This window comes from Lagenorhynchus albirostris, chromosome 7 (genome assembly GCF_949774975.1).
Source record: "Lagenorhynchus albirostris chromosome 7, mLagAlb1.1, whole genome shotgun sequence".
In the NCBI taxonomy this organism is placed as follows: domain Eukaryota; kingdom Metazoa; phylum Chordata; class Mammalia; order Artiodactyla; family Delphinidae; genus Lagenorhynchus; species Lagenorhynchus albirostris.
The window spans coordinates 72260502-72404680 of NC_083101.1; the positions used below are offsets into that span (position 1 = coordinate 72260502).

The 144179-nt window shown below is 39.3% G+C and overlaps 1 protein-coding gene across 7 annotated transcripts; it reads right to left on the bottom strand.

The window, feature by feature from the left end:
* Positions 1-5291: 5291 nt before the first annotated feature.
* Positions 5292-77078, bottom strand: ELAVL2 (ELAV like RNA binding protein 2). 7 transcript variants are annotated; one of them, XM_060153504.1, is made up of 7 exons: positions 77007-77078; positions 73981-74221; positions 42689-42792; positions 17145-17298; positions 13620-13845; positions 6225-6263; positions 5292-5619 (listed from the first exon to the last, which is right to left on the bottom strand). In XM_060153504.1, the coding sequence occupies exons 1-7, from the start codon at positions 77076-77078 to the stop codon at positions 5292-5294; spliced, it is 1164 nt and encodes a 387-aa protein (XP_060009487.1). The 7 variants fall into 7 exon arrangements, with proteins under 7 accessions (XP_060009487.1, XP_060009485.1, XP_060009486.1 ...); XM_060153502.1 differs by having other exon boundaries at positions 5292-5622; XM_060153503.1 differs by having other exon boundaries at positions 73981-74224.
* Between the last annotated feature and the right edge of the window lie 67101 nt (positions 77079-144179).

Consider the following 144179-nt stretch of genomic DNA (forward strand, 5'->3'; position numbering starts at 1 on the left):
CCCATTCCCACCCCACTAACTATCCTCACCCAATACACACACACACACACACACACACACACACACACGCAGACATGTATGAGTCACTCCCATCTTCCTTTTCTTTTTAATGTACTCTGTTCATAGCATTCTTGTCTTTCTTTGTATTGTATAGCTACTTGTGGATGCGGACAAATCTTCTGGAGAATAAGACAGGCTATGTTAAGGACAGAGAGGCATATGACTTCCAAACAGGGGTTCATGCTTGACTGCTCTAAGGTATTCCAAAATGTAACATCCATGAGTATTTCTGGGGGTTAGTATCTATTACATCTTAATCTACATCTTAGTTTTTTAAGCTAAAAGTAGTATTAATAATGAGTGTGAGACCCTAAGATTTTGACATGTTTTCATTCAAAGAATAAAGCTAGTCAGCATACTTTTAATATTCAGGATATTTTACCATGAGTGCTTTGCAAGTTGTCACTCCATATCTTATATGTTTAGAGAGAGCAAGACCATCCAGCCAATCCCTCCATCAACCTAACTATTCACACAGGCAATGTCTTTATTGTGTATAATAACGTTTATTTTGCTTCAGAAAGGATATGGACAACTTAATGAACAGGAGAGCATCTCAAGATTGACTAAACTAAATGATACGGATGCCAGATTGAAAATTACACAAATGAGGGACTTCCCTGGCAGTCCAGAGGTTAAGACGCCACGCTTCCACTGGAGGGGGCGTGGGTTCAATCCCTGGTCAGGGGAACTAAGATCCCACATGCCCGAGGGGCACGGTCAAAAAAAAAAAAAACAAAATTAGTAACAAATGAGCTAATAATCAATCCAAGAAAGGAAAAGCAGAATCTATAAGAAGAACAGAGCAGGTTCACTCTTATGAGTTGTAAAGGGGTTTGTAACAACTACAGCAAGTTAGCTGGACACCTGCTTCCAGGTGGCATGGCAGGGTGGCTTGTCTGTTCTCACTTCTAAGTAACAGTTTCCAAGAAGGTAAGAGCCACATCTTGCTCATTTTTACAGACCCAGGACACAGCATAGATAACCAATAAACCTGTGCTGAATAACCAAAAAATACTTCTGTTTATTTCTATGAACCAGAACACCGGAAAGGTTCATTTCAGTAACCCTATGTCAACAGGCTACCTGTATTAATGTGTAGATGTTTTAGTCCTTCCAACCTGAAGGGAATTGAGCCCACTTTTGAAAATTTTCAGAGAAAGAATACAAACAACAGTAGAGAAAAAAATGAACCACTTGCTGAAATAACTGAGGCTATAAATGCTCTTCAAATAATAATCAATTCTGTTATAATTCTAGCAATACTTTTGTTCTCTTCCACTGTTTGAGGATCCAATATGGTAATACAGGCATAAAGGATCAAAACCACTGCCTCTTTTTTTTTTTTTTGTATTTTCTACCAACAAGGTATACACATACTGTTCTAGAAGTATATTAAAATGTCAACATACTTCTTACTAAAGTATATGCATTTTCTTATTTCTAGGTACCCCTCTCAGTGGGAAATTACAAGTTTCCACTACATTTTTTTGATCGTCGCATAAAATAAGGCTAGGACACTTGCAATCTGTTTATTTTTAAAAAAACATTAAGGTTAAATTGCTAACACCTTTCCTCAAATCAGATTATAATAATGTAAAATGATGATAAGATTCAAAATTTATACTGGCTAATCTAACACTGAATTGTGATAACCTGGATGATTTGCAAGCATAAGGTGAGAAGGAATTCTGAGGAAAAAAACTTATTTCCTCAAGCACACCAACAGTGTCACAAACCTTTACTGAGAATTTTCCCCTTATCTGCTCAAATATAAAAGAACTGCTGACATGCAAACCAGTCAAAATACTGATAAGCATACAAGAGGAGAGAGGTGAGGGGAGGATGTTCCAAAATCACAAAATTAGAGTATTGAATTCCTGTAATAAAAAAGGGAGCATGGAGATTTGAGATTAATTGCATGTTGGAAGAAAAAAAAATTGTCTTGTCACTCAGCTGAGCTCTTGACTACTAAACTGTGAATTCAGGACAATTACTTTTAGAATGGCTTTTTACCAAAAAAGCTGACAGACACAATCAAATTAAAAGAAGCCATTTAGTATACTTTGTTTAAAAAAAAAAGAAAAAAAGCACTTCATTATCGTATCAAGTTTTCTTAAGTTCTACAGAAGTAGAACCTTTGTATAAAAGATGAGCAAGAAATATTTTCCTTCCTCCACAGATCTGCTAAGGATGCTTACCAGGGCTGAATATATATGTGAAACACAGCGTTGGCAGAGGTCATGATTTGTACACGTGTACTACATACATCAACCCTAACCTAATGGAAACTGAGTTTCTGATTTTAGAGGAGTCTCTTGATAATCTGGCATTGGCAACAAAAGTTACACTCAACTACAGTTGATTCTATGGGTGAATTAAATCTTGCCAGTGGCAGCAGAGTAAGTTACCTTCCATTTGGTTTTTCTTTAGCTCAAGTAAATGTGTGAGGACAATTTCCATTTGTTTAAAAAAAAAAAGTTAATGGTTATTCAATCAGAGGTATAGAATGATGTCAGCATCCAATTACCCAAACTGTACAACTAGCCAATGAAAGCACGTATCCCTATAAAAATTACCCATCGAGTTAATGTTTGAAAGCTAACTTATCAGAAGGTGTCATTCAAAAAAATTTTTTTGCACATTCTACTTCAATTAACATGCCTTTTGGAATACTTTACATAACACTGCTTTCAACTAAAGCTCTGAGGGAACCTCTTAACTCAAGAGAGTAAGTTTATTAGACTGAGCACAGGAGCCCCAAAAAATGTATAAAGACCTACTCACCACACTGTTCTTTCCCTTCAACTTTGTTTATTGATGTACTGAACATGAAAAAGTACAAAGAATCCAAACACAAAAGAAAACATGTACAGCCTCTTAAATACTCAACAGAATATATTTTCTATTCCAACAGATGTGAATTAAGTCATACTGTACAACTTCAAATAAATACCAGCCTTACATTTTATTAAGTGCTCTGATAAACACTGTAAAGTGAAGCACAATTTGCATGCCCTCTCATCAATGCCTTGGTTTGCTACAGTAGTATAGGAAAGAAGCATGTAGCTGCTGTTTTCCCGTGAGGGAAACCTTATTTTTTTTAAGTATATACATGTATTTTGTTTTTTAGTTTTTTTTGTTTTTTTTTAAATGCAGGTTAACTCTGACAATCTAAATGCACCTAAGGATATGAGAAAGTGCTAAGCCAATTGATTTCTGAATAGCATTGAGTGGGTCAGCATGAAAACTCGCTTATTCACTTTAGCACGCGCCTCACAGTATATGTACTGTACTATACTGAAAATTTTTATAACTACAATTTTAAATAATAAAAATAAAACTCAACGCAACTGCAAAGATAATGTACAACTATGTTATGCATAGCACATTGCCTGTTCTAAGGGGAAGCATGTGAGCATCTCAGTTTATACAAAAAGCAGGACGTAACTATATAGTTCTCAGTGCATCCTGATGAAGGCATTTTTGCCTTCAGCTTTTTTGAAAATTTATTATAAGCTAGATGCTAATCAGAAAATATTTTGTATTTTTTAAAATTTCTTTCATACATGGTAAAGACTTATTTTATTATTTCCCCAAATAGTGGTTTAAGCATCATACAAAGTTAAATTTCAATAGCATACAGATATTTATGACTTTTGTATGAAAAATGTAAGGAAATTTGTTCAAAACCTATGGTTATACTCATTTTTTTTTACCACAAACATATTTATAAACGAAAATGTAGCATCACCATAAACAGCTGAAGCTAGACTATCTACAGACAAAATTAGCAACAAATCTGATGCACTGTAAATTCAAGTCCTCAGGACAACAAAAGTGATTAAGCAAGACCTCAAATAACAATGTTAATGCCATTTACAAAGGAAAAAACTGATACAAAAACATTCAAAACCTGAACATCACTTGGCATGTAAGGAAAAAAAAAATCAAATTAGCTGAAAGGTTCATAACACAAGGTCTTATTTACATTACACAAAGCTCAGGTGTTAGCCTTGAACATAACTTTCAAAATACCTTCAAATATATCCAACTCAGATCACTTTTGCCGATCTGCTGCAGTACAAATCATGTGCAACATCTTTTTTCCTTAAGACAAAACAATTCTTCAAACAATACTGCAAGTACATCACTAAACACCATGAGCTCTATCTGAAGGGATTTCTTTAGGAAGAACAGATTTTTTTTCCCCCATCTCGTGGTAATTTAAACTTCTTGCCTGCTCTTATATATTCTTTTGTAAATTTTTTTTGTTTCAAAATCACAAATCAATGTGAGCCACCTATCACATAATAACCAGGATGATCAGACGCTCCACTGGTGATTACAAAAACGAAACCAGCAGTGTTTCCCCCATTGATTCTACTCCTTTCATACAAAGATCTCAAAAGTATTTTCTACATCATAAATCTTTCTAAATTTTCCAACCACTGCAAATTTCCTGGTAAATTTTAAAAGCTCACTAGGTGTCATATGAAGAGATTTCTCAAAGTATTCAAGTCAAAATATTTGTTCCAGGACCAGTAAAAAGTTTCTCCAAATTTTCTTTTTTATAAAAATAGATGCTTTTTTTAAACCCACATCAAAGAGGCTCTTATCTCTTTGGCAAGGTACTGCTTTACGAAAAGTTCTCCAGTATTCTTACAATAAGCGTTTATAATGTAGCCCCCCTTCCCCAACCCAAATCATAATTACAAAATAAATACTGTTTTTAACTTCATAAATAAAAATGTAAACTTCAAAATACTTTTCTCAGACATAACAGCAATGCTTTAAATGTAAACCAAACACAAAGCTAATCAGAAAAAGAAAAAAAAGGGGGGGGGAAAGACACAACCAACTAAAGAATTACAACACAAAGCCTCAATATTTACTCACAGGTTCAAGGCAGTTATGTAAAAAGAAAAGAAATGTCTTCCCTTAGCTGAAACACTTTAAAAGGTCCACCTTCTTCAAAGAAGGCAATAGAATGCAATGTGACAGGTAAAAACCCTGTACCTCTTGTCCATATTCAAACATAAAAGATATTTAAGAAGTTTTAATTCAAATACTAGCAATAAAAAATCTCACATATTTCTTAGGATGCTAAGTAGTCGTTTTATCCCATCTCAACACTGACTTACAAAGACATTTACTAATGTATAAAGTTTCTCTTAACTTGCCTTTGTTGTATAGTTTTCATATATAAATGGACTGAGGACAAGAGCTCATTAGGCTTTGTGCGTTTTGTTTGTCTTAAAGGAGACCTGCAGTACTCTGTCTCCCAGACGGTATCCATTGAGGCTAGCTATCGCCATGGCAGCCTCATCATAGTTTGTCATAGTCACAAATCCAAAACCTTTGCATTTATTGGTGTTAAAGTCACGGATGACCTTCACGTTGGTGACAGCTCCAAAAGGCCCAAACATTTGCCACAGGATACTCTCATCTGCGTCAGGAGCCAGGTTGTACACAAAAATACACCACCCTGTTCCTGGGTGCCCAGGGATATTAATTCCAGCCAAACTGGTCATTCCATCAATGGTCATTGGAGAAAACCTACTAAACAAAATAGGAGAAACACACACACACATGCACACACACACACACACACACGCACGCACACACACGCACAAATAGAAACAGAGGTTGGTTACAGCAATGGACTTAATTCTTTCCCCTTTCCCATCCCAAGAGTTTCGGTAACTCCCCTCCCCACAACAGATACATACAACTATTTGAGGTTTCAACCAAAGTCGGTGTGTGGCTTGCAGTGGCATGCTATAATATCACGGTATTAATAAGTTATGAAATGGCCACATATGCTGTATTGAAAAATATTACTCACAATAGCAAAGAAATAAATTTGGAACTGGCTTCATGAACTTAAGCAGGACTGGGGGCAAGAAGGACCAACACAGACAGAAACATGCTATAACGTCGCAATGCAAGAGAAAACAAATAATGGGGTTTTTAAAGGCCAGGTGGCATCCAGTGGTATAATAATATTCCTTGAGTCAACCGTGCTTCAAAAACAGCTTTTCATTAGGCTGTACATGCAAAAGAAAACCCAACACAAACTTATGAAGGGTGTCACTCCCCAAATCAAAGAAACTAGTCAATTATGGGAAGGGATTATGGTTATCATGAACCTCTATCATTACCTCTTTACTCCATAAGCCATATTGAGCAGATTGTCCAACCTGCAAAACACACATTTAGCAAACTTCAGTTTTTAATTTTTCCCCTTGATGTCCAAGAAAGCTGGGCTCGTTACTGCCATCTTCCAAGGGGATTTTTATATATTAATTGTATGTGGAGTCTCAGAACAGTGGGTCTTCTTACATTTCTGAGAGGATGGTACCCACTGCCATAATACAGTAGCTCTTCCAATGGATATAGTTTATCTCTACAAAGGTCAGGGAAATCACTGGTGGTCATCTGAGGAAACCCTTTCAAGAGGAAATGTGGCGGCTCTGGAATACTTAACATTTGGGTTCTCACCTTTTGCAGGCAAGTTCTAAGCACTCCACATGCACCTACATGTCCTTATATTATTTTTAGTTTTCAGAGCTATTAGTTCCTGAGTATCATAAGGCACTCAGATTAAGGGACTTGCTCAAGGCCAAAGAGTTAGGAAATGGTGGCATCGATATTCAAATTCTGCAGTTTACACAGAATTCCATAAATTTCCCTTCAACCCCCCAAATACAAAGGACTTTCATTTCTTAAAATCAAAGTGGTGTTATTGTAGGTAAAAAGAACCTTATAGACAACCTCAGCTGAACCTCCCATTGCTCAATGTATTCAGCTGAGGTCCACAGAACCTAAGACGACAGACTCACTGAGCAACAAAGCAAGGACTTCAGACCCCAGTCTGACGCTTATTTTGATTGTCCTACAAGAAGTATAGTCCCACTACTCAGGGTGTAAGAAGCAGGTAGATAGAAACAAACTTAAGTGAGCTTCTCTTAACAATTTTTTTTTTTTACGAAGTAGATGGCGGTGGGTGGGTACTCTTTAAAACTCTCTACTCTTTTCCTGTTTCAAAAATTAAATTGATGTCTTTAAGCACTTGATTCTTCTTGCTTTATCAGTTTCAAAGAGACCATTCCAATGTTCCACATTTGTGCAATGAGTACCAATCAATGACGTGTGTTTAGAGGAGGTAGGCATAACTGAATACCTCAACGCCACAATGTTCAACACTCTCTGAGTAAGACCCTGGGTCAGGAGAACATTTTTTTCTTTAACAGCCATGAACAGTTAAGTTTGAAAAATGTTTCAACCTTATTGTCTAACCTGTGGCCTCAAGTGAGGCTAGAGCACACATGAGAAAGCAACTCCTCCTAGTTTCATAAAAGCCTCAAGACGCCTCCTTCTGGTCTTTCAGAACTGGACAAAGAATCTTCACAGGTTCCTATTCCCAATTACCTCTGCACATTTGTGTGTTTCGTAAAATTAAAAAGAAAGAACCGAGCTGACTGTAATGCAAAGTACTATTAAAAAGAAAAAAGGAACAAATCACAGTGACAAAGGAGCCTCATCTGTGTGTGGTGTGTGCCCTGTCCCTCTACCCTCTCAGGAGCAGGGACAAGTTCATTACTCATCGTACCACTAATCATGGAGCACAGACAGATTGGGTCACTACAGGTTTACAATTAGTATCTGTTGACTGAATCAAAGCATTGAGGTTACTAACATTACCCTTAACTACTTAATCCAGAGTAAGAACTATCAGAAGGGCAGACTGGGGAGCCTGTTTGCACATGCAAGGGAGAGAGCACATGTATGGAAAAAGTACACAGGTGGGAGGGGGATTTTGTTTTGTGCAGAGGTAATGAGTATAGTCAAAGATGCCATACCCTTATACTCCAAAGTAGAGGCCACAAATACCAGAAATAAGGATGCAAACAAATTAGTAGCATCAACAATAAAGTAATCTGATATAGATAATTTCATAGAATTGCTGAATGATCAATACAGAATGCATTTGGCATATGACACCAGTAGAACAGAATAACATATTGAGGTCTGCTTCCAAAGTACTCAAAGGCTCAGATGCAGAGACACCAAAACAGAGTCACATCATCTCTGCCCATTAATTGTGCAGACTCTATCACCACCAGCTTAGGACACTAACCAAAAGTCCAGAGACAGAATCTCCTAAGCAAGTTTTCAGTATTTTCTAAGTAGGGTAGAAACCAAAACTGCCCCAGAAGCGGATTACATGTGTTAAAAGGAGAGATATCTCATTTCTCACTCTCCACCCCAGGATTCTCCAGGCAGGAGGCCTAGGACTTTTATACTAGGATCTCTGAAGACCCTCTCAATGAGCCTCATATTTGCCCTACCTGTGAAATCCTGTGTGATACCACAATCCTGCCCACTGATATCTTCACTCAATATTCACTTTAGAAAAAATTCAATCCTATGCAATTCAAGCCAAGTTATCTGCCTCTCCCTCTCTCTCTTTGCTCTCCTTGCCCCTCCCTCCTCTCCCATCAACAAGGAGGAACATGGCACCTAAGAAACAGGACCTAGGCAACACTGAAAACCCCCGCCTGCCCACAGTTGGACCTAGCAGTTTACCCTGCTCTCAGTGCCACACACCCACAGGAGCTGGGAGAAGGCAGTGTGTGCTCCACTAGGGTACCATGTACCCCAAGCCTTGTAGAAGTTGGAAAACTGTCAATTAGGCAGTTAGCTCAGACACAAGGACCACTATTACTCTCCAGAATTATACATTTTTTCTGGGTCTGTCCAGAGTTCAGGGACAGCCATCTTTTGCATGTGATCATTTAATGACAGAAGCCAATTTTTAGTGGAGACCAAGTTAATAGCCTCCAGAATGACCTAGGAGGGGTGTGTGTGATGATATACAGCTGTATGGCAAATAAATATTAAAGTGTCCAATACAAATTTTTTCTAATTTAAAAATAAAGTATTCTTTACTCATATTGAATAAATGTACTGCATCCAAAGCCCTCACTCAGTCCCCATGCATCACATACTCTCCTGAGGGAAGACTGAGCAGTCCTCCAAGGGAAAGTGACACAGTCACCTGTTCTTTAGCATGGGTATAATCCACTTTACAAATAACACGTTAAGTGGATTTGACGGGATTAGATTTAATTAAAACAACCCTCAAAGAAGAGGTAGTTTTAAAAAGATTCCTGCAAACAACAAATCATCATCACCATCATCACCATCATCAGAGGGAGGATGACACCAGTAAGGAAAGCCCAAGTAAATAAGAAAAGAGAGAGTTGATTCTCTCTCCTACTCCTAGTACAAGCTACACTATGCCGTTAGACAAAATAATCTAACATGTCTCACATGAAGTCAGACAAGAAATTCCAAATTATCAAGATCATAATTTTATGACTCTTGCTTTAAAGGTATACTATTTACTAAGATATTATGTAAGTGAAAAATGAGCCAGTTAGCATGATTAGCAAAACACTGATATATTGTTTATTTCATCCTTATTTTTATTTTCTGTTTATGATTAGGGTTTATGAATTAATGAATATAATAGCACAAGCCCCCATGTGCATATAGTTTATGACTACATGCCTAGTTTCTGATTATAAGTGGGCAATATTTTGAATAGAATATTCCCATTTCAAAGCTAGATGTTTATAAGTAGAGAGTGAAAAGAAGGTACCTTCCCAGTTTCCAAGCAATTTAGCTGACAGACTATGGGAGGGCCTACACGCAGGTAGAAGGGGAAATGTCAGTCAAAGTGAGAAATAAAAATATACAGAGAGATTACTAATGGGTAAGAAAAGAAAACTCTGAACTCTACAAATAATGGTTCTCAAAACCTCACTAAAGATCACTGACCAAGATCTGCTTTGAATTTAACCCACAACAAGATCATCAACTCATCTCCTTATCTAATTCCTGTAAACAGAGGAAAAAAATTATTCGGGACGATTGATACCAGTTTCTTCCCAAAGTAAATTGTGATAGTGCAACCAGCACATGCCTTAAATGAAACTCAAATGCTGATTTAAAAGGCTCCTTTAAAAATGCATAAAGGCTTATTATAGAAGCAGGCACACAAGCCATTAGACTAGACCACATTTAATAAAATTAAGGCTGCTCCACAAGAAGAGAGATGAAAAAAATTTGGCTGAAAGTTTAATTCAGATACCATGTCCCAAGAACATACTTAAGGGGCTTGAATTACACTATCCATCCAAATAAACAAGGCCGGTCTTATTTTGAAAACTGTAGTCAATTAAATAAGCATATTAGATTAGCAGTGCTCATGTTAAAATAATTCTCTTTCTAATTATTCATATGGGTTGACTGAGCCATAAACCTCCCAAGCCCACTTTTAAACTTAACTCTTATTACATGGATTTTAATTTTTTTTAACCTTAAAAGATAAGGTACATTTCATAAATATTAAAAACATCCTTGGCTATTAATATTTATAACTTGTATTCGCTAATGTCTCTCAACTCCCAAGGCACTATGACAACATAAAAACACACAGTGCAAAATTTTCTAAGTGTTCGCAGGAAGGTGACAAACTCAAGGCTGAGAGCATGAGAACACAGATACTAGAGACAAAAGATCTAGGTAATGACCTAGGCCTGAACTACAAAAGAGCAAAATACCAACAAAGCAAGCCAGTCCTTCAATTCAAGAGTCCTTCTGAGATGAAAGAAGATTCAACCTTAATTCAATAGAATAAGGAAAAAAAAATCAAGGTAATGACAGACCAGGTTCAAAGATATTAAAGAAAAGCAACCAAATACACAACAGGGTAAACTTAAAATCTAGGAATAAAGGCTCTCCATTTCTTATAACACTGAATCTAAACCAAACACCTTCACTGAGCTCAAAGACTAGTTCATAATTTATTATCTGAAGATGGATTATGAGAAATGGGGTGACGGAGACAAGAGTTAAGAATCTGAAAGTACAATAAACTTCTTCCCGATTTTCTGAAACCCAGTTTCCCTTAAAACAGACAACTCTTATTCCCTTTTTCCAAAACTTCTTTTTATAGGAGATAAGGAAAGTAAGAATCGCTAAGTTAATTACATACGGAACTAAAAGATAAAAGCACAGAATGGGCAGAAGATAATTTTTAAAATATTAAATCTGATCATCAGAACATCCTGTAAAGCTTTACCGAATTTAAAAAAAAAAAAAAGCATGCAGGGAGGGGGCTAGATGATGTTGAGAGCAGATGAAATAGCTATCAACAACCTAATATTTGAGTCACCTACATGCCTTGCCATTTCAATAATCAGGCACTCTCCTGGAGATCCTATCATTTCAGTCCTCTTGCTCAATCTTTCTCAGAATTCAATCTTGATTTTAAGAGCACAGTTTTACTCAGTAACTACCATAAAACAAAAACCAGAGGTTAAATTGGGAAACACCAAAAATAACAATTTAAACTAATACAGCTTTCTACTAACATCAAACATCTTGTATTTTCACAGTATTAAAATCAACCAGTAAGTTTCAAACAACTTTCCTCTACCTAATAAGCTCAAAATTCTTTTCTAGGCCCCAAAGAGCTCTGAAGTTAACTGGATAGGCTGCCTAGGAAACACCTCTAAAATCCCTTCATGCATGTCTGTGCTAAATTTGCAAAAAAAAATTACTCACTTAAGATGCCACACAGGAAACCTACAGGCAGAGTTAAGAAATGGCTTTGTGAAATTTCTTTCTCCACAAGGGCGAGCAGCAAGCAGCCCCATGCATGTCTTCCTCCAGCCCAATCACCAACCACCACAGTCAAAAGTGGCAGTGTTTCCTTTCTACCAATGCTTTTTTAAAAACTTACAAAGTTAAAGCAGAGAGCGAAGTGAACACAAGGCTTAGTCAACTGGGTACCAAGTCATACAGTTCCAAATGGAGCCTCTGACAGTAAACCCTCTTCTCCCAAGGCAAAAGCCACCCTAAGTAGGAAATGAACATGCTGTTTATGGAAAATTTCTTTCTCATACCTCAGGTGACATAACTTTTTTTTAAAGGAGATATTTTACTAATTTTTATCTTTACTCTCTTCAGCACTCTAAAACACCTGAATGAAAAAATGCAAGTGATTTAAACTAGAAAACATGTAACTCTTTATTAAGCTAAATTTGTGATTATATTTTTGGTAATTAACTATTCTGCTCCAGCAAGGAAATAAAATTGATATTCACTGGTGATAAACAACAAAACAAAAAAATACTAGCATGGAGGTTACATGGCATTATGGCTGCAGTATACCATATGGCCAAAAAGGATATTAAAAATGTTACGGAAAATAAAAAATGTTTATGTCTCTGTGTTCTGTTTAACATCTAAAAGTCACCATTCTTCTCACATGCAGATTAGGGATTTTTTTAAGTGACTTAATCTGGTTGTTGCCCCAGTATTAGAATAAAATTTGAAAAATCAGAATATTTATACCCATCTATGAGACAGAATATCCTCTTTGGGCTAAAAATGCATGGTCATTCTATGGACTATAGAGAGGTTAGAAAACTACCACCCACGGGCCAAATCCAGACTGCCATCTGTTTCTCTACAGCCCAGGAGCTAAGAATGGTTTTTACATTTTTAAAGAGTTGTTTAAAAAAAAAAAAAAGACACGCATCAGAGACCATGACCCACAAAGCCTGGAATATTTACTATCTGGGCCTTTACAGGGGGGTTTGCCAACCTCTAAACTGCAAGGAATAAAAACCTAAAAAGGGAAGAAGGAACTAAATTATAAAAACGTAATGTCATCACATAAGTTAGGTACCCTTAGTGGTGCACATATTATAAAACGAAGTAAATGAAAGAGCTTGACCTAAAAATTAAAACACAAGGGCTTCCCTGGTGGCGCAGTGGTTGAGGGTCTGCCTGCCGATGCAGGGGACATGGGTTTGTGCCCCGGTCCGGGAGGATCCCACATGCCTCAGAGCAGCAGGACCCGTGAGCCATGGCCGCTGAGCCTGCGCATCCGGAGCCTGTGCTCCGCAACGGGAGAGGCCACAACAGTGAGAGGCCCACATACCGCAAAAAAAAAAAAAAGAAAGAAACACAAGAATAAGATCTTATCAAGAAAAAAACTAAAAAGGGGAATTTGAAAGCACCGGAAACAGTTAAGAAGACCCCCAGCATTCTGTAGGTCAGGGTTTCTCAACCTCAGTACTACTGCTGTTTGGGGCCAGATAATCTGTTGCTGTTGGGGGCTATAACTGTACATGCAAGGTGATTAGCAGCATCCCTGGCCTCTCCCACTAGATGCTAGTGGCACCCCCCACTCAAGCTGTGCCCGCATAAACGTCTCCAGACACTGCCAATGCCCCCAAAGGGGCAAAACTACTCCTGGTTGAGAACCACTGCTGTAGGTTATTGTCCTTTTGTCCCCACCCTGGATATTTGCAACAGACACTATTCCCCAAGTAGGTTTTCTCTGTGCCCATAAGAAAAAGAAAGAAAACAACAATAATAATAGCAAACCGGAGACCCTGTCCGTAAAAGTACTGGACAATGAACCTGAGAGTTCTGAGTTGAGTAGCTGGGCATAAGAACCAGACCAGACTTACCTAAAACGCTGTGCCTGCTGAGCTAGTGGTCCTGGATACCTTCTGTTTGGAGACTGGTACAGCTGGGAAAGGATGGCCTGATTTGTTTTTTGGCTTGGATTATTAGCAAACTTTACAGTGATTGGCTCTGTGGCACCAGGAGGTTTCTGGCCATTTAGGCCTTTGATAGCTTCTTCTGCCTCAATCCGCTTGTCAAATCGAATAAACCCTACACCCCTTGATATGCCTATGGTAGATGTGGGTAAGGATTTGGGAAAGAGGGAGTGGAAGGAGACAGGAGGGAGAGAAGAAAGGATAAATTAATTTTTCCTTCTCAAGAACATGTTTTCACCCACATATAACATCTGCCACAAAATCACATGAGGAGAAAAGTTTTACCTTGACTTAGTAGCAATTCAGTATAGCGTTACAATTTTGTATTTTTTTAAATACATGAAATGCATTAAATTAAATTAACGCATTTTAAAGTCCATTACCACATGCTACCAATAAGCCAAGAAGAAGAAGAAAGCACACAAGCATATCCATGTTTCCTTTCCCCACCTTCTTCTCTCTCTCTCATGCACTCACACTCTTTAAAAAACTCAACAGTATGCCTGACTTGTACTTTTCAAATTATGCTACTGGACAAACAGTTCAGAAATGATGGGCACAGTAGCTCTTTTTCTTGTTACAAGGAGAACAGAAACAGACATTTGTTAAAAATGCTAAAAAGCTATGCTAAAAATATATGCACAGTGGTAGAAAAATATATTTCAGTTACATTTTTAAACAATATAATTCTACTTAATCATATTATATAGGAAACCGACCCTTTAAGAAAAATGTCTGAAGAGGCTTTTCTGGTTCCCTGAAGTTCCCCCACTGTTTTTAACTGGTTGTTCTTTATTAGAGAAATAATATTATATGGAGAAAAAGAGGTGAAAGAGGAGGTAGAGTTTAAAAATAAATAAGATAGAAGTAAAGCCTCAAAGCTCTCTTTCTTTGGCAGCATTTACTCCTGACTACGGAATGTCATTCCCTGGCTCCTGCTCTCCCCACCCTGAGAGACAAGAATGGGGGAAGGCAGAGGGATGGCCAAATACCTGTCCAGCTTTTGAGAAATGGTAGCAGGAAACCCAACTCATTCCATTTAATTAGCTTAACAGGCTATTTGGGGTGGCCATAGCTGGCCATCATGAGATTAGTAGTTGTAGGGAAAGACTTTCTTGGCAAGCAAATTGGTAGTAGCAGTACCAGCTTGGGACTAGCAGTGAGAAAAGCCTAGATGATTCAGAGTATGTCACTGAAGAAAAGAGTGAGAGGTTGTTAAGAAAGATAGGCTAAGAAAATGCACTAGACCATTATGATTTATAGGAACTTTAAAAAAGAATAAAGGTCTGCTTGCTTTACAATTAATACTGTGTAAGTTGAATGGCTTAGAATTTTACTCTAAGGTAGATGAGGCATTTTTTCCATATACACGTACCTCAGACAGCCCCTATCACTTCACCCTTCCTATTTAAGCTATACCTGTTGCACATTATGACCACCTGATGGCTGAATAACAAAATTGCAGGATTTTTCATTTTAGGTAAAGTGGATAATTTCACTCTGTAAGTCTTAAGTATAAAGATGAAATGGTGAAATGACAGGAAATCTATCCTTTCAGTTATCTATTAAGAATGAATAACCCCTAGGACTTGACTATTCCATAAGGAAAGCATTAGATAAGCAACGAAATGGCCTCTATATAGGATGAGTCATCTAAACCTATGGTCCTCAAACCTGAGCATGCATCAGTATAACCCAAAGGGCTTGGTAAAATGCCCACTCTGAGAGTTTCATTCATTAGGTTTTGGGTGGAGCCCAAAGGAGGGCTCCATTTCTAAGGAGGTTCCAGGAGGATGCTGATGCTCCAGGTGCAGAATCACACATGAGAACCACTGACTAAACCAGGAGGTGGTGAGATAAATCCACCTGTGAGCCTATATACTCAGGATGGACTTGCAGTTAAGAGATGGGCTTTCTGTATCACAGGGGAAAGAAATCTACTTTTGATTCACAAGTCCTCACTGAGAATGAATGAATGAAAAAGCATGAAAACTATGAACAAAATATCAGGCCATTTTTGTTACTCTAAACAAATATATCTAGATTGCTAGGCCTGGATTTCTATTTGACCCCATTAGCAGTCTGTGTTGTACAGTACACTGTGACAGAATGTATAATTACAAAATGCAGCTAAGAAGAAAAGACCACATTTGTATATACCTCACTGGACTAAATTTTCTCCATACAGCAAAACCTACAGGCCATTCTCCCAAGTATGTGAATGATGGTAGATATCACTTTACTCAGAACTCAGAAGTATGTTATTCAGACTCTGTAAGAGGTTAACTAACAGCACAGAGGGGCATAACATAGGCTGCTTCTGATCAAATTCAGATCAACTCAATTGATTGTCACTTGAAGAATTAAAAACTTGGCCTAATTTTACTCTGTGGTCCGTTGTTTCTTTAAAAAGAAAAAAAATCACACATTGCAATGTACAACTATCTCCACAGGTACAATAATTATGAGAGAGAGAGAGAGAGAGAGAGAGAGATGGGAAAGGAGAGAGAAAGAGAATAGGGAGAGTGAAGGAGGGGAGAAAGAAGAAACACACAGAAAAAAGAAAAACCTATTTTCTTAAAAAACAAAGAGACCCCACCCCCCCAAAAAAGACTACTCACAAAATCTTAATGTGACTGCTTAAGTATATGGCATTATAGGTTATTTTTCCCCCTCCTTACCATGTTTCCCTAATTTCATTATGTTTTAAAAAGAATATTGCTTTTACAATAGAAAAATATGCCGGTGCCTTATTTTTAAGATCCATAATCAAATCTATGTTGCTAGTTTTTCTTTAACTCAAAGCTTTAGCAGAAGAGCTAGCTCCCTTACATACAAAATTTTTAATAAACATATTAGTCTTCTTATTTTGGTTTGGTTAAAAGTAATATAAGGGCTAAAATAAATTTTTAACATTCAAAATTTTAAACTCTTACACATGCCTATACAACACAGCATGGACCTGAAAAATAGCCTTAACAGCAATTACCAGGGTAGATGTAGTGTAATCTGCTCCTGGAGAATTAGCTGCACTAAACTATGTTTTTCACAAAAATAAGATTGTTTATTAGTACTTTATAAGGAGGATGGGAGCTTTTTTCATGCAGCAGCTTGGAAATGAAGATTAATTTGTAATAATTATTTGTAATAACTTACATGTAATAATTATACTTATAAATGTATTACAAGCCACAAAACAGACTCCAAACCTGCACCTTTGCGGAGGAAATGACTCAAGCTTGCTCACTACACTCCACAAGCTATTCTTATCCATGCATATCTATGAATAGTCCCAGCAGAAAACTGCATTTTCTGTCCCACATATACCTTTGATGTGTTCCACAGGTAAGACTTCTGTATGGGAAGGCAGAATATTTCACCATCTGCCAGTCGGAAAGCAGAAAAGATTGTCCAGAGCAGCTGCCTACTTACCAGTGACCTGGTCAACCAGAATACGAGAAGTAATAATGCGTCCGTATTGTGAAAAAAGTTGTTCCAACTCCTTCTGTGTCATTGTTTTCGGAAGTCCACTGACGTACAAATTTGCATCTCTGATAGAAGCTGAACTTGGGCGAGCATAGGAAACCTGGAAGAGAGCAATGAAACGTATATGCACACTCAGTGACCTCCCTTCCCAAACGCAAAAACTGCCTCAAGTTAGTTAGCAGCTTCTGCATTAGAAGTACACAACAAACACTGAAGTGCAAGCAAGTCCAGAGTGAACTGTTTCATTTCTGGAGAAATTCTCGACAAATGAGAAACGCCATTCCCTTGCATGGAGAGAAGACAGTATTTACCCCTAGCTTTGTAAGTGTTCAAAACAGACCAATAGTGCACATAGCAGAGTACTACTCATGGTAATAAGTTATCCTTGAGGGGGGAAATCCCCCTAAACTAGGGATTTAGGCTCAATCAGAAGACCAAGCTTAAAGATTCTAAATTCACCTGACACATCTGTGTGAACTGTTTTTGCACTTCTCCCATCTCGGGGGTTGGGGGTGATGGTACAAAGTTTCTGAAGAATTTATTATAAGTACTTCCTTTTGATTTATTCGAAAATAGCTATCGTCCTTAAATTGCAAGAAGTTGAAGCATGAATGAACTGTACCTCCCGTTATCCTTTGCCTACTGTCTTCTTGTCCACAAATCTCTTTAATCTTGATTTTCAAAAGGTCTTAAGTCTGTCTATTGGTTTATTGACTTTACCTGCCATTTTAGGTACCCTTTCAAAAAGCTTCCCATCTTTGAGATACAGTGTCCAAATTTCTACCAGGATGGAAGACACAACAAGTCCATGTGTATTTATCATCAACACTCTTTACATGAACTCCAGGAGGAAAGGAGCTGTATCTGTCTCTCTTATCACTGTATCTTAGCACATCACACGTGCTAGAATATCTGCTGAGTAAAGCCAGGATAGTACCCCATTGATCCCGTAGGTCCACAACAGTTTGCAAGGCACACGGCATTCAAGGAGAGTTCATCACGTCATCTAGATCTTGCCCAAACTGTGACCAATAGCTCTGTGCCTATAACCTATCTCTGCCAATTTTAAGTTAGTGCTGAGTCTCATGTGCTATTTTGACCTCATTTCCTTTAGTTTAACTGTAAGCTCTTCTGAACTGACTACTAGGACAGGACCTTCACAGTATACCCCATCTGCCAGACCATTCATAAAAATGGCCAATGAGTCTACTCCTGGGCTTGATTTGGTGGAGTACCATGACAGGATAACTTCTGCCTGTTCATTGCAGCCATTAGTATCCACCTTTAATCTGGCTCACTGCTTACTGCAAAACAAAATTTAAAAATACCTTTTCAAGTTAAACAGTTTTTGATATTTGGTATGAAACACCAAATATTTTCTCCATGATTTCAATTATGTCCACAGTTCTCTGTGTTATCACTATTTTTTTCTTTCCAGAAAAAAAGACAGGTTTTATAAAGGTCTTGCTCTCTTTCACCCCAATCCCCATAGTGTTAACATTTAATACTCTTACCCTTTATTCAAGAAGTTTGCTCAATAACAAGTGAAACTATACCTGCTGTTCCAAAAGCTGTATTTGGAAGTCACATTAGCACTGTCTTATACTACAGACACAGGTAATTTGGAATAGTGGTGGAGAAAAGATAGATAACTATTCACATACTACTCCTTTTTTCTTTATGCCTAAATACTTAAGAACAATGAAGATTGGGGAACTTAAATATAAGTGAAAATTAAGAAATGAAAGAAATTTCCCAAGTGCTCAAAATAATTCAAATGGAGTCTAATCTTGGGACTGATAAAAACAAAGCAAATTAACTATATGTGCATTCAGTGATGTGAATACACGAACATCCAATTTCTTTTCTAAAATACAATCCTTCATTACCTGGGTAAGCTAAAAATCCCACCACTCAGACACTCTTAGAATCTAGGACTCTAAGGCTTTATTTCAGTGGCAGGGAGCTCTCACCAAGTCAGCTGTTAGTCTGCTCCAGATTGTGTGACTGAAGTGTTCCCCTTATAAAGAGCCACTTCCCATGGGCAACAGAATAGGCACCTACACATGCTCAGAGTTAGGAGGTTTACTTCCAATGACAGATGAAGCAGGCCGCCTCAACACAAGCTCAAGCAAAGGTGACACCTCTCTAACCAATATGCCTGGGCTCAAAACCAGGTTTAATTCATTAAGGGCTCTTGAATTTGAACAAATTTTACCTTCTTTGTATGGTTAATAGGAATAATAAAATAATCTCTAATCCACCTAAACTGCTATTAGCACAGAGCCTAAAAACCTAGGTGACTACACTATATTTACCTCTACATGCATCTGAGAATGTAGGTAAAGACCTCAACCATTACAGTTGAGAGTAACCTGAGTCCCTTACTGTGTTCCAGAATAATTTACTCACGCAGTGACATTCACTGCTTTGTGCATTTCAGAGGAGTGTGGGTGGAGTGTTTTAAAAGTTATCCTAAAATATATTTAGGAAAACGGGTTTATATTTAGTGCTTATGTAAAAGCTTTGAAAACATACTTGGGTCAGTTATGTTATCTGCATTTTTTTTTTTTCTTTCAGTGTCTGGTCTTCAGTTCACATTGCTTCTTTAATTCCCAACCTGTATTGACTATATTTTCTTATTTTCTGTACTCTCTATGCTCTGGCATTTGTGGCCTTGATCCTGGAGAGACTGCCCCTCCCAGGAATAGCTAATTCTAGAGATAGTAAATGACTCCCCCGTGAGGTGCCTCTGATACACAAACCAGTCAATCCAGAGACCATACCCCCAACTCCTTTATCAAATCCTCACATCAAGCCAATATTCCTCCTGCTCTAAATCAGCTTAGGGCCAGGTAACTTACAATCAGGGACCACCCCTATAGACCAGAGCCCTCCAAAACTACTCAAACTACCCAACGCCAAACCTACTCAGTGTACCTGTCCTGCCTTGTCCTTAGCTTTCCACTAGGACCCAACAAAAGCTCTGGGCCATGCTCTGCCCTCTCCCCTCTGCCTCCTAGCCATCCCTGGTGATTGCCCATGTGGCCTTGCATGGAACGTTGTGCCTGCTGTTTCTAGAGATCTGTTAAGTATAAACTTCTTCCTTCATAACAATCATTTATGTGTCTGTATGTAAGGTAAGACACCTGATTAAAACAAATCCCAGGTACATTTTTAGAACACAGCTACATTAAAAGGGCTCCAAGAACCAATAACAAACCTTCTCAAAATATTGTTTTTCAGTAACTTTGTCAAAGAACTGGTTCCTATCACCACAGGCAGGGTGATTGATTGTATAGAAGCTCATGGTGGTAACAATATTTCCATTTAACTTACACTTAGGGGCTTATGGGACTTCATCATTTGCAAAGCATTTTCAGATACAGTATTTTGTTTGTGTCTCACCACAACCCTGTGAAGGCACACATTCGTATTTTATAGCTGAGGAAACAGATATAGACAAGGTAAGTAAAATTCCTAAGGTTATACACAAGTGTTGAACTCTGGCTTAAAATTCTCATCTTCTGAACCCACGTCCTTGTCTCCTTTGTCCGGTTTTCATGCCACAATACCACATTACAGTAACTAGCTCATCAGTGCACTTGTTCTGAGAGTTTGACAAATTAAATTAATCTTGATTGTTTCTTAAACACACACACACAGTGAAACTGAGGAGGACAGACAGTAGAATAGGATGGCACCAAAAATTACAGTTAAGTCAAGTTATTTTATTTTCCCATTAATATTTTTTAAAGCAACTTATCCCAAGAAACGATGAGTGGCCACTAATTGCAATTAACTGGAAAAACTACACATCATAATAAGAATTCTGAAATTAGCTTTATTACTTTCTAAGTTTTAGAATTCCATTAAATGAGCATCGTACCACCACTCCCCCTTGCCCACTTCCAGGAAAAAAAGATGAAGGAAGGGCAACTTCTCTCCTCCCAGATCAATGTGCTATGTCTCCCCTCTATACGTTTATTGTTTCTTGGGATTAAAGCAGCCCCCCCCTCCCCTCTCTATCAAGGATATCACTGTCAGCAACATCCTCCCTTCCAGGAAACGGAAGGTATTTCTTCCTCTTCTTCTACCTCAAAGGATTATAAATAGAAAACATACTTAGACCAAAGTAGGCAGAAGACTTGCAATAGGATATGGACTTGTATTTTACTTTGGAGATTCAAATCAGTTTCCAGACCAAATTTTCTATCTGGCAATTATCAGCAATTCTTGACTCTGATTTTTCTGTGGGTCTGGAGCTCAAACTGGTGCCTGGCTTTAATACTTACCTAGAGAACTACTCTTGGGCTACCTGAAACCTCAAAGTGTTAAGTCTATCTTTGTGGTTCTTCAAGACTAAAATAAAACCCTATGGAGAAGACCCAAGACATGGTCTTGTTTTATGGCAACTTCTTTAGTAGAAATACTTCGATAAAATTGAGTTACTTGTAGTGAGGTGGATGGACCCAGGGTTTGTCATACAGAGTGAAGTAAGTCAGAAAGAGAAGAACAAATACTGTATGCTAACACATATATATGGAATCTAAAAAAAAATAAATGGTTCTGATGAACCTAGGGGCTGGACAGGAATAAAGACCCAGACATAGAGAATGGACTTGAAGACATGGGGAGGGGGAAGGGTAAGCTGTGACAAAGTGAGAGAGTGGCATGGACATATATACACTACCAAATGTAAAATAGATAGCTAGTGGGAAGCAGCCGCATAGCACAGGGAGATCAGCTCAGTGCTTTGTGACCACCTAGAGGGGTGGGATAGGGAGGGTGGGAGGGAGGCACAAGAGGGAGGGGATATGGGGATATGTCTACATATAGCTGATTCACTTTGTTATACAGCAGAGACTAACAGATCATTGTAAAGCAATTATACCCCAATAAAGATGTTTAAAAAAAAAAAAGAAATACTTTGATACAATGAACCTCCAGCATATGTTCCAGTGGGGTCAAAATAGCTTCTTCTTTCACCAAGTGAGAGCTGTTCTCCAATCTACATTCACCGGATTAATAGATAGGTTTGGATTTTACATTTTCACTGCCATTTAAACAGGTAAATATTTAATGCCTGAGGAGCAAGGTTATGAAATATCAAAACTACTAAGTGAAGGATCTAATTTAAGAGGCAGCCAGAGAGTCTTCAATTTAAATATTTAAAGATGATACAGAAAGTACAACACTGAATACCAATCTACTCCAAAGATAGCAATTTAAAACTCAGGTTTATTCTGGAATTCCTCACAACCCTACAAGTGATATAATAAACAAAGACAAGCAGTGCTGAGATTACTTGAAGGGAAAAGGATGGGAGACAATCGGAAGTACCAGACAAATAAATGCTCTAGCCAATGGCTTCTCAAACTGTTCTGCACAAATGAGATCAGACTGGACAAAACAGAGATAAAAACAGAGTTATCAAAGTAATTAGGTCTTGAAAATGGAATAGTTTGAGACACAGTATGTTCCTTGCAATTAAAACCTCATTTCTTCATCAGCAACTAAAACTAATTATACATTAAACATTCAAGGACAAGTAACACATATACTAAGAATGGGCTATCAAAACACAAGTTAATCGAAATACACAGAACTAAAAGAAATGAAAATATCTTATGGAAAGAATTGGTACTTCATGTACATAGTAAAGTTTAAAATCCCTGCACATCACTTTATCAGCAGTCCATCTAAATGCTTTTGTCCAAAAATACAACTGCTCTCAATTCTCTCTGCTTCATCAATGATCAGTGACAGTGAACATTAATACCAACAGATTAAAGTGATAAGGACTATAAATGAACAAAGCAATCTCTTCTTTATTAAACTAAGGACATCTGAAAAATCTCCCACTGGCAAGATCACCATTGAACAACTTCTATCACTTGTCAATTACTGACCCAGGACTACAAACATTAAACCTGAAAATTAGATACTTGCCACTTCAGACTTTTTTTTTGAAAAGCTCCATTCAATCTCTTCAGCTGAAAGAAGTGGACAAGGTCATAGTTATGCCTATTTAAACTGAGAGTTAATTGCTGCTCATATCAAAAAACGGAGTCTTGATGGGACTGAGGAAAATGATACTATCGCTAAATAAAAATTAGCTCCAGCTCTGGCAGGCAGTAGCAAAGGTCTTGTGAAAGCATCAAGGCTTTACAGGCAGGGAGCTATATTGGACCCTCCAAGAGAGCTCAGAAACACACAGAAAGATGTGACCTCTAACCACAATTTAGGCCACAGACCTCAAAACCCACCAAAAGGAAGCAATGTCCTTTGCTCTACTTCTAAACGCAAAACCCTACCAGGAACAGGTCTCAAACACACACCAAGACATACACATATCCGTCCAAGACTAGGTTTTGCACAGGACAAGCATGTTTCACAGAGGGCTGCAAATGAGTAGACTTGAGAGAACAAAGCATACAGAAGTAAGTCCATAAGAAATTAAAGATTCCCTCTAGCAAAGGTGCTGGAGATAAAAGGAATAATCATACCTAACAGGAAGACTTAGTAAAGGTACTGTAGATTAGAGCAGTTGCCTTTAAGAGGTATTCCAAGAATACAGAATACTGCATCCATGGAAAACACACACGGAACCTCAAATTTTACTGAGACTGGGTTGGTTGAATGCTTTCAGTCTATATCAAGATTGTCTTGATTCAAATGAGAAGTTCAGAGATACCACAAAATACATTTGATTGGGTTATTCTGTGCTTAAAATCTCTCAGGGACTCCCTAATGCTTTAAGATTAATTTCAAGTTTCTTAGTCCATTATACTCAGGGTACCGACTAGCTTCTCTATATAAACACATACAACCTTCAGTAGTTTCCCAAAGCTTCCTGCTCTCACTTCCCTGTGTTAGTGTAAGCTGCTCTTTCCAGTCATCTAAATTTTCGTCACTTCAGACTCTGCTTGGGCATCACCTAGTTTCTAAAGTCAACTCTCATCCATCCTCTCCACTCTAGTCTGAGCTGGGTACCCCTTACCTGTGCCCACACTGCATTGTATGCCTTGTTCTCTTAAATACTGAAGAAACGAAGATGTACTCATCTGTTACTGTGTCTTGTGAGTGGCTTAACTGCTTGAAATATGAAACCTTGTCTTTATCCTCTTTGTTCACCCTAGTACCTACCAAACATATATTGTAATGAGGATGATTTATCATCACACACTTATTGAGGAGACTTTATTTTTGAAATCTTGTCTAGAAAGTTAGGAGAGGCCACAATCTGCTAATATACCAAAAATCCTATGTGATGGTACTTTCTGAATATACTTGACTGTAGATTCCACTAAACATTAAAAAAAAAAAAATGAAGTCTCATTTTGTAAACTGGGGATTCAAATCTCAAGAGGCAATAAAACCTTAAACACAGTTATATGTTGCAGGGGTGGGGGGTGTCGTAATTTTGGAGCAAAAATACAGATATCATTTAGTCCAAACTCTTTGTATTTAGAAAAAAAGGGAAACTTCATACTTGTCCAAAGACACAGAGCAAAAGAGTTGGGTGTAGAATACCAGAGTCTTGACTCTTTGTCAAGGGGTTTTCCATTACACCACTGGCTGCAACACACAGTCTGAAACGATGCAAATTTCTAGAGAAATGATCAGACATTTATAAGGAGATACTAGAAAAGATATGCGAGAAGGAAAGAACCTTAATTTTGCCAAATGTTTTCTTATACATAAGGAAATCTGAAATACATCAAATGAGTCTTTCCCTTAGGACAGTTACTGTATTTCTCCTACTAGTAGTGCCTGAGAATTATTTAGGAGATTTATGAGATATTTGAGAAAAATCTAATAGGGGTGAGGGGAGTTGAAGAGAAAAAAATAAATCAAACTAAGAATCCTGAGACTGGAACTTCCCTAAGCAGTCCAGTGGTTAAGAATCCGCACTTCCACAGCAGGGGGCGTGGATTCGATCCCTGGTCAGGGAACTAAGATCTCATGCAGTGCACTTCGTGGCCAAAAAAAGAATCCTGAGGCTAACACGCTTTACCTTCTTTTTTTAAAAGAATCACGTACCATTTAAGATAAAGGGAAAACAGCAACTGGATGTTTTACACCAGAGGGACTTTCCCAGTTTCACATCATTTCCAAGTTTTAGTGCAACATCATTAAATAAAATTCAAGGCAGGTGATTCTTATATCCAACTTAAAGGTGAAGCTAAGAATAAGTGATCATATATGACACTGTTAAAAACAATACTAAAACTACTAAAGAGCCATAGGAAAACAAAAGTATGCTGGTTGTGAAATCTGTATGACACAACTAATCATAAACGGAGGACTTGACAGATTAGATTTCCCTTTTCACACATCTTAAACGCCCTCTGAAAAATTACCTTAAGCAGAGTTTATTAAATGTTACCCAAAACAGTTTCATCCATGTGCATCAATTAAATGAGGGTCCAAATAGGTTGTCATGACAGGCATCTTTATTTTTTATTAAACTATCATAGTTGGCAGGTATCTGTCCTTTTATTGTTGCTTCTGCTTTGGCTGTAGTACACAGTTGGTTCAGCAAGGACTCTCATGCTGGTAAAAGCAAACAGGAAGTCCATGGTAAAGATATTCTTGAAATGCAACTTGGAGAGGCCACAAATACCTTCCAAATTCCTCAAGATCTTTGCACGCAAAGAATTTACCAAAAAATAAAACACAAGTAGAGCGATGGTAGTGGATATGACATCTGAATGCAGTGTGTGGTTAAATCATATCCACTACTGCAGTGGTGGTGGATTAGTCATTCCAAGGTCTAAGCAGGAATCCGTCAATTAAAGTGTTCCGTATTCCATTTCCAATCCCATACCTTCACTTAGCTCATTAAAATTTTAGAAAGTGATTTCAGTAAAGTGGCATGGAAAAAAAAAAATAGATGGGAGTTTCAGCTGTAACCACCGAAGAATCCATTCCTGCTTTGTCTATATTAAGTTGTTTTCAATAGTGGTTAAGAAAGCAGATTCCCTTACTTTTAATATCTAAAGTGAGAAATGAGCCTCTTTCTTTGGCCACATAATCTTTAGAAACGTCAAGTAACATGAATAATGAATAGGCTGGAATTGAGGCAAACACGAGTTAGTTTAGTACTAGGTCAAAAAACTTACAGCAAAAGAGAATGCACTATTACTGGTGAAATTCGGGCCACAAGAGATCATATTTTGAACTAGTGGCCTGAAACTGGTGCTTGCACTAGAACTCTCCAAAGTTACAAGGGAGTAAGATCATAGGGCATGGAGTCTCACAGAACTAAGTTCAGGTCTTGGCTTTGTCACCAGTTATATAACTTGGGAATAATTTCCTTAGGTCCTTTGAAGCGGGTATTTCTTTATTTGTAATTTGATGTTAATGATAGTCCTTACCTCACAGTGACTTTACAATGATTAAACAGAATGATAAAACTAAGAGCATAGAGCTGGAGAACAATAATAATGTTTTCATCATAATATAATGATTTCACATATATAAAATTATGTAACAATACAGATGATGATAGCTCCTAGTATTTATTAAGTGCTTACCATGTGCCAGGTACTGTCCTGGGTATGTTACATTTATTAATTCAATTGATCCTCATAACCAGGGTATTAATTGGTTATTATTATCAGAGGCCCCAATTTATGGAAGAAAAAAACTCAAATATTACCAGTATCTCTGAGGTTTGGCACAAGGAAGATGTATGTACTTTAACAGAAAAACAGTTCAAAGATTAAGTAAAGCTTCTTCCAAATCTATTGCAGTTATTATCAAAACTCTCATTACAATAAAATTTGTAATTACAATATTACAAAACAAGTATTTTTTTAAGAGAAGAGCAGATGAGTAGGTTGGAAAGCCTGAGCCTGGCTGAAACAAAGCATGATGGAAAGACCATCCTACTGTCATACACAGGGTCAACATCCAGTATCTTTTTTTTTTAGCTGCACCGTGCCGCTTGTGGGATCTTAGTTCCCCAAGCGGAGGGATCGAACCCAGGCCCTCGGCAGTAAAAGTGTGGAGTCCTAACCACTGGACTGCCAGGGAATTCCCATCTAGCATCTTTAAATGGGCTGATAAGAAAAGCCAACAATTTCTCCAAAGAAACTGCCACATATCAAATCCTCCTACTTCTTCACTCCCTCTCAGAGGTCTCTTAGAGCTTAATGTGAAATGCAGAATGAGAAACAGGATACTTTTTTGGTAGACAGTAGTAGACACAATAAATGGACTTCATGAAATAGAGCCTAACATCAAGTTAGATTAGGGTTACATGAATGTTTCTGAATATGGGATGGTTACAAGAGTCACCAAGAAACCAGGGTCTAATGACTCAATGTGAATTCACACTATGAAAAAACACTAAGAATCCTACACTAGCAGGGAGAATTGTAAATTTTTCATTTTAGACACTTCCACTAAATATACTCTGAGGACGTTAGAGAGATTTAGAGAAGGGAAATTTCAGTACTTAGGACTCAATACCCAGATGTGGTTGGGCTTCTCCAACACTAGCAGAGCAGCAGACTGCCTCAGAGCCTCCCTGCTGCCCCCAAGTAACTGGGAGCACTGCAATTCACTTACAACACTTTTACAGTATTAGGCTTTAAGCTCCTAAAGGGTTGAAACTTATTCTTATACATACAGTCATCCCTCAGTATCCAAAGAGCCCCTGTGGGTACCAAAATCCACAGATGCTCAAGGTCCTCATATAGAACAGTGTAGTACAACAAAGAGAGTCAGCCCTCCATATCTGCAGATGTGAACCCGAGGGCTGCCTATATGTGTGTATGTATGGATAGCCCCATCTACCAAGTAAGCACTCCAATACCTGCTGAGTGAATCTATTCCACGGCCTCCTGCAGGGGCTATTTCTAAAGTACCTCTCAGACAAGATGACTAGAAGGTGTGATGCTTGTCCAAACAATCTGGCTTTTTGTGCTTCACTGGAAACAATACAAGTTAAATTGGCTTATAGAAAAATAGCCGTACTCACCCAATTCTTAGAAAGCTATTCTGCAGTAAAAGCTCTTAAGGGTTCTTTCAAGATTCTGAAACTTCATCAGACGCAATCTCCAACAAAAACCATACTATCAGGATACCTGTCACAAGTTTACCCCCCAAAATAAAGTTAAAATATAATTTATGTAATATTTGAGCATCTAGCGTGTCTAAGGCACTGTCAACAGATTAAATAGCTGAGTTACAAAGTTAAACCTAAAGAAGGGACTACACGCTACATGTGATATAAGTAAACTGGAGCTGTTTAGAATAAAAGCTAATTAGTTTTTTTTTTTACTGGTTGGTAACGTGTGGAAAAAGAAAAAGGTTCTCAACAGGCCAATTTTGGTAGGTTACACATTCTAGGACTTTCACATACTCCATCTAAGGTTTGAGAGAGAAAGAATATACGGAAGAGACACAGATGATAGACAACAACACAGGCTCATGTGCATTATGTAGAAAATCTCATGTAAAAAAATAACAGCTAAATCTTCATTTATTGTAGAAAAGAAAAAAAAAGCCAGTAGGTCCCTTATACACCCATCATTTGCCCGTATCTTCACTGAATCCTAACACCTAACAGGAAGCCACAGTTTCACTTTTAATTTCACTTAAATTGTGAATTTTCCCATCTTTGAGTACATAGAGCAGGTCTCCCACTCTTTCTTGTGAACAATAAATAGAAACTTCCTCATTCAGAAATTACAGACAAAAGCATAAGTTTTCTATGACGTGCTCTGAAGATGAAGATGCCTGCCCTCAGAGAGCAGACCACCGAATAGGAGAGAAAGGTAACGTGCAGCGAAAAATAAGTGCTTTGTTGGCCAAATAAAACTTGGTAAGTAATGATGGTGGTATAAGGCAGTATAGGCAGGGATGACCCAAGCAAGGCAGGAGGTAAGAGTCAGACTTGCATCTTCAAGAGTAAAGAACCCAGATGTGACAGGATAAAAATTTCTATAGGACAGTGACAACACTGGAATAGTAATGGTAGAGCCCTAAACGTCAAGGTGAAGCTTTTATAAGCAGGGGAGTAACAGGTTACAGAAATGTATATGCGTTTGTCATATACATATACAATACTGAGATAGTTTTTCCATCATAAGCTAGGTGAGGAGAATAGTCAAAAATCAGTGTGGCGGGCTTCCCTGGTGGCGCAGTGGTTGAGAGTCCGCCTGCCAATGCAGGGGACACGGGTTCGTGCCCTGGTCCGGGAAGATCCCACATGCCGTGGAGTAGCTGGGCCCGTGAGCCATGGCCACTGAGCCTGCGCTCCGCAACGGGAGAGGCCACAACAGTGAGAGGCCCGCAAAAAAAAAAAAAAAAAAAAAAAGGGCTTCCCTGGTGGCGCAGTGGTTGGGAGTCCGCCTGCCGATGCAGGGGACGCGGGTTCGTGCCCCGGTCCAGGAGGATTCCGCATGCCGCGGAGCGGCTGGGCCCGTGGGCCATGGCCGCTGGGCCTGTGCGTCCGGAGTCTGTGCTCCGCAACGGGAGAGGCCACAGCAGTGGGAGGCCCGCGTACCGAAAAAACAAAAACAAAAAAACAAAAAACAAAAAAAAAATCAGTGTGGCAATTAAAAAAAAAGTTAATTTGAATACCATCTACAATAAGTTTCCTTTTGTTTTATAACTAGAAGGAAAAAACTGCTTCACTGTTATGTTACCTCAGATATCTGAGTCTTCTCTGACCTACTTATACATACTGTAATGAAATTATAATGATCCTATCTCTGTGTGTACACTAAATACTCCACAGAGAAATTTCTTCTTGGTACCATCTGTAAATATCTTAAATGAGTCTCAAAGGTCACAGTGGATCTTTTCAAAACAAGGCAGATATGTGTCTATGAACAAATGAGTTAATCTGCCCCAAATTCATTCCTATAGTTCCTCTTATAAATTAGGTCTCCACTTAAAAAGGATAAATGTAAAATATGGGGCTAGGATGGATCAAATTTTTCTACCAATCATTTTTGTAGAAGGTTATTACTTGATAGAAAAAGCACACTTACAGTTTTTAGATGCAAGTGTCCTCCAAAAAAGTACATGTCACATAAAGGCCTCTGTGTCTTTGGATGAGACATTCCTTCATGTGCAATATCTTTCTTCTTTCTCTCCCTGATAAATCCTATTTTGTAAAACCCTATCATCTCTGAAACCATTACAGAGGCCTCTCAACAGCTGGTGACATATCCTTTTCCATTGCACTCTGCATTCACTTACCATACATCCAAATAATGGTCACATAAAGCAAGTGCTGTCTCCCCTGCTACACAATGACATCAAGGACAAGACTACATCTTGTCACATTTTAGCACTGTTCCAACATTTAGCAAAGCTGGCTGGTACATACTAACCACTCAAAATGCCTCCAGAATTAATTAATTACTCATAGGTGTTCCCTATCCAAGACGGTATAACCATGACTGTACAGTCTTACAATAATTTGCAATTAATTATTTTTTAATATTATGATTGATATCTTTGCCTTTAGGGTGGGGGAGAAGCAGGGGGGAAACGCACATGTATAATGAACATAATAACTTTTAAAGCACATGACCTTCCCTACAAACTTGGAGACTGACCCACTGGTCTTGTTATAGTTCCATATAATGTAATAAGGCTGTAACAGGATGAGACTCTTTTACTAAACCTTTAATGTATGTTAAAAAGTTATTCCTCAAACTTCTGAAGGAAATTTTCTAACGATCTTCCTCTTTTAAACAAAGGAGAAGATAGTTTATTTCAACAATCCCCCTTCAAACACCTGTTAGAAATATAAACAGTCTGCAATCCATACCTGTATTACAAGTATACTACAATAGCCAAGATTTATTATTGTTTTAGGGCTTGTTTTGACCCATTTGTCGGGGATCTGGTGTGTGTGTGTATGCACTTATACTCTCAAAAAAAAAAAAATTAGGAAACCAAAATCTCTTTCAAGGGTAGACTGTCTTTGGTAAATAAGACTTGATCATCATAAGCTATACATCGATTAAAAAAAAAAAAGAGGCAGTAACAGAAAACATTTTGGATTAGCTATGGCATTTCTTACCTCTCAAATAGGCCTAGATGGAGATTTGCGTAACAGATACCTGTGTGTGTGTGTGTATAAAACATACAGTAAAAGGATAATAGAAATGTTATTAAAAGCCTTCCCCAGAGCCAAAGAAAGTTTTACCTACATATATTTTGTAGACCTGACCTAAGTTATACAACTATGAAAAATGTGTTCAATAGATAATTTAAAAGGAATAACCCCTGAAATATTACTGAATGTTTTATAACTTCAAACCTACCAAGATATTTTTCTCTCAACATGATTAGAGAATAATCATGGGGAAAGCTTTTTTAAATGAGCTGATTTGCGGGACTAATAGTCTCATTCAAAGACAATCTCTGATTCTCCAAATATCTATTAGACACCTGATCTATATATTCCCCCAAACAGCTTTAACAGAAAGTAATTACTGTACTCCTAAAGCCTTTTGTATGACAGTTGTGAAGATTTTACGAGAGAGGGTTTTTAAGGAAAACACCAACAACCTTAACTGTACACAAAGAAGAGACTGTATATCATTCATTGCCATTCATAGAACTCCTCCAGAAATGTAAAGAGGGGAAGCAAGGAGGAGATAACCACCTTTACCTTTGTTGCAAGACAAAGTGTTCCCCTGCTTCAGATGACCTCACTTTACCTTGAGAATCCAGTTCTGCGGTATTTAATTACACTGTTGGGAGCACAGAATGGTCTGGCACCATGCCCTTTCCCTGGGTCTCACTGATTGATAGCATCAATAACATTCACTGGCTGTAATTAAACCGCCAAATAGTATCCCCTTTGCCACCTGGCAGATCAATGTTCTTTAATACTCAAAGAACAAAGTACAAAGGTGAGAGAGGTGTTTTTAGCCCTCACCTTCACAGTTCATTTGACTTTGTGCTTCAGAGTAGTTTGCAGACAATGCATATTTCACAATTCCCCCAAGAACACTGGTTAATGAAGAACACTAAGGAAAACCCTGCAAGTTGGTGACAAGTACTTATTAACCCATTTTTGCAAATCTGAGCAGAACAGAGACGTACTCAGCCTTTGGGCAACAGTATGCACACACTACTTTCCCACAGCTTTGGGACAAAATACAGTTTATAGGTCAAAAGGTTTATACATTAAGGTAGCACACAGTAAATTTTTTTTCTTTAAATATTTTCAACATGCTATGTGTAAGAGTCCTTTATGATAAGAGCAAATTCCCATTTATTCAGACCCTGACTAGAAAGTTCAAGTATCCAGATACTAGGGAGGGTGGGTCAGGAGTGTTGCTAGAAGTTTATAAAAATGAGACAAACTTTTATTGTATTGTAAAAGCAACCTCTATAATCTAAGGATTCACAACCATCTTGGATCATAAAATTCAAGTCCTAAACTCTATACTATGAAATACCCATTGTAAATGAATGAGCCCCGGAAGAACCATGCGGCAAATTCTCCACTCTCAGAATCAAACATTAAATGATGTTTACGTACTTGTAACGCTAGAAGTATTTAATGACATTCAAATGCTCTGAAAATGAGCACGCGCATCTGTGTATGAGAGACAGAGAGAATGAATGTGTGTAAGAGAAAGGGTAAGTATGACATTATATTCATTAAAATTACACCTGTTAATCACAAGCATTCCAGATAGCTTATGAGAGGACTCACAAATGAAAATCTTACTTACATGTATCAATAGATTTGTTTTGAAACAAGCACCAGAGACCTATCCAAGTGTAAACTATTAAGGTCCACTAAACAATGGTTCTCAGGTCAGGCCACCACCTGCTAAGAATCACCTGTGGTGCTTGTTAAACTACAATTTCCTTGGTCTCACTCTGTAGATAATCATATTCAGTAAGTCTTGACTAGGGTCCAGAAATCTGCATTTTATCAACCAGACCACTCCAGTGATTTTGATGAACATTAAAGTTTTAGCAGTCTCTTATGTTGAGGGATTTTAAATAGGTAAAAGTCTCAAACTCTGGGGCGTGTTTGGGTTTCCTGGAGAGCTCATAAAAATTACAGATGTCAAGCCCTTCTCTTCACCATCCACCAGTGTTGGTTTCTGGATAACACAAACTCCCAGGTAGCTTGAAAGTATATGTGACTATAAATCACCAACAAATACAAAAATGCAAAAGTAAAACAAAGCCCATAAAACCCATCCAAAGGTATTTCTGAGAACCGGACCTGCTGCAAGCGGCTCAGCTGGGTTGGGGAGCCCATCAGTATAGCCAGTCTCGAAAAGGCTGCTGTGCTTGATTCTATGAGGTCAGAGCCTCTCTCAATGGCTCTGGAATCTTTCTAGGAAGGTGAACAGGGTCGTTTGGGTGGTCAGAAATGGTCAAATTTCTAAAGAGTCATTTAACAAAATTTGTGGAAACTAAAGCATTTTCTGAATTATAAGTTTCCAGGGCCAGGCAGGCACTCTGCTTGCCCTTCCTTCGGCTCACCTGTGGGTCATTTCAAGACTCATTAGCAAGCCCAGAACCTATGCAGGAAGGATTAAACTTCTCATTCCCCTGGGAGGAGGTAACCTGGTACTAATGACCCAAAAGAAAGCCTATTAGCATGATTTATTTTTTTCAAAATCTACTTCTCTATAACACAAGGTAACTAAAGCCATTTTAAAAATATCCAACAAAACTGCACCAAAGAATTAAACATTGTGACTACTTTCTTCAGAGTAAAAGTAGCTTTTTAATTCCTCCCCAACTAGACTTCTAAAATACCACTTTAATATAGAAAATGCAGACTGAAAAACAATGGAATATTCTTGATATTCTGTCTCTGAAAACAACAGGTCAACACAAGTATTTTCTACCTCTAGATGTCAAGTCAATCGTTTCACCGGAACTATGTAACCTGGGACCATCTCTACCATTTTATAAATGAGCGAATTAGGCCAACAGAGCAAGAGCAAAACACGAACCCAGGACTTGTGACTCCACGTCCTGATGCAGCATTCGAAGGAGTTCTTCAAAGGTGAGGTGGGGTGGGGTGGGGTGGGAGGGACAGGGGTAAGTAATCAATTTCCTGTATTGTTTTCAAAATATAGCCGCCTCTCTTGCTTGCTCATAAACAGCATGCCAAGAAACTTCCCGAAGCAAAAGCTCCACCAAGAATTCTGATGTAGTGCTTATGGCTGAGAACTGATGCTAAAGGCAATTACAGGAAAACCTGGCAGAGGTGGGAGTGAAAGAAAATCGACTACACATGCTTTTGTAAAGAGCCCACACAAATTTAAAGAGAGACAAATGCACTTTTCTGTGATTTTTAAACTAGCATCTAGGACTCAAAAGGAACCTACCAGAAAAACATTCTTGAAGAATGAGTGGTCTCCTATAAAACAGAGATTCAAAAAGTTACTATAATGCTTCTTTTACTGTCCATTACCATTGAAATACTTAAATCAATGTTAACTCACCTATCTGCTAAATAGGACCTCCAGATACCAGTTTTCTTCTCAAACCGGAGGTCTGGCTGTCTCACATGCACAGCCTGAAAGAGTTTTCTACCACCAGGCACAGCTCCACTCCCTCGCACCTAACAGAGGCCTGGTTCAGAAAATCTCAGGACGCTAAAAGTCCCAAATCAAGGTCCTCAAGAGAATATTCAGTTTGTTTATAGTGTACGGACGCTTGAACATCAATAATGTGAAACGGAAAGAAAACCATAAAAGGTGCCGGCATCAGCCAATGTGGCCTATTTCTGGTCCTAGTAGTACTATTATTAGCTATATCGTTTTTGAACAAGTCCCTTAACCTGAGCTTCCTTTCACTGAGCTTCCTTTCACTGGCCAAAGGGAGTATTTGGCTACAAGACACTATTGTTTTGGCATGAATCCAGACAAGCAAAAGGATAAAAGTCCTATGAAAATACTATACAAAGCAGATAGAGCAAGGAATTAAGAGACTTTTTCCGAAGGTAGCACACCTATCTTAACCTCTCCAGCTAGCTCTGGAAGAACAGACTGAAGCCACCAAACTGACCCAGCACTACTTCTCCTGAGTTATACGTGAACAACAACAAGTCCTACCCTACCCTTAAAGAGCAGTAGAAAAGTTAAGCAGACAAGTGCTAACAGTGCCTTGCAGAAATGCCTTTGCTGATGTACGTTTATGAAACAGGCAGGAAATGTAGGGCCATGCCTGGGTAATAAAGTGATCTATAAAATCCCTCCCAAGGAAAATGGGTTAGTTCAGCTGCTAAGACTCTCCCACCACCACCCTCCATGGCTCACAAGCAGGGATGGACAGGAAGTAAGCTAGGACACTGCCCCCAGGAACCATCCTCCTCACCCTTTCCTCTGTACAGTCTCAGCCTCTGCTCCAACAACTGTGGAAAAGTATCTACAGAAAAGCTGTTCAGAGAATGCCAAGTTATTGCCCTCTAGGAACTTTCAAATGTCTAATTCCCAATATGGACAAAGCTTGTAAGGAGCAGAAGTAACACAACAGGCCTGAAGTCAGGACAAACAAAGTCTGGACCCTGCTAGGTCCCTGAGATAAGTAAAAATCTCTGGGGCTTTTTATGTTTTAAAAAATCAAAGCTGAAAATAAATCATTCCACAAAACACATGATGTGCATTATACAAATAACACATTACTCAAAAAAAATCTGTTATTCCTCATTTCATATAAGGACTATGTAAACTGGACTCAATATAGATACAAGAATTTTATCTAAATGCACTGAAGAGTTTCTGATAATCAGATATGGCAGTACACTTAAAATTTGGCACATGGCTCTAGAAAGTTCCAGACCATGGGTTAAAAATGAAGTTAGAAAAACGTGCACTCAGTCTGTATTTTTTAAAAGGCAAAGAAATCATTTACTCAAAGTTTCCATTTTTGCCTCCACATTTTCAAATTTTGTCTCCCCTCAGAGATCTGACCAGCTAAATAACAATTTAGGATAACGTCTCAAAAGTTGCCAGTTAATCTGAGGTCTGTCCTTCAGACTATTACTTTCAAAATTTCCAAATCTGGTCAAGGTAAAAGGTAAATGATGATCTGTACTCAAGTGTTGAACTGATGGGCACTTTATAGAAGATGCTTTATAAATTTGTGAAGCCCACACTTCTACAAGCACCTACAGTTTGTACCTTCAAGGGAAATATCAACTACATAAGCCACAAGAACACTAGGGTGGCTTGAGATGCTCAGAGAGATGTGGAGTTAAATGCAAAGCAGATCTTCCCCTCCTAATAAACACTCAAGTCCAATTCCGTCACTACTCTGCTCAAAACTCTTTGGTGGTTCTCCCTCACATACACTATAAAACCACACGTACCATACCTTTTCGGATCCCTAACTGCTCTCAGGCTCATTTCTGCATCACCCCCACCCAGCTTTCTCCTCTAGCTAATCTATGTGATTTCCCTAACACCCGCTTTCAAACTTCCGACAAAAGTATGAACTCTCAGCTTTCCTACTATTATAAAACCCACACCCCAGAATGGTGCTGCAGATATTTTAAACAGAGCACCCACCAAGAGGCAAGCCTGTAGCCAAGCTTCACTCTCCCATTCCTGCTTCCATGCTCTTTCTTTCTCTACAGTGGGGAGCAGATTTATGCAGTCTATCTACAAGATATTTCCTCATGTTCAGAACATTTATAAATGAACAACTTAAATGAATAAAAACCAACCCCATCCCAGATAATCCTGAACCAAAAAGAAGGTTGAGCCAGAAAGTGTTTCCAGTATGAATTTTACCGTGGCTGCTACACATTCAACAGTGGCAAAGGGAAACGGTTAAAATTGTTACCTCCTCAGGACAGGGTGCTTCATTTCATTCTAAATGCATTCTCAACTAAACCATTCTATATGATAACCATGAGTTCATTAAAAACAGTTACACCTTTTCTTAATATGCAATTTGGAAGACTACGGAAAGTTAAGAGTCAGGTAATAAACATACTCAGTGATAAGTTAATTCATTAATTTTAAAGATTTTACAGATATAGACAGAAACTTAAATGGTTAAAAGATAAGTCCAAGATTACAGAGCCAGTTAAATCACTTAAGCAATGCCAGGGAGGGTAAGATTTCAGAAATGTAGTTCTATATTCCTCCTAGATTAAGGATATAGTTCATGCTAAACAGCAAAAGAGTCTGCAAAAATGACATTTACTGAGAAAAGGATAAGCTAGGAAATGGTATAAATTTAACAAAAAATTAAAAGCAATACAGTAGCTTAGAATAAAGGTTTATTAAGCTTTACTTAATTGCTCTCTAATAAACTGAACACTTTAAGGAATGGATATTACTATTTGTAATTAATATTCCAACTTTTTATAACAGTTTTTCCATACAGACTGAAATGGTAGTTTAATTAGTTTTAATATGAGAAATTCCAAATTAATGTATGTCAATTAATAACTTTTAAGCCAAGGTAAGATTTAATCTGACTTACATCTGAATGATTAAGAAAGATCAATTTAATCAAAACCAAATCTAGGCAGTTTTTCTATGCTGGTAGCATTTCTAGACAGGGTTTCTTCTGTTGTGAGACAGAAGACATGGATTTCTAAGGGTAGTACCTATCAATAATGCTGAAAAGTTCTCTATTCCTTGAGATAATAGCTCCTACTACTTTCAGATGAAGCAAGCCCACTTTGTGGAATAAAGCTTCCTAGGCCCGTTGTAGGAGGGGGAGGAGTTGGAAGAGATGCTGGGAGTCAAGATATCCATTTTACTGTGTATGTGATATTCTCTTATTCACAGTACTTGATGTGGGGGGAAAGTCTAAGTATTTTCAGAAATGAATGCTTTTACTCTGCTAATTATGAATTTAAGTCTGATGCCATTAACCTAGGCAAAAAAATACATTTTCCTTTAGGATTGGAAAGAATTGTGCATATACTCCCTTTTTACTACCCTCCTTAATATCAAAAGTTAAAAACATCTTGTAATATCCACTTTATTTACCAGCTGATTATTAGGGACAACGCGGGTAGGCTTAACCCATCATGACTGTCTCCTGTGCAGTTCAAGGATGGTGTGATGTCACCAGCAATGTAAGCTGCTGGGACATTAACCCAACCAGGAAAAAAAAGTGATCCTCATCTTGAACCTTTAACCTATGAATGCTGCTATTCATAATAAATAAACCTCTCTCTAACATAAGGTGAACATATTAAGTTTTTCTAATTTCTAAGCCACACCTCTTAAAAAGTGAAAACTGCATGAACTGCTTTTTACTCCGAATACTAAACTAGCATTCAGCACGCTCAAAAAAAAAGCATGGTTAATATTCCAGTTAAGTGAATTATCCAGAAGAAGATTATCAAGGTAAAAGATGAAGACAAATGGAACTTTGCATGCAAAAATACCAAGTGTTTAGAGAAACCATCTATTCAAAAAAACGTACATTTTGGTAGTTTCTAAGTGCTAGGTCTTAGACTCACTGTCACAAATTACCTAGAAAGCATATTAAAAACAGATTCCTGCATCTCACCTCTGGACACTGATTGAGTAGGTCTGAAGTGGGTCCCAGAACCTGTACTTCTAACTCACTCTCCTTGTGATTTTGATACAACCAAGTTTGGGAATAACTGCTTTAGGATTTCACAGTGCCTGAGGGACTTTGCTTTACTCATTGCAGAAATACTGAATATTCGTCATTTATTCAACATACCATCCCTCTATTGCACAAAACCCTACTGGGCTAATGCTACTAGGAAGCCCCAGGAGAAACTGCTAAATAAACCACCTTTCACAGCACTTGATTCACTGTTTTAATATTCCAATCTATAAAATGCATAAATGCTAGGTGGTCTGGAAGACATATGAGAAACCTGAACTCAAGGGTGCACAAACACTTGTACACTTGTACATAACGTATACATGAATTAATCTACTGCAGCTTTCTAACGGAAAGCATGGTGTCACGGCAAGAGTTTTAGTGTAGATATCAAAAGACAAGGATTTGAGTCACAGCTCTGTCTTCAACTGCCTGGTCTAAGCTAAACTCTATGACCACTACCTAGGTCTCAACTCTTTTACTGGGGGCAGAGGTTAGTGCTTAAGTCTAAATCATATATGGGTCCCTTCGACCCCAAAACTTCTGTGATTCCTCATGGGTAAAGAGAACATATTTCAAAGAAGGGGGGAACCCAACACGAGTTAGAACAACCCAGGAAGGCAGCAGCTGAAGAAAGAACTTCAGACAGGCTCTAAAAGATGAGATGATTGCTGTTAAACTGAGTGAGAGGGACTTCCCTGGTGGTGCAGTGGTTAAGAATCCGCCTACCAATGCAGGGGACACGGGTTCGAGCCCTGGTCCGGGAAGATGCCACGGAGCAACTAAGCCCGTGTGCCACAACTACTGAGCCTGCACTCTAGAGCCTACGAGCCACAACCACTGAGCCCACGCACCACAACTACTGAAGCCTGCATGCCTAGAGCCCGTGCTCCGCAACGAGAAGCCACCGCAATGAGAAGCCCGCCAGCAACAAAGAGTAGCCCCCGCTCACCGCAACTAGCGAAAGCCCGTGCACAGCAACAAAGACCCAACGCAGCCAAAAATAAATAAATAAATTTATTTTAAAAAATAAATAAAAAATAAACTGAGTGAGAAAGAGTATGCCAGGAAGTGGGAGCTGTATGAGCATATATGCAGAGGCTGGAAATAAGATCCGCTTGCAAGCAAAAAGCCAGTCTGACTACCATAGGGAACAGTAATAACACTGGGTCACTCCAAAGTTAAGCCAAATGATACGGTAAAAGAGTAGGGGAATATGAGAGAATTTTGAGTGAGAAGCAATATGAGGAAAGTGGTGTTTTTTGACGGTCACAACCAGGACGGACTGGAGAAAGGAAAAAGAGACTAATTTACAGAATACGGACCGGAAAGGCTTAAATACAACTTCCAAAGGGTACTTAGAGCAGTGAACACTAGGAAAAACCTGGCTCAGATGTTGTATAAGAACACAAGACACATCTAACTGAAAATAAGGGGGAAAAAAACACACATAGAAAGAACAAATAGACAAAAACGGTGCTATGTAGTTTTGGAAAATGGTCTGCTTTGCCTCAGAGAAATGTGGGCCAAATTGAGGACACCAGCTGTTATCTGGTATCTTTGCAGGAACTGAATGGGGGTGGGGAAAGAAGTAGCCTGCTGCTTACCCACCACCTCCACCCCCATCTCAGAAAATCCAAAGAAAAGTAGCAGATGCCACATGTGGCGTAAAAGCCACAAGGCATTACTGTCCTTTCTTCCACGTATTCTGCCTGAGCAGCTGGGCCCTGAAGAGAAGGCCGGGTGATGGACAGTGAGGAAGCAGCTGTCACCAATGGTCTCTGTGCAGGCCATGGGTATTTCTTCTATGGAGACCTGTTTCCCCTGCATTTCTACCTTCTCGTGGACCTTACTGCAAAAGAACTGATTTAGAGCAAAAGAGCTGACTCAGTAGAATGAAATGAGGGTGATACTTCTGGAATGGAGAAAAGGGTATGTCAATCCAACCATCTATTCCATTTTCTTCTTAACCACCACTCAGGACCTCAAAACTACGATAAATTAGCAGCAATCCTGAAGTCAGTTTAAGTTGGGAGCCTCACAAAAATCTGCAGTAGGATACAGCATTCACAGAACAATCTGACGGTAACTGGACATTGGATGTCTTCTTTTTAAGGACACTTGATCATTACACTTAACAGTACTATTAAAAGGTTAATCTCTGTGACACAAACAGAGAGCGTGCAAAGAAGTGTGGACAATTAGAAAAAATCATCCAGATTGAAAAAACAAGGTCAAAATAAACAAGTGTTTGCAATCTTAGAATGGATTAGAAATCTAATAATCAGACGGTTTGTACGTAGGACATTTTCTTGACCAAGAAACATGCAGAATCTCGGACATCTTACATCCAAGTATATTTGGGGGCCACTGCATACAGTTTCCTTTAGATGAGACAGTGGTGGGAGGCATTTTCCCTCTGGGCCAAAAAATATAAAGAACAAGATGTCAAAACTACCCAGGGCTAGTGAATTACCTTAACTGACAACTCTGAGAGAAGCAACTTTTTTTTTTTTTTTTTTTGCGGTACGCGGGCCTCTCACTGTTGTGGCCTCTCCCGTCGCGGAACACAGGCTCCGGACACGCAGGCTCAGCGGCCATGGCTCACAGGCCCAGCCGCTCCACGGCATGTGTCATCTTCCCAGACCAGGGCAGGAACCCATGTCCCCTGCATCAGCAGGCGGACTCCCAACCACTGCGCCACCAGGGAAGCCCTGAGAGAAGCAACTTTTAAGCACAAAGATGACACTGCATTTCCAGATACCTGAGAAAATGAGCAGAAATCTTCCAGACACGTCTCTAAGCAAGATGGATACCACAGTCAGCTGTGACTAACTTCCCCTTACCACTCCAGGCGATGGTCTGAGCTGAGTTCTTAAATCAAGGGTGGAAAATAGGTTCCAACTTGAGTCAATTGACAGAGGTTGTCTGGAACACTATTTTGAAAAAAATACTTGGGAGCCTCATCCAGACTCAGTGAGAAAGACTGATGCACTGGGCAGGAGAGGGAAAACTGATGGCACGTGAACTAAGCTTCTGCCAGAGGCAACGTCCCTTTCATATTTTAAAGGAAAAGAAATCTACACAGCAAACTGGATTAACTTCTTATCCAGAGAGAATTTACATCAGAATTTCAAAAATTCAAAAAAGCAGGAAAAACATCCATAAAATTATTTACCATTTGTCTTGAAAAGAAAACTGTAACAGAAAAAATAACCTGTGTGGCATGTACACTCTTCTAGTCAGTCTCCTCAAAGTAAACTGAATCTGCCAGAACAGAGTCAAGCTACAGCCCAAGGACATGTTTTTCTATGACCCAAGAACTAAGAATGATTTTTACATTTTTTAATGATTGGGACAAAATTAAAAGACTATTTTGTGACACATGAAGATTACATGAAATTCAAGTTTCAGTGCCCATAAATATAGTTTTATAGGATCACAGCCACATCTATTTGTTCATATGGAGGTTATATCTTCTTTCAAGCTATGAGGGCAAAATTGAGAAGTTGTGACACAGACTGCACGGCCGGCAAAGCCTAACATATTTACTACCTGGCCCTTCACAGAACAAGAATGCCAACCCCTGTGCTAGAAGAAATGGTATAAGGTTTCTTCAAATTATAGGCAAGTAATTCTCTATCAAAGAAGGAAATTTAATTCAGTAAGTTTCATAAAGTACTTATCTGAGAAAGTTGCTGCTCTGTCCCTTTGTTAACACGTAAGTAATTACATGTAGTACTCATGAATAAAGTTTCCCTCATCATGCAACAAACGAAAAAATTCTGCTATGCCTCCCAGAGAAGTGTCCATATGGGCACAAAATGAATAAAGGAAAGAACTGCAAGTAGACCTTAATTCTTTTAACCTCTGTTCTGCAAGCAGATATTAAAAAAAAACAAAAAAAACCATAAACTTACTTTTATTGTTTTGGTTTGAAGTCTCAATCCATTCAAGGTGTTGATAGCTTTCTCTGCATCCTTAGGGTCAATGTAGTTCACAAAGCCATATCCCAAGCTCTGTCCTAATGAAAGGGAATGGGAAAAAGGCATACGTTAGCTCTACACCACTGATGACAGACATCCACTTTCATTCTGGCATATGGTCTTGTCATTAATGCCAGCACACTCTCTCAATAGAAAATAAAAGTCTACATTAATTCTTCTAGAAATATACATGTGGCCTTTTTTCATCTCCTGTCTATTACAGTTGCAAGTTTAAACAACAGTTAGAACTCAGCAAGCTGTGCTGTTTAAAAAACACACATACCCAAAGTGTTCCATCATACATGTCCTGCCTGAGCCAGAGCACCCAGCAGCAAGGCAACATTCAGCTTCGGAAACTGTGGGTGCAAGTCTCCGCTGAGCTGCTGTGTGGGCTTCATGGGCACGACTTTTTCAGCTTCAGTTTCCTTACCCATAAAATTGGAAAGCGAAAAGCATCAACCAAGAATCTGTCAGTGTTCTGTACACATTACCCTGACAAATTTACAGCCTTTACCAAGTACAATTATTTCAGATTCTAAAACGGTGGAGAATCGTGAGTATGTGTGTGTGTACATGTAATATATGTGTGTATATGCATAAGTACATTAATTTTAGAGGAGCTTATTCAAATAAACTGAATCCAATTTTCTAAAAGGGGTCTGAAGACCTAGCTAAGGAATACAGGGAAATATGAACACAAAGATTTACACTTGAGGACATCCAAGCCCATGAGAACATGTGGAAAAGAAAGAAAAGCATAAACAAAGATAAAAAACAGAATAATTCTGGAGTAAGAGTTGCTTCCAAATGAGTCTATTGTTGCTTTTATCCATCATCTGAGCCCTCTCGCCTCTGGCTCACTGATGTGTCCCGACTCTATAGGAAGTAACAAGAGATCGGAATCAATGGAACGCACAGACAAGTAAAGCCAATCCTAAAGGTCTCCATTTTTCAACTAAGGGCAAGTTTCTCAGTTTGAAAAGGCGAGAAACACTATACGGGTGGTGACAAAAATGGACATTAAAAAGATTTAGTCTACTAAAAGTCAAACCAAACCAATTGAGGGTTTCCTGGAAGATTCCCAGTAAAGGTCCAAATACTTCTTATTAATTACCATTTTTGGATCAATTTCATAGCAAAAAAAAAAGGGATTTTTTTTTCTTTTAAGCAGCACCTTAGGTCCAAGTGGTTATGAATACAGATATTTAGAATAGGCTAACCAGAGTGGTCAATGTGGTTCTTTATAAGTATACAAAAAGAGAGAGAGAGAGAGAAGGCTAAACACAATGCCTAATAACCATGAAAACTTGGGATTATATTTTGGGGACCACAATAATTTTGAGGGGATAATCATTGCTAGCTTATACCCTTTTATCAAATTATATTTTTTTCTGTTTTTAAAAAAGGGGGTTAGGAGAGAGCTAAAACTAATTCAGTTCTTTTTTTTTCTCACACTACTCATATAGATTGTGTTTTACTCGAGGCTCTGTTTTTTAAAAGTTGCATGTGAAACCATTGCATTTTTAAGCATTCAGTTTTTTCCTAATTTGACATTTATCATGTGTCTATTGCATGCCCAGTGCCCTCTTATGAAATGTGCTGCAGTTCTGTTGTCACTGAGCAGGATTCAAATAGGCTGAACATTAAAAAATCTGCTCAAAGAAGCTGTTTATGATGAAAAGAATACAGGCTTTGGAGATAAACACACAGAAGTTCTAATCCTGGCTCTGCTGTTTACCAGCTGTGTGACTTTGAAGAAACTACTTAACCTCTCTGAGTCATTAACTTCCTTATTTCTAGAATGAGGATAATTCCTACCCAGTGAGGTTGCTAAGGCAGTGATGACAACATTCACTATTGACGGAGGTAGACCACTCCAGTCAAAAAATAAAGTGAGGAAAAATAACATATATCTACTACATGTTAAGGAGTTTACATGTATTCATTTAAAATTAAACCAGAAAGATGCTACCAATATAACAGGGGAAGGAAAGGCAAAGTGAACACTGGGTGGTTTTGTCACACTGCTATTCTATAACAAAATTAATCAAATTATCAATTGTACTAGCATTGAGTCCATTTCTCCTACCTACCCTCTCCACCACCCTCACACCTGTATTTTGGCAGCTTCTAATCAAAGTCCTTTCTTAATCTTGGCACACACTGGAATCATCTACTTAAAAAACAAGAACAAAAACAAAAACTAATGCCTGAGTCCCTTTCCCCAAGTTTTTCTTTTTTAATTGGTCTATTATGAAGCATTGATACCAGGTTTTTTAAAGCCTGGTGACTCTAACATATGCAGCCAAGGCTGAGAATCACAGTTTTAATAGTGAGAGATACTCTGAGGCTGCAAATAAGGCTTCTGGGAGCTCTTAGAGGGGCCAGATGCTGATGGTCTGGGCATGCGAAGTGACGCTGCAAGAAGACTGCCTTTTTTACAGATGCATTTTTAAAAAACCAGTAGATGTCTTTCTTCTAAAATCTTCAAGTTATCCATCACTTCAGAGAAACAGTTTACTGCCTACCGAGGTCACTCTCTAGCAGAGCAGTGCCTGCTGGAGTTGGGTCACTGGGTAAAGTAAAAAATCCTAACCTGCTTAGCTGTCTCTTGCCCTGTCCTCTGAGCTCTTACTCCTAGCACATTGTAGGCACTCAAGAAGTTTGCTAAATGCACGAATGAGAAGCGCAGTGGTGTTATTAATTTAACCAAAGGTATTATCATCAATGTCACCATCAGATGGTCTAGCCATTGAATGAATGGGTCTTTGACCTGACCCCCTCAAGCAGCCATGGCTAGTTTTAATGAGGAGTCAACCAAATTTCAACTCTTGGAAATTGAGTAAAATCAATATTTATGCCCAGATGAGCTCTCTGCCACAAAGTTTCTAATTTGCTTAGTGGTAGTATTAGGAAGAGCAACACCTGCCAATTAGTATTTAAGGTAAGCAAAATGTTATTACTACCCTAAGTAAAATAATATGAAAGGAGATATTTGCTGCTAAACGGCTGCATTCCCAAATCCACTGTAGTAGATGCATTAACATGTTGGCATTGGAACTACAAGGGAGTTAGTAACTTCACAGATTTTCATTTTAAAGTGAGTTAATCAAGTCAGCAAATATGTGTTGGATGCTTAAAATACACAGAGGCATCACAAATGATATAAAGATAGGCAAGACTCTCCCCATTCTCATCTTTAAGCTGTGTGGTGTTCTAGTGTTTAATTTTAGCCTCACACTGATCTTGTGAGATACTCATATTCTTCCCTGTAAGGAAGAAATGGTGTCTGAAGCTGGGCAAGGTCAATCAGCTTCCTTAAAGGAAAAAACAGGCATAAAGTAGTGGTCAGGACTTGAATCCAAGACTCTGAAATGCTATGTTCTTCTCCCCTCAATTCACAACTAGTTTATATCTGAACCTGGGTCACCTTCAGTATGCCTGAAATATAATGTAACCACACATTTTCTAACAGAGCTCTACCACAAAAACTTGTTTTGAGACAGTTGCCTACTGTCTCAAATTCCAGTACTTCTTGTGCAAATATCAATTTCAGTATATATGAATTCCTACACTGTTATTCATTCCTATGACAATGTAAAGGCATCTTATTTATACAGTGCCTGTTTCAGGTTATTATGAGTAAAGTTTTAAAAAAACAGAAGCAGTAGCAAGTCAAACATCAAGAAAAAATATTTAGCCTGGACCCACTTTTTCCCACTTTTGTATGCATCAGCTAGTAACAGTCATAAACCACCAAGGAAGGCTTGGAAACCAAGCATCATTTAACCATATCCTCCAAATCTATTTTTCACGTCATTCTGAATTTAGAATGTGCATATTGACAATCTCAAAACCAAGAATCACTTCTTTAAAAAACCTATAAAGCTCTACATTTAAATTCCAAGTATAACAATTATGGAAACCAACATGATCAAAAGAAACTTCTGAACAAAATGACAAAGCTAAGGCTCACCCCAAAAAGCCTTCAAGACAAATAAATCCTATCTTTAGAAGCCAAAAAATTCCTCTGGTAGCTGAACATCAAGAATAAGGTCAATGCCACTCGTCCCCAGCTATCCTCACAAGCTACTCGTGGTCCCATGCTCTTAGGGATTTTGGAAGCACTAATCTAAGTCTTGGTCCTAATAGTCACAGCTGGGATTCTAAAACTTCACTATGGAGGAAGGTATCTCTACAGTCATAGGACTAAAACCTTCAAAAGCAGGTACTGAAAGCTCCAGCTCAATACCGCACTTCCGCGCATGGTATTCTGTAGACAGTGTCTGTGTGGATGCCTTCTGTTTTGCACCCTTCTTTTTAATCTAAATATATGCCACAGAGAAGGATCACTTCTTCACAAGAGACAGAACAATTACTTATAAACTGTTCCTTGGCATAAGGAGAACAGTTATAAACAGGCTGCTTAGAGCCATGGTCAAGTGATCTAAAGCACAGAGCTGAAACACTCCAAGGCCTCTGAATGGGACTGAGGCACATTGAGAGCTGCGCGGGGGTCAGAGCAGGAATAGAATCTGTTTAGTGACAAAGTGTTAGTGGGAAACACAGTAAACTCCAATTTATCCCAAACGGTGCATAATTCAAAGCAGCAGCCGTTCCCTTGCCACCTACATTGCTTTTAATAGCATACTTTAATTACAAATTTAATTGCATATTTTAATTAAAAATACACAATCTTCTGGACCCATTTAATTCAAAGGTCACTTTATTTAGTCTTTTCTATTTCACATGATTATCAATGTCCTAAGTATCAAATTACCCCCTCAGGTTTAAAGGTAAAAGCAATAGATCACCACAATTCTTGATTACAAACCTGGTACATAAATTTAATTTTATCCAACCTATATTAAGTGAGACCCTTCTCAACATGGAATTGTGAAAAATAAAATTCTGTATTTAAAAGTCATCCTAGGGCTTCCCTGGTGGCGCAGTGGTTTAGAATCGGCCTGCCAATGTAGGGGACACGGGTTCAAGCCCTGGTCCAGGAAGATCCCACATGCCGCAGAGCAACTAAGCCCGTGCACCACAACTACTGAGCCTGCGTTCTAGAGCCCGCGAGTCACAACTACTGAAGCCCACACGCCTAGAGCCTGTGCTCTGCAACAAGAGAAGCCACCGCAATGAGAAGCCCACGCACCACAGTGAAGAGCAGCCCCCGCTCGCCGCAACTCGAGAAAGCCCGCGCGCAGCAACGAAGACCCAACGCAGCCAAAAATAGATAAAATAAATTTTTAAAAAAGTCATCCTACATATTTCTCACCAACATTCAGCATTCATTTGTTCAGTGATTATAGAAAATCTGCTCTTTGCTAATCCCTGAGGATAAGCAAAGAGACAAAAAATTCCTCTTCGTAAAACTTACATTCTGGTAGAAGGAAACAAAAGAACAAGCTCTACAGTATATATTACAAGAGACTAAGGGCTAAGGAGAAAAAAAGCAGAGAGAGGAGAGTTTGGAGTGCAGGGTCAGGGCTGCTGACCTAAATATAGTGGTGAGCGCAGGCCCCACCCTGAAGATAACATTTGATCCAACACGTCAAGGAAGTAGCTCATAGTTTACTAGGGAAGCTGTGCAAGCAGATTCATTTCAGTGCAAGTTCTACCATAGGGGTATCACATCCCGTCTGTTCTACCAGCTAAATCTGCCCCCACCCCAAGCCCCAGCCCCTTGGCATTAGCACAGGTCCTCATGTATTATTCTAATTTGGATTATTGCTACAATATCCTAACCCATCATCCCTTCCTTAGACTCCTGTTAACTCCAAAACCAGTCATTCTCAACTGTAATGTTGTCTGGGTTATCTTTCTAGAAGAAAATTCCAATCACACTCTGGTTTCCAAGGTCACCATCAGCTTCTTGCTTACTTCTACTACTCCTATACATACGTATACCCTGAAACGCATAATCAGTTCCCTGTGCCTGGAATACACATCTCCAACTGGCCAGCCCTGACAAATCCTTTAGGACTTTCTCTGAGACCATTTCCTGCCACAATTTGTCCCACTCCCAATGCTCACTGTTCAGTGCCCCTCCCTAGTCCTTCCACAGCCTTTATATTATATACCTTTATCTTAATACGTATGGGTATTGAGTCAATTTGGATGTCGCCTCCCTTAGACTGTTGAGCAAGGGCAAGCTGAGCATAGTTCCTGATATAAAAGACCTTAGCATAGATTATTAACATGCTCATTGAAACAATGAATGAACGAACAAGCTAATAAAAAAAGAATGAACAAACGAAGAAACAGCCATCTGCCTTCCAGGAACTTACGGTTTAGAAGAGAGATGCCCTTATAAACATGCTCCCCATGTCCCTACATCGTACCAGATGGTTACAGAACAAAAGGAGACAAGATGCTCAAATGTTACAGTATTCTGTCTTTATAAGGGAGTGATGTAAAGATACATTTTTTCAAACAGTTCATGTCAAATTTTTCATATGAAAATTTTCTACGAATACCATTTAAATAAAATCTCAATTTAAAAAAATAATGTCACCTAGAGTAATTTGATAGATTTACATAAATCTGTTTCACAAATCTGTAAGTATAAATTATGGGATGTCAGCATATAATTTTGTTGAAAGTGCTTTTTCACTAATATAATTAAGTCTGCCGAGACTATTCATGTACAAGTCAAATAAAATGCAGAGTGAATTCTGTAAAAACCTAGTAGTTGAATCAACAATAAAAGGTGACTATGCTGATTGATGTGTATCTATTATTTTATTTAAAGCAGTAGTAATGCTTTATGAAATAAAAAGGACAAAAGCAGCATGACTATTTTCTAAATCCCCCAGTAAGCAGAAACAGGTCACTATGGTCCTCTCTGACAAGCAAGACTATTTGCAATCTGAGGTTTAATAATGTAACATTTAACAACAACAACAAAAAAGCAAATTGGGAAGATACACTGTTTCTAAACATAGTCCCTATATAAAACTGCATCCCTTAACAAAAAAAGCAAATAATTTGATTTAGGAAAACAAGTTTTCACTCCAAGGGGGTACAATTTTTGTTTTTAAAGACAGACCCACTCCTTTCCCTCATTCTAACACCATTCTTCCCTCCTCCCCCAAACACAAAATGAAGTTGCAAATGTGTTGTGTTTCTTCAGATGGACTTTCTGTTCTTGGGCACTGGTTTTGTGTGTCTGTTCAGACAGGCTGTGCACTGCAGCTCTGGCACCACAACAACATGCACCAGACTTTACAAAGGAGCTTTCTCAACATCTCAGATCTGATGTGTAACAAAACCATGCAGGTACCACACATCAGGGGAAAGCTTTGAGAGCATCTTAGAAGAACAGAGGGATGTCATCTTCTCCAGTCTCTCCAAATTTTAATTCCTGACTTAGCCTGAGTTTCCTCAGATGCCAGATGCAGGAGGTCCTTCCATTTAAATATTCAACTAACTCAGGTCAAATTAAACAGGTCCTCCTCACCGCCCTCTAATGGGAAAGATCAAATTGTGAGGCAGAGAACTGGTGAGATCCTATTACTACAGACCAAGCCAGACTCCCTTGAAAGCTCGGAGCATTTTTACCAGCTTCCCAAAGGATATTACCAGGGATTATCACCAGGATGGAGAATTCAACCTAGACACTCACATAATACAGAAAACAGATGGCTCACCAGAAGACTCATCTTCTACCCAACTGCTAATAAAGCTGGCCTGAGACTAAAGAGCCCAATATTTTTAAATGGTTTTCAGGACTTTACAGATATATTCAGATAACATAGAAGAGTTTAAATCGTAACTTTTTTGCTGAAATCAAAGTTGTAAACAGTCATCACTTGGTAAATATTACCTAAGTAGCCTAATTCGAGAGGGAGCAGTTAATGACCTCAAGCACCGGAGCATTTTCCTACTGAGTTAATTTTAATGGCCATATCTGTCCTCCGATTATACAACTGGTAGAGCTCCATTTTCCTATAGTTCCAGTCCCAGTAATTATGAATCTGCTGGCAATGCAGCATGACCTTGCTTAAGTTGGCAAAACTGTGGGTTCTTAATACATCACCATTTCAGACATTAAGAACTCCCACACAATTCAGTCTTAGGCTTCTGAGAACAGCATATTAAATCCTCTAAATTCTCAAATAGTGCATATGGGTACTAAGATGTCTTGCATCGGAGACCAGGAAGAATAGGAAAAATGATCTTTATTTAAAGTGGGAAAATAAACTATTTCTTCTAGTACACCCATCTTAGGAGAAGACTTTAACTTGGACCAGGTTCTCTAGCTTGAGAAAAAGTATTCGAATATGATATTATAGCATCTCAACACCATTGTTAAAAACAAACAAACAAAAAACAACAAAAAACCAGTTCTCATTACTCTCTGATTTAGGTAGTTGCTCTAAAAGAAAACTCAGCAGGCCTACCTTCAAACACTGGAGCTATCCCCGTGGTGAAAGCAAAAGCCAGAAAACTGTTAGTTGGCCAGAAAGTCAGACCTTACCATTCAAAAAACGTTAGGATATTAACATACCCTGAGCTAGGGCAAAATCAACTCTCAGTTAAAGATCTGAGTCTGCTACAATAGTCTCACTTCTTTGTTTCTTATAATTAACTCTATACAGATTTCCCCTGCCACACACACACAGAATGGGGCTTGTGCGGAATTCCTTGGCAGTCCAGTGGTTAAGACTCTCTGCACTTTCACTGCCGAGAGCGCAGGTTCAATCCCTGGCTGGGGAACTAAGATCCCGCAAGCCGCAGGGCACGGCCAAAAATACCCAAAAAAACAAAAAGGGGCTTGTGTTACCTGCTTTATTTTGTGCTTACTTAAAAAGCAGTAGAGTTGTTCAAATAAATATCATTTGAGATGAGGGCCAGGGAACTATACTCCTCAAAATATTACTGTGGTAAAGAGGGAAACCAGTTAACAACTGCAGTAGTAAAAAGGGCATCTGCTGTTGCTTGCACTACCAGCTGGTGTCAATCTACACACACACGGAAATCCGTAAGCAGTCCATCAAAAAGCAGTACAGCTTCTTAATGTGCTTCTCTCTTTGTAAGAGATTTTTTAAATTTAGATATTGCAAGAAAAAAAATGTAAAGGCCCTAAACACTATAATTAGCCCAGTGCCCTTTCTGAGCTGTATAAGAGAGTTTTGCCAACCACTATGGTGTGGTGTTTTGTCCAGAAGAATGGGAAACATTAGTCAGACCATGCAAATCCCACCAGGTCCACATGATTTAAAAAAATTGTTACAGAGGGTAAGTTTTCTTCTTGAACACACAATGTTTTTTTTTAAAAAAAGTCTCTCACTCGCCCCAAAGTTAAAGGTTCACCAGCCAAAACCTTCCAATAGGAAAAGCTCGGTAAGTCTGGGAGAGAAGTCTGTTCCCACTGCCCCATAAATGCTTTTTTCTAGCTTTCTGGAAGCAAACAGTACCACTACCTAATTATTGGCTGCTATCAAGCATCTTATGAGCCTTGTATTACATACAGCCAACATATTTAATTCTCACAACAAAGCTCTCTGTAACCCATTTTACAGTAAAAACATGGAGGTCCTGAGATATTAACTAACTTGCTCAAAAGGCACAGAGGTAGCTGTTAAGTGGTAGTGTAGTTTTCGAAACCGTAATTGACTTATCCAAACTCGGTCTTTTCAGCATACATTTCACTGCCTTTGGCCAAGCTTGGGAATTATTTTGAGGCAGAGTCCTGTGCATCCAAAGTACACAACTTTTCAACCAGGATATTCATAATCTCCAAATACACCTGCATTGTTTTTCTTGTTCTTTGTCGTGTAACTGATTGACTGGAACTTCACCATTCTTTCTCAATCCATCAAGACACTATGTATTAAAAGAAAAAACCACGAAAAGGTTTATCGCCCCACAGGTACACAAACCACTTCAACCCTCAAAAACAAATCCATCACTACAAAACGCATAGATTAGAGATCTCCGCATTATAAAAATATTCATTTAAAACAGGACTTGCTTTACATACTCCTTTTCCAGAAACTCAGAAAGCAATTCTTATGGCTAAAGCCAAACGTGTTTGCTACTGCCAAAATCGTCTCCCACACAAGACACTTCCCTCATCAGCAGATTGCATTGAAATGCTTTCATACGCATAGCATGGCTTTCTAGCTGTAGAAAAGCAGGTGGGATCAGTACCACATGGTCTCTGCCCTCTAAGATCTTAGCTCAAAAATTTAAAGCAAGACAATAACCAAGAGAGATGCAGGCACTTATTGAAGACAGAACACCTATAATTAATCACTGGCGTTTCAAGCTTAACCAGGATGAACTTGAAGAGAAAGCTTTAGTTGGTTCAAACAGAGGAGGTGAAATTTAAGGAGATTCTTGTCAGAGAAACTGTGGAAACAGGCATATGGAGAAGAGCTAATTGGTGGAGAACTACAGAGGAGTTTGTTAGACCAAAGGCATACTGAACAACAAGTAGTCTGTGCAGAGGTAAGAAGCAGACCCTCCATCTTGAGAACTGGGGCACCCCATGTAAAGGCTTGTAGTGGTCATACTGTAGGATGAACCAAGCAGGAAGTGATGATGAAACACATGAGAGAAACCTACGGAGGTTAACTTTGGCGGATTGAACAATCACTAAGGAGATACAGATCTAGCATCAAGGAGACTCCTGGGGAAGAAGCCGTGACAACCCAGAACTGGGATCTGACCCCAAATCCCTTTCAATAAAGTCTCCAGAGATCTCTAAAAAGACAAAAATGAGAGGATGAAAACTCATCATATCTTTCACAAGTCCCTACAAATCGCCCCAATCCTAAATCACAAACTTCTCATCTGGACAAATCCCAGCCCAAACCTTCTATTCCTAATTCTCCTATTCCACAAAAACTTTGGTTCACATTACAGTTCTCTGAGTCCCTGCCAAATACACTCGTATCTGAAAATGAGCCTGATTAACTCAATCCAAGTGGCCTTTTCCCCCAAAACTGAACTTTTGGAACAAGTACTCTTTTCCTTCAGAGGGCCTTCCAGATTAAGGGCCAGGATTGGAATCGAAAGCAACCCCTCAAACCCCAGGAGGGTCTGTATTTCCTTGGCGCGATAACATCTCACCTTCATAAGAGTAACAAGACACAAGGAACCTTTAGAACCTTAAGTTAATACTCTGACATGAATACAGAACCACCCACCTAATGACCTCTCAAATATTCATTCACTATGAATCTAACAGGGTGTAGATTACCCCCAGACAACAAAGAGCAGCACTCAAGATGACTGCCCCAGGGAAGGCTTACGATTTCTGAGATCTCTTTTACAAAGCTATAAAAACATATGTACCTGAATGCTCCCCAACTCCCAGTTAAGCTGCTATTATGAGTGAAAGTGTTAATAACCACCCTAAGTGGGCGCAAAGTGTTAACAAACCTCACTTTGACATTTTGTGTAGCAATCACGAAGTTATACACGACTTCTGAATTCACACACATATCTAAGTCCTTTACATATAATATGGTAATACCAAGTCAAAAAATAAAGATGGGGAGGGAGGAAGGCCAGGTCATTTAAGGAGGAGACACCGAAGAGCACTGTATCATCAAGAAAAGAAAGTTTCAAATAAAGTAAAAGCACATATTTCACCTTCTTATCTGCATCACTGATAAAGTATCCTCCATACAAGTGACAAGGCTTCCATCTGGGGACAACTCTCCACTTTAGTTCATTTTATTTTAAAAAGACAGACCAGAATGAAATTACTGATATTTTTAGCAACAACAAAGGAAGTAAAATTCCAGAGGAATCCATTGTCCCCAATCTACACAAAGATTTAGGTATAAATAACATACGATTTTCCTTCTCTCTGTACAGGACATTTTGTTTAGTCTATATTTAATAAAGAAAGGCAGTTACATTTCCAAGACGATGTGAGAAGCAGGGTTTTTTTTCCTCCCCCTCAATTTAAAATAGTCACACAAAAGCACTGATTTTTATACTTAGGAGAAATCCCCAAACAGACCAATTGTGTTTTGGCAGGTTAGGGTATAAATGCTGACTATAAAGGAAACCTATTTAAATACTGCAGATACAGCTTCAAGGACCTCAAAAAAGCCCTCTCTGAAGCAGTAAAGAGGAAAGAATCCCAATGGAACAAAATCTATAGAGGAAGCTGAGCAGGACACAGTAAAAGTGGTAAAGGCTGCAAGTCAGGTGGGAGCCATGGCTACCATTAAGTCAAAGAGGTGCCCTGACAAAAATAAATATCCGCTTTGTTTCTTGCTAAGAGACAGCTATGTTACAGCAAACCACTCTGAGACCCCAGTGCAATTCCTCCACCAATTAACAGATGGCATCTAAACAGAAATACAAAAGGGGCTAGCTCTTGCAACTGCCACATTCATATCACACAGAAGCATCTCTTCCACAATCACCTAGTTTAAAAGTTGAAAGAATTAGGTCCTGTAATCCTCTAAATTAAAAATTCACAAAAACACAAGGACAAAAAAGCAAATGCTTAAAAGATTTGGCCTAGACAATCATTCAGCACACAAAGGTGATGCAGCACTGTCCACAGCAGCATCACAGCAAAAGCACCATCACATGGAACTAGAGAGGTGTGTCTTTTACCACTGACTAAAAGTATATTAAAAATGAAATATTCAAATTATATAGTCCACAACTTAGTATACCTGACCACTGCTGCTAACTCCTGGATACATTAACCCTGTGAGACAGGAAAAACCTAAACACGAAAATAATCTTTTTAACTTGTTACCATTTTATTGTCTCATATACCCACAAATCTACAAGCAGGGTGCAGGTAAAAAATTTTATTCAAGAAGAGCATCTCAACTAATTCAACTTAGGAACTTTTAAAATGTTTTCTTTCATCTGCTATTACTAAAGTTACTGGACTACTTGCTTATTCTCATATCTGAGGTTCACTCTTGGGGAAAGTGCTGTGTTTTCATGGCACCAGATTAGTATTAAGGACCCTCTGGATGTGGGAAAGCAACTTCTACAGACAGAGCTTCTAGGTTTTAGGGGCCATATTACATAATTCTACAAACACATTTCAAGATTAGGGCAAAGACAGGTAACAGAAGAGCGCTCATTCATACTAATTCATCTTTCTGCCACCAAGCGTCCCTTAAAGAAAAGGGGTCAAGGAGTTTATGGCCTCCTGCTAAGTCTAAGACCTAGATCCATTAAATGATACCTCATCAGTGACAAAATCTACCTTGCTCTTGTCAAGTTAAGTTTCACAAATAATTTCAGACCTGTGCATTCGAATCAGTCACCTTAAAGAGCATCCTATTCAGGAGAATGCTATACAAAACACTAGGTATTTGACTACAAGTACATCACTCAAAGATTTCACTAAACACTAGTCTTTAGTTCATTCTAGTATGCAAAAACCTTTAGTGTCGAGGAGTTTTCCTATTTTGTTGCTGACAATTTCTTACTTGCTATTTTATAAAGCAACAGAACACTAAATAGTTATATATTACAAACTAATCTCCTTTCTTTGGGGAAAAACTTGAAAACCTCATGTATGCTGCCAGATCACTTACTAGTTAAGTCCTATTCCCAAATATAATATAATGCTTATTCTACTTCTCTTAATAAACACTAACATTATTAAGGTATTCCATATATACCTAAATTACCAATCTTACTTTCCCCAAGGAAGAATATTTCCTAGCAAGAAACCACACATATATATACTCTGAATTGCATTTCGTTAACCCAAAAGCCTTCTATACTTTATTTGGGTTCTTGATCCTCTGCTCTTCCCTAAAAAACATACACCTAAAACTAAAGGAAGTAAAACTTGTATTATGGTTTAAAAAGTTTTATCATCTTACAGTTGTGACTTGTGTATGTGTAAAAACCTCAGACATCTCTGAGATTTAGTTAAGATTCAGATAAAGATTGACTGGTTCTAAACAGCATTCTTTTGAAGCAAGGAAGAGGGGCAAATTATTTTTCATAAGCCTCCACAATATGAAAGATTACATTAAACATATAATTTAAAAATTCAATTAAGTATGCTATGCTACTTGGCCATCTTAATTATAGTCCTTCCACTCTTAAAACATGGGAATTAACCCATAATTTCTTCTCTTTCCTAGCAATTCAAGACTTCTGGTTGAATATCCAGAAAAAAAACCCCTAAAGGTTAACCACAGTGATAACTATATTAGTTACCAAATTTCGTCAAATAATTGTCCTTGGTCAAATTTTAAATCTTACCATAAGATATAATTACTTCCCAATCTTGACTGCTGCCTAAGCCTTTGATTCCACCATTCCTTACAAAGCTAAGGTGGTTCCTTCATTTTAATTTTCTATCACTTTCATCTAGGATAAAAAAAAAAAGTGAAGCAAAATTTCTATGGAAATTCAAATCAAGTGACCAGGAGCTAAGTGAGATTTTTACAATCTCCACAGGATTTTGTTTTCTGAATGCAGAATCTACAGCCTAATTAAGGTGTTATTCAAAGATTTTCTGTATCATTTCCTAAAACCTGGTAATATGTTGGCCAGGCCATCCTTCTTCCCACCTCCATGCTGTGTTTTTACTTAAAGCTACTTGAACAGAAATCCCATTCTAATCCTCTAAAGCTTACATAAATATCTTAACAGGTTGCATGGTAAGAACATAAAATTGATCGTATTTCAAACAAAGTTAAGATTCTGCATCAATGATTAGAAATAAAAATACAAAATAAAGCTAAAACTAGAATTTAATCTTTTCAAAGAGAACTGAAGACTGTTCAAAAAAATGGATACTGATGATGTATACCACTGACTCTATGGAACACAGAAATTTAATGCCTCTAAGCATACCTATGTCCCCACATGGCTAGAAACCAAGGGGTTTTAATTAAATGATGACTAAGTAAGCAGAGGGAATAAACGAAGGTTAATCACAAGCAAACTTGTTTTTCTACAAGGTATATGCCTCTCATCAGCTGCTATAAACAGCAGGAGCCACCGAACATTACTGACCTCTGAAGATTAACCAGCTGAGTGACCACAGAGAATGCCATTACTACTGGTGATCTCACTCAAGGAGGAAAGCAGTGACCACAAAACATAATGAAATGGGGGAGAAGTCACAAGATGTTATTTAGGACAGAATATCAATTATCTTCATTGCACCTACGACTTTTGCATAATTATATCAGAACTTCGGTTTCCTCTACCAATGACAATGTGAATCAAATATGAGTCAACTCTTTGAAAGATAGAGCCAAGTGACTTTATAAAATACACATACGTATATACCTCGCAAAACAGAGACACACATCTTTACCAATAGCTTTTGTTTTCCTCAAAGCTAAAAGTCTCAGGGCAAGTAAGCGGTCAGCTTGGGCAGTTCATCTATTATAGCTATGACAAATTTAACAGGTTCAAGGGAGGGAAAACTGTGACCCTACAGACACTGGGAAAATGGTCAGGATGTGAACCCTGGAGAGTTACTGGCAATAAAGAGTACCGTACAAAAAGGGGCAATTGTTTTGTTAGAAGTGAAAGATAGTCCTTAAACAACAACCCTCAGACTCCATCAGAGGTAAAAGCTGTTCCAAACAAACCAAAATAAAAATAAAAATCACAACACCTTTATCCCTACGAAGCAGTAATATGTCTGCGTATCTGATGACTCTAGACTGCAGCTTAACTTCTTCCACATCATAGGTGCTTTAGAGAATCTAGTTGAACACACATGGTATGTTAAAGAACTAAAAATTCAAGTTAGAATGATACAGGTGTGAAAGGTATCCAACTAACTGGAAATATGACCTGAGCCAAAAAAGGGCTCAATCTCCCATTTCAATTCAAATAACTTCCTAATGGAAAACTTTCTGGTCTAAACAAGATGTTATCTAGAAAGTGAGGCCTGGAACCTGCACCTTCTTTGACAGCCTTGTGTGGAAAGATGGTGAGTTCAAAACAGGGACTTCTAAGCAATTTCAAAAGTTACTTTCTTATGGATCAATGTGATGTCAACCAAAAAAAAAAAAAAATCAGTAAGCTTACTTTTGGGTGTGTAGAAAAGTAAACTCTGACACACAGAGACAGAAATGTGAATTAAGCAAGAATTGTTTCACTAGAGTTCTATATTATAAGTAACATAAACTGACTCTAGCTAACTAGCAAAAGGGAATTTATTGGAAGAGGCACAGAAATTTTCAGAATCAGTAGGGGTTAGGAACCAGGCTCCAGTGGGCTAAGTAGTGAAAAGAACAGCCATCATCTCAGATCTAAAACACACAGTCTGATGAGATGGGTCACCATCACCATCTCATCCTTCCATCACTTCCTTGAGGTCTTGGGAGAAAATACTTAACTGATTTTGCTTGGGTCCCATACTGGCCCCTTGTCTATACTAAGGCAAGGACAGAGAGCACCTGTCTCTTGGCTTCTGGAACTATACTCCCACCAACTGTACAGCAGGAAAGAGAATACCTCAATATGGAATGGTCTTATGAAATCAGAGAGACAATCTTCTCTTGCATCCATGAAGGGTCTTACAAATTTCTCCATACAAACTGAAAAGAAATACCTCTCTTACTTCTGATCAAATAAAAGACTGCTTCAAAGATTGACCATAAAATGGAATAATCAACAAATCACTAGTGGACCAGACCATCCCCTGCATATAGAAAGCATTGCTTCTAACTCCTAGCTCAAAAACAAAAGAAAGTCACCAGTTTAGAACATTCTGCATCTCCCTCTGCAAACTATGACCAGTTCCCTCCACCTCTACCACACCTTAAAAATAAGGTGCAAAAAATGTAAGAAATTACATTATCAGAGTATGTTGTGACTCAGGATCTCTTTAACAGATAGTCACTACCCTGAATCAAGTACCCAACACTGGCTGATATTCTCCAGCATGCCAAGATTCTTAGTTCGACAAAGGCTGCTAACCTGAGTCACTTTCACCACTAATACCGGTCAAGAACTTACAGCTCCAGAGGAACATCTTCCCTATCCCAATAAGAGGTCTTTGGTAGCTCGCCACAAAGAACGCAGCGCGGAGAAGTCTGCATGAAGCCTGAATTAAGACCTTAAACTATAAAAAGTATTAACTTTTTTTTATTATTTTATTATTTTATTAAAGCCTCCACCGGGGGAGCCTTTCTGCTAAGTCTCAACTCATGGAATTGCTCTTTAAGTTGTCAATAGCCAGCACTGAAAATAAATACAGTCACTAAGCGTGGAATGATGTTCCTGTAGACAGCAGGCATCTGGCAGATGCCAACAGAGAAGGCAGGAGGCGAAGATATGAGACCGAAAATTTTAAAGGAAGACTGCTCTACTCAGTAGCATAAAATCTGAAATAATGTAAAGGCAGAAACAGGCCACCACCTGCCTCTAAATTCAACCTACATCAGCATCTGTCTCCCAAAGTTGCTGCAGGAAGATGCTTAAGGCTTTCTTTACTACAGTAATTGTTCCTGTGGTCTAAAAAGGAATGTCCCTGGCTGGGTTTTGGGGGTTTTTTTGTTTTTTTTTTTGGTTGGTTGGTTAATTGTTTTTTTGGTGTGTTTTTTTTTAGGGGAGGTGGGATGGGGTGGGGTGGGTAGAAGGAGTGCTGGGGAAGGAAGAAAAATAGAAGGAAAAGCTAAAACTATAGAAGAGAATTTCTATTTTTCCCTCTTTGGCTCCTTCTACTGAGCAACAGCTTTCTGCCAAGATTTCCTTCAGGTTCTCGGTGGAGGAAAGGATGAAGTGAGATAAAGAGAAAGAAGTCTGGAGCCATCGCCCTGTGTCCCAGGACACCCCTCAGGCGGTCATCCCTGGACGCTGTGACTCTCTGGGAGAAGAAGAAGTAGAAAAAAAGTGTGAAGGCAGAGAAAACTGCTGGAGAGCAAAGCTGCTTTAGTTCTTTTCTGAATCTACCGTGTGTGCCACTGCCTCTTCTTCCAGGTGGCCTGCCGTTATGCCATGGAGATTGCAGGCAACTTCCAAAAGAAGAAAACAAGCCTGAACCAGGCGGGACCACTGCAAAGGGGCGAGAGGAAATCCCTGCAAGTAGTGAGCAATCTGATTAAATACTGCACAAATTCACTGTTTTACCTGGATATTCCTTTTATGGGAAACGGGCAAGAACTAAGTTTGAAAACAAAGAAATTATTTCAAAGGGAGGGGTTGATTCCTAAAGGCAAGTTGAAATGAAAGGAAATAAAATACACAGAAAAAGCCCATGGTCCAAAGAAAGAAATTTAGTATCTCCTGAAACTATTACTGTATATACAATATATATGTTATAAATATTATATATATTATTTTTAAAAGTATTTTAGAAGTAAATTATATATATATATATATGTGTGTGTGTGTATATATATATATATATATAAAAAATTTACTTTTAAAGTACTTTGGTAGGGCTTCCCTGGTGGCACAGTGGTTAAGAATCCGTCTGCCAATGCAGGGGACACGAGTTTGAGTACCGGTCCTGGAAGATCCCACATGCCGTGGAGCAACTGAGCCCATGTGCCACAACTACTGAGCCTGTGCTCTACAGCCCACAAGCCACAACTACTGAGCTGCAACCACTGAAGCCCATGCACCCTAGAGCCCGTGCTCCGCAACAAGAGAAGCCACCGCAATGAGAAGGCCACGCACTGCAACGAAGAGTATCTCCTGCTCGCCACAACTGGAGAGAGCCTGCACGCAGCAACGAAGACCCAACAGAGCCAAAAATAAGTAAATAAAATAAATAAATTTATAAAAAATAAATAAAGTACTTTGGTATAACAAATACTGTACAATTTCACTTTTTACTTATATGAGGTACCCAGAATAGGCAAATTCACAGAGATAAAAAGTACAATGGTGGTTGCCAATGGCTTGGGGGAAACAGGGTGGGGAGTTACTGTTTAATGGGTACAGAGTTTCTGTTTGGCATGATGGACTGGTTCTACAAATAGTGGCGATAGCTGCACAACATTGTGAATATACTTAACGCCATGGACCTATACACTTAAAATGGTTAAAATGGTAAACTTCATGTTATATATATATTTTACCACAATTAATTTTTTTTTTAGTTTTTCATGAATCAGTGTGATGTTATTTATGTGCCAGTAGCTTTAATTCTAGGAGTGGTCATCTAACACACTATCCTGAATGCACACACAGCCCAGGAATAATTAACTAGCAAAACACAAGTAAGGACCAACATCCAAAAATGACTAGTTAACAAGACTATCTACTATCCATATCTAAATCAACAACCATTTCTCTGCTAATTAGTATAATGAATGTCAAAATGGGTTTTTGTTCCTTAAGCTACTTATTGTTAATTAGTGTAATGAGAGTTAGAAATGGGGTCTCATTGGTAAAATCAAAGGTATTCAAGATATGCAGATGTGCTAAAGTAGTTTACAAACACTACCCACCCCTGTATAAACAGGACACAAGAATCCAAGATGGCTTTAACTTGTACCCTTATGGATAGGACCCCTAAATATGAAATCGTCCTGGGTTTAGCCTTTGTTTAGAAGGATTTCCTTTTGCATATGCAAACAGAGGGCACAGATCCACACCTCTGGAATGCTGTCAGCCTCAAGTGAACATTTCACAGAAGGTGTGTTCGAAGCACCTATAAAAGAACAGAGAACTGGGACTTCATTAAGCTTGCAAAGTAACTATATCAGTCACTTAGGGCCAGGTTGCTAGATGTCTGTACATGTGGCAGAATTTGGTCTTGAGAAACAGCTAAGCCTCACTCCTCCCTCTTTGATGTTTACTTTCACCTACCCAAAATCACCTAAGAACTGTATACACTAAATTAAGTTCATTTGCAATATCTCACCACCACCACCCTCAAAAAAAGGCGGGAGGGACTCTAAAACTCTGCTGTCCAGCTCTAGAAACCAGGGAAGAATATTAGATGCCCTCCTTACATGATGGCTATGTCCACATAATGTTGTTTTCCATAAACACTTAGAGAACTAAAATTTCAAAAAAAATCAAGGAACCTAAGCTCAGAAGATTCCACATTCTGATTTTTAATAGCTCATTAGGTCTGTTTTTAATGTTCCCAAATATGGAATTGGGGAATATAATGCAGTGAACAACCTTATCATGCCTTTTTAGAAAGGCTTCCAATTTCCAGCACTTACAAAAGGAAATGTATTGATAAAAAAACACAGTAACAAATCAGTATTGACAATTCTGTATTTTAACCTGATTACAACATGAATGAAGGGAATTTACCCCTGAAATAAAGGTCCAGAAATAACAAGAATATAAGGGTCTAAAAACAACCCTGGTTAAATATCTTGAGGTTAAATGTTAGATCCCAAATCATTCTGCTTGAAAAGGTAATATGCTGTCTGCACCATACATGTCAGAATCCCTAAGCACTATGCTTAAGAAGAACTAACTTTGCAGTTATGTTCACAAGAGAAAAGTCACAGAATTCTAGGGCTAGATACGATTTCAGATCATTTAGGAAAGTGCCTTTATTTTATAGAAATCAATTGATCTGACACACCATAACCAGCCTATTTAGATACATTTTAAAGTGGACTAAAAGCAACTATAATTCATTTTAGTGGTATGAAAAAAGCTCTCAGAGACAAGTATCAGGGTTAGGAAGAAGGATTCAGAACACAGTATCTTGGAGGCCAGTGTTAATGACCCAGTGACTCCTTAAGACTGGATTTAAAGCTCAAAACATGAAGAAATAAAGTTGCTCCCTCAGGCTCCACTGACCTTGAATACAATGAAATGATTCTGGCTTACCTGTTTACATGCAGATATGTCTCCTTTAAACCTTACTTTAAAGGGAGAATCTGACTTTCTCAGGATAAATCCCGAAGGTCAAACAGGTTGTGAAGAGTCAAGGGCATCACCACATCTACTCTACAAGGTAACATAACCAGATCTACTGCCTCAAATGAAAAAAATGCAAATTCTAGTTGAGTTGGAGTGGGGATTGGGGATGGATACAAGTCTTGTGAGCCATATACACTCCCCCTTCAAAATCAAAGCATTATGTAGAAAACAGAGTTCCAACAAAAAGTACAATGATGAGAAAAGAACTCATTAAGAGCTAAAAATAAACTCTAATTCACAATATGCATAAGGATTTAACAAAAAAAGGAAAACAAGATGTAAAATTGCATCTGCTAAGTTAACCATGCCCTCATGGAAATCGCCACCCCCCCCTTACACAAACTAGAATCTGTAAAATCTGTGATGACTGAATAAAGCAATGCTTTAAATGCTTTCAATGAATATTTCAACAGAAAGAAAACAAAGGGACAGCAATTTTTTTTCTAAGTCCTCTGATCTGCTAACACTACAGGAATACTGGGCTTCTTAATATCCACACACACACATCTCTATTTCTCTACTTGAAAACCTTACTTTATGAAATTAGAATATTTAGTACTGGTATTTACAATTTATATTAAAGGGGTATTAATCTTAAGGAAGAAGCTGTCAGTAACAGTGAAAACAAGCCTCAGTTAGTTTTCATCTATCTGATACCTCATGGCTCTATTTAACAACTTGCGGACCTTCCAGATCAATAACACTCCACTGGGGAAGCTTGGCTTAGAGTACGTCCATATTTTAAGTCAAGCTAATTCATTCTGAATAACATTCACACAATACCACACAGAGCAATAACTCCATACTCCAGTGCTCTAGTTCAGAGAAGCTGGTGTAATATCATTAATCATCTTTCTGGGCTCACAAGTCCTGCCTTGTATTTCCTAGTCCCACTTTGTCCCACTCCTAGAAAATCAATTTTGTTCGTCAAATCACCTAGAAAGCAAAGAACAGGAAATTAGCTTTGCAAACTTCCCACATCATGAGAAAATCTAAGAATTCTAAAACAACAGATTTATTTGGAGATTTTTTTCAAAAATCAGTTTACCCAAAGAAAAAAACATCTACAACTGTCTTCTAACCAAATGAATATTAACTGGTAAGAAGGGACTGGGGACACAGAGAGTACCCCAACATGCTAGGCACTTTATGGAAGAAACTCAAGTTGGGAGTCAAATAGCTCATATAAAGTAAGTGGCTAGGCTGGGATTTAAACTTAAGTGTAATGCGTTCTTTCTAGGCTAAAACCTCTAAAAGTAGTACTCATGAGCCCACCTCCCTAGCAGGGGAGTTGAAGACGGCAGGCATTTTGTTTCAATGTTAATCCCAAGAACTTGATGCCAAGCTAAGCTAATAACATAATAACAACCCTAGTGTACATAGGGGTTTGGTAAATACTATTACCACCCCTGCATTCAAAGTCCATTTCACATGCAAAGATGGGAAGAAACGCTTATCAACACAGTTTAAACTGAATATTGCTTTCTTCTTCTTCTTCTTCTTCTTCTTCTTCTTCTTCTTCTTCTTCTTCTTCTTCTTCTTAAATGGTCAGACAGTCTCCTGGGCGGCAAGAGGTACAGATGGTTGTCTCCCCTCCTCCCACTCAGCCCCACCCAGAGGCTCTAGGCTTCAGGGAACCCTGTGCAACTTTTGCTCTTTGGATTCCAAAGAAATGAACTTCTTCAGCACAGGCACAGCACGCTAGAAGTGGATGACAGTCTGATCTGAAAGACAGGAAAGCCCTCCTGGTTCTTCTGGTTGAACACACTTACCCTGTGTTCTGGCTCAGGGTAGGGCTGGGCCAGCCAAGGAAGGCTATGTCTAAGACCCTCTGGGATGGGCAGGGGTCCTCCAACAGGGAGGACAGCAGGTCTTAGACCGTGGCCTCTGCCATCACCCCTCAATTACCTACGGTGATGTATGATGTAAGAGACTACTGAGTAGTTAGATCACAAGAAATATAGTTTTAAATGAGGCTCCATTTCTTCACAATACTTGGAAGAGCTGCCAATGCTGCTTTACAGCTTGAAGTCTCTCAAAAAATGTATGACAGATACCATAACCAACAAAAGGGATATCCAATGGTGTCAAAAACTGACATTCTGATACTTTAAGAAGCAAAACCAGATACATTAAGAAGTAAAACATGCTAGGGAATTCACTGGCAGTCCAGTGATTAGGACTTGATGCTTTCTCTGCCACGGCCCGGGTTCAATCACTGAGTCAGGGAACTAAGATCCCGCAAGCTGCGTGGCACAGCCAAAAAATAAGTAATTAATTAAATGTTAAAAAAAGAAGTAAATCATGCTAAATGAGTCACTGCATAGGCCTGACAGATCAAAAGACACTCACAAGTAAAATGACAGAAAATATTTTTTAAAGTTAGTGTTTTTAGCTGGAAAGGACACTCTGATGGTTTCCCCAGCTCTCAAAATTCAGTAGCAGCAGTGGACTTGAAAGTCAAGTAACTTAGAACAAGCTCAAAAGAAGGTGGCAAATTCTGAAGCACAGCTTTAGTTTCAACGATCAACTATTCTGTTCAAGTAATACTTAAAAGGAAATGTTCCAATAGGTGCAAAAGAAAAACACTTTGCTCTACTCATAATTTAGAAAGTTAAGAAAGCAAAGGCTGGTGCTAAGGTAGTGTAACAGATAAGGCAGTAAAATAGAGTAAAATCCACCAAAAGAAAAGCAGATTGATAAATCAATTGCGTACCTGAGAAACAGAATTTTAGCATTCTATAGTTTTTAAAAAGAAGAAGGATTCCTGGATCAGAATTTGTTCTTTACGTTCTTCCATTTAGTTCATCTTTTTCTCATCTACATTTTTCCATCATTATGATGACAGCCACTAAGTAATAAATTGAAAATGGTTTCTATTCTATACCACCTGATGTATAGATATATGTATGTATGTATACTTTTTCTGATGTAAAAGTAAACAAAAACTAGAAGAAACACTGTGGAAAGGTCTGGAATAGCAAAGAGCACACACGCATTCATATCTTGCTAAATTTCAAGGGGTGAATCCTTACAAAAGAACTTCAACTGTATTCTGTTTTCTATGAATTTGCATACATTAACAAAGTTTATGTTTTGTATCAAACTAATAACGCAGTAAGGCCAAGGGCACTAAAACACTATGTTCCTAATCTATTGGCAAAATGTCCCAGTGACAACAAGGGCCAAGAAAGCACAGAGTCAAAACTCCTAAACTTCATTTAACCAACAGGTTCAACCTCATTTTCACAGTAAATAGTCTTCAAAAGCTGCTGGAGAACTGTGCAACCTGCTCTTCAGAGTTACAATACTTTTCTTCATTTCCTTCTAGTGGAATAAAACAAATTAATACAAAGATCACCATCAAGAAATCAGAGAAACAAAAATCCAGATGATTTACAAATTAATCAGGAACGGTTCTCTTTCAAACTTTTCCATATCCTCACAATAGATGTTTTTCTTCCCAGAAACTAGTCATTTAAGGTTTCATTACCACAGGCTATCAGAAGAAGAAACTCTTCTAAGTCTGCTGAGAGTTAAACTTATTTCATGGTGAAGAGAGTCAGAATATGCCTTGCCACCCCTCAAATATGCCAGTTATAAGCATAAGGAATATTTTGAGTTAAAGGCAATTAAGAATCAACAGATGCAGGAAGAGTACTTTTCTCTGCCCTACTCTTTTCTGCCTAAAAGCAGGTTATAAATTTCCTTTATGAAGGCGTTCCCCTCTCCTATACCAGGAAGAGGAGAGCAACTCTTACCACTGGGGATGGAGAGTCAGCACCAAGATGAATCTGCATAGATAAACCTTGCTAAAATAGCTCTCATCTTCCATTAGTTCCCCCTATATATTTTCTTGGTCACTCCCCTACAATTTACCCACCCTCAGAACCCAAACACCCTTTGCTTTGTTAAAATGGTATATAAGCCTCAGAGTCTAACAACGTCTTTGCTTCACTTTTTTTCTGTGAACTCCAATGCATGTGAAATATTACTAAAAACTGTGTTGCCTCTTCTCCTGTTAATCCCTTTTTCCCCCAGTTTCACTGAGATACAATGGACATATAACATTGTATAACCTATCTTTTGTTAGGTTCAATAATTGGGGGCTTGCAAATTAAACTAAGAGGGTAGAGGAAAGTTTTTCCTCCCTGACGATGATTTTTTTAAAAAAAGAAAAAAAAAACGTACTTGGTTTCTTAAATCTTATAAATTTCTAATTTCATCATCCTGAAATCCTTCATCTAAATTAATCAAGACTGACACTTTGAAAATTGTTCTATAAGACACCCAAGTTAGGTCTGAGTGGAGAAAAATAAACCTGAAAGAATAAATTTTAAAGTTTTTCCCTGAAACTTTATAAAAACCAGTAACATCAAGTAGTAACATCAAATTTTTGAAATGACTGATTAGTCATGATGTTTGGAAAAAACAAGAGTACATGGAAAAATAATGTGGTTTAAAGATATATTGATAAATAGACAAATAGTTTCTTCAATACCACAAAAAAATAAATTTCATCTCATATTATATAAATTTCATTTTATACAAATTTAGCCACTAATATCTAAAGACAGCCATATTCAAATGTATATTCCACAGTTAATACACTAGGCATCACGGCATTTACCCTGTGCTGCCACGTTATCTTGTTTTATGAATACCTGGGCATACACCCAGCCTTTCTGCCAAATTTCTAATTAAATAGCACCCAGAGTCAGCAAAATGAGGTATTTATTAAGCTACCACCACTCACCTACCCACCCACCCAACCGCCCAGATCTTTTCAAGTACCTGTCTGCAAGAATCAGAATTCTTAATCTCTTGATACTATGGATACCTACAACTAACAGCTGACCTTAAGACTGTAATTGATGCACACAACCACATTTTCAAATTAGTGTTCATCACAGCCTTGGGCTCACTGTGATTGACTGACTTCATCACAGTAAATAAATGCTATTAAATTTGAAGGTATGCATTAGACTTATAAAATACCACTTATCTGTTTCAATCCTGAGGAGCTAAGAGTATATTTGTTAAAAAGAGGAGGGGAAAATATCGTGTCATCAAAATAAAGTTTGAAAATCACATTATCCTCATAAAAGAAACCAGCATTAAAACTAACTTTGAAGTTCTCAGGAAGCAGCAGGGACATAAGTTAAGAACCCTCACATTTTATATGAGATTTTTTACCCCATGGGCCCTCAGGAAGTTTACCCCAGCCAAGGCACTGCCTGTCCACAGATAATCTACATCTGCAAAGCCCCTCCCCTCCTCTGGGCCCCTGTAATTTGTATTTTTATATGTTTGTTTTGGCCTTTGTTTTTCCATTTTGTCTGAAAGCTTCTAATTGGCAGTTTACAGGGTCAGCATAGGGCGCACCTCAAGCAATTCCTAGGCTAAGAATGAAGCTATCACATCAAAACTAAAAAGAGCAACACTCATTACCTGAGGTCTTCAACTATAATTCTCTTATCTCCTCTTTTTGAAGGAAAACTAACAGCTACAGAACAAGCTATCCTGGAGTCGTGAAAACTAATTACACACTTACAGACACATACGCGCATACGCACATACCTACATACGCACACACTCTTTTAAGGACAGGTCAGGTATTCAGTAAAGACACAGCCCAGTGACTTTTACATTCAACGTTTCTAGTCCTGACCCCCAGGAGATCAAAAGCTGGGGAGGGAACAGCATCTGAAACTTAGTTTGCCATACAATTAGGCACTGCAGTTACACCCACCTGTCCCACCCACCTCCAGCCAGAATTCAGATAAACCTGGAAATCCCTGGTTCTATCTCCCTGCAAAATATTCAGGAAAAGAAGTCAATAACTCCCAGGTAATTGGCACATTCCAGGCCCTACCTACAGAGACTGATTCCATAGGTAGATCTGGGCAGGGCCCAGGAACTTGTATTTCTGACAGTCATCCCAAGCGATTCCAATGCAGGTACTCTACTGACCATAAAGACTATGATTCCCCAAACTGCTCACTTGCCCATCAAATCACCTAGGGAGCTTTCCTGACAACAGATTCCCAGGGCCTCTGAAATCTTTATTATTTTTTTTTAAGAAGATGTTGGGGGTAGGAGTTTATTAATTTATTTATGTTTTTATTTTTGCTGTGTTGGGTCTTCGTTTCTGTGTGAGGGCTTTCTCTAGTTGTGGCAAGTAGGGGCCACTCTTCATTGCGGTGTGTGGGCCTCTCAGTATCGTGGCCTTTCTTGTTGCGGAGCACAGGCTCCAGATGCGCAGGCTCAGTAGTTGTGGCTCACGGGCCCAGTTGCTCTGCGGCATGTGGGATCCTCCCAGACCAGGGCTCGAACCCGTGTCCCCTGCATTAGCAGGCAGATTCTCAACCACTGCGCCACCAGGGAAGCCCTGAAATCTTTATTATTTAAAACTCCCTCAGGTAAAGATATGCAGCCAGACTTGGGAACCACAGGGCTAGACTATCTGAATTGACAACCATAGATTTAAAGTTTCTAGAGAAGCATGGATGCTCTCATTAGTTTTATGTATCCCTCACTCCTTGACCCTCAAAAATCTTCCACTCTCCTCCTGTGGGAGACTCACCACTCACCAGAAGACGCCCCTTCGTGACCCCTGTACAAGTTATACGTCTCACTAGAAATTCATCAGCTGGTCCTGTGCTTAGCTTTTAAAGAGTGAGTTCTGGCCCTCCAACAAAGGCAAGGAGGAAACATGCTAGGGAAGAATGAGAAAACCAGAATTAGGGTCCCTGCTCTGCCATTTAATAGATGTGTAGTCTTGGACTCAACATGTCAACAAAGCTGGGCCTCTCCTCACCTGTCAGCGAGGGAGTTGGCTAAGGTCACCTCAAGGGTTTTTCTGACTCTCAACGCTCTATTATTCATTCCCTGCTTCATAAAATCCATTTCACTCCTGCAGCATCAGCAGGTGTCAAGGACTCTGAAGTGCATTTGAGAACTCAAAGGGACAGACCGACATCAGCTAAGCTGTACAAACAGCATTAGCTTCTCATAATTAATGCCTATAGATAGGAAACAGGGTGAAGCATAAAGCTGGCATAAGCCCAAAGCGAGCCTGATGAACAACATAATAAATAGAATTTCGACTAGAGAGAAGATAATTGTATTTGAAACTGAACACATTTCTTAATGTATTGCCCTAATCCTCATTCTATCAAAATAGTGACATTAATTTGCTAACAATGACACAATCTAAAAATGATATACTCTCTTTTAGGACTTAGGAAAGAGGTACATACTTTCCTAACTAGGTATTTTGTGCCTGAAACACAGTTTCTTAGTTTTAGCACCATGTAAGTAAGGAAAGACTTAAGAAAAGTGAAAAGGAGGGATTTAAATTTTCTTCCCACAGAGTGATCCCAGTCTTCTTACAACCCAATCAATTAATGCTCCCGCTCCTACAAAATCAGATACCAGGAACTGCCCTGGTAGCTCCCCAGGAGGTAGCATAAGTTGGATAATTAGAGAGGGACTGAGAAACTCTGCCCTGACCCTAAAAACATATACTGAAAAACTGCTCAAGATGACTAATGCTAAATGCCACAGGGCAGGGTCCAAATCCCCACAGATTCTTTCAAAACCTTTTTACAGATATGTTAATAGTAGCTTCTTCAGAAGACATGCCCACTTTGCCAGGTGCAACAATTCAAAACCCAGTTTTAGAAATCTACGTACTAGACTATTTTGTTCAATACAAGTACTTACTAAGAAACTCAGAATAACAAAAAAAAAAAAAACTAAGGTAATTTTATGTTTGAAGCTAAACAATTCAGACCCGTCTAAATACTGATTTAACACATACCAAGAATAAGACATTAGTGGGCCAAATCAAAACAGGGTTACTAGAAGAGGTCCTTAGTATTCCGATGTGCCTACTCAACTTTTTAATTTATAGTTCATTATCATGGATGTTCATTTTACGAAACATGCTCATATTTTATTGACGTGAACAAGTTTTATGGAAGAATTACAGATTTTCTGATAACCAGTTAACAAATGACTTCCAAAGCAACACGTTCAATGGAAATCTAGTGTCAAGGAGGTATTTCCACACACCCCCCGCCATGAGTTCTGTGATTAAATAAGACTGGGGAACTGTAAATCAAACTGGTTTCTTTACTGCAGGATTTTAATATAGTTTTTATTATGTTAATGATCTGCAATATGGTTCTTAAAAACTACAGAGTACAGATTTTTCTCAAACTTGTCTGCCAGTGCAACAGTTATTTTGAGGAATATTTATGACTAAATCATGGAACTACGCTTAGAAAAAACATCTTTTGACCTTGGTGCTCACTGTTCATTTTCTTGGGTACTCAGCTTATGAGAGATTTTAAACAGAAATTTCACTATGGTGGAAACCTCCATTATCCAGCTCTCCCTGAAAAGGCAATGGGGTGAGAGAGTGAAAGAAATGGACAACAAATGTTAACACACTTTGCCAGTATCTAAGTATCTAACCAGGTACTCTTTCAGATTACCCATGCACTGTGGTTCTATTACTACCATCCTCCACGTAAAGCCAGAGAAGCAAAGGGTCTGAAGATACAGAAGTCAAATTTATCCAATTTTGCCACATAATAGTTCTAGTAAAAGGTTTACAGAAGAGTAAGATAATTCAAGACTGACCAGAGGTAAGAGATGAAAATCTGTGCAATGTTTCCTGTGGAAAATGCCTAATACAAAGGATGTATGATTGGTTTACTGTTTTCATCTACCATAACAAAAAATGTGACCTTTATGCCTAGTTCAAGCAACATTTTTTTAAAGAATAACTACTAAGCAATCAAACCAGAAACCTCATCATTTATGTCAAAACCTTCAAACCATTTATCACATTTATGTCGAAGAGACTGCAAAATTCACATATAAAGGGATGCTGTTTTGCTAAAAACATAAAATAAAATTCAGTACCAGGACAGACACATGTAATAAAAAGCCTTTGTTCTCTACTTTTCCCAACTTTTCAAAAACTGTTTCTTTAATAAATTTCACGTATAAATTTTACATATGCTGCTCACACTGATTTTGGAAAAAGAAATGGAAAAATCTCATCCATTCAAATATCAATATTCAAAAACAAAAAAGAAACCTTCCTGATAATCATGGTGAACGTCTAAGTAACATAATTAGTTACAATATAATTATGTATGGATTGATGACAACCAGGTTTTACTTAGTTTTTACTTGGTTTACTTGATTTTAATGAATAAATTCTCTCTGTGGACCTCAATCTGTATCTCAAGTAAATACGACTATGAGGCCAAGCCCAGGTGACAGCTCTAAGTCACCCTGGAGACAATAAGCCCTGCTGTCTTGATAAAAGAACAGCTAAAGGTACCGTCTCAGAAAAAGTCAGAATTGGCCTCAGAAATTAGCTAGGCGCCCCTTCCTCTGCCTTCTACCTCATTTTACCAAGGGAAACCTGAAGCTCAAGCCAAGGGTTGACGTGACCAACATCATACGACCAGTCAAAGTTCAGACTCCTCGTCCAACTCCTCAAACTGCCTTTAAGTATCCTTTCCTCATTTCAAATATTTAGCTTAATATTTTGGTTATAAGCCATTTAATACACACCATCACTCAAATTTAACAGTAACATGAAAAAGCTAGAGTCTGTCTACACTTCATTCGTTTTCAGTGTTTAAAAACAACTCCCGCAGGAAGCATTAACCCTTCTCTGCCAAGAACACTCTCCTTAATTAGGTTTTGCCTTATTCTAAAAATTTAGTCAAATCTTACAAAACACTAAGGAGATTTTCCACTACCCAATATTCAAAATATACCATCATTAAAGGCTAAATACTCATCTTTTAATTCTTATCTTTATAAGAGGAGCACTCATACACCACTTTTTCCAGAAGCTAAGATCTTACCAAACTCAAATTGTATCAGTACAAATATTTACGTACTGACAATGTCAATATTACCATTTACTTGGCCATACAAATGGAGGACTATAGAGACTTAAGAAAAAGGACATTTTAAGAGGTTTTTTCCTCTCCTAAAACAATTCTCCTTGTATTTCATTGTTGAAATGCTAAATCATGTAAGCTCAAAGATCTCAAAACTAAAGGTTAACATGATACTTGCTGCTCCAGACACACACACACCTTTAAAGCATTTTTCAAAGATGTTATTGTATAGTTCAGATTATAAAAAAGTCTACTTATTATATTATTTGATGCTTTAAAAGGAAAACTTAAAACTCTCTAAAACTAAGTTTCATACTGTTGATGTAACCAGAAACAGAGAGAAAATCTAGATGTGTAAAACTCGAGCACTGAATCATTTACAAGCAGTAAACTTATTTTCCCATACCTTAAAACACAATCCTTTACACGTGAGGAACCTTACATAAAACTGCATACCTGTTATCTTGTCCCTTACAAGCTTACAGGACTCTATCTCACCGATGCTCCCAAAAAGACTCTTTAGTTCCTCCTGTGTCATGTTCTGAGGAAGATAGTTGACTATTAAGTTGGTCTTGCTGTCCTCTGTGTTCCCGGAGTCCACTGGTGACGAGCAGTTGTTGTTTATGGTGGTCGGACCGTTGGCTGTGTTATTGCAAGTTGGCCCATTAGACAGTTGTGTTTCCATGGCAGCAATTACCTGCTAAAAACAGAAGATAAGAAATGTCAGAATTCATATTTCACAAACTATTAGAGATTCCATCGAAGAATTTAAACACTTGTCACTAAACACAAGTCGTTCAGCTGAAATTACAACAAAGCTTCAAAAAGTGCGACACCTATGCAATTCTTACTTCACATTAAGCTATTCGATTTAAGATCACAATTGTACTTTTCACATACATATTCCATACATGCACATAAGCACAATTTAAATCTTTAACATTCTCTAGAACCGCATTCTGGGTCAACTCACATACCCTTACTCACCTGCTATGTGTCCACAGACTTGAGGAAATTTAGTACCAAAGAGCATAGAATTAAACCCTGACTAAAAATACCAGAAAATAAAAGTGCTTAACATGCTGCCAAAAACAAGCCCCCAAAAATGGTCTACCTAACTTTGCAGAGATATTCAGTTAGCCTAAAAGTTCAAATATTCTAAAACTGACACATCCATTAACTTAAAATCAAGAAGCAAGAGTACTTTAAAAAAATATAAATTTGTCAACATGTACTGTTTTGGTTACATATTGAAAATGTTTTTAATTGACAATATCTTATACCTCTATCGTTGGTAAGAAATAAGAAAATAGCAAATGTTATATGTTAGGGCGTCAAAAGGGTTTGTAGGATAACTTGGGGAATAATAAACTGAGTACTTAGTGTACCTTGTAGAATCTAACAAGCCATTCTTGTCAACCTTGGCAGCTAAAGATCACCAACAAGGTAGCTGACCTACAGCGTCAAAATAAAATCCCCAAACAATTCAAAATGGTATTTTGCCTTGACTCTGACTTTAAAGGAAAAATAAAAATAAAAAAATCCCTATCCAGTCCACCAAACAACAATGTAAATATATCAACTTTTGCAAACAGACGAGCCCAAGGAATTTTCATTTGAGCATGTAAGCCTGTTGAAAATGCAAGTGATAAGGTATCTATAAACTCCAGATACGGAATAAATAGCAGAGTTGGGGGAAATGGCCTCAAACTGTTCAGGCTACTCTAAAAATCACTTAGTAAGCAAATTTGGATCTAGTTTCCTAAAAACCAATCCTATGCTCTTTGAGCAACAGAGCTACAAACCACAGCCCCAAATTCTCTAAAACCATCCTCCAATAGCTATCTACTTTGGACAGCCAAGCTTGTAGGGGAATCCAAAAAAATCAAAGCATCACTGAAAGGATTATCCTTCATACTTCATCCATCTCTCAGCTCCACAAAGAAGTACTTCTCAAAATCGACAATTTTGAATAGATGGGATGCTAGTTTTAGGGAAGTTTTAACATATAAAAGGCAAAGAATTTGAGGTAAAATAAAAAAAGCAAAGTAGAGGCAAAGACTGTTACAAGAAAAGAGAAAAAAAGTCTTTTAAAAAGCATATTGCCTAAGAAAAATAAAAGGGCACAACCGTGGATAAGCAATAGGAAGAAATCTCTACTGCCAAGAGATATTTATAAAGGAAGCCAGCATAGGACAGATTGAGACTGGTCAAACTGGACAAGAATCAGTGTTATCAGGATAAAAAACAGGAGACAAAAATCCAGGCTATCTATGAAACATCAAACCACCTATAACCCTTCCATAACTTCATCTCCTTTTCAAAGAAATGGGTTGTTTACTCTGCAAACTGCAAGCTACCTCTCTTGAGCAAGTATTTTCAGAGAATACTTTGGGGGCGGGGGGGGGGGAAGGAAAATAAAGGAACCTTTGGAAATCTATATTTTAAAAAACCCGAAACAATTCAAGATATGCATTTTATTATAATTAACAAATTTATCTGACACTGAGAAAGGAGGTTTCAGATTTCCTAATAAACCATAACTGTTTCACTTTATAGAATATTAGCCATGGGTCACTCTTTCCGCAGCAAAATGCTTGTGGGATTAACCTCTGCCCAGCAGTTAGGAAAACAATGAGCTACAAGATGAGTGGCCAAGGCCAATTAAAACAAATCACTATTCAAACCTTAGGGTATATGTGGAGACTATATGAGACCCAAATAAGAGATTCGGACTAAAGCTCACTGGGATGGCATTTGAAATATATAAGCGTTCATTGACAGAAATTAGCAGGATTTAGCAAGGACAACAAACACTCCTCACTTAATTGCACATTTATTTCCATGTTCAGGTGGCAAGAATGAGCTCCTAAGCCAACATTCAAGTGAACAGCTGCAGTAGGCTGTGTGCGCTGAAAATTACAGCATCTCTCAGCTATAGGACCATCTGCTCAGAATAAAATGATACTAATGTGCTATATTTTACAAATAATGCATATTCCATTGATAGGCTCAACACAACTGTTCACAGAATGCAAACTCTTTCAACAGTTACTGGGCAAATAATTTTCAGCCAGATTTACAATTTCGACATTTTTTTTAAGCATCAGGAATTATAAATAACTTCAAAATTTAGTAACCAAAAAAATACATAGTAAACAGAATGTAAAGAATTACGGTAACGTAGTATTCAGACCATACCAAAACTTTTTTTTTTTTAAAAAAGCTTGTCACTCTTTTGAGGCTGTACTAAATCCTAAATAAGATAATAAAAAGTTACATACAAAAGCAGGTTCTGATGCTACATGTACCACTAAAATTGCAATGTGCTTTACATCCTAATGATGGCCATACCACAATAGGTTAAATGTAAGAATAATTAGTACGCCAAATGAAAAGTTCAAGTGTTTGGTATGGCCTCAGCACTCCTGCAACATGCTAAAAAAAAGTAGCCTACAGAATTTAAGAAAAATCCCACAGACCCCGGTCCAAGGCTCTGCTGCCCACGAACCACTTCTAAGCAGAGAAGCCACATCACACAGTCTGACTGCCATGTTAGTTTGGAGTTGCCGTCTGCAATATGGACACAAAAAGTACCGTATGTTAGATGAGCAAGATAATGCAACAAATCAGTTTGTACAAAATTTACAGTGATTGTATTGATATTCCCAGCACGTCCATGCAGTGTGGCTTAATTGAATTTGAGGCAATTCCAATCTAATCTTTCCAAATTCATTTTAACATGTAGTTTTCTTGCACAAATTAAGCATTTTTAATTAAGAGCCTGATTTTAAAACAGTATTAACTAGTTACCTTGGCATCTATCCTAAAGAACTACCTTAAACCACATCTTAAAAAAATTTTTTTTAAATAATAAAATGAAGCAAAACGCTGCATGCTGTCCTATCTCTTAAGGATGTGGGAGAAGGGAGGAAATGTGAATGAAATTATATTTAGAGTGAGAAAAGGCAGTCATTAGTGAATGCTTTGCATAAAAGCACTCTTTCCCCAAAATATCAAAAGGGCATTAAGAGAAGCTATATTTGCCCACACTGTCACATTATACTATAAATAAATGATCCTTAATCCTGGGACTTAAAATTAAAAGTGAATCAAAACCCTGTGAGATTTTTCTGCCACTATAGTCAAAGGATCTCTAACAGTTTTGCTGAGAATTGTTCACATATACTAAGAGGCAGTAAACCAGCATCCTTCAATTGAAATAATTGGACCAATAAATAGGATCGTTTGAAGCAATGTTTATATAGGATGTCAGCTTTGTCCCTGAACGAAATCAAGTGAACATTTTTTAATATGTAAATTGTAAACCCAGCACAATTTGAAATGAGTGTTGCTATGAGGCCTCCAATATAGTTAATGGGCCATTTACCACTTACTACAACTTGCCCAAATACTAAACAGAGCCACACTACTGGCACAAAAGCCAAGGTTTACATTTTAGCCATATACGCAGATGCTTTAAATGGTCAACATAATATTCAGAAAAACTCGGTCTATGAAAATAAATGAGTAACAAAGGAGGGCTGAAAATGTCTTTTATGTGCATATTTATGATTATAAAAATTTCATCCTTAGAGTTAAACCTGGCTGTACGTTATTTACTCTTGAGGCAAGTGCGATGCAATTTGTAACATGTGACAACAGATTCCATTTTCCGGCATCTATCTAAAGGGTTTAACATACACTTTACGGGATGCCATGAAAATGTTTTACTCTTCTTCCCTTCTCCCACTGTTACCAGGGAATTCAGTCTGATTCTATGTCCTTTATTTAAAAAAAAAAAAAAAAAAAAAGAACACACAGTTGAACTGAACCTGTGAAAAAATAAAGTGCTTTCATAGCCATCAAGTATTTTGACAAGAACCTAATTGTGGTTAGACTACATGGGTAGAACAGTTAGGAGGACCACACCTAACAGGTTAAACCAAGCTTAAATTTATGTCCTCCATACCCTCAGGAGTTAATACCTAAACATTCTTCACTACATAAAACCATAGATTCGAATTTAATCGCCTCATCCCTTCCATTCCACAGGAAGCGGACGCTAATGAGCTAATCTATTGACACCCCTCTTTCTGAAAGCCCCAGGGATGCGAACAATCACTTTATTGCACCAACTAGCTAGGAAGGCTGTGTATGGAAAATGATTCTACTGCACTTTTACATTTCAAGCACCCCAGACAGTTTCTCTGCTTGAGGCAGACACATACCTTTATGGGAAGTTATAAATAAGTTGCTCACATGGCCCTTACCTTTATGCTGGCCAACAATTCAGTTACTAAAAATGTAAAGCTACTTCCCCTTCGCTTAAGGACAGGCAATTCTGCTCTACTCAATCTACCACAGACAACCAGGCTGTGCACTATTTATAGATTCTACTGGCTCTGAAACTCTTTGGAAGGAAAATAAAAGGCCATATTCCAGCAACAAAGAACCATTAATTTTAAAGCTTAAAAAAAAATGTCTCAATATATGTTCGCCTCTTAATTTAGACATCAATTGTGTCAACTGAGACTAACTCTTGTTATTCTCCATGAAATAATTTATGAAAAGACACTTGAGCACAGATCAGTCTAGAATATTCTAAACTTTCCCTGGGTTCCGAGAGATAATGATGAGTTGTTAGTTTGGTGGGAGCATGGATTTTGAAGGGAGTGGAGGACAGGCGAGGAAGTGGCCTTTATGTTTTCACTCATAGCTTACTTCCAAATTTCTATAAAGACTTTTAAAATGGAATTTTTTTCCTTTTTTACTTAAATGGCCCTCTATGTACTTTCATATCTTAAGTTTCTTACAATAATGGATTTTAGGAAACCAATGCTACTGCTTGACTGCTTATAGCTGGGACTAACAGTTTCCTGGTCACATGAAGAGAAAAAGAAAAGTCTCTATTTTCCAAACTTCCTAATAAAAAATTCTGAAAACTAAAGTAATCAGCTTCTTTCCTATTTTCAAACCTCCTTCAGACAGCCACCAAACAAGACAGATGGCTAATCAAAAACATACTAAATATAGTCTGAGAATTCTCATTAAGTACACTGTCTGCAAGGGGAAAAAAAGGTTTCCAAGACCTAGAATCCACCTGATTCAGGGATCAGATCTCTGGTTTAAAGTCACAGCAGGACTGCTGAAAGGGTCACTGCACATACCCTGGTGAGGCCTGCCTATCTGCACCAGCCTGTCTGTCCACTGTGACGTATACCATCCTGATCTGGGCCCTCATCTCTTACCTGGACCACCAAATTACAGCCTCCCAAAAGGTCCCTCCATCATCCTAATCCCCACTTTACACTCTTCCCAGGTAGATTTTCCTCAACTCTCAACAGCTCTCTGCTGCCTATCAAATAAAGTACAAACTACTTATATTATTAAGAGTATAAACATCTGAGATCCTCTACAACTGCTTTTACCAGCCCACTTATTCAAGCATCTGAAAATCTGAACTGCTCCTTGTCCTTCATGCAATCACAGTGCACTGAAAACCATACATTCTTCTGGCTTTGCTCATGCAGTTCCAGCTGCCTGGAAGGCCCTCAGTCATACCTATCCCACTTCCATTTCAGGGGTTTGTACAGACTACGCATTCAAAAACAGATGTAAGGACAAGAGTAGTTCCTTTTTTAAAAAACTGGAGCTTGAAAGGGCAATCACCTTTCTAAATAACATGCAAACTTGGTAGCTTGTTCTTCTATCTCACTTCAAGTACTTCAAACCATCGATAATCAGGAAAGCATATTTTCATTTTTTGGCACACTCCATCAGCCACCCTCACCCACTGAAATCCAAATTCTTGTTCAATGGCACGAAAAAGGAAACTATCTTTTGAGTGATCAGTTGTGGATTGTTATTTCAAGAGCCTATTATGACCATATGCCCACGACAAAAAAGTCGGAAGCCAAGACAAATCCAAAAACATGGTAACCCTCTGTCCAGCAGGGTTATGGAGCTGTGGCATCTGGAATCTGGGTCTAACTTCAAGAAAACAGCAGAAGTACAGGTAAATGTGAAAAAATTAAATTTTAACTCAAAGGTATTTAAAAACATCGTAATTAAGCTGTGGATCTCAAATGGTTTTAATTTGATAGAAACTAGAAAATGTAATAAGCAAACACAAAAGGTAACATCTCTAAAAAGAATCATAGCTAGGGGAAAGGGCAAGCATCTCTCACACTCAAAAGGTCTGGCCTGGATAAAGTGACCTTGGTCTGGATACTTATTTACAGCTAGAGGGTTCTCGATGCCTTGAGCAACACAGAACCGGGGCAGAATCAGTATAGTGCAAAGCCTTCCCTCAGATGACATCAAACCTCTCTAAAGGCCAAGTCACAAGATGAAAGGAAGCAATTTGTCTTAAAGTTTAAGAACAGAACCCACTAAGATAAAGACAGCAGCCTTGGCCAAAAGGCATCTTCCTTTGAGGAACTCAAGGCAAGCAGCTAAAGCTCTCGAAATACTCAGTGAAGTGAGTAATGAGAGCTCACAAATGAGAGCTGGGTAAGCAGCAGGTGGGGTCATCTGTCTAGCAGACACCATTCCTACAGAATGTTTTATCTTTCCCATTCAAATCACTAAAGTGGCATTTTCAGGATACAATTTGGCTTTACTGAATTAAAACAACAGAAGAGTCAACCAAGCACTCATGGGGCAGACATGTCAGCTCTAAGAATAAGCCATTAGTTTGTTTTCTTTAAGCCTCTTCACTTTGCTTTGTCATTCCTAAAGTAATAAACATTTGTGGCTTTAAACTTCAAGAGAGCTCCTCAATCCTGGAATCCCTGTCAACTCCCCATCCTACCCCCCCATACCATTTTAGCTGCCTCACCAGCTCCAAGGATTCCTCAGCCTTGTCAAGCTCAGATTTTTGGCCTTGGGGCTAACAAGGGCCCAAGAGCTGCCAGAGACACTGCACCAAACAGCTGCAGAAGTCACAGGGAGAATGTTCTCTGGCAGTGAATGTTAACATTTCTCTGTCTCTTAGCCCTTTATGGCTCCTACAGGCAAACTGCACAGTCTTTCTGACGCCAGTCTTTCTGAGGTTTTGTAGTTCTAGAGCTGGCAGAATTAAAAGCTTTGCAGTTAGAGAGTAAAGCAAGTGAGTTTAGGGGGTCGGTCCCAAGTCCCTTCCTTCATTCTAGGTCCGTATCTGGCTTCTATGCTGGGCAACAGGAAAACAAAGATCCAGTGAAGAAGACTGGCTTAATCTTCACACTCAGTTCACTCATCCATTCATCCACCAAACATCTGTTCACAACTCCCATGAACTAAGGACTGTCCTAGGTACTTGAGATACAGCAATGAAGAAATACCCTGGAGTGTACATCTGCAATAGGTGTACACATGTATAAAACAGTGCATTAGCTAGAAATAAGTGTGCTTTGGAATAAAAGAAAATGTAGAGCAGAGTAAGAGTGCTGAAAATGTGGAGATGGAGGATGGATACTTTCCAGTATTAAACAGCAGATCTCACTGAGAAGGTGAGCTTTCGGCCAAGATTTAAAGGACAGTTAAGCCAGCCCTTGTGGTAGGCAGAGTAACGGCTCACCTTAGATGCCCACATCCTAAACTCTGAAATCTTTGAACATGTTACGTTACATGACAAGGGAATTAAGATACAGATGGAATTAAGGTTGCTCATCAGATGACCTTGAGATGGGAAGATTATCCTGGATTATCCAGGTGGGCTCAGTGTAATCAGAAGAGTCCACATGAATGGAAGAGGGAGGCTGGAGAGTCAGTGTCAGAGTGGTACAACCTGAAAAAGACTCAACCCACAGTCACCAGCTTTGAAGATGGAAGGGAGCCATCAACCAAAGAATGTGGGCAGCCTCCAGAAGCTGAAAAAGGCAAGGAAACAGATTCTCCCCTAGCATCTCCAGATGGAATGCAGCCCTGCCAATACCTTGATGACAGCCCAGGAGACCCACATCAGGGGACTCTGCCCTTCAGAACTGTAAGATAATAAATCTGTGTTTTTTTAAGCACCAAGTGTTCATGGTTATTTGTTACAGATTTAAAAGTAAATAAATACATCCCCATAGGGATATCTAGAAGAGAAGCACTCCAGGCAGAGACCAGCTAGGGTGAAGCTAGGAGGAGGCCAGAGGGAGATGAGTCTAAGAGGTATAAGGCCAGACCACATAGGATCTTGGAGGTGCAGGGGAGGAAAAAGTTTTCTTCAACACCCTTAGGGTTCTGGCTGGGTCTGCAAATTAAACTGACAAAGACAAACTAACAGGAGAAAAGCATACAAATTTTATCGAATTTGTGCATGTATATGGGAATCTTCACAAGAGAATGAAGATCCAAAGAAGCGATCTGAGCAGAAAGTTTATATACCTTTTAGATAAATAAACAATAAAGTTGTGAAGAATTGACAAGACAAAGGGGTTTGGGCTGGGGGTCGTAAGTGATAAGGATTAAACTAAAAAGATATGGGTTAGTTTAATAAGGTTTGCTCATATACAGATTTCCAGGTCCCAAATCCCTGTACGGGTGATAGGAATGTTTTCCTTCCTCCTGGTACAGGGAGGGTACCTTCCACATGGGAATTTTATTACCTGTTTCAGGGAAGAAGAGAGAGAGAGACGGTCAGAATAACCTTTCTGCTTCTGCAGTTTTCTCAAACTTCTTCAGCTTAAGATAGTCAATACGCCAAGGTACCGTACTTTGGGGTAGTGTGTCCTAAACCCCATCAGAGGTCACCATAAAAAGAAAGGAAACCACAGAAAGGTTTTGAGCAAAAACAGTAGCACGTGGCTATTGTGAAAATAAACTGGATGTGGTTGTGTGGAAGAACTAAGCAACTGTGGAAACAAGAAGATCAATCAAGAAATAATTGCAGTAACCAAGATGTAGAATGACAGTGACCCCATCAGGGTGAGAAGTGGACTTAGGCAGGAGGAAACATATTACTTACTATAGTACTTACTATAATTACATCAGTAAACTATTTAAATTCATTATCAAGAAACTGGTTTAGATTCTAACTGTTCACATTCAAACAAACCAACTCATTTATTACTTTCTGGGCACTAGGAATACATGACAATTAAGAAAGGGATTAAACTTCTATAGAAAGTTATGTCTTATTTTGGGGGTGGGGGGGATCTCCTTAAGAAAACCCAATATATGAAAATCTGGGTTTATAATATTAAATCAAGAGTTATCCACTTTATCTACGGATTCTTTAAAGAATTAAGCAAGTGATTCATTTAATAGAAAATGCAAAACTTTTAAAAACTCAGAATAACTTAAAAGATGAAACTACTTACTAAGAGTATAGCATGTCAGAAATTGGCTTTGTAACCTACGACAGCCCCTTAAAGCTGTCAGAATTCAAAATAAAAAGAAATCTCAAAGTTCACCCCAATAGGTGAAAGACAAAGTAGATGAAGATAACGAGAATAAGTTACATTTTTGTGAAGTGTAATTAAACTTTAAAATCCATATTCTTCAACAGGGTCATTTACACACCTCCACCATAGTCAAGGTTAAGCCAGGGGTTAACTCAATCTTGGTTATAGGCTAGAATACACTACCATCTAGTGATGAATCATTCCAACCTCAGTGGGCATTATTAATTTCCATGCCATTATTTGTCTGTAGAACCTAAAATAGGTTATGAGCATAATAAGAATAAAATCAACTACTCCCACAGTTTTGTAGCAGAGTTCTTGTTTGGTATAGGCAGATAAATTTGAATTGCTAAATTAAGACAGTTAAAATAGTAATCAACATAGAAATTGGATTAACTTCACATTCTTCTACAAAAGTCACAGCTAACAGGAACCCCCTCAGGGTAGTACAAATTGTGAAAGGCTGATTGGAAATCCTCAAATTAATCCCACTAGTTGAGTGTTTTCATTAGGTAGGTTAAAAACATAGCTCCTCTGTAGGATACAGACAGTAGAATATTGTCATATTTGAGCTCCAAAACAGCAAGTATGCCTAGTCTTAAAGGGAGTATAAAAGACAAGGAAGGTTTATGGTCACGAATATTGTTGTTTTTTTTTTAACTCAGAAGTGTTATAAAGGGCCACAATACTCCATCTGGCCACTAAGGTTATTTTACTCTTAACTGTCATCACACAGAAAACTAAAAACTATAGTTAGTGTTTAACCCCAAGTAGCTTATACCAAAATAAAGTGAACAAAATAAAATGTCAACAGAAGAAGGCATATTTCCTTAATAATGCTGAGGGGCTACAAATATTTCTACTGAACTTCAAAGAAACTGAAATTAAGAGACGCTACCCTAGGACATATAAAATCTTGTAGTTCATTAATGCATTGTGGAGCATAGAACAAGGGGCTCTCCCCCATCCACGGAAGGACTGTGAGAGTGTAAACCTTGATCAACACAGAGGGCCAGCTCCTTTCCTCTCTGAAATGTAGAACATTTCACTGGTATTCACCTATGAAATGTATTTTTCTTTTCAGTTGATGTTTAAAGTCCTGAGACTCCCAAGAGATAACTGCGTTTGATTTAGAAACATGACTACGAATTATTTAGTACAGAAAGATGGAGCATCTTAAAAAACATGATTCACACTAAGAAAGATACTTTATTTCCTTTGGTCCATCTCTTCCCCTCCTCCCCAAAAGATGGCTTTCTTTAAAAGCTACATGGCAGCTAGAAAAAACAAGCTACATACATCTGTGACTTCTTATGGTAATTAAGCTTATGGTTATTAACTACATTTCAAGAGGGGGCAAGGATTGGCAATCAAAGTGTTATTTTAACTTCTAGTGATTCCAATTGGGGGAGGGGGCCTAAAGGAGAGAATCACAAGGAAATTTCTGGTTAATCTGCTGCCTAGAAATGTGTGTAAGAGTTAATGTTTATATATACACTACTAGGTACAAAACAGATAACTAATGAGAACCTACTGCATAGCACAGGGAATTCTACTCAATGATCTAAATGACCTAATGATTTAGTGACCTAAATCATGGGAAGGAAATCTAAAAAGTGTATATATGTATACGTATAGCTGATTCACTTTCCTGTATAGCAGAAACTAACACAACATTGTAAAGCAACTATACTCCAATAAAAATTAATTAAAAAAAAAGAAAGGGCTTCCCTGGTGGCGCAGTGGTTGAGAGTCCACCTGCCGATGCAGGGGACATGGGTTCATGCCCCGGTCCGGGAAGATCCCACATGCCGTGGAGCGGCTAGGCCCGTGAGCCATGGCCGCTGAGCCTGCGCGTCCGGAGGCTGTGCTCCGCAACGGGAGAGGCCACAACAGTGAGAGGCCCGCGTACCGCAAAAAAAAAAAAGAAAAAGAAAAAGATTCTCAGCGTATGGATTCACCCCTTTCCAGGGATCAGCATTCTAAAGTGTTGGGAAGTGTGCATTTTAAGACACAGAAAACAAGACTCTTTAAGTTCTTTTCACATGGCCATGGTGCATACTTGTGTTACCTTCACAAAATAAATGAATCTATCTCGAGTGATGCTTTTCATTACCAAAAAAAAAAAGAAAAACTAAGAAAAAAATAAGAGTTAATGTTTAAAAAGAAAAAGAAAATTAATGCGATACACTACAGATGAGGGTAAGGTCTTTCTTAGCCTCAGACCTTGCCTGCTTATATCCATAGTGGGCGTACACACCCAATCCCAGATCTTGGATACCTCTCTAACAGGAAAAAAGGAGTTAAGGTGCTTGGGTTCCCTGTCAATGACTGTCACTTCAACTTCTGTCAGACTTCCCACTTTGCAAATTACCTTCTTATCACTAAGGTAAAGCATATTTTAAATAAACAGTTAAGGATCTTTAAAAGTGCATTGAGGCAAGTTCCCCCATTGTATAAATGAACAATGAAGCAAGGGTGTGAGCATATATATGTATACAGAACCTATTTGTGTATGTACATGCATAGTTCCAAAAGTTGAAGAGAAGCAATCTCCATCACCCATAGGTTGAAGTTGGGAAAGGGGGCACGTGTAACCACAGGCTATATTTTAACAAAGAAAAAACCCCACACATCTAGCCTTTGAATTATTTCCACTCTGGTAAGAGGGAGAGGAGGTAAAGGGGCCTGTTCTCTATAAAAGCTTCAATTATATGCATATAATTTAGACAGATATGTCTAAGCACTTTACAAATTCTGAAGTGCTATGATCATTATTGCTGGGCAAAGGAAGATGCACCTTAAAGTGTTGGCATAGAGAACTTGCTCATCTGTCTTTTAGGTTAAGGCATAGTTGTTTTGTTTTGTTTCCATGTCTCAATGGGCAACAGGGTGCAGAGCTGTGTTGGGAGCTTCTTAACTTGAAAAGGGAACACCGGACAGAAAGTGAAGTATGCAGACTGCCCAATCATGACTGTCAACTCCTGTGTAGGGCCCCTGAAGCACATGCTATGTTAAACTACATTTAGCACATGGTCACAAATGGTGACTAAGGAGGATTAGAATTTTTACTTAAAATGCTGCAATTTTCGACCCCTGACCTCCAAATACTATATTTAAGTACAAAGGATGCCAATAGCCTAAATGTTTCATATCGGAATTACAGCCTTGTCTATTTTAATTTACTTTACTTTAAAGAGTAAAACCCCGCACCCAACGCACAGAAGAGTACACATGCCTTCCATCCTCTCCAATTCAATCTTCTCATCATCAGCTGCTCAGCCTCTTGGAATTTTAGTATTTAAGATTAGAAACTGCTACCTCACTGTTCCTTTTGCTAAGAACTCCAAGGATGACATAAGCATCTTCTATTTAAATTCAGATTTATTATTTACAATACAAGGCAGAAAAAGAACGCAGAAGTCTCATCCATGATTGTATGCTAGATCAATAATCTGCACACTAAGATGTTCTGCATAGTGTCACAGTTGCTACAATTCACAAATTAGGGCAATGATCCATATACATCCACACACAACTGTATGGCCTCCTACCATCTTTCTCCTATCATGATTTTCAAAATGACCTGAATTTACACATTTTCTAAGACTGCACTAATGTTGGTTTTAAGATCATGTTTAATTAAAATAAAAATACAAAAGGCATCCTCCTGAACTCTCCGAAGGATCTGGGTATCTTTTGCTACAGGAAAGATGATCTGACTGCCTCTTGTAGTAGAATTTAATGAATCCTATGACTGAAAGAGAGTAGGGAAAAGTGAGGAAGGAAAAGGAGCATTTCTTGATTCCTTATTCTGGGCAAGGCCTGACGCTTCATATTTTACAGACAAAATCCCATTTAATCACCTTGTGCACTATGAGCTATATACATTAGTTTCCATTTACAAATAAGGATTTCAAAACTATACAGCTATTAAGTAGAGAAACTGGGATTTGTAACCAGCGCTGAGACTCCATCTGAAGCCTCCTACCTGATCTCTGCTTCCAGGTTTGTCCCTTCTCCAATCCATCCTCCATTCCACTGCTACAGTGATCTACCTAAAAACAGTCAGCATCCCAGGACCATTTCTCTTTTTCAGGCCTTCACTGACCCCACATTGCATACAGAGTAACATCTCAGCCTGCAGTGAGGCATCATCGGACTTGACCTGGTTCCCACCTCCCCCTCCACGGGCATGCCCACCGCTCCATGCCCACCCCTCCACGTTGCACACATGAGGCTCGAACAATCTCCCAGCGGTTCCTCCCACACACAGGCTGCTTCCCACTGTTACTCACGGTCTTTTCTCCACCCGCAAGAGCCTCACTACCTTTCTTCTCCTGGTAATGGAAACATCCTCAGCACATGAAAAGGAGGCACAACGCCTCCAGGAAGGCTTCTGTGAACCACTCAGTTGAGCCAGACACTCCTCCTCTGTGCTCCTATTAGCCTACACTCACCTTTGTCTCTTCAGCAATAAATGTGCACAGAGATCCATAAAAGAAAGAGCATCAATGCTGTGAAGTGCAATTCAAGGTGACAAGTAAAAAAAAAAAAATCCCATTTATTTATGGAATTTTTCACGTGGTTTTATATTCCCTGCCATGCAGGAAACCTTCTATTGCAACTCTACATACCTGGAGGAGCCAAAGTCACCGCAGGTTGATAATGAAGGGGAAGGAAGGCAGACGTATAGTATGCTGTCATTCCCCACCACTAACATATGCACACATCCCTTTCCAGACACACCTTTCCAGATACACCTACTAATTCTTATATTTTGAGCTCAAGCGTTAAGCTGAATCAGCTTTAAAAAAAAAAAAAAAAATCCTAGCTACAAGCCTTTGTTTAAAACAACACAAGCCTCAGGAAGGAAGAGAGGAGAATATAGGAGTGGTCCATTGTCATCACATCACAGTTTAAAAAAGCAAACTTCACCACCAATGTGAAAAACCAAGACCACTTGGGGAGTTAACACCTCTCTTCCAGCACAGCCAAGGTCTCAGGAAGCTGCGAGTACAGAAGAAACCACCCAGGAGAGAGAAGCAACATCTCTGATTCACTGGATATGACAGGCATACTGTGCAAGATGCTAAGAAAACAAGGGTATACAAAACAGACTCATATTCCACCTCTCAGGGAGCTTCTCTGGAACACACCTGCACCCAGAGAAGTCAAAGGCTCCCAAAAAAGTCTTTAAGAACACAAAGCCAGGAATAATAATCCCTCTGGACAACCTATGCTAAATATTGAGCTGTCGAAGAAAAAGATAAAAGGGCAAAGTCACTGCTGCCATGGAAACTACCACTGCTAACTTAAACATCTGAGCCTGAACATATATTTGAGCAGAAATGAAGCATCTTGCTTCCCAATGTTTAAAATGCTAGAGGGTAACAGGAGATTGTACACAGCTTTCCCATTTCAACATTAAACTGGATTTCTGCATTATGAAAATTTGAAATTACAATCACAAGCTGAAAAGTTTTCCTGATTTAGGACTGCTAGGAGTTTCTTGGTACCCACTTCCTGCTATACTTTTATCCCATATAAAGAGCAAGTTTCTTTAAAAGAATTCTCTCAGTACAGTAGATTTAACACATAAATTGCTTAGCAGGAAATGCACTGTATTTTACCACTGACAAGACTTTCAGAAAGTACCTACTATGTAACAAGCAACATCCTAGTCCAGAGCAGTTATGACTGCAATCTCTTTCAGATCAACCTAAAAGGAAAGAAATTTTTACCATCATCTACTACTTTAATCTCAGATAAATTTAAAAAAAACAAAAAAAAAGAGAGATTCTCAAGCCATCCTTGAGCCTATGGCCCCAAACCCAAATTTTTCACTTTCTGTAAAGAGAGTGGAAATTTACTCGAGTACGCTCTAAGACATATTTTAAAGAGTTTCTTGACTTGATTTTGATTGCCAATCTCTGCTTGAGAATCATCAATATAAGGGAAGTAGAATGGCTTAAAAATGTGATTTTCTATACCCTTAGCCCTGCTCAAGCATGCTTTTTTTTTTTTTTTTTAGGTACGCGGGCCCCTCTCACTGTTGTGGCCTCTCCCGTTGCGGAGCACAGGCTCCGTTCGCACAGGCTCAGCGGCCATGGCTCACAGGCCCAGCCGCTCCGCGGCATGTGGGATCCTCCCGGACCGGGGCACGAACCCGTGTCCCCTGCATCGGCAGGCAGACTCTCAACTACTGCGCCACCAGGGAAGCCCCCTCAAGCATGCTTTTTAAAGCCATCTTGTCTCAGGCTAAAACCCAAGATTCACAGCAAAGGTCAGGGGAGTGCAGCCCTTGGAAGTAAGTTGAGGAATCAGGATACTATTCTTCGGTCTGTATTTCAAGAAGAGCAAGAACAGAGGAAGGGAATCACTGAGGTAGAAGCAGGAGTAGTAAATTAAGACTGGACAAAACTTTCACTGCATTGGAACAGTCATTAGAGTGAATTTCACTGCCATCAGATCAAGAAAGAACAATCACTATGCATCACTGGCCAAGACAAAGCAGTATTTCACCAAAGTAACTTCTTGTTCTAATTGAAAATGACCCATCTCTTGACTTGCTGAAACTAAAAACGATTGGTTTCCTACATTTAAGAACGGACCAAAACGCAAACAAATGAATCCTCTTATTTATCTGTCAAGGTTGGCTACACATTAACTAAGATCTACTCAACATGGCCAACAGAAATGACAACAGCCAGGTGGCCACTTCTGACATTCTTCGTGGTATACAGTTCATCATATACCAATGGCATGGTGAATAATACCCAACAGTGGCTCTGACCAGCAGGAAGAAAATCTGGGGTAGGAAGTCAGAAGTCTTTCTAATTAAGGTATAACGCATTCAAGTACATGGCTAAGTCAGATGATCAGAGTAAATAACACCAAGAATAAAGGCAACAATGGACTTCGCTTAATTCATGCACAAAGTCATTAAGAGGTTACAGGATCACATCTAAAAGAAGAAGTAAGGAAAGGTGCCAAAAATATAGTCATTAGTAACCACATATGATCATGCATATGCCTCTTGGAGGAAAGCCAAGAGATAGATGGAAACAAGCAGTCAGGCAATGAACGCTCAAGATCTTCAGGCCAGAGTCACAACTGGATGCCAGAGGGGGGATTTATTCTGCAAATATGTGTTATTTGGTCTATTCAATGTCCTTTTTTTTTTTTTTAACTAGTAGTGTCCAGCATATAAAACTTTACCAATTTAGCGATTTCACATTTATTAAAAAAAATTCCCAGCTTCTCTTTAAAAAAAATAAACAAACAGATTGGCAACAGAGGCCATATTCCCACAGAGCTATGAGCCAGCAGGCTGCCCTTCAAATGGAGCATGTTCTCTGCTGTTCTCCCAGTACCAGCTTTTCTCTTCAGCCTGACTGTCCTAGTCCCTGCAAGGGCTGGATCTCAAGTAAAACATCACAGCCTAAAGGTCAAACATGCTGAAGGGCGCACAGCTTTTCTACTATGGTGATGGAAAGTTTCAGAAGACTACAATATTGGCAAGTGGGTGGGGGAATAGAAAAGACAATAATGCCTAGTGTAAAATGCGTGAAAATGTCACTGTAGGTACAGTACAGAGATACATTAAGGATGGCCTGGAGTGGAATGAATTAATCTTAACTACTTTTGACATATCAAGTTCATCTAAACTCAAGTTCTTTAATTTTAGAGCTAATTATCTATGAAATATTCCAAGGACTAAGCATAAGAAAGAAGCAAAAATAGGCATCAGGACTTCCCTGGCGGTCCAGTGGTTAGGACTCCATACTTCCAATGCAAGGGGTGTGGGTTCGACCCCCGGTCAGACAACTAAGATGCCGCATGCCACAGGGCGTGGCCAAAAACAAACAAACAAAAAGTATCAATTCCGTGTTACTATACATCCTAATAAGTCTTCCACATACATTCAAAGCACTCTTAAAAGGAGATCGATTTTGGCATGTTATACTACTCTGGATTAGGACTAACTAAAAGCTATCTTGTCCATACAGAATTAAGTATATCCTGTCCCTTCCAGAGACTGAGGAGAAAGTTAATTCAGACCTAATTAAATATTTTGAGACCATAAAGAAGGGAAGGGACACATTAAGTGCTTTATCCCCAGGATTTGGGGCAGGCGGCAAGTGATCCATATACAAAAAGATAAAAATTACCTTGCATTATACCAGAAGCCCTTGAATTAATATAAACAAATTTCAAGGTCATCATCTCTAAACACTGTCTCATGACATACCACGAATTATATTTGGAGATAGAATAGAGAGTAAGTAGGGACAGAACAGAAGCGTAAAGAGGTCTTACTTTGCACTTTCCCTGCTGCCTTCAGTGTACCCAAATAGATTCCCATGAAAACCTGCTTCAAACCTGCAGAGTGGGCAGGCAGTGGGACAAAGGTGATCCCTGAGCCTGCGAAAGCCCTGCCTAAAGACTGGCTGCTTTCCCAGTGGGGTGAATGCCCCCGTTGGGAGGCGGTTAAAGGAATGAACCACTAGAGGGTAGGCTGAATGTATTCTTCCATGGCCCCAAAGCTGCTATTTTGTTTCCACTGTAAGTCTTTAAAGAACTGCAAAACTGTCCCTAGGACCATTTGGCAACATCACAGAAATTACAATTTGGTTAAAGTCCTAAGATAATTAACTCACCATTCTTTCCAATTCTCCAGAAATAAAGAATTCTCTAGAAATAGAGGTCTGAACAAAGCAGAAGATACCACCACCCAATGCCAAATAATGGTCTCCCCCGAGGATCTCCTGAACTGTCTCAGCATTGAAAGTTTCAGTAATTGCAGAGACTAAGCGAAAACTACAGTTTTCACCTCTTCTCGTTAACTAAAAGCCACAGCTAAAAAATAAAAAGCCAGGGGAACTAAAAGATTAAGGGTTTTATAGGGCACATTAAATTATGCTTTATCAACTGCCAATCTTTAGGCTGCAGAGTATTACTTTAATGCTATTGATTCCACCACCACCCCCAAAATCCATGGTAACTTTCCTTAAAAACAAAACTCCTCATGAACTCCGAGTCCAATCTTTATAATAAGGTCAAGCGGCATGAGTTCCTAAATGTGCAGGGTATACTGCCCACTGTGCTAAACCTCGGATGTAACCTAGGTCGATTCTCTCTTCTTCCAGGACTGTATTATAAAACATGAACTGGGAACAGACCAACACTTGGCATTAAATTTTTTTTGTTTACTAATCCAGTATGAGATTCCAAAACAAGAAAGTAGTCAAACAATAGAGAACTTACCGAACAGAATCTGAAATTCTCAGGTTTAAACACTGTCAATTATTTATGTTCTCCCCTTGATGCCTGGTTGTTATAAACTCTTAAGGTATGCTTTCAGCCTAATAAACCTGGGGAAATGGTTTTCCACATACTAAATACCTCCAACTTAATGGAAGTTTTTAAGCACTGACTCCTTATGGGTCTTTGCATAATCACTTTCTCATATTTTTGGTCAGTTTACTATAACCTTATAAAAGCTAAACTCTAGAATATGTGAATTTCAGATAAGAGGTACACCTCTTAGCTCCCATTAATTATGCTGGCCTATGTCAAGATTCTTATTATATTCTTCATTAAGGGCCAAGGTTACAGAAATGAGTGCACTGGGATCAGTCTGTACTCAAATCAAAATTATCATTATAACACACAGCAATTCCCAAGTATGGCTACTATTTCCCATACCTAAAATATCAGAATATCCTAAAATGGATACAAACTGCATCCACCTGTATTAAAATGAAGGCTTCAGTTTAGTTCTTCAGAAGAGGTAAGTGATGGCCAGGTAAACCAAGGTCAAGAAAAGACAAGTCTCAATTCTACGGAGCATTTGAGGGAAATCTGGAGTTTAAGCTTTCGCCATCGAACAAAGTTAGGGCTAGGAACTGATTGGGGGCAGGGGGCAAATATTGTAGTTTGTGATCTTTGACAAATTTTTAACCTTAGTAACTCTCCTCATCTATAAAGTATAGATTTTTCCCACTTTGCCTAGCAAACAGAGCTTTTATAAGAAATAAGTTAATGGATAAAACAACAGCTTACACATTCAAATTTAAATCTCCCTCCCAAATCTTCCTCTAAAACCACCCCTCCTGCCCCACCTGACATAGAGATAACAGCTTGATATATATTATTCCATTGTTTTCATCATACTTTTAATATATACTTATATACAGGTTGTTTTTTAAATAAATTCTTTGATTAAAACGAAAAAAATAGCTTATAAAAATTGTAAAATACTATGTACAGTATTGCTCTTAAGACACTAACCTTCTATAGAACTGTTTTCTGCCCTCCTCTTCTCTCTAACGGCACATTTCTAATTTGTGCTAAGGTCAAGCTGTCACAATCACTGTAACTCGGGAAATTCAAATAAACAAAAGTCCTGCATATAGGCCAGGCTGTGCTTTCTTCACTTGGTCCAAAGAATAATAATAATAATAAGGCCAGTATCTGCCTTAAACTGACCTGCAAGCAGACCAAAAACTCTCGTATACTAAGTTCCAAGTTCCAAATATTTAAACCACCAACAGCAGACGTAATAGACTGAGTAAAGTTTAACATAAAAATGTTTAAACACATACCAAGTCAAAACACTTTCTTGCTAAACAGTTGACAGTGATGTTCAGATGCCGACTTAAGAACCATGCACTACAGATATCCTGCCATAATCAGTAATTAAAGTACATGGTAGGCATCTGCTCGGAGCCTAGCATATAACATAGGGTCTTATTAGCATGGTCAACATACTGACAGTTACCTGTAATTAATGTTAAATGTTTAGCATTCTTTAAAACATATAAGAGATTAGGCCATTTTAGAGAGCTACAACTATGAACTACAATTAAGCCTAAGGATGATTAGTATGTACCATACCACACCAAGAAAACCACTTTACAAAGCCAAATACTTTCTGGTATCATCTGCTGATGAGGCATTCCTACCTGAACATACTGATAAAGTATCATACTGATACTGATAAAGAAACTACTTACAAGCCTACCAAACAGACTTGAGCACAAGGGTAAAGCATAACTGAAGATGGAAATCCCAGAGCACTGAAAAATGGGGGTGAGGTAGGGGGAATCGGAAGAAAAGCAGGGAGGCCAAACTTCTTTGACAGTCTTGTACTTATCTTACCAACCCTTTTTTCCCTCCTAGCTTCTCATCTCTGCTGCTCAATGAACCCTCATCCCCTCTCCCATGTGAGAGTTCAGCTGGGTCCCCAAATAATACCCCAAGACACTAACTGGTAAATACCTGGCTTGAAAGAAGAAGCCCATCTCATTTTCTATGCATCCAACAAACTCATGCCTCAAAAGGCAAGAAATACCTCTAAATGTATTCCAATACTTATGAAAGGTAGCCAAACATCTACTCTCTGGAGGATGCAGTCATCCCATTCCCAGAGGAACCACTGGGCAAAACAATCCTTACCTCATCTGTTAACCTTTACTGTTCAAAAGAAAATAGCTAAAGTGAACATGAAAGGAAATGCTCAAAGGGCTAAGGATGGAAAACGGCAAGATCTCAGCTTACAATCCAGAAGCCACTTAAATGGAGTGACTGCAAGCAAAACCAAAGTTCAACTGAAGAAACACACATCACTGCGGACAGCATGACAAACCCGTGTGATTTGGACAACTACAAAGTGGCCATCTACGAGCCTGCAAACAAGGAGGGTCATTACATAAGAAAAGGCATCAGGAATCCTTTGAGATGGAGCTTTCGAATGAGGCTTGAGTCACAACTAAAAGGACACAGAAAAAAATAGATGCGCCTCAAATAAACATGTGTTAAGGACAAAGACATTCACATTCATTCTAATATGCAAATCCTGTAACATGCAGGGCTCTGTGCTGGATACTCAAGATGGCTCAGATGGCTCAGATAAGGAGTTCCCACTTAGTGTCTAGCAAAGAAGGGAACACATGCAGAACCACAACACAGGACACAACCTGTGGGGAGGAGGGATTATTTCTCGATGACAGAGGAAAAAAAATCAGAAAGGTTCAGAAAACAGAAAGGACATATGCACTAAGCTATCTGTTTTCATATGTTCACATAGGGGATGAGACACGCATGGATTCAGACATTTAATAAATGCCTACTATGAGAGTCCACAAAACAGGCACTTGGGGAACCTAGTGGTAGAGAGATTAAACAAACAAAAGGATAAAACTACTGTTTAAAACTGTAACCCATGCCATGGGGAAAAGAAAAAAAGCATCCATGTGAATAAAATGGGGAAGGTGATCAGGAAAGGCGTCTCTAGAGAAGTGACATTTAAACTGAGACCTCAAGATAAGGAACATGTTTAGCTGTATTAATACTTGTCTCTTTGGAGGGAGGGGATGGTGCCATGCCACATGGTAGATGCTGTGGGTATGGAGGACCAGGAGGTAACGGTGAATAAGATACAACCTACGCCCGGAGGAATCTCATCTTAGGGAAGCAGGCACATGCAGAATGTGGAAACCCAGTAAGCAGGGTTCTACCGGTATGGAACCTTAAGGACCCGAGGAGATCTTGAAACCCATCTAGCTTAACCATTCCTTTTTTTTTAAATGAAGGAAATGAAGCCCAGAGATTGGCTCAGGGGTCCCTGAACTAGGCAGAGGCAGAGGTGGGGCACTAGCCTATTATTAACTCTCATTACTTGGCACTGCCCATTAGTTTTTTGATCAGAAAACTCATTTGGACAATCAGAGCTCAGTAAATTAGTAATGTACAAGGAATGCTTAATATCTGTAGGGAAAATAAGCGGACTCTGATCTAAGCTCCAAGCACTTCACTAGACATTGTGGAATAATTTTCCCTGATCAGAACACAATGAGAAATGTAGCCAGTTTTTGGTGAAGTGAAATGTATTCATTTTCTCTTCTGAAGTTATGTGCATCCTACTTTGGGGTATCTAAGCATCCAGGAAATGATGATAATAGCAATTCTGTCAGATTATTTTCAATGCCTTTCCTTGGCAAAAAGAGTTGGCAAATCTATCAGTCCCCTCCCCTCCATATACTTATTTTTTATTGTACTTGCCTGAGAAATACAAACACTGAGTTACAGAGAGTAGGGAGAATGTGAGGAGCCACTAAGAGGAAAGGTCATAGCAGCACTGTTCATTAAAGCAAAAAAAGAAAACAACTCCAGTGCTTATCAAAGGAAGATAAACAGCAAGGAAGATGTGAAGATAAATAAATGGTCATACATTCACCAACTGAATATTATTCAGCAGTGAAATAAGAGGGCCCACGCACAGACAAAAGTATAGCACAAACAGAATTTTGATCAATTTAATACTGTGTCCTTCAGGACAAAAAGGGATTTATAATCTTTTAAGTTATTACAGCTGCCCTTATAAACCAAATATAGTCAAAAAGAAATATTAGGGGCTTCCCTGGTGGCGCAGCAGTTGAGAATCTGCCTGCCAATGCAGGGGACACGGGTTCGAGCCCTGGTCTGGGAAGATCCCACATGCTGCGGAGCAACTGGGCCCGTGAGCCACAACTACTGAGCCTGCGTGTCTGGAGCCTGTGCTCCCCAAGAGAGGCCACGACAGTGAGAGGCCCGCGCACCGTGATGAAAAGTGGCCCCCGCTCGCCGCAACTAGAGAAAGCCCTCGCACAGAAACGAAGACCCAACACAGCTATAAATAAATAAATTTTAAAAAAAAAGAATCATTAAATTTTAATCACGTAGTTTTCAATTCTTACATTATACTTTAAGGATCATGTGGAAACAAAAATAACATGGGGGGAAATGCCTTTCAAATTGGAGCCATTACAACTCAGCCCTCACTGCCTTATGTCTGGTTAACCCAAAACTCCCACCACAAACACAATCAGCCCTAAAACAGAAATCTGGACCTATTTTGCCCATTAACTGCTGCTCAAGGTCCAGGTCAACCTGCAAACAGGCATTTCTAAAGCGTATGACCAGGTTCAGCCTGAGCAGAATAACAGGTTAAAAGTGGAGAGAGAAGAAATGGGAAAAACAGTTAATCCATTTAACAGAATTTTGCATAGAGCTGACAAGACACTGGCTCCCACGTGAAGAAGGCTTCTCTCAACCTTTTCACTTTAATTTACAGTCTCAATGGAAAAAGTAGTGACCTAAGTAAGAATTCTAGACCTTTGTGCCCTGAAGGTCACCAGATAAGGTCACCCTGAAGAGGAATTCTCCCAGAATGTGGGTTGATCTAGTGGAAGAACAGCCTGGCTGGTCTTCACTGATGCCACACTCTATTTTGGACACTGTCTCAAGCTACCTGAACTTGAGAGATTTCTAAATCTTTCAAGGACATCCGAAACATTTTTGTACCAGAGCATTTATCTCTGTTATTGAAGGAAAGTCACCTTCCAGAAGAATTGCCATGAAAGCCCACATCATGTGCACTAATAAAAAAGTAACAGAACAGGAGAAGTAGTTTAAAACGCTCTTCCATTATATATAAGGAAAGTCAAGGTGAACTTTAAGAAAATTAAAACCTTGATATCTAATTTTATCAAAATAATGTAAGCAATAAAGAAATAATTTATATCACGACAAACTAATACATAGCTCAGACTATTCTAAGCAAGGAAATTGGATGGATGCTTATTTCATACTGAGATTTATAAGACATGAATGATTTAGAAATGTACATGGACCCTGAGCTACTAAAATGGTGACAACCCAAAGGTGATTACTGACATATCAGAAAATCAATGGGAGTTCTGAAGAAGAAAGTTTTACTCTCAAAAAAAAAAAAAGGCAGTTCAACAAAAACCCACCCACCTTTAAAAAATAGCAAGAGTTATCCCTTTCAACTGGTGCTGATCTGCCCTTTATCACTGGAAATAGAATATGTCACTCAGAAAGTCACCCTGAAGCTATAAAGAAGCTTGGGTGGGGGGGGGGGAATTAAACTTCTGGTAAGGATAGGACTAGGGGCCTATTAAGACAAAAAACTAAGACCTAAGTGTTCAAAAGCATATTAGCAGGAAACTTGCAGTGGATTCAGTAACAGTCTTTAGTGGCAAGAGAAAAAAAGAAAAGAAAAGAAAGCCTTTAAAAACCTAAGCCACTGAAATTTTAAAATGACACTTACATGACCCAGTACTTTTCTATTCAAAGAATTCTGATGCTATATATCTATTTTTCTTTGGAAGCTTTTCATATCTAATATATTTTAAGAGGTAAAAGGTATGGCTTTACTTAAGCACACAATGGAATAAAATATCACTGAGGACAACCTTGGACCTGTAAACAAATTTTAATGGGAAAGAAAAATACAAACATGGGGGAAAAGGCAATATATAAATGGCAAATGTGACAAAAAATCTGGGCATTTTGAAAAGAAAGACAGCATTGTTAGATGGGGTGAGAAAGACACTAGGTAGTATTGGTTTAATTTAGGGTGTGTCAGGCAGTGTGCTAAACCCTTTTCAGGGGCACCATCTCCATGCAATCCTAACAACCTAAGGAAATGGGTCATTTTATCCCGATTTTTCAGATGAGGATATGGGCTTAGAAAAGATTAACTTGCCCTGAACTACAAAACTTGCAAATCCAGGTCTATCGGACTGTAAAGCACATGCTCTTTGCACCACTTCAGTAAAGCAGTTGTAACAACCAATGCCTGGCTTCACTCCAGACCAATTAAATAAGAATCTCTCCCGAAAGGGCCCATGGCACTGGGATTTTTAAAAGCACCTCATTTGATTCTAACGTGCAGCCAAGGTTGAGAGCCACTGCAAAGACCTTCATAAAACAAGTGGAGTATCAGCTGGGATGTGCAGAACAGACAAGATCCAAATAATCAGAGAAAGGAAAGGCATCCAACTTTTAGGGGGAAACAGGACTGAGCATCAGTGAAGCTGTGGAGGCAGAGCCAGGCCAGAGGTCATTCAGGGAGTCTCACCAGAGCAGTGACTAAAAGGCAGAGAAAGTCAACTGGAATCTTTTTTGCTGACAACGCAAGCAAGGTACAGGCTGGGAAATTTGTATTTAGAAGACTATAGTAAGAAAGGGGCACAAAATGATTTTTATAGCTAATGTGACAAAAGAGCTTTGAATGTTAGCAAGATAAGAAATAATAATTGACTAATCTAAAGCAAATGGGCAGAGATACAAAATATAGGAAGGGACAGATAACGAGTAGGGCTTGCTGAGCAATCAGATGTAGCTCAGTAGTTATAACGACAAGCTCTGCAGTGATCCTTTCTAACATTCACCATTCTAAGCCTCGATTTCCTCATTTAGAACATGGAGAAAATAATCACGCCATCTTGCCCACTTACTGGAAGGAATAAATGAGAAGATAATCCAAATAAAAGAAAATAGACTTGGAGCGTCTGTATTCCAGAAGTATAAGAAAATAGTACCCCAATTTTTTTCCTTCTTAGCAGTACATCTTTAGATGGCCTTGATAGCTTTAAAGACTTAGTAATGTAGAATAGAAGCATGACCTGTCTATTTAGTTTCTATTTTCAATTACTCTCTACATCAGTCCAGGCCAGTACCCAAGGAGCTAAGATGCAGCCATTTAAAAATGGTAATTTTTTATAAAGCAGAAACTAACACACCATTGTAAAGCAATTATACTCCAATATAAAGATGTAAAAATAAATAAATAACTTTTAAAAAATGGTAATTTTTCCTAAATGGTAAGGTGGAATGTACCCTACCGCCCACAAGTGACTGTCATTTTACAGATGGTTAGTGAATTTATATATTAAGCAATATACTAACTTTATATAATTTATATACAAAAGTATATATTAAGATATACTCTGTATGTCCTCAACTGAATTCTTGGAGACAAATATTATTTAGGAAACAAATCTAGTAATAGGATTGGTTAAACTGTCAATTATTCATCAAAATAACCTACACAAAATAAAGCTTGTAGTCTGCAAGATTTCCCATTTAACTTTCACTTTCATATACCTTATTTTGTCTTCAGATGATTTCCCACACAGTTAGTGGATAATCCTTTAGCTAAGTGACCTTTAAACCCACATTCTGAATGGCAAAAAATTGCTTCCTTAATAATTTGTTATATTACAATATATTGATATAAGCTACCATGTCTGGTCATTATGATGGAAACCTGATTTGGTAACTAGAAAAGAACTTGGGTTCCTTCTCTAAGAAAATAAATATTCTTTAAAAAAGGGGAGGGGAGCCAACATGGGGAAAAAATAAGAGTATAGATATAAAAAGAGTTAATTTCTTCTACTGTCCAAGTCTTTAAGTATAGCTTACAAATTAGAAAAAAGATATTTGAAGGTGTTTTTAAAAGAGCTGTGTTCTTTTAACCCTCTCTTGACTGTAGAAAGGTAGGGCAACTCAGAAGAACTCATGTTCCTAAGTGAAGTAATTACATTAATTTCCAATCCCTGAAACCAGTTCTCACAGGGAAACACTATAATGCTTTGGGTAACTCTTTAAGACACAAATAAAATGGTAGTTGCCGGAAGAAGGGGAAAAAAGCCTTTCAGCAAGTGAGAAGTTTTCTCCTAAATCATCCTTTTGCTAGAGAACCAAGTGAAGTGTCCTACCGCTGTTCTCCTGTTTTGTACAGGAAACAGAGTATATCTAACAGGAAGAGATCAGAGAGGGAATCCTGAAGTTGACAACATTTTTTTTGGTGAAAAGCGTAGAAGAGGACACAAAAATATACTGAAATGACTGCTTGGATGAAAGGGCAGTGGATATTTTCACCAATTCATTTGAATTCACATTCTCAGAGACCCACACATGTCCTTTCCCATTCTGTGCCTGCACAGGTAAAGCAAAAATATAGTTTTGGCTTTGGAATGGATTTTCTACTTAAGATTAATTACAGGCATATCGGCTGCCCTGGGAGTTTACTTTCAAATAAAATGAGGCCATGTAAAAACCTGACTGAAGGAAATGGGATAATATCCATCTCAGGCTCCATTCCGTTCTCACAACTCAATCTCACTAACACCTATAACTCAGCCCAAAGAAAGCTAGAAATCCTGCTGCATTCCCACAAGAGAAGAAACTTAAAGGTTTGGATCTCTCATAGTTACCCTGAAGAGATAGATAGGAAAGCAATAGTTAAGCAAGGTTGGGGCCAATAACCACAAACTGACTAGCTAATAACTTAACTAGGTTTTGGTCATTTACCCCAGAGCTTTGATTTTAGTTTCTGTATTAGAGTTCCACTGCTCATTTTAAGTTTGAAAACCAGGGCCTCACTAAGAAGTTGTGACTTGCAGATGTGCACTCTGCATAAGTACACAAAGCAAAAGAAACAGAAGGCACCCCAAACCTCACATCTTTTCACATTTCCAACACAAATATCACCAGTTCCATGAACACTTGACCTCTTAATGTTCTCCAAGTAAAGGGGGCCCAGAGGATCTCGGAGCTGCACGGACACTTCAGCAGACATTCAGGGAAACCACTGCCAAGACTGTCTTGACACCTGTAGCAAAAGCATCATGTCTTTTAAATACATGTTCTGTTTACGTGGCTTTTAAAGCTTAAGCACCGTGCCTTTAAAAGCAGTTTATAAGAGGTCAGACTATAAAATTGAAGAGACAAGAAATCAATTGTGTATCAACTGTCAAAAAGCAACTTTAAAAGGTAGAGTTGGTCAGAAACTGTTGTACAGGGTGAAAGCAAGGAGAAACTCTCCACATTGGAAATGCCCAATCCCTAGGGTAGGAGCAAGAAAAGAAGTTTTTGACAGGTTGTAAGGATCAGAAAGCAGTTCTCTTCTGCACTGAAAAAAGGAAAAGCATAGATCAGAAATGCAGAAAAAAGAGATCAATTTCTCTTCGTCCTTGGAGGAATTAAATACCTTTACCCCTGTCATGGACTGAATGTCTCTCCTAAAATTCAAACGTCGAAGTCCTAACCCCCAATGTGACTGACTGTATATGGAGAGACAGAGCCTTTAAGTAGGTAATTAAGGTTAATGCAGTCATAAGGGTGGGTTGTAAACCAACAGGACTAGTGCCCACATAAGAAGAGGAAGATTCACCAGGAGTGTGCACAAGTTAACACCATGTGAGGGTACATTCAGAAGGCGGCCCTCTACAAGCTAAGAAGCAAGGCCTTATCAGAAACCAGCCCTGCCATCACCTTCATCTTTGACTTCCTGCCTCCAGAACTATAAGAAAATACATTTCTTTAGTTTTAGCAACCAGTCTGCAGTATTCTGTTATGGCAGCCCAAGTAGACTGATATAACCCCCAAACTAATTCTTCCTCTCGATTATCTTTTTCTTCCTAATGCTGCCACCCAACCTTCACAGGCTCCTGGCATCTGAACCTTGGCATCGAAACAATACCTCCTTACTTTTGAATTCACAACCATTAATTTTCCTCTCACTACTGACATCCACACTTCCATCTTACAATTTCCAAAACACAAGGGCAAACCTTTATCACCATATACATTGCTTCCTGTTTGTCTCCCCCCATCACCTACATTTCATCCCCATCTGGCTAGCTTCAACTTCCCAAAAACATCTCACTCTATCACCTGCTCAAATACCATCAATTACATCCATACAGGCCTGCATTCAAGGGCATTTTCAACTTTATAGCAACTTACCTGCCCTCATGTTTTCTTCCAACTTCTCATGCAAAAACCCTGCACAAGGTCAAAATGACCCATAGCCATCCTTTGAATACCTCTCAAATTTTCCTATTTCTTTGCTTTTTTTTTTTCTCATTGTTACAACTTAAAATGTCCTCTCTGCTCTACTTCCTCTTTCTAAATGGTAGCTGGAAGAGAAGTTACTGAAGAACATTATACAAGAGGCTGTGGCAAAATCTTCTACTCCAAAATGCTGCCTGCCGATTTATTTTTATTCAAATAGGCTTTTAGCCTCACCAAGGCATCATGCCAAGGTCTTACACAAGATCTGAAGATGGTACCATCCAGTAAAAGAGAAGTAGGCAACATGACACCACAAATTCCACATCATGTCCATGCATTTCATAATACATCCCCATCCCAACTATTTTTGGTTTGGGAGTAGAGAGGAGAAAATCCATGAGTTTTCAACTGGCCCTTGAGAACAGTCATTTGAAAACAGACTACGTGCTCTACTTAGTCAATGATGTTTAACTTTCACAACACATAAAAATTTCAGCTCCATATAAATAGGAAATGGGGAGATCACACATAGTTAAATTCAGAAAGTTTCTGAAGACTCTTATCTCCCCCTAAATCTTACATCCTAGTAAGCATCACAGAAGGTCTAGAGACACCATGAGGCACCCAAGAACTTGATCTCCAAGTTCAACCAGTTCCCCTCTCAAACACACTACTTTATTTCCAAAGCCAGCACCTAAATCCCAGCAATGAAAGTTCTAAACAGAGTCTCTCTTGGATTCTCCCGATTTTCAATGATCCCTTCCCCTATCAATTCTCCAAAGAACTTCCCAAGCCTCATCAACCCTCTTTTCCTGAGGACATAACTGAGCTTCATAACCTACATTATATCCTTATTGATTTTTATCATGTGAGTGACAAAAAAAAAACAGTAACATGCCAAGATCTCCACAAAGTGAATGCCTGGCTCTTAATTTTGTATGCACTAAAATAGCCTCTGTCCCACTCACTGGGCCTTCTCTTCCATACTTTCATAACTGTTATTTTCTCCACTTGGCATCTTCCCTCCCCTAGTTCCAACTCACACACATACAAGCTCATCACTATAAAAACTTCATGTACCTTCAAATCCCTCGTTCCTTTAAAAGTTATCCTCCAAGAGATTTTTCCTGTTAACTTAGCATGTACTGTATCATACAGACACTTTTAACACCCCACCAATAACTTCACTTCTAAGTAGTAGTTTTTATGTATTGAATAGAAACCTAACCAGAGTAGAAACTTATATCAGAAGAGGCTTAGCTCTATTGCTCCAACCCAAGTCAAAGTACCCTATAGTCAGCAGCACCCAGAGATACTCCAATGTCATTGATTAGCACCCTAAGAGCACTCAAACTGCTTGATGAGCTTATCTTTCCCATTCTAACTCAGGAGTGAAAGAACAGAGAAATGATACCAAGCAGATCTACAATCTAGGTCCAGAATCAGAAGCAAATTGACAGTATAACATTCCGGGACTTCAGTGACTGTTTCACATTTTCTCATTTCCTGGGACACCAAGTGCCCAAGAGGGCTGGGCCATCAGCTTCCTATCAAAAGGGGGAAAGAACCACCCACTTTCTAAGACAGATTGACTGTTAAACACATGTACAGCAGGCCTCAAAGGGGAAAAGGCAAGCTGTCCTGCCAGAGTTCTCAAAAGCTTCTGAGAACAGCAATTATTAAGAAGTGCAAAGATATAAATTAACCCATATTTGACAGACAGCACCCTTTCTCAAATTCAGGACTTAATAAACTACCTTTCTGTTTTAAAAATTCCTACAATTTGAGAATTTCAAAATACCAACCCTTTTCAGATCAAATAACTACATTTGTCAAACCAGACTAATTATTAAAATTCCACAAAGCTTGTACAATCAATCCCTAGTGTTTAGGGTAATCATTTTAAAATTCATGTGGTTAAAGGCTACCTAATCTTTTCAGTGCCAGTACACCAACCACTTGGCACTGCTTTCTAAAATCTGGGGAGATTTCCTGACCAATGAAATACAGATAAAATATGGCAAAGTAAGTATTAATATTTCTACCCTCTATTGTTACAGTGATAAGCAGAGTGCCAGGAGCATACTGGTTGGTATATATAGCTCCTAGAAAAATAATATTTAATGAAAGCTAAAATGATTAACATTCCTCCTTAATCAAATTTTCCCTCTTATTTTGTTCTACACACACAGAAAACACATGTACGTGCACACACACATACATAAAACACACACACACTCTACATATCAACAGCTATCAAAATAAACTGCAGGAGTAAAATAACATTATTGCTCCTTAGACATTTAAAAACACATTTTTAAACAATATTTTCAAAACCAACAACCTTGAAAATTAAATTAAGCCCCTACCTTCATAGACCATAAGAGTAATAGCTCATGATTAAGTGGGTAATTTATTTGTTCACATTTTATATAAAGATTCCCAAAGAGTCCAAGATCCTACCAGTGACTATTTAAGACACTGAGAAGACAAAATTTTAAGTATGGAACAATAATAAGTTCATAACAATTAACAGCATATAAAATTACCCCAAAGGAATGGGACTCTTATAAAATGTAGAACATCTTACACAGAGGAGAAATTTTCAATTGCCAGTATTAGGAAGGAATTTAAAATACCAGGATTCCATGCATTTAAGAAAGAACATTCCTTTGTTTCTTACAAAGCTGACACAAAAAAAGGGCATTTAATGGCAATGTGTCCCCTCCCTGAAAGCGGATTTATTGCTATTTAGCGTATCCAAGGAAGTAGTTCCAAGAGCTAAGCAATAGTTTTTAATGCTGACCCCTCTTCACAACCTGCTCTGTGGTACCCCACCCCCATACGGATCAGGGGAAATGCTTCAATGACTTACTTGATCTCAATATTTTTTCCCACCAGGTTGTGGAATATCATACATAGGAAGTATACTCATTTTGGTCCCTGGATTTTTCTGAGTCTTAATTTTACAAGAAACAAAACTACAAAGAGTAAAATACTTCAGCAATCCAAGGAAGAATGATGAACTTTTCAGGTCCTACTACAGGAGTGCCTAATACAAAACTCAAGTGTTCGAAGGGTGATGAACGGGAAAGCATAACTGTGGTTCAAACCTTGGTCTCCCGGCTTTTACTGGGTTATTAAGGTTCCGGTTATTTACAAATGTGGGAGCTTATTACATATAAAAGCTCTTAGTTCCAATAAGCTGTGGATAACTTGCTATCTCCACTTTAAAAGCCTCTTCTTCACAATTACCATCCATTTGAAGAGTGATTTGACCCCCACTCTGTCCTCTGAGACATTACATAAAAGGACTCTCACCTACTCAAAAATCAATCTTTTCAATTAGATGAAAACTTAATGAAAGCTGAGATCATCTTGATGAAAGCAAATACTGCCAAAAGGCAAAAACAGCTTCACACTCTTAAAGGTAAAGCCAAAGTTGCCAGATTATAATTCTGCTACATAGTCATTACAGTCCAAAGATCTGTGATTTACCTCACTGGGGCAATGATTTTCTGTAAGTAAGGTATTCAGGGTTTACTATCCTTACAGGGAGCCTTGACACTACCATTGTCAATTCTACATACAGATTTGACTCCCTGAACAAAAAGGCATTTAGTCATAGTTCTATAATTAAGAATCTTCAAAACGAAGAGTAATATCCCCAATATGCAAAAGGTATTCTGAGAACAACTGCACTTGCTTGTGTCCTTTGTATAGATTTCCCTACTGATTCAATTTCATGATCATGAAATACAACAGAGGGACTAAATTTAAGTTTGCTTATCCTGTCACTTTAACCACATTCTCCCTATGGCCAATAATAAGGATGCATTTGATAGACAGGAACCCATAAAGGATGAGGAAGAGGATAATGGAAAGCAAAGCTGGATGATGTAGAGTCCAACCCACAAGCATGACACAGTAGCCAATTTTGCTAAGTGGATACAGGTTGAATTAACCTGACCTTTATGCTACAATGTCCTGATTTATACAATCGATACTATCTGCCCAGCTGAGTCCTGAGCTGCTAACAATAGGATTTAAATGGCCTAAGATCTGAGACAAAAATGAACCAAAATCCAGAATGAATCCAACTTTTTGTTTAAACCCAAAAATGAACCGTCATCCTATTACTAAAAAAAAAGAAAAAAGCAGTTTTCCCACAATGCAAACCAAAAAAAGCACTTTGAAAAGAGAAGTATTTTTTGAAAATCATTAATTGAATCTTAAAATATAAGCTGCCCAAAGTAAATGTGTGATCCCTGAGGAAGTTCCTCATACTGAGTAGGAGCAGTGTAAACACAAACCAGGTGAAGGAATCTGTAAGTCATCTTCCTGTTATTAGGTAAATTTCATGTAATACACATTTAAATGAGACCTGAATGCCAGGCAATGGGAATTCAAAACAGAGTTAAAGTGCTGGGGGGGATGGAGCAGTGGGGGAGGTGATGACAGAACTAGTAAAAGATGGGCTGAGAGGAGATGAAAAAAGGCAACATGTGTAGGATTCAGGGTTGCAGTAATAAGATATATGAGTGAATAAAAAGTATGGGCTAAGAATTCATTTACCATGTTCAAGGGAAGAAAGAGTACTGCATTTGAGAAAGAATGGAGAATGTGAATGTTCAAAAGTCCTTGAAATCTGTTCTGAAGGCCACAAGGAGCCAAGGAAGGTTTCAGGCAGGAGTGACAGCCAGAGCTGCCCTTTACCTGTCTTCTACAAAGTTCTGACTCAAATGTGTCTAAATTCTACAGGGCTACTTTTATCCCAGGAGATGGTTCATAAAAATCAATGCTAAAAAGGTTACAAAAGCAGAATAGTACTCCAGCTGATCCACAATTTACGTCTAATACCTGGGCCCAGAGAACTCTAGCATGGTTAAAATCATGCACTCGGGAGCCAGACTGCCCAGGTTCTAATTCTAGCTCTGCCACTTACTTTGTGTCTTTGGGCCAGTAACTTAAACCTCTCTGTGCTGCCACTTCTCTCTGTGCTGCAAAACTGGTGAATTTTTACTACGTACACCTTAGAGTTCTGATAACTTGAGTGAAAGAATGCAGACTGCTTACAACAGGGCCTGGCACAGAGAAATAGCTTCCAAGTGACGCTGATACAACCACTTCTACTATGCCACATCCTTCTGACATCTGATCAAAGTTACATAACATTTCCTATAAAATGAAGGAATGTTGATCCAGGAGCCTTTGCAGAGGAGTCTGTGTGTGGGGATGGAGTGAGGAGTCATGTTTTTCTGTTCCTATCCTTCCAAAACCACAAGCCAAAAGCTATGTACCTAGGTGAACACTTTCCTTTTTCAATATGTCTTGCCCATTTTTCCCTTCTCAATGGCTTAAAATGGTTCCCAGGCACACATATGTAATTAAAATTCATTATCTTAAAAGACTGCTTTAGGAAGCCCAGCAATCAAATCTGCTATCATCTTTTTTTATGGGTGGATATAATTACAACCTAATAGGCATCATTTAATCAAGACTTAACAATTAGGTTCTTAAATCCAGAACTTGATCATTTTCTTCCTTGATAGGTGCACAAAATTTTCTCCCAGGTGGTGGTCATGTAAAGTGAAGGGCATAAGAACTATTAAAAACCCTTATCATAATGGCCTAAAGTGCTAATTATTACCCAATTATGACAGACATAATCTGAGAGGAGAAAGCCTAACACAACCTAATGCAATCTCATAGCAGCATTTTTCTTTAATTATTTCACCTCCATCTCGGTGAAAAACAACGGCGCACAAAAAGCCCAATATAGAAGGTAGTATTTAACTCTCACCTACTACCTTCTAAACAAGAAAACAAAGTCATTGGTAACAGCATCCAACCTTTCCCCTGGTTCTGACATCTGCAAATCAGACCTTGAAAGGAGAAAAGCAACCCTATGCTTGTTTCCCATCCCACATTTTAGACATAAGAAACAGAGACCCTGAGAAGTGGTGCCCTCCTAAGACATTCAGGGTCAAACCAGGCTAGAACCTAGGTCTCCTCCAGTAAAAAAAAAAAACAGTATTTTGTACTCTACACCTCTATTCCATCATGGGAGTACAGAAAATTGAAATAATTCTGAGAGCCTACATTTTCAAGCCTGATAGCTGTGTCTCTCACATCTAATTATACTATATCTATCCCCATTTCCAGCCAAATAAGATTAATTCTTAGTCACTGATGCTTAATAGTAACTCCTGCTACTCTCAGCAGCCAACACCCTAGTTTGAAAGGGATGCAGATCACTAATTAGTGCATCATCTATTGAGAGCCTATAATTGCCTTACCACACCCAAGTCCCTTCTGGCTAGACTAAGCTTCTTTACAGCCCTAATACACCAAACAACAGACACACAGTTGGGCAAGAAATCTATTAAGAATTAGAAAACACTGAGAGGGCTCTATTTATCACTGAAAAGAGAAATCTCTTCTCTTTAGTTTTCCTTTCTTTTTCTTTTCTCAAAAGCTATGAGAGGTCTCCCAGCAAATCTAAACCAAGGCTGTGCCTTTAAACTTAGCTGTCCAAGAACTCTAGTGCAGAGGACAGATCTGATCTTTATGCAGGATTCGAAGGATTCTACTGTAGAAACAGAGCCTTAAATTTCTCCTAAGACAATCTCATTATCTTCAGTTTTCCAAAGAATTCCAATTCAGGAATGAAAAAAGAAAACAGCTACTGTTTGGGGGAGCTTTACTATAGCATCGCACTTAACCTTTCGTCATAGGTATCATCACCATTCCCATTTTGTAGGTCAGAAGCTGGAAGGCTGGGAGAGGTTGGGTGACTTAAATAAGGTCCCTGAATTCTTAACCTCAGGTGTAACCATCAAGCTATAAGATGAGAGCATTCCTATTTCTTACTCTTAGCTTTTCTAACACTGGCAGAAGTAACCAGGTTGTCAGGTCCTACATGGGTGGGTCACCTCACACCCCAAACGGTGCAGCCAAAGAGCAACTGTGCCAAGCTGGTAGGAGCATGCTTCAATGCCAAAAGTGACTCTGAAACCTGCAGTGCAACTCTCCCCCCAACTTCATTTCCTCTCATTTAAGGGTAACTTGAAATGGACTGCAGCCCCATTTACTTTCTTAAAAAACTAAAAATGAAATTTTAAAACACTTTTCAAAGGACTGAGGTCCTCATCTTTACTAAGAGTAACTCCTTGGGATCTAAGTAGTGTGAGAAAGAAAAGCTACTTCAGATGACTTGGTGTCTGTGAGTGCAGAATCAGTCTAGAATCCTTCTTAGCAAATGAATCTGCAAAATTAGAAAAAATCAACTTATTTAAAATAAAGTTACAGTAAAAGTTTAAAACCAATTTTTAAATTTAGTTTGCAGAAGCACACCATGTTTGAAATTCTTACCCAAATACTAACTTAGATCTATCTTCCTTCGATATGGGTGCCTTCAAGGGCAATGAATATGCTTCTTAAATCTCCTCAGAGGATCTCATTCTCATTTATTAAGCAGAAACCACAGGAAAACTGGCATTAACATCCTCTTCCTGCTCTTCTGAAGCAAAAACACCTCATTTGGGCTTTTCAGATTAAGAACACATTATGTACCAGTAAACCTTACAGTTGGACCCAGTTTCAAGCCGAAATATCATGGATTGTATATCACCCCTTTATTCCTTCTAATTTCACTTTTCATTTCCATTTGGAGCTGTATAACACAGACACAGTTGCCCTCCAGGCTTTTTTCTCCAAACAGCTCTTGACCTTTAGAGACACCCTTACCCTGAGACACCTGCAAGTATGAAATATAAAAGCCCCAAAGACATACAAAAGCAGCACTACTGGAAACAGTCTCAAATTTAATATGTGTGTGTGTGTGTGTGTAATTCTTTTTTTTTTAACTGTGGCCTTATTTCTTTAAACTAGGCAGAAATTTTCTCAGGTTGAAGATTTCATTTTTACAGCTACAGGGATTTCCAAAATAAAAAGTGATTAATGTTTCTTGTCCTGAATTTTGTGTTTGAAAGGAAATAAAAATTTCACTGTCATTCATTCAATAAATATTAAGCTCTATGTACACGGAACTATCAGAATATAAAAGTGTCTCTTTGCTCTCAAGGACTTCAAAGTTTTCAGAGAACTAAGTTTCTTGCAACCTGAAATTCCAAAACATCAATAATCTTCACCACCACCCACCAGAGGTATCCTGGAAAAGGGACTTTGGTATTAAATAGAAATCAACAACATCATTAAGAATGCTACAATGAACATCGGGGTGCATGCATCCTTTTGAATTATGGTTTTCTCTGGATACATGCCTAGGAGTAGGATTGCTGGGTCATATGGTAGCTCAATATTTAGTATTTTAGGGAACCTCCATACTGTTTCTCCATAGTGGCTGTACCAATTTACATTCCCACCAACAGTGTAGGAGGGTTCTCTTTTCTCCACACCCTCTCCAGCATTTATTGTTTGTAGAATTTTTGATGATAGCCATTCTGACCGGTCTGAGGTGATACCTCATTATAGTTTTGATTTGCACTTCTTTAATAATTAGTGACGTTGAGCATCTTATGTGTTTGTTGGCTATCTGTAAGTCTTCTTTGGAGAAATGTCTATTTAGGTCTTCTGCCCATTTTTGGATTGGGTTTTTCTGATATTGAGCTGCATGAGCTGTTTGTATATTTTGGAGATTAATTCCTTGTCAGTTGCTTCGTTGGCAAATATTTTCTCCCATTCTGAGGGTTATCTTTTCATTTTGTTTATGGTTTCCTTTACTGTGCAAAAGCTGTTAAGTTTAATTAGGTCCCATTTGTTTATTTTGGTTTTTATTTTCATTACTCTAGGCGGTGGACTGAAAAAGATCTTGCTGTGATTTATGTCAGAGAGTGTTCTGCCTATATTTTCCTCTAAGAGTTTTACAGTATCTATAAGTATATCTATAAATACATAGTATTTATAGTAACCATAATTCAAAAGGATACACGCACCTCGATGTTCACTGCAGCACTATTTACAACAGCCAGGACATAGAAGCAACCTAAATGTCCACTGACAGAGGAACAGACCAAGAAGATGTGGTACATATATGCAATGGAATATTACTCAGCCATAAAAAGGAACGAAATGGTGCCATTTGCAGAGATGTGGATGGACCTAGAGACTGTCATACAGAGTGAAGTCAGAAAAACAAGTATCATATAATATCACTGATATGTGGAATCTAGAAAAACAGTACACATGGACCTTTATGCAAAGCAGAAACAAGAGTCACATATGTAGAGAACAAACTTACGGTTACCAAGGAGGGAGGGGGGGAGATGGGATGAATTGGGAGATTGGGATTGACATATACACACTTCTATGTGTAAAATAGATAACTAACGAGAACCTAGTGTATAGCGCAGGGAAGTCTACTCAATGCTCTGTGGTGACCTAAATGGGAAGGAAATCTAAAAATGAGTGGATATTTGTATATGTATGACTGTTTCACTTTGCTGTACAGCAAGAAACTGACAACATTGTAAAGCAACTATCCTCCAATAAAAATTAATTAAAAAAAGAATGTTAGACAATGCTGGTATGTATATTTCTTTTTTTTAACTAAACTTTTTTAAAATTGAAGTATAGTTGATACACAATATAAGTTACAGGTGTTAAATAAAGTGATTCACTTTAAAGGTTTTTAAACGTTATACTCCATTTGCAGTTATTATAAAATATTGGCTATACAATTTATATTGGTTATACAATTTTTAAAGGTTATATTCCATTTATAGTTATTATAAAATATTGGCTATAATCCCTGTGCTGTACAACATAGCCTTATAGCTTATTTTATACATAATAGTTTGTACCTCTTAATTCCCTACCCATATTATTGCTCCTCCCCCCTTCCCTCTCCCCACTGGTAACCACTAATTAGTTCTCTCTTTCAGTCGGTTTCTTTTTTGTTATATTCACTAGTTTGTTGTAATTTTTAGATTCCACATGTAAGTGGATATTTCTTGATCCCGTCTGGACATATGAAGGCCTTAATATATAACAACATAATGTTCAGGAATTTTTTATCCAAATTAAAATCCAGGAAATGTTTCAAATTTGCTCATTTAGACTTGAAAGTAATTAATTCTATCAGAATATTAAACAAATGTGGTATCACAAAAAATTAAATGGGCACCACCTCACCACCACCAATCCCATTTTGCATTTCAAAGGAAGGGACTACTGTGCCATTTTCTTCTCTCAAGGACCTCAGCAACCTGGAATGTACAAGCGGAGTCCTGCCTGACAACAGTGGTTTGGATGATATCTCACCTGCCTCCTTCTTACCCACCTAGTCTTGACTAAATTGGGGGGGGGGGTGTGAATAAATGCAGTGGAAGGTTAAAAAAAAAAAAAAGTGCAGATGTGTTCAACAGCTGACAAAAGAGGTTAAGATTGTATATACACCCACAGTACAATTTAGTCAATTTCTATTTAAAAACAAACTAGGACAATGAAGCCAATGTGGGAAAAAGAAAATGCTTAGGTGAAGTACTCCAAAGTGCATTTTTAGCTCATGTGACCTTCTACAGTGCTCCAAATGTGTGTACGTAGATGTGTGGGCATGTGTGTATTTATAGAAAGAAAGTGTTGAGAGCACTATAAAAAAAAAAATACATGAATAAATCATAGAATGTTTGTGCTACATGGAACTTCTGAAAGCTAGTCACAGCTTTGATTTTAAGGTAAGGAAGATAAGTACCAAGATTTGGACCAAGGTAAAACCTGCTAGTGACTGAACCTGGTCACACTATTCGAGGCTTCAACTCCCAGCACAATCTCACCTTCAGTTATTCTAATTCCATGCCTTTATTCTTAAATTTGCACTTCCACTGGAAACATGACTGTCCGTTAATACCTGTAATACAGATTTCTAAATTTTAAGGCTCAAGTGAGCTTTGCCCTATTTATCCCAGGAAGACATGAGTCCAACCCAGCAGTTCTCAAAGTGTGGTCCAGGAACCACTGAAGGTCCCTGAGACCTTTTCACAGATCCAGAAGGTCAAAACAATACCTTTTCCTCTCATTCTCTCATAAATGTACAGTAGAGGGCGCAGTGGTTGAGAGTCCACCTTCCGATGCAGGGGACACAGGTTCATGCCCCAGTCCGGGAAGATCCCACATGCCGCGGAGCAGCTGGGCCATGGCCGCTGAGCCTGCTCATCCGGAGCCTGTGCTCCGCAACAGGAGAGGCCACAACAGTGAGAGGCCCGCATACAGAGAGAAAAAAAAAAAAAAAGTACACTAGAGCTTTCCAAAGGTTATATGATGTGTGACAGCTGCTTCTGCATTCAGCCTGGTGCAATATATAAGAATACAGCTGACTCCTATTAAGCTAGACATTAAAGAGATGAAAAACTGTAAAATCATGCCACTTACCATTATTTTTGTTTTAGCAAAATATACATATCCATCATTTTTAAAATGTTACTTTTGTTAATGCTATTGGAGTTTTTTGAGCTAAATATCTGTTTTTAACTTTCTCATCTTAATTTCTAATGCAAAAAATACTGATAAACATAACTTACATAAACATAAGGTCTTTCGAGTCCTCAATAATTTAAGTGTAAAAAGGAGTCCTAAGAACAAAAAGTTTGAGAATCGCTAGTCTCACCAGTGCTAAATAAGTTCTCTTCCGTGGTGATTTTCTGTTGTTGTCGTTGTTGGCTGCGATGGGTCTTGATTGTGGCACTCGGGGTATTCGTCAAAGCGCGCAGGCTTCTCTCTAGTTGTAGCGTGCGGGTTTTCTCTCTCTAGCTGTGGCGAGTGGGGTCCAGAGCACGAGGGCTCTGTAGTTTGCGGCATGCAGCCTCTCTAGCTGAGGCTCGCGAGCTCAGTAGTTGTGGCGCGTGAGCTTAGTTGTCCCTTAGAGGCATGTGGGATTTTAGTTCCCAGACCAGGGATCGACCCCGAGTCCTCTGCATTGGAAGGTGGATTCTTTACCACTGGACCACCAGGGAAATCCCATGGTGAATCTTTTAAGCATATACAGGTAAACCTTAGAATGGTGTCCTATTCCTCTCCTTACCTTCAAAGACATGTTTCTCCAGCCCTGGGACTGTGTGAAGTACCTCTTATGCCCAGTACTCACTTTAATCAGTTCAACTTTCTTTGATATAGAATTTCTATAAAACCATGATAGGGGAACCATGAATAAACTCTATATTCTGGTTCTCAGAAAAGACACTTTATAAAGCATAATAAGTTATGTTTCGTGTTGCATACTTACTTTGGTTTAGAGAATACTAACAGTATACAATATGCCAAGTAGTAGTTTTCCATTTGCTAGATTCCACCATAGTCAGGCACCAAATCACATTTCATTTCACTCTTGAAGTCCTGCTCCTTCTTTTCTAGGGCTGCTTTTGCCATACCAACCCACATCCTTTATTTCCGTTTTCCTTGCACCAGGTCATCCTACAAAATTGTCCCCAATCTGGTTTCTCTCAAGTTTTCTTCCTACTATGCTCATCTTCCAAAGGCTTTACAACACCCTACACCATACAGAAAGGGAAACGTTCCTTCCTGAGTTTCAAGGCCCTCTAGAAACCTAACCACACTCTAATAGTCAAAGCTATTTCCTCAATATGCTGGGAGTACATCATGTTTAATCCCCCTCTTTTTCTCCAAGGAAAAAAGTCTCCCCCTACCTCTATAAAACCTCCCCAAAGTGCTACTCACATCTACCTAGTTTCTCAAACCTTTCCCAACTATGCAGCAGCCCTCACCAAACCCCCTCTCCCACAATCAACTCATCACATTTCCTGACTACAGGCTGTCAACTAGACTTAACCTAAGGATAGCATCCATATCCTACTGCTCCCGAACTCCCGAAGAACTGGCACAGTGCTAGGCTCTATCGAGGCACCAAACATTAATAAACAGTTGAGATGCAGAGAATACTGAAAATCTGCTAAAATGCTTTGAAAAATACAAGGGGGATTATCTTTTGAAGTAATTAGTAACTGCATGTTAATATTTTTGCAAACTAAAATGTATACATGACGCAAAAAGATAACTGTTGAACACTATAAAATGAAAGAAATCTAATTCTTCCAATGCACACACCAGAAGTTAACAGTTTCATTAACAATTCGAACCTTTTCAAAGCCAATACAAACATGTACAAGCACAGGTGAGGAAAGCAAATACTTTAGTAGATACACAGAGGTAGATCTTTCTGTAATGATCTTTGCAACTTGCTTTTTACAGTTAAATATCAGCACATAAGAGAATTCTTTCTTTATAGATGGCTATACAGTGGTCCCTTGGTATCCTCAGGGTAATGATTCTAGGATCCCCACAGATACCAAAATCCCGAGGATTCCCAAGTCCCAAAGTCAGCCCTCCATATCCGGTTCTGGTTCTGCATCTGCCGACTGTAAACATAGTATACAGTCCACAATTGTTTGAGTCTGTGGACGTGGAAACCCACTCCCTGCAGATACAGAGGAGCTGACTATAACTGAGATGGCCCAAATTAATATAAATGATTCCCTACTGATAAATATCCAAGGTTTTACTATTTCAAACAATGCTTGCAATAAATACCTTATACAAGAGAGCAAAAATATACATTTAAAGATAGAAACTGTTGGTTCATAGTCAATTTATATTTTTAATTATGCTAAGTTGCTGCCAAAAAGCCCTCTAAAAAATCCTATCAACTTACAATCCCACCAAGACTTCGCCTGCATTTTTAAAAATGAAATGGAAATAATGCAGCAGTGCCGAGAGGGAACTGGGAGAAGGAAAGGCATGTCAGGAACCAGCTATGGGTTTAGAGTCACCAACCGCTATCGCTTTTTATAAGACATTAGGCAACACCTTTACCACAAATTCCATGTTTATAAAATGAGGGTTTTCATCAACACTGTGGATAAGGGCCCCTCCAGCTCTGACATTCTCTGATGTCCTCGAATTTGCTATATATAAGAAATGCACATTAAATCTGAAGACAAAATACTTATTCTCTTGGGCTGCCCGGAAATAAACAAACAAGTGCTGGGAAAGTCAAACTGCTGCACTGGGAAAGTAAATGCTCTGATAAAACCCCTGCTAGGAATTTAAAAATGGAAGTGAAATTGAGACTGGAGGAAATGGCCACCTTAGAGGGAAGATAAAAAACCATTTCAAAAATAACAAACAAACAAAAAAAGGATCATTTTAATCATCTGGTGGTTTTCCTAGTTAAGACAAGCCGCATCTCAGTAGAAGAAATGCAGCTAAATGGCTATCACAAGGGAGGACCAAAGCACCCTGATGGCTACTAATTAATAAAAAGTCACAAACATCCCTTTCAAGCTTACCATTTGAAAGAGTGGATGTTAACAGGAGATATGATTTGCTAAGCTAAATAAAAGCCTTTATTAACAAGAAGTGACAAGATCACAACCCTGCTGCTGATAAACTGCCAACATACCCGGGGCCTTCAAATGAAGGGCTGCCCATTTAACATATTGCAGCTTTAAAATGAGTTGCTTTAGAACAAACAGTTCTATGTCACGGCAGGCCTGCAACATACCAGATGGAGCTGCCGCTGTACCCTGGATTGTGCGTGCGTGTGTGTGTGTGTGTGTGTGTGTGTGTGTGTGTGTGTACAGGGGCCACACATATACCTCAGGAATACCCAGCCCAATAACCCTTCTTAAGATTAGCCATCCTTGATCAGAGCATCCACCTTGGACCTCAACTTCTCTATCTGCTTCCAAAAAGACTCAGTGTTGAGCAGAAAGCAGCCATTCTCCCAACAGCCAAAGGAGGTTTCACACTGCTGTTAGACCAGCCTGGCAGTCATCCCTGGAGCCTGCCTCCTTAATCCTGGCAAACACGGCCACTTCAATCCAGTCTTAAAGCAGGGATTTTTTTTTTTTAATATAGCATGCTTTGAAGCTGTATAAAACAGGTCATAAATACATGTAAAAGGCATAATCTCAGTCTTGTCAAAGTGGTTACAGAAGCATCACCCCAGATCTTTTCCTGTGTGGTCCACTGTTAAATTCACCAACTAGGAGGCTGCAAATAGATATGGTAAAGTCTTAATTATTCACAGGAATGGATGAAGACAAACAGCACTGTTAACTTAATATTCTAAGATGACTTTTTGTATTATCTACTATCCAGCACTTAAATAGTATTGTATAGTAATAATTAATGTCCATAAAAAACCTCAAAGTGCTCAGTTTAAATGTTAAGAATTCTGATTAACTACAATTGGTCAAATATGTATGTTACACATGGCAACTTCTCACTAACCTGAGTCCGAAGGCTGAGTATGCCTTAAAGAAAAAAAAAAAAACTTACATGTAGTATTTACTTTTGGCATGTGTAATTTTATAATTTTAAACTTTATTTTAAAAATATAGGGATCTACTATATCGAGGAACAAAGCTGTAAACAGGATCACTGACATCAAGGAGCTTCCAATGCATTTGAAAACAACGTTTAATAAGTGTCCAAAAAATGCATACAGAGTCTACCTCTCTGAGGAAAACAATGAGTTAAGAATATACTCTAGTAAATGTAATGATCTAATAAGTAGGTGGGATATCATTTTAAAATACCATGTCATAAATTCACAGTACTGTTTATAGTTCTGATGATGTTTGTGGGTTGAGGAAACAAGCCACATGGAGAATTTGCTTCCTCATTTTCTCTAACCTCTTTTTCTTCTTGTCTTTTTCTGATTACTTAGAGCAATTTCCCAGACTCTGCTACCAATCTCTTACACACACACATAGCCCTTTAGAATTAAGGGACTGCCCAAAAGCCATTCAGGTCATTTTAAGAAAGAAGTATTTTTCAATAAATGTCTTCCAAGGTTTCTACAAAGAAAACTGCCTAAGCCTCTCCCATCCCAACGAATGTTTCAAAGACAATTCCAAAATAATATGGTATTTGATTTTAGCTCAAATTTAAATGAATACTGGGAGGAACACAGTATTGTGAAGAAATGGGGTGGGTTGCCTCGATCTGGCAGAGGGATTCTATAAAAGGTTATTCATAAATTAACCAAACAATTCAATCAATGACAAACTATAATTTGGGGCGAGTAGGTAAAGTCCTTTAGACCAAATCAAAAAGCCTAACAGACATTTCTCTTTATAGTTTTTACAACCACAATTTATACACTAGAAAAGTACTATCAAAAAAATGTTGATAAATTATACTTCAAAATTGAGTAGAGCAGCGCATTTTCAAAGCCACGAGTGAAAGATGTAGACTATGCAGATAACACTGCTGGACTTGGCAGTGGTTGTATAGTTTTTAGTGTGAAAGCTGCTGAATTACTGGTATACTTGAGAACATTACAGTTTGTTTCTTGGCTGTTTAAAAAAAAAAAAAAAAGCCAGACCTTTGGCGGGATATAAACTAGATGGCAGGGATCAGATCCAGGATTCAAAGTTCACCATGAATTTATCAGGGAAAAAGAGAGTTCAACTTCAGGACCCCTTTCTATTCTAATATTCTATTGCCTATAAAATTAAAAAACAAAACGTCTGCCTTTGATGGAGTAAGGCAGGGAGAGGGTAGATGGGAGGGAAGATGAAGTTAACAAATGAACTTCTCTGACCACCCCACACTAAGTTAGGAGCCCCAAAGACTCTTGCCCTTCGTAACACAAATCACCATTATAAATAATAACTTCTAGAGCTTTAACATGTGTCTCCCCCAATACTCTGAGTTTCATGTCCGCAAAGACTAGATCACACTCACCCCTATGTCTCAGTATCTAAGACAGTGTGTGGTACACAGTATGAACAAAATGTTTACTAAGTAAATGAAACTAAGGAAACTGAGATGTTTTCATGTATAAGCTGGAAAAATAATTGTTTTTAAACTACTGCAGAGTAAAAGAGGTTGATAAACAATCCAAAAAAAGTGAATGGATAAGAAATCAAGAAGACAACAAAATATCATTAAGGTCAGGAGGCCAGGCACAACACAAGCATAAAAATTTAAATCCTATAAAGCTGTAGGTCTAGAGGAAAGTTTAAAGTTTTAAGAAGCCACTTTCTAGCAAAAAGGAATAGTGAACATTTTCAAACAGTCACTTAATAAACTGTCAGCAAATCTGCTTCATTTCTTTAAACAATAACAAACAGGAAATAATCATAGGGAATGGGGAAGAGCAAGAGGTTCCAGCCACAATGAAAAATTCCTTACAGGTAAAGTTCCATAAAACTCCTTAGGGAAGCTCAATATAAAATACCCAAGACCTGACAACAAGTCCCCTGATCTCTTTATGTTTCTGAATTTCTTAGAGAACTGGGGAACTACAGAAACCTTTCACTCAAAATCTTTTGATAGTGGAGGCCAACTTTAAAAAAAAAAGAAACTTACAGAAATTAAAAGGAAGTGCAGGCTATTTATTAAAGTCAAAGGTTAGAATTGCAGTGTCCTATACGATGAAATGATATAAAAAGCTATTCAGCTTTGAATTCTCAATACCTATCTTAACTTCTGCTTCATCTTGTGATGTCCTAAATCTGGCTAAACAGCATGGAGCACCCTTGGCAGGATTCCACCTGACTGCTATGCTATACTCCTTCGCTATGTGCATAGCCTGTTGGGCCAATTTTACACCAGAGACACTTGCTTGAAATATGTAGAGATGATTTTCTTTTATTTTTTTTTTTAGGTTTACAACAGCTTCACAGAGCACAAGGATAATATTTATAGGCTTGAAAGAGTAAAATATACACAAAGATAAGAAACCAAGGGACACATTAACAAGAAGCGTCTCTATTCTACAATATCATGGATTGAAAGATGCACCACTAGCTTCCCAGCTGTAAGAAAAATAAACATCACTACATTAAGTGGACATATTTATGAGATTCAAAAACTATGTAAAAATTGCACATCTAAGACTTGAGGAAATATGGCATTAGTTAAACCAACATTTTTTGCTAAAATTTCCTTGTAGTGATTAAAATTTTAATAAGATCACCTATCATTCATGGTTTACCTACAGATGCAAATAAAACTTTCTCAATTGACAGTAAGTTTCAAGTACTGTATTATCTCAATTCCAGACTCTGAATTCAATTGAATTAAAAAAATAACTTCTTGAATTTCTACTACAAACAAGTAACACACTAGGTGCAAGAGATAAAATAATAAACAAGACAGATGTCCCCTTTCTAGGGAAGAACAGAAAGATTATCTTGAATCTGTATTCTTCACCATCCACCCTCCCTCCAACAGATTTTTCTGACAGTTAAGTTGGAGAAACAAGATAAATCAATAACCATCTTTACTGGGTAGATATTTTGTTGATTCAAGTTTGGACATCATACATCCTATGGAGCACCTGACCTGCAACTTTTTCTCAGAACAAAGATAGGTGCATTTCTAAAAGCCCACCAGATTTGGAACATATTAGTCCCAGAAACGTAACAACTTTAAGGAATAGCCCTTACAGATTCTCTACTACAACGAGCTAGGGTTATCAGAATGTCACCTTCGCCAGGAATAGAGCTCACAGTATCACAATCTTTTTTTCTTGATTTTAACAGAATCCTAAAATAAGTGTGAAGACAGTGCCTTCATTTCCTCACTTATAGATCTATACTTTATATAGTTCCAAAAAGTAATCCTGCAAGTGGAGACTGCCAGCTGGCAACAAGACACCAGCCTGTGATGGAATTCTTCCAGAAGTCATCTGGTCATAGACCTTAAAAAATGCAAGGTCAGGGGCTTCCCTGGTGGCGCAGTGGTTGAGAGTCCGCCTGCCGATGCAGGGGACACGGGTTCGTGCCCCGGTCCGGGAAGATCCCACATGCCGCGGAGCGGCTAGGTCCGTGAGCCATGGCCGCTGAGCCTGCACGTCCAGAGCCTGTGCGCCACAACGGGAGAGGCCACAGCAGTGAGAGGCCCACGTACCACAAAAAAAAAAAAAAAAAAAAAAAATGCAAGGTCAGAATCCTGGCCCTGGGGAAATAGGTATGGGCATTCTGCTGGGAGTGCTACAGGTTACAACAGTCCCACCACTGAGGGGCCAAACAATAAGGCCTGGAGATGACACAGTCGTCGAGCTGCCTCTCGGATCTGTCTCTGTGTCCTCAGCCACCTGAAACTACAACCAACAGAACTACCAGAGGTAGAAAGAACATCATTCTGGAGACCAGGGTAACAGGGAGTGAACTAGGAGTCACAGACCTAAGTCCTTCACACCCACCCAGCAGGATGATTTTAACAAACCACCTGACCTCTGAGCCTCATTTCCCTCATCTGTAAACTCATTATCCCAGGGAACTGTGGTGAAGTCCTGGAAGAACAGAAAACACAATGCTCGTGTCTCCTGGTTCCATCATTGTGGGCAGTACACCACCTTCAATTACTGATTCCACCTGTTCCTCTGTCCTAACAGCCAGGGCTTTCAGCAACTAAAAACAGGCAGCTCCTTACTGTCCTATCAAATACAAAATTTCTTACTCTAATTGCATTCTCACGAGGCAATAATTTAGAAGTTACTTTTAGAAGTTGTACAAAAGGGGAAAAAACAACCCCTTCACTTTTCTTCTCTGGATCACAAACTATGTTGTTCACCAAGAAATCAAACTTTGCCCCCTACTGTCCACAAACAATACAGGTAGATTAGCCAAATCCTTTTTAAAAAGTCCAAGAATCAAGAGCCAGTTCCACCTGAGGGAATGAGCCTCTCCAGCAAAACAAGGAGATGAAGCAGCATACAGGCTGTCCAATCACCTTTCCGAAGTAAGAAATGTAAATGCCATTAATGGAGAAAAGCAACAGGCAGACCTAAGAACATCAAGAACTGGCATGAGAAAGCTACAATCAGCAGCCTTAAGAACCCTTGTTCCTGGCAGACGTGGTCTTAGGCATGAGCAAGAATCAAGGAGAAGGTATAGATCAGTGTTTTTAAAAGCATCCCAGATCCTAACCTGTCACTGGCTTACTACTACTGGAACTATACTAACAGGGAAGGAGTCCAAGAAACTTTATCATCCTTATGACTTTTTCCTAAATGTTTTGGAAAATAAATGTTATACACAGAAGAAGCTCCTGGCACATCATGCTATCAAGAGAGTAAAACCATGGGGGAAACACTGGAGGCTTCAAGTGGTTACACACACATGCCTGGGATCCGATCTTCTTTGGACAAGAGCAGAATTAAGACAGTCGCAGTGGTGTCTCTCTCCAGCCACAACTTAAACTTGGCAGGTTCTGCATTGCATAAACATTCTTTACCTGTGACTGGACTCCTGGCAAACTAGGAAGTAATTATTCATACAACAAAAGAGAGACCCAAAAGGAATGACAATGACATGGGAGGGAGGGAGGAGGGAAGACACAAAAACTAAGCAAATATACACACAAAACAACTGAGACCAAGAAAACCACACTCCTGTCCCCAAAACAATATGCAGAATCCTGGCCATATCCTTAATGCCCAGACTATAGAGATATGTCCCTTTTCTCAAGTCCTCAAACTACTATTAAAGTTAGAGGGGGAGGCTTGTGATATCGTTTTCTGCCGCATCTCCTTAAGCAGGCAGACCAAGGAATGAGTACAAGGATGCTTTATAAATTTCTCTAAAGCTCTCTCAGTACCTAGCACTCAGTAATAATGTGTGATGAAACCATAAGTACTACACAAACTCCCTGGCTTCTGAACATGGTCCCAATACAAAAAACGTGAAGACATTTCTTAAGATCCTTTAAAAAAAAACTAGAAGAAAAAACTTTAGATGAATTTGGAAAAGGTCTAGTCTCCAAGGTAACTACCAGCCCACCAAAACCAAAGCCTTTCTAATAGCACAGTAGAAGCTCCATGACAATAATTCTCAACCTTTAGGAAGATAAAACACGATTCTTTTTTTAAAAAACAAATTCTCAATGCCCCACCCCACCCAACAATGAAGACACCCTGGAAGCCCCTCAACAAGACACTCCAGGGCATGTCAAAATAAGCAATATATTCATCTAAAAGAATCATATAATCATGGAAGATGCTTGGTACCAAGAGTTTTTTTAAAGTGCCTCTTAAAAATTAGTTCAGAATAGACCTACAGTATTTTTTAAACTATACACACAGTTAATTCAAAATTAGTTTTTTTCAAATTAAGCACACACTTTCACTCACTCCCAAATATTAAAAAAATGTGGCTGGGCTAGAAACTGCACCAATTTTTAAAACTGCCAGCATTAAGCTCCTATTATTCTGAAAGGTTTTGCTAAGATGTTCAATACAGGGACACATTCTAATTCCTTGTTATGACTGGCCCAGCTCAAGTGGCTGCCAGGAGAGCAGGGCTTTATAGGCATTGTTCCATCCTCAGAAGCTACATTAATGCTGGGTTGATAAAACAGGTCTTCATATCTGTGTGCTGGGCTGAACAAAAAGTTAACTGGAAATGTAAGTGCTTAAAGTCACCAAAAGGAAAGCTCTACACTGACATTTTCTACCTACTTACCATTCATCTGTATTCATCTCACTAGACATTAACACACACCAAAGTTGCTCTCTGCTATTCAAATTGTGCTATTATGCTCAGGAGTAGATTAATAATATCCACCTTCCTTACTGTAAAATAAAATTACAACACTGGTCCAAACACGACATGTGGGGCCTCTTTCTACTTCTGCTGGCGTATCAGCTTGCTCTACTGCACACGTGGGAGAAAGCTTTGCTGGGTTGCCCTGCTGTTTCTGGAGAGGGGGTTTAGAAAAGGCTGAAAACTGAAAAAAAAAAAAAAATAAGGGGGAAAAGGAGAGAAGAACAACACACACATAAACCTCACACCTGGTAACCTCTCATATCAGCTCTTTTTTACAGCATTCTGAGGGGAGAATGTCTTTTCTAAGCTGACACCATCAGCAATGAGGTTAGCAGGTGGGCCATGGGGCTCTTTGAAACAGCTCATAACATCCTATTAGTTTTCACAGCACCAAGCAACTTCTGCTGACCTCAAAGCATCTGAACAAATATAAGCAGGCAACAGGCAGGAAGAAATCTCTGCTCCCAATGAGGGCAAGTTTAAAATCCCAGGGAGAGGGGAAAAAAGGTAAGATACCCTGATGCAAGCACATCTTGTAAAGGAACGAGAAGCTGTCTTGCAGCCAGGCATTAAGGAAGAGGAGGTCCAAGACGAGACTTCTCTATGTAAAATAAAGAAGACTTCAAGATGTAAATTTATAAGGAACAATCTAACATAATTCAAACGTTATTTGCAAACACAAAGAAAATCAAAAGAACTGAAGTCTTCAGAACTACTGCCTTTGTCTAGATATTTTAATAAACTTTTTAATTCCCATGGCTTTAGGAACTGCAGCATTAGAATCACAAACTCAAATACCCACAAAGGCCAAGCAACAATGTATTCTGAAGTGAAATAAACCATGCTCCATGTAAACAGTGCAGTGAATATGGGCTCAGCGTTGCTCCACCTTCACACGTTTTCCAGAGACACAAAATATGGCTCTAGATCCTTACATGATATTGGCCAATGCCTAAATCAACAACTCACTACTTTTTTTAAAACACAGTTTAGGCCAAATGAAACAGCCCCAGAATATGCAGCCCATGGGCCACCATTTGGGACCCGTGGCAGAATCCACTTGTCAGTTGATAACCCATTTCTCCCTTTCGTCCTCTAATAGCGGCAACTGTCTTGATGACAGAAAATAATCTTCAGTGAACAAAATGTAACAAAATGCTTAAGAGCCAATGCAAAAGTGGAAGCTGAATAAGAAAAGAAAGGGACAAGTAAGTGCGTAGGTTATGCCTGACCCAGAACTGCCAGGCTAGAAGCAGAACTGGCACAGGGCTCCGAAGCATAGACAGGTGACTAAGGGACAGAGGGCTAGCAAGAGGCATCACAGAGAGGAGAGGAAGGCTGTGGGTGGTTCAAGTTCTTTGCAGGGACAACGGCAAGGAAGGGATGAAAACCTAAAGCACTGATGACCTGGTATTTGGGAAAAGTCCATGAGTCATTCACAGCCATAGGCCAAAAAGGACCCCAAGGGTTTAAACAAAATAAGCCAGCAACCAGTTAAGTAGCACCTAGGGCAGAGAAAGTGGTGTTGAGCAAACATACAGAAATAGGCCTTACCGGGGAAGAGGTCATAAAAACTTGCTCACTCTATAATAAACTTTGTATATTTAAAATGTTCTAGATAGTCCTGCAATAAAGATGGATGATCCTCGTGTCACCAAAGGTACCCCCAGTAGAGCAGCAGCAACAGTGAAATAGAAAAAGCTCACTTTTGAAAAGCAGCTCAGAGGAAATTCAAGATCAAGTACAAACAGTTCCAGGAGTATTTTCCCTACCTTACCCAATTCGGTGAATTTATTTTCAAACACACTGTGACTTATTTGCTTTGAGACATACCTCTTATACTTCTGATATGCACAAATGATGCCTAAAGAATAAAAAAGTGTTAAACATCCTTTAAAAACTGAACAAGTGAGCAATTTCCAATAACTTACTTGATAGGGCATCCATCAATGACTTTTCACTTGGGGTGGTAAAAAGATATTGAAACCAACAGGGGAAAAATGTTATTTCAGTGTAAATTTCATTTTTTTCATGTATAGGAATAGATCCTTGATAAGAGATCAAACAAAATTCAAATCAAGAAGATATGGGCTGATTATTTTAATGTAAATGCTTCAATTTTAAAATTTGACTTCTCATTGAAAAAAGATGGAAAATTTAAATTAAGATATTTATATTCCTGGAATGTTAGCTGGCTAACTTCTCATAATTTCACATGTAATCTCTTAGCTTTATTTATATTTTCAAGAAAAAAAATGCATTTTAAACTTCCCTTCCAAATTCCATTGATATATTTATATCTATTTCCATATTGAAATGTTCAAAGTCACAATTCTCCCAAAACCTCCCTACAGTCTGGGAATTTTCTTTCTGTGTGGCAGAAATACACATTGTATGATGGTATGTTATAAAGATGGTATGTTATAAAAACAATGGTTCATAATAACACATTGAAGGCCAAATATATAAAACTCATCTATGGGGACCACCTATTACCACTTTTCCAATTCAGGAAACACTGTCATTCCGTTGCCAGAAATCTCATACTTCAATATGCTCATCTTCACCCCGTCAATGAGGTGTGAGGTTTCACACTCAAAGAAAGGTTAAAAAACCAAGGACATAGGTAATTGAGCCAAAACCAGATGACGGAAACTTCAGAATACCAGCCTAGTATTTTCCACCTGGATCTGCTAAATTAAGAATTTCAACCAAAGTGACAAAATCTATTCAGGCAAGACAACTCAGTAGTTAAACTGGCAGCACTGTGTTCACAAGAAGACCTTACATGTATAATATTTGTTTACAAAATCAGAATGGATTTTAAAACAACCTATGAGGAGACAAGGAAGCTTAGAGACTGCCTTGGATGAAAGCTAAAGGCCCACACCACTAACACGACGGCACACAAGAACCAATCTGAATTTCTCCCTGCTCTCACCAATGTAAGACAACTCCAATTTTCAAAGTCCTGTTTCCTAAATAGAACCTTATTTTAATAGTCTTTACTCCAGAGAGCAAGATGGTAGAAACTGTATGGAAATTTCTGGATATGTGACTTTCTCCTGGGAAAGAGGGCCCGCAGCTTTCTTCAGATGCTCAAAGAGACTCAAAACTCCTCAATCTTAACAAGAAATTTCAATTTTACAGTGGCTCCATAATAAGGAAATACAGGAAAGCTGAGAACTCTGAAATAACTATTGCCCATATTCTCATAAGGAGATAAAATTAGTGAAAATACTGAGCTTGAAGTGAGTCTGACCACTGCTAACTAAATGCAAAACAAAATAAAATGAAAATCCATCCTGAAAGAACAGTTAATGGGTCTGATATTTGTGAAAATAGGGATTTTTGTGATATTCCATTAATATAGTCTTTAAAGCTGCTGAAATAATCTCCAGTAATGAATAGCCCACAACAACAAAAATTCTGGAGGAAAAGAAAAGCTAATCATATAGAATATAAATTTCCTTTTTATGAGACAGACTCCTTTTTTAAGTCAAGGAAAAAGGCCGGTATAAATCTATCACTATTAGATTAGACAAGGGAAAAATATACAGAAAACTCAACCTAGTAGTTCAAAACTTATCTGATGCTAAAACAAAACCTTCATGTTTTAAAAAAAAATCTAACATTTTACTATAACTGTCTCATGATACATAAGTCTACTGAGAAAAATCATCCAGTTTTTTCAAATAAACAATTTCTAAAAGTGGGAAAGAGGGTCTTGCCTGTCAAACCTTCTTTGCTATTCATTTTAAGTCAGAAACTGACATAATAGAAATCAGTAATATAGACAAGTACTAGGAAAGTGCAAGTTTTTAAAAAAAAAAAACCATAAAACACAATTACTTGCAATTAATAAGGCAACCTCCAAATTGGTTTGGCTTTAACCCCACGCCACCTATTCCTATGATCTTCTCAGTTATTTTACTCCTTATTCCACTCCTTGCCAAAGCACCTATCCTCCTCCTCATAAACCCTGCTTACAAGGAAAACCCTTATCTGTCATCACACAAAACTACCAAGCAACATTCGAAAGGGAAACATACGGCTAAGAATATTAATGAAATTGATGCATTCAACGCCAAACCCATAGCTCTGAGAAAATAACACCTTTACCAAAAACAGATATTTTTATGTAGACTAATCTTGGGAAACATAGCATTGGTAATAGCGGGGATGATGGCTATGAAAATGCACCTAACCCACTGTTACAGAGGAGTAGCCTTTTGTTTTGTTTTATATGATGGACTACAAGGCTATTGATATAGCAAGTCGTCTCCCCGTTAAAAAAAAAAGTTCTCCTTTGACCTTACTAAAATTAAAGTCATGATATACATCATGAATGCTAAAAGCCAAATCTGTTCATTTCCTGTTAGTTAAAATTTTCCTAAATACACCATAAAACCTCTGTAGACTTTTACTAGACACTAATTCCTAGTTTTAATTCAGATTTCAAGTTACCAAATCTACTTAAACCGTAAAAAAAAAAGTGTATATTTTAACACACAAAAGGCTTAAAACAAATTATTGCCTTTCAAGCTTAAGTACCTTCTCTTTCCACTTAGCACTTGAAATCGACAAGGGCTGCAAACCAACCAGTATCTAGAATCAAATAAATAGATGATAAATGTTCTTCCCAAATTAGAAACAAAACAGTGGATTTGGCATTAGAGTACACAACACGTGGGTTCTGTGAGTAACAAGAACCAGTGAAGACTGCCACATCAGTAAAATGAAATTGGCCAAAGCAAGTAAACATTCTATGCATCTAATGTCCTCCAGAGTTAATTCAAGAGTTGGGTGTGGCATCACTAGTGCACAGAGCCTTGGATTTCCAACAATTCTATAATATAGTATTAGCATAAAGCAGCAATGCTGCCAGCTAAATATTAACAATCAAGAAAGCCTCCAACCAGGCAGGATAAGCTACATAATCTGTAGGTCACAGGACAAAATCAAAGTACTGGCTCCCTTGTTCAAAAATCAAGAATTTCAATGGGGAGGCATTATGGTCATGTGCCCATTCAGTGGCCCTGCCTCCAACCAAATACCCATGCTTTAAAAAAAGAAAGAAAAAACACAACATCATCAACACTTTAATGTGGTAGCTTACTATGATTATTGGCCCATTCAGTTGATTTTCCAAAGAATCAGAAACAGCTGGGGAGGACTGCTATGGGCAGGTTTTCCACAGGGTGGCACACCATCCAGGCCCCATACCATCTCACCTATAGAGCCCCTCCCAATGCCATCAAAAAAATTAACCTGACCAGGCTAAATACCGTGGATCTCCAACCTCCCTTACTTCCAAATAAACATTATCTGTGACAAAGGTGGCAACAAGAATGTAATAATGTGGTAGATTTTAAAAGATTTCAAACGAGAAGCAAAAGAACTGACCCTACCATGCAGACCAAGCCATCAAAAAGGTGAAGGTAAAGTCAGTCTTGATAAGATGCTATTTAGGAGTACCCAGCTCTTTGGGGACAAAGAACACGAAGAGTAATTTGCCACTGTGGTGCTCTTGTGCCATGCTGATGCCTGAAAAGCATCATAAATTAAAAAATATATTTTTTCTTCCAATCAAATTAAGAGGAAAAGTTTGATCCCAGCCTAGAAGCTGGGGTATTCTGGATGGCTCTGTTGTGTCCTTAAAGAGAACTTGGGACTTCCTTCTAGAAGAGAAGAAGAGAAAGAGACATTTGAGAGGGCGAAGCAGTATTTTTTTTTAAATTAAAATAACATCAACAGGAAAAGCACAGAAGGCTAGAATGGCTGAAAGTGGCAACAAGGATTCAGCCAGGAACACCTGTCCGTATACAAAGAACCAAAAGCTGGATTAAGAAATGAGGAAGTAGAAATGCCACTTAGAGCATTGTTCTTCAGTAACCAGCTGGGAGCTGAGTCTTAACTAAAAGTGCTGAACCAGACAGAGAAGGACCTCGCTTCTCTGGTGAAGAAGCATTAACCAGAACCAACCAACCAAAAAACCAAAACCAAAAAAGGAACTCTAACAACCAATACATTCTGAGCCTAGAAAAGGAAAATAAGGTTCAGTAGGAAATAACAGACAGGCCTGGCGGACACTGACCAGTTTTGGGTACCTGTTCTATTCTAGTAGCATATCCTAAAACTGAAATTCTCTTGAACCACGGGGAAAGAGTGCGTGGCAGCTTAAACAGCTGACCTGACATGATTTCTAACAGCAAACAAGACACAGTGAAGGAAACACCTAAAGACAGGGAGAAAGGGTGTGGGGGGGGGCCTTAAAGGCCTAAGGCTGGGTCTTTGAAGAGAAAACAAAAAACCTTACTCCCCCGAAAGGTGGCAGCACAAAGTTACCCGAAAGGGCATTAAGGGGCCAGTTTTGAGCACACAAACACAAGAACATTCTCTCAAGAAGGAAAAGAAAGTAGAGGAAGCATAGAAAATTGGATGGAACGTGTTTCTTCAAAATCTAATTTTCCCCACCGCACCCCAGCCATGATCTTTCAGAACTGTTTTCCTCTTCCCCCCTCTATTCTCTCCCCCATTTCCAAGAGAACTTTAAGTATGTACCCCACACACACCTGAACAGTGTTAAACCAACATTCCTACAAACGTATTATGAAGAACAGCTCAAAACCAAAGGCAGTAACTTTGCAGTTCCTCCATCAAGAGTCACCCATTTCTAGAACCAAAGGTCTAGATGAGAAAGTAGATCCAGGAAAGCTTTTCCACCCGCTCACCAAAATGGAGACTCCAGGTCAGCTTCCGCAAGAAAAAGCGGCCTTAGCACAAATGAAAAATTCAGACGACTCTGGGGGAAACGATTCTTGACAATGTTGTCTTCAAGGGCAACTGAACAGTATTTCAAACAAACCGATTTTACTTAAAAGGATGGGAAAATTACATCCCAACTGCTATTAGAGTTTTTAAATGGACTTAATTGCCATAAGTTTGGGGCTGAGCTACATTTTTATGAAGACAATTATTATGGGTAGGTCCACAAAAATATTAAGTTTTAAAAAGCTCTTTGTCCTTGCCGGACATATTTCGTGTGGCATTAAGCACCATCCTTTGGGGAAGGAATAAAGGAGACAGGATAGCCGGTAACAAACCCTCCTTTCCTCACATTTTCAGAAAACATAGACGATAGGAGATGAACATTTTATCGTAAAGATGATCTTTGAAAATGCACACTATTTTAAATGACCATCTGGACAGCTACGGCTCCGTGCCTGTGGTTCACATCTAGAGGCAATGTCCTGCGCTCCAGCCCTCTAGGATAACAAGTCAGCTTTTAAGGAAACGCCGTGGGAAGACTGCGTGCTGGTCACTGTCACGACCACTGGAGGAGCACCTGCTGGTTAACAGAGGCTGGTCCACCCGAGACTCCACGAGTCTCACCAGGGCGCGCACACACGTCCGTGCACCGGGGCGCCGCTGGCCAGCCCTCCTGGCCGAGCTGGAGGCAGCCGCCGCAACCGCCGCGAGCAAGCGAAACCCCAGAGCCTGCCTCGCCCGGCGGCCCGACCCGCCCCGTGGTTCCCGCCCAGCGCACGGCTCGCGCGCAAACCCGGGATGCGACCTCGAGCTGCGACCTCGCGCGGCTGCGCCCGATCTCACCTAACACGGCGCAAGGGGAAGAGCGGCCCGAGGATCCTCCCTGCTCTGTCCTGGGCGCCCACGGTCCCAACCCACCTCCGCACACTGCGTGGCCGCAGCAAGTCTCGAGACGCCCCGGGAGCGCAAAGGACCACGCGCGAGGAGGCGCCGTACCAAGTGGGCACGCCACCAGACACCACCCGGCTGGAGAACCCAGTGCACGCAGCCTCCCACAAGGCGGAGGTGCCAGTCCACCACAGGAATCCTGCCCTTTTTCTAGAAAAGCCCCCTCCCCCACTTTCCCTCCAATACACTCACCTGCGTCTCGGCGCAGTTCTTCTCGCGCCACCCGCGGTCGTAACCCGACACGTCCACGCCTGTGCACGCTGCCTGGCGCAACTGGCCCCGCTCGGCTCCCGCCGCCCCCAACCAGCTTGTGCCCACAAGAGGGGCGGTGCCACCTCCCGAGGCGACCAATTCCCTCGACTCCCGCCGCCAGGGGTCGAGCTCTAGGAACTTCCCGTGCACAACCTCCGCCGCCTCCACCAACGTTCCCGCCCTGAGCCCGGACGAGGGCTCCCGCCGAGCCGAGGCCGGACTCCGCAACACAGCGCCGCGGCGGCGCGCACCGCCCTCAGCCTCGGCGTCCGAAACAGACTCGCGGCCCGGCGAGGCGTGCCCGCCCCCGCCCCACCCCACCCCACCCCCGCACTTGCCTGCTGTGACTCAGAGCTGCAGCTACTACGGCTCGCGCTGCCGACCGTCACACAGCCGCGGAGGATTCGCTCCGGGCGGGCTCCGCGGAGAGGCGGTAGTGGCGGCGGCAGCGGCGTCCCCAGGTCTGACGGTGGCGGGAAGGCGGCCTGGAACCCAGCGGAACCCCCGCCCCACCCGCGCCGCGCCAGCAACCGGCCTCCTCACACGGCCCGCAGCTGCCTCAGTGACGCCCGGGCGCCGCGGTCCCGCCGTTTGTAGCGGGGCGGGGAGGAGGGGCTTGCTTGGAAGAGCGCCAGGAGGCGGGGCCGGCGGCGAGTTCGCTGCGCCGCGGCTACTGCTGCCGGCGCGTGCCCTGCCCGGCAGCCCCGAGGGTCAGTGCCTGGGAGCACACGCCCGACTGCGGACTCTTTGGCTCCTTCCCTCCCAGCTTCCGATTCCAGGCAGGCTCCTGGACCAGGTTCCCCTGGCAGCGCGGAGAGCGTCGCGCGCCCAGAGGCGTCAGATACCAGGTGCAAGTTTGCAAACCCCGAGGCTCCGGACTCTAACGGGCAGCCAGAGCGATTCGCGCGGGGGTACTTTGATATATGTGTATCAAATATATATACATACATATATTAACATATTGCAAGCAAAGCTCAAGGGCTTTTTCCCTACTTCACAGCTGAAGGGTCCGGTCCCTCCGCGAAAAACTAAAGGTTTGCCCCCGCTGCCCTTCTCTGCCTGTCTAGATGGAATCTGATGTTCAAATAAGCCCCGAGTACCTGTGTGGGGTGCTATACTCTGCTTCAAACACAAAGTAGGAAATCCTGCACTCGACTATATAAGCGCCTGTCGCTCGCCGCATCCTTCCAACGCCCCCCACCGAAGCCCTGAAACGGCCAACTCTTCACCGAGGGAGCGGCCCATCGCTGCCTTTCCTTGGCCCGCCCCCACGCCCAGTTCAATCGCTTTCCCCAGGAAAAACCTGTGCCAGTCCTCAGACCCAGACCCAAGACTGGGAGTCAAAACCGACCCCAAACCACGCGGCGGAAGCACGTTTTTACACCTGCTCATCCGCTTAATTACGAGAGCACCTGTCATATTGGGGCTTTTTTGTGTGTTTGTTTTCTTTCAATGCAAAGGCTTCCGTTTTAACCCTTCCCCCTAAAAAACTACATTTAAAAATATCACCTGTCAAACCTACCTGTAATCGCACGAGGTAAAAGAACTGAGCAGTGGGCGGCTGAGTCGCCGCAAGAACGTGACCGAGGTTACAGCTTCAAGGGCATGATGCGGGTTTGATGCAGCAAGGTCCGATAAGGGCGGCCAGCGCTCCCCGCCCCCCACGCGACGGGCGGGGCTGGGGGAGAAGCGGGGAAGGATTCCTCTAACCCAGGGCGGGAGGTAGAGGAGACAAAATTGCCCTCCTGGGCGAAGTCAAATCAGACAGTAAAGTAGGGGGCTCAGCCATGATCGAAATGGAGACAGTCCATCCCTCAATTTGGGGGACCCAGACTGGGGACACCAGAAATAGCTAATTGATTCTATATCAGCATTTCTATTGTCACCCCAATTACGATTTGCAATTAAATGACCTTAATTGACTTTGTACGGGTTCCTGGGGAAACGGCTCAAAGCGCCTGCGCCTCTTTGACCTCCCTCTAAACAGTTAATTATAATATTCCCATCCCAGGCAGGGGGGATTGCTAAGAATGCCTGTTTCCAAACGTTAGGCAAAAATGGGCCTACCAAATTTGCCAATCCAAGCCTAAAACTCTTAGAATGCCTTATGATGCCCTACTTCCCGAAACTGACTTCTTGAAGTCATGGGAGACCTCTCTCTCAACAGAGTTCCCCAAGTCTTCCAAACCACTTCTAGTTGGCAAACACTGCGTTTTCGTGGAGAACTCCAGAACAGGTTAAGCTTTATAAAGTGGGGCTGCCAAGCACTTGGATAAAAGAGGGAAGGGGAACCCAGGAGTACCTGGTGTAAGACAGACTCAGCAAAAACTAAGAGAAATAGTTATTCTCTTAATCCCCCAAAAGGTGATTTTTAAACCCTCAACATTTTCTCTCCGTCTTTTTTTTTTTTGACTTATTTTAGATTCTAACAAATCTTTCAGATGTCCCATTTAAGAAGCCATTTTACCAAGGAAATCTTATGGGCCCTAAACAGATTTCATACCCTTCCATCCCCCAAACACTCACACCTTTCCCCCTGACTTTTAGGAACTGATTTCCAGTTAGGAAAATAATTTCTAAGGTTACTATTGTCTGCTCTGTACCCCGCCCCCCCCATGTTAAGCCTACATTTTATAGGTTGCACTGTAGGCCTAAGAAATAAACCACCTCCATTTCCCGTCCACTCTCAACATCCAGAGGATGGGTATAATAAATAGGGTGTAGGGAAGGGCTGAAGGTTTAGAATCTTAACCAACAGGAATGTTTGTACATGAGCGGGGGAGGGGAAAGAACCTGTTCATTTCGGGGAGAAAGTACAGAGACATCCATCCTGGCCCAGCGGTGTTAAGAGTAAATTCTAAATGGTTGACAATTTCTCTCACTCTGGCCACAGTAAAGCCAGATCTGCAGCTGGTAATTACGAGAGAAAATACCCAGTCTCGACATCAGTTTCGCTAACCCGTACTTGCAAATGGAAAACAGAGAATGTATCCAACCTCCAATTTCCCACAGTTATACAGCTCTCATATTAATTCTTTACAGACGTGAAATAGGTGGGTACGTGGCAACGTGCTGGGCATAAATTAAGCAACAATGGCCACGCGAAGTCCTGTTCGCCGCTGAGATCCCGGGGTGGACACTGCCACCTTGCTATCCCCAGCCCCCAGGACCTCGGAGATGGCAAAGTCGAGTCCGGAGAAGACCGGCCGCGCGTTGGCTTTTCGAACTGGGAGGGTGGGTGGGATGGAGAGCAGAGAGAAATTAAGCCAGCCGGCTGTGTACCTTTTCCCAATCCTCTCCTTCTCAAGCACCACACGGGCGCTCTCATGCACACACTCGCCCACACCCCCTCGTGCCAATAATTTAAACTTCTCTTAGGCAAGGGCACTGCCACCACCATTCCCTCCACCCTCCCCGCCCCGCGAACATCCTCCCCCTTTCCCACCTCTACCCTGTGTTCTCTTTTTCGCAGTAGAAAGCCAGCTGGTTTCTCCTAAACCCTGAGAAATCACAAAAGTTAAAATGAAGCAAGTGTCTGCCCAGCGTCTCATCCCCAACCATCTTTCTCCAGGCGTCAGTTTAACAATAGCTATTCGAGAAAAGGGGTGGGTGGGGGGCCGCGAGGAAGGGGTTGAGGGATGTGTAGCCGAGTTGGCTACTGAGTGGCTGAGAAGCCTTGTCGGCTGCGAAGGGGGTTCCCCCCTCACCCAGAAGGCGAAGTCAGCCGCGTAGGACCAAGGACAGGGCTTGGAATCCACTTCCCAGCGCGCAGCACAGCGAGGCTCCCAGGCAGCCGCCCCTCCAACAGACACAGCTCCAAGGATCTTATTTACGCTTTTCTGAACAAAGGGAATCTCATATCCGGTACAGGCTTAAGAATTCGGCCCTAAATTGTCTATCTTCTTTTTAAACACAACCATGATCATTGGCGGCCGTGAATTAGAGCCCGCACACCTCGCAACGATGAGTTTTGACAGCTTCTACCCACCCCAGCCCCAGCCCAGCCCCAGCCCTCAGGCGGCATGTACTTTTTTCAGTCAACTACAACTAGCTGCCTAGTGCAGCATATAAATTCCATCTGGCAATCCCATCTCCCCAGCACATGTTATCTGGTTAATGCAATTAAGTCGGGGGTTTTCGCTGGTCTAATCTCCAAGTCCAGGCTTCTGATTCCCCTTAATGGTCCTAAAGCCTCTCCGGTCCTTCGGTTGCTTCGCGAAAGTAGAGGCATGCATCCCCCCGCCCCCCCCAAACCCAAGTTATCCCTCTCTTCCCACGAAACGAACTTCCAACCTCAATCCCGAAGCTCACTCAATATCTAGACTCCCATTGTACCCCTGTTCTTCCCTGGCCACATTTACCACTTAAGTTTCTGCCATTGACATTTGTGAATATTCAGTACGTCAAGCATGCGTCCACGGTCTTTTAGTCTAGGTCTCTAGAATTAAAAAGCAGAGCAGTATCTTTGAAATAATACAAACATGTGCAATTAACTTCGTATTCTGTATTCTGCTCACTTACAGGTTTTCTGGGTTTGCCAGCGCATCGCTGCAACTAATGATTAAAGAAACCAAACCGAAACTTACCTTTCTCCCTTAAGGTTTTTGTGTATATGTGTTTTTAAAGTAACGGTGCAGTTCTCCCAATAAGGATGAGCAAGAGGCTGCTGGATAGTTCTCTTAAGACAGCACGAAACCTAAAACTGTGCTCGGCTTAAAAGAAGCAAATAAAAAGAAATGCTTTCGACCCCAAAGTCCAACGCTAAGAGAAATGGCGAAAAAAAAATATATGAAAGGGGAGGGGAAACTTAAAAAAGAGTTTAAAAAGACGGAGACTACCCTCCTATTGCCGTTCAACTAAACAAAAAGGGGCAAGAAAAACAAACGAAGGAACAAAGAAAGAGACGAAAGAACGTTTTTTCAAAAAGACGATGTCTTTCTCCTTGTTGCTTTTTAGTAGGTCGCTACAGGAGTAAGCTGCTGCATCTCTAACTGAGAACAGAAATAAGGGGGGAGGACGTCTTAAAAGGGAGGTGGACTGGACCACAGATTTATAGCACCGTATCACCAACCCCTTCTCTGCCTCCGCACTGCCGTGTGTGCAGCTGCTCTGCCAGGCTCCTATCCCGGGCAGCACGCGCGGAAGTATACGCTGAGTCGTGCCACAACGCAACCTGCTCATCTACCCAGGATCCTGATTGGTCCAGACGCTTCTATTGAGGCCGCCCAGGAGAGGCCGCGCGATATGATTGGTTAGGTCCTTGTGTCACTCTCGAGAGCTCAATGGAGTCCCGTTTCAAGGTAAGTTGTGCGGGGAGGTACACGCTTAACACTGGTGGCGAAGGGAAATGCAAGAAGCAAAAAGAGATGGGGAGAGAGCAACGTGGGAGGGTTGGAACAGTACTATCAGAGTTTTTGCGATATGGCACGATCTCCTTTCCTCTTAAATCTTTCTGCTTTGGAAAGACTCATTTCCTTTGCCATCACTGCCTAATCTATGGCACTTTTCTTTATAACATTAAACTCTGTCCCCTATGTATGAGTCACTGAGAGCTCCCTCTCTTTGAACTGAGTGAAAGGGATGAATGTACATCCATTACTTGCACGCATGCCTTTTTCGATTTGTGTTCCAGTATTCTATATTAGATACTAGGTAATTTAATGTCTTTCTCTATTTTAATATATGTACATTGCTGCTCTCTTGTTTGTTTGGGGTTTTTTAAGCGTCTTTTAGGATAAGAATGAAATCAGAAATGCTTTCAAATAAAGCTGCACGGTTTGAATTACCTTTCACTTCATGTCAGAGTAGAAAAGTGCAGGATAAACATCCTGTCCAGGGAAAGAGGTGCTGAGTTGAGCTAAGGTCCTTCACTTTGGGGTGTATGATGACACTCAAAAAGAGCAGCTGTATATAAAATTAGAACAAGCCACTCCTCTGCATTTGGTGGCAGTACAGTTCTTGGGCCACACATGTATTGATGACAGTAAAGATAGTCAACCCTTTATCTGGACTCTTACTCTGAGGATTTACAAAGTTTAACCAGAAGACCAAGTGCTGTCAACCCTTCTGTTTTATAGATGAAGGCTACTTTATTAAACCCCATATTTTAATAACATTCAGGAGGATGAAATATAGCTTTATTCATGGTATTTATTTCTTCCTCCAAGTGAAACTGTAGTTCTCAGGATCGACTTGATGTATAAGTAGAGACAATATTCACTTGACCTAGGTTCTTTTCCAGCTTGGATTTCTTCTTTTAATCTTGAAAGGTAACACCAGCTTCCTACACAGTACTTACAATTCTTGCACAGTGTAACATCTTTCTGGAAGCTCATTCCTTTCCAAAAGAAATTCCTTTACTTGTTTATTTATTACTAGCCTCTATCTTTGAGAATGCCGGAAAGAGGAGGCACAGGTAAGAGTTAGAGATTGCAGGGGGGTGGAATGGGAATGCAGGGAAAATGGACAGATAGTCACAAAGCAAAATGACTAGAAAGTCAGGGTTGAAGTAAATCATAGTTCCTTGAAAGTGTCTTTGAGTGTTGATAGATGCTTAATGGCAAAGAACAGAAGACCTGTTTATGTCCCATATAGCCCGTACAATATGTCCGAGTTCTATACTTTGGATAACAATAACTGGGACTTGGGAAAGGAGGCCTGAATCTATATAACTGACATTTATAATTATCATGCCTTAATCCCCACCCCTACTTTTTATATAACAACAGGCCTGGGGTCCTAATTTCAACATAAAACTATTCTCTAGACCTGGGTGGAACTCAGGGGCAGAAGAAAGAAAAGCTGTTTGAAGAAAGAGAGTCAAGGGGTTGAGGGAACAACAAATAAAGGGAAAAAACAGAAAACCTCCACCTCATCTACAATAAAGTAATCACTGTACGAATAAACAGTTGGAAGATTGAGTTCGCTGTCATTCTCCTTCAACCCCTCCCTTCACCCCTAGATCAGTACAAAGAGTAAGGTAATAAATACAATTTGGGTAAAAGTGTAATACTGTTTAGTCAGAATTACCAATGAAGTGAATTGTCTTTTATCCTTGTTAATATGCTCTTAATATTGAATTAGTTGCATTTGTTCACATAATATTCTCAACAATTTGAAGAAAATCTTTACCATTAACTTAAAATTACATAAATTCCATCTAATTATGTGGAAACTAATACTTTGTTTTATTTTTTGATGTTTGTATCCACAAGAAAGATTTTGTGGATTACAGTAGTATATTTTTGCAAGGATTGGGGGAGGGTGGGTATGGAAAGCTGGGTGTGGTGTGGAGTGATGAAAATCCAGCCTGTGTGTTATGTAGTTAAAGAAATTACCTGAAAAATGGCAAACTTGTCCATTCAAATGCAAAATGCTAAATTTTATGGCTTCAGTATGTACGCTTTTTTCAGTTTTTTCAGAGGAGCAAATATTTTTCAGAATGTTTTCATTTTCAACAAGTTGTTTTTTCTATGTAGATAAAGTGGAGTTAAATTATTTAAGAAATTGAAAACGTCTTAAAATACTAGTTTACTTCCTCAAACAGATGTTTTTACATTTAAAAACTTTTAAATGGATAAATATAGTGTAAGTAACATGTACTTTTCCAACTTTTAAAAATAAAAACTGAATACAATCACTTTAACACAAATGATACCTGGATATATATTTCACTTTGAAATTCATGCTGTTACAGCCTGAAATATTAACATACTCTATCTTGCAATTAATAAAGACTATGTGTAAACATCACACTCCACATTAAGCAATTGTAATCAATCCCTCTTCATTCATAGCTAGGTAAAGAATTATCCACAGCATCTGATCTTGTATTAGAAAAGCATTTGAATTATGATTGTCTTGTTAGCTCTGATATATCTTCAAAGTACTTGATATTAAACCACAACAGAGAAGGGAGAGATATAGGGAGTCACTGAGAGCTTGGAGAAAAAGTTCGATGTGGAGAAAGCTGCAAAAAGAATAGTTCTCAAAGCAGAAAAAGTAATGAATTCAATTGATTATTTTACTAAAATATCTTTATAAAGGAACAGTCATTCATAGGAATACTCGTAAGCTATCGCGGGCAATGTCTTTTATGATAAATAACCCCCCTACACTAGTTCTGGGGAGGAAGAGAGGATACTTTTAGGGTCTTATGATAAAGGTGGCTGTAAAGTACAATTGTAACTTTTTTAAAGTAAAGAAAGCAGTTAAGCTATTTAAATGAGTTTACAATGTTTGGCTTAGGGTGATAGTTCCAAACATTATACCCTCTCAGATGTATAAAAATATTATTCTGTGTTAATTTGTTGGGCTGTTTGGGATGATGGAGGGGGGTGTCTGCTGTTCATAATGTTAGAAGTGTGACAGTTTACTGCCTGAGTGAGAAATAGAGCTATTATATAGCTTGATGATTACTATTTTATTTATTCTTCTTAAAGAAGTACGTCAACTTTACTTCCACAGTTTAGAAAACAGGAAAAAAAAATGTCGAGAAAATTGATACCAATGTGAGTTTAGAACATGAAACCGGGCTAAAGAAAGAGGCATGAGTTAGCACCATGGACAGAGACAAGCCGAGCCTGAATAAAGGTTTGCAAAGCTTGTTGGAGTTTTCTGTCCCTCCTAGTGAGACACAGAAACTACAGTTCTTGGGAACATTTCATTTCTACAGACTATAGGGCTGTCCTACTCCATAGAAACACGTTTATTTTGAATTAGGCTGGCTTTTGCTAGGACTCGGCCATAGTGACAAACCGCCAGGAAGGTTAGCGCCCCGAACTCGCTGCGCACCCTCCACTGTCCTCTTTCCAGACACTTCTTCCCCTAGTGAGCCTGTCAGTCATCAAAGAGGTCATACAAAATAAATGCAAATCCAGGTAGTCATTGAAAAGTCAGCTAAACCTACTCCAGATTTGTTAATCCTCGAAATTCCCAGAGGGAATCGCAACAAAAACGCCTACACGCTCGACCCTCTCTCCCCTCCCCCCGTTCTTCCCCCGGCTCCCTCCATCTCCTGGCAAAGGGGCAAAGCCTTTTATCCGAAGGTGAGTGACCTCCGAGACTATTTCGCAAAGAACCCTTTATATTGCAAACACTTTCCATTAGGAACAGTGCCAGAGACGGCAGTGAGCAGAACCACAAACATCCTTTACTTTCTCTTTACATCATGTCTTTAAACTCCTGTTCAAGGGAAAAGGCTGTAAAAGGAGCAGACTCAGCGAGAATTTACCCTAAATTCCGAGGTTACTGTTTACACTTAAAGACACGTGAATTGTACAGGTTTTTAAAAAAATTAAACGTAATATGTCGCGGTAAATTAAGACCAGCCTATATTGTTCTTCCCCCCCGCCCCCTACCACGACCGCCTTTCCCCCTCCTCTCAGCAAAATGTGTATGAGGTGCATTCTCCTTTAGATGATTTGCCTGCGGATATTCAGGCTGAAATCTGTTGCACGTGCCCCGGAGTGTCTCGGAAAATTTATTTGCAGCTTCGGATCAACGATCATTTATGTTAAACGCTCCTGCAAATGCCCTCAGCTTTCTTCCCCTCCTCTCTTTTACTCAGGACCAACTTTTAGCAAGGTAAACTCACGTCTTTCCTGAGCATGCAAAGGGTGATCTAGGCGACGAGGGAGGGTGAGGTAAGAAAAAACTTGGAGGTGAGAAAGGGCAAGTCGGAGCTTTGTGTCCGTTTCTTCCAGGGATGATAACAGCCTTCTCTAAGCTTCCTCCTGGAGCCGATACATCTCATGCAAAATTAATACAAGTAATTAAAAATAGCAGATTCCAAAGTTAAAGGAAACCATCTGTCTCAGCTGGTGGCAATCAGTATTTTCGCCGGCCCCTTTACCGGGACCTGGGAAGAAACGGTTTTTCTGCTTCCGATGCTCGGAGGCTCTTTCTTATATTGAAGATTTATGTTTCCACTTGTGTGCGATGCACGTCTAATTTGAAATAATAAAGCCGGGCTGAGCAACCAGTCAATCAGAGCTATCAACTGCGCTCGGCACGCAGCCCTGCCCCCAGCTTCCTCGGATCTCTAACCCTCTTTCCCTCCTCCCCTCTATCTCGCTCTCCTTGCTCTCCCCCTCCTATTTCCTCTCTCCTCTGCCCTCTCACACACTCACACTTTTCCTCCACGTGTGTTCAGATCAAACCCTTGCCCCATAGAGCAAGTGACCGTACCAGGGCCCGGGGACAAAGGCAGAGTTTGTAGCAGAAGAAGACTGAGCCCCGGGGAGACAGCGGCTAGAGAAACAGCTGTCTTATCAGCCCGCTGCAGAGATGGAGATGGCTCGAGAGGTCCTCAACAGATAATCACTTGAATACGTTTGCAATGCGCCAAACTTCACGCTTGATAAGGCCAACCCAATGTAGAGAGCAGCCCAGATCCTGCTCCATTCTGTTTTATCTGGGCTGTAAATTAAGAAATTGAAATTCAGGTGGCAGAGGCAGCAGTCGGCTGACAGACCGCTAAAGTAAACTGTCATTAAAATGCTTTCGGCAGGCAGAGAGGGGGCGCCTGGAATGGGATATATTTTTTAATGGGGGGAGGGGAGGGGTGAGAGAAAAAGTCCACCGGTTTTAAAAATTATTTGGGGAGAGGAAGCTGTGAGGAAAAGTTGCAAAGGGACACATCATCTTGGTCATGATTCCTAGTCATAACTACGATGTAGAAACAATTTGAAAAGAATAAAGTTGTGTGAAGTTTGGTGTAATAGAGATTAAGGGACAATTTAAACTAATCTGATGAAAAACTGAATTGTGTCTTTATCAGAGCATAGGGCAGAGGAAGCTCTCTGACTACAGTATTAGAAACAGATTCCAAATGGGCTCTAAAGTTTTCCTTTTGTTGTAAGAAAAGTAGATCAATCAGATGCAGAGGAGTTACCATAAACTGAGGTAAACCTGACCTTTTTGTTGAAGTGATGGGGCCACAGGAGAGATTCCAGGATGGTTTTTAGAATAGCCGAAGAAGTTGTCAACCACAGAAACGAATCTGCTTTAGCTACTTACAAGAATAAGAGTTATATTTCATCCCCTCTGCCTTTACCTAGATAATTACTATGGGGTATTTCAGGAAACTCAAGAAATTCCACATGTGTATTTTGAC

What these genes read in the sequence shown, in the direction of transcription:
- ELAVL2 (XM_060153501.1), bottom strand. Translation starts at nt 77,078, where the DNA reads ATGGCAGTCAGACTGTGTGATGTGGCTTCTCTGCTTAGAAGTGGTTCG. An exon ending in TGTAAGGGACAAGATAACAG is followed by an intron (nt 42,793 to 73,980) that starts GTATGCAGTTTT and finishes CCCTTTCATTAG; the next exon opens with GACAGAGCTTGGGATATGGC. An exon ending in TTCAAACCAAAACAATAAAA is followed by an intron (nt 17,299 to 42,688) that starts GTAAGTTTATGG and finishes GCTCTCTTCCAG; the next exon opens with GTTTCCTATGCTCGCCCAAG.